We start from the raw sequence: 144,179 nt of genomic DNA on the forward strand, positions 1-144,179 counted from the left end.
AACATCTCCTCCTACACTAGAAGCTAGATTCTTAAGGGGAGGTTTTCTATTCTCTCACTTTTCTCCATTTATATTTGAATTTTCCAAAATTCACTTTTCTTTCAAAGAATTGGCCACTCCATCTTTAAAAATGTTATCACTTTCAACACATGCAAAGTTCCAACTTGGGTTATGGTTACCTTTATGGTTACCAATAACTCAAGATACAAATAAAATTTCAAATGAAGAAAGGTTTCTTTGTTATATTAAAATTAAAAATTTCAAAATTTGGAAACCTTCTTCTACACATATTCTTTTATATATCTTATTGGGTCAAAGAAAACTAATTAAAGATATGTTTGATGCTTATTGCAGATGGATATTTGACCCAGGAGGAACCCTTATGAAGCTAACAAAAATAAGTCTTCAAAAGCACCATCAGATTTGAGGACAAATCCTTTCCAAGGGGGAGGGGATGATACAAGAAGGCCTAGCACCATTGGGCCTATCACAAGAAGATGGACATTAATAAGGTTGGAAGGTGCCTAGGAAAGTTGCCTAGCAAAGAGGCCAAAAAGAAAGTATTGTGCAACCAACCGTGTAGCACCTTTGAAAGAGTAAATTCAACATTTTCCATGTCCATTATGCAGCCACCAAGATTGTCCATGTGAAACATGCAACCAGCCACATTTTACATGTTTCTCACGTGGAACACAAGCCAAACCATCAAGCTTCTTCACATGAGCACATTTTCCATGTGCAACACACGGCCAACAACATTCTGCACATTTTCATTTAGCTTATGCACATTGTAAATATGCAGAATACATTCCACATTCTCAAGCTTCTCTTCCTATAAAAGAGAGCTTAATTCATTGTAAAAGTTAACTTGAATTGATATAGTGAAATGCTGTTGGATTGTTTCCAGCCACTACTTCTTCAAGTTCTTTGCATTGTGCCACTTTAGCACACTTATCCTCTAGCTTCCTTCCCTCTTGGAAGGCCGTCTGAGCTAGAACCTCTGCCTACACACTCCAAAACCGCACCAGACAATTCATCAAACACCTTCCGTGCGCCTTCAATTACATCTGCGTTTTTCCATTTCCGCTGCCACCTCTGGTCTGAGAAGCTGCTCATTCTTGAAGAGTGAAGCTGCTTCCATCAGGAGTCTTCTGTCTTGTACCACCTTGAAGTGCTTCTCATGTTTCCGAGAGAGGAACCTACTAGAATAAAACTGTTCTGGTTCCTTTTCCTTTCTCTTGGTTGCCATGGTTTTCAATCTCTTTCCTGAAGAGGATGTCATTCCTGCATTCAAACACAGATACAAAACCACAGAACATGATGTTAATCATTAGTAAAACACATAAAACAACTCCTTTCAAAGCTAAACCACCGCTGAGGGTCAGAATTTCCCCTCAGCGCCACTAGTGCCACAGTCCAAAACGCAACAAATCAAGAAAACCAAGTCTGGCAGAGTGCCGCTCAGCGGCAGTTTACCCCTGAGCGGTAACTCTGCAGAGTTTTGAAAAACATCTTTTAAGCTGTCCTAACTCCACCCCAAATGCAATTTTCAGTTTTCCAGATCAAAACCATGCAGTTTAATCGGTTCAAACATCAATTATATCATCAAATCATGCATACAAACCAAAACCCCTAAATATTCATGCTTTGTCAATCACATTCAAAATCAAGAACCCTAGAATGAACAAAATGCTTTTTTTACTTACTTGGGTGGAGATACTAGATGCAATGAGAATACTTCCAAGCTAGAATGCTCTCTTCCAACCCCAAACTTTGATGAAACACTAGTGAGCAAGTGAGTGGAAGAGAAAATTTTTCACAAGAGAAGAGGTAAAAGATGTGGAGAACCTTGGAAAAGGTATGTGGGAGTGTTTGTGCAGAAAAGAGCCAGCAAACAGAAGCTTATGCGCAGCTTAGGGTATAAAAATACCCTAATGGGTTCGGGTCTCGCTAAGGGGAAACTAAAGCCCATTCTGCGAGAGTACCGCTCAGCGGCACTTTGATTCTCACAGGTGTACCAAGTTGGAGTCTTCCTTTCTTCCAGTCACCAGGAATTTTTCCTCCTCTTCCAATCTTTTCTCCTTTATGAACCTGAAATAACAAATAATGGTTTCCTGTAACCTTGGGCTCTTCATCTTGATGGCTAGTCATGTGTGCATCTTCAAATGCAGCTTTATAACTAGCTTCTTCCTCCTTTGTTTGCCTCTCATCTTTAAAGACATCTACAACAACTCTCTCCTCTCGGTCCTGAAGCACCACTATACCTTTGTTTACATCAATGATAGCTTTGGCCGTTTTCATAAACGGTCTTCCAAGAATGATAGGTATCTTTTCTGTCTCCATCTTCATCACCACAAAGTCTGCCAAGAACTGGAGTTTGCCAACACAAACTATAACGTCCTCTGCAATCCCACATGGTTCCTTTGAAGATCCATCGGCCATTACTAACTTAACCTTTACAGGTTTCATATTGACATTGCCGATTTGCTCCAGTAAAGAGTAAGGTATCAAGTTAACACTTGAACCTAAATCAAGAAGAGCTTTTTTAATCCTTTTCTTCCCTATAGTACAATGGATAGAAAAGCCTCCTGGATCTGCTGCTTTTGGAGGGAATGACTCCTTGTTAACAGTTTTACACTTCTTTGTATCATCATCTCTACGCCTTTTCTTTGTAGAGACGTCTTCCTCAGGTTTGGTGGAAACTGCAATTTGTTGTAGAATCTCCTCCCAAGGTGCATCATTATCCACCATATTGAAAAATTCTGTGAAATCCAGTTGATTCTCATGATTAATTGGAAAAGGAAAACTATTCTTGCTCTCTATTTCTCTTTTCTCTTCTATTTCTCCTTTGTCTAACTCAACTATCTCCTCATTTGTGCTCTCCACCACTCTACATTCTTCTCTAGGATTAACCTCAGTATTAGCCCCAAAATTTCTATTAGGTTTTTCTTCCACTTGCTTCGTAATCTGACCCATCTGAATCTCCAAATTTTTGATAGCAGCTTCAGTGCTCTTTTGGGTAGACTCAGTTTTCTGTATAAATTGATTCACAGTTTCTTCCATCTTTGTAAACCTTTCGTTAAATGAAGCAAACTGTTGCCATAGAGTTGGTTGTTGCTGTTTGAATTGACCATTTTGTCCAACCTGCCCATTCTGCCCTTGACCAATGCTTGGGTGTGGTTTCCACCCTTGATTGAAGTTCCCTTGACGGTATGGAAACTGGTTGGCCATAAAGTTCACATCTTCCAAAACTTCTGTTGGAAAGGCACACTGACCATTTATGTGGTCACCTCCACATAATTCGCACAACTGAGATTGTACCTGTGCAGCAGTCTTCAACTCTTTAGGCAATTGAGCAAGTGTTTTTGTAAGAGCTTCCAGTTGTTGAGTTAGAATTTTATTTTGTGCTAGCAAGGCATCATGCGTTTGTAATTGAAGAACTCCTTTTTGTTGTAGAGGAGCTCCTCTTTCACTATTGAGCTCATTATCACTTGTAGCCATATTTTCAATAATTTCTTTTGCTTCCTCTGGAGTTTTCCATTTAATGTTTCCTCCTGCTGAGGCATCAATCATCATCTTGGTTTGTGAACCAAGCCCTCTAAGGAAGGTAAGGACTACTTCCTCTTCTTCAAAGCCATGCGTGGGTGTTTTCCTTAACAAGCTTTTGTATCTATCCCATGCATGCCCCAGTGATTCTTCCATGCCCTGCCTGAATGAAGAAATCTCTTGCTTGCCTTTAGTCACCTTAGATTGTGGAAATTATTTATTTAGAAACTTGGTTACCACTGCTTCCCACTCTGTGAAACTTCCTTCTGGGAAAGAATTTAACCAAAGCTTAGCATTGCCTCCTAATGAGAAGGGAAACAAGCTAAGTTTGATCGCTTCATCTAGCACCCCATTGATTTTGACTGTGTTGCAAATCTCATTAAATGTAGTGAGGTGCTCATATGGGCTTTCATGAGATAACCCATTGAATTGATTGCTCTTTACCAGTTAGATCAACGCTGGTTTGACCTCCATATTAGCTGCATTGACTCTAGGTCTAGCTATACTGTTAAGGTGCTGAGGTCCAGCTATATTGGTGTAATCAGCAACAGTTCTTCTGTTATTATTGTTCTCCATATTTTCTGTGCTATGGTCAGAACCCTGTGGTGATGGTTGCAACAGAGTTTCCGGAGAAGGAAAGAGTTCTCTAGATGTTCTGATTCTTCTCCTCCTTCTACTCTCGTCCAAACCTTCAAGAAGAGGTTCTGCACTTATCTTGCTCCTAGTTCGAATTGCCTCTTGCATACACAAGAACACAAAACCCTAAAATTCTTGGTTAGCACAAAAAGATATAGGAGAAGATAAAATAAAAACAGAAAAATAAAAACAGAAATAAAATAAAATAAAATAAAAACAGAAAAAATAAAAACAGAAATTCAAAATTAAAGTCAAAGATAATCAATAATCACACAAATTAACCAGTTAAACCACGAGTCCCCAGCAACGGCGCCAAAAACTTGATGGACAAATTTATGAACACCAAAATGTGATGTCACAAACTTGTTTTACAATCGGCAAGTATGACCGAATCGTTTCAAGTAATAAACTTGGTAAGACCAAGTATCGTTCTCCCAAAGGACTCACGGCCTAGTTTAGTTATGTGATTTGTTGATTAGCTAAGACTTAAGAACGAAATAATTGGATTTTAATATGCAAAAGACGAAAATAAACATGTATGCATGAGAATGATCAATGGCTAAAACAAAATACAAATACTTTCAATGGAATATATGGATGAGTATGTTGTTGGGGTTCATCAATTTCATCTTTTCCACTCTCATATATTTTAGGAATTCAACATTCAATTCATCATTGTTAATGCCACTCTCTAAATTACCTTTCAAGAAGGCTTCTCCCTAATTACGAGTTCATACGATTCCTAGCATCCCTAATAATTAGTTTATTCAGCACAGGAGCTTAAGGCAACCAATATACTATTGGGAGAAATTCCCCATATCTAGACTTCCCCGTACGTTTCCGTGTCGACAAAATCAATAATCATGCAGTGAATGAGTTAAACAAAGCAAGCATTGAGCAAAGAAGGAAAACCGTAACTAATGATGAAAGAAAGCATAGGTCTTAAATGTAAGATGTAAAAACAAATTCCATATATGAGAGTTTCATAAGACTACATTGATTCCCCCAACAACAATACAAGGTTTAGTTCACCATATTCATGGTGAAACTAGATGAACAATAATGAAATAAGGAAAGATAAAACCCTAGAAAGGTGAAGAGGTAGCCTGAGCATCCAAGATCCTCCTTCAAAGGGGTGGAAGAGAGAGTATTTGATTCGTCACAGCCAAAGATACAAACCCTAGGAAACCCTAAAGCTTATATACTATTCGTAAATTACAGAAAAACTAGGCCCAAGCCGATAAGTGTGCCGCGCAGCGGTAAAGTACCGCTCAGCGGTAAGTGCGCGAGCTCGGTTCTTCCCCTCAGCGGCCATTTTGCCCCTGATGGAAAAATTTATGATCACCAAAATATGATGTCACAAACTTGTTTAACAATCGGCAAGTATGACCGAATCGTTTCAAGTAATAAACTCGGTAAGACCAAGTATCGTTCTCCCAAAGGACTCACGGCCTAGTTTAGTTATGTGGTTCGTTGATTAGCTAAGACTTAAGAACGAAATATTTGAAGTTTAATATGCAAAACAGAAAATAAACATGTATGCATGAGATTTTGATCAATAGCAAAAGCAAAAGACAAGCACTTTCAATGAAATATATATATGAATATGTTGTTGGGGGTCAATTTCATCTTATCCACTCTCATATATTTTAGGAATTCAACATTCAAATCATCATTGTTAATGCCACTCTCTAAAGTACCTTTCAAGAAGGCTTCTCCCTAATTACGAGTTCATACAATTCCTAGCATTCCTAATAATTAGTTCATCAAGTGCACGAGCTTAACGACAACCAATATAATATTGGGAGAAATTCCCCAGATCTAGACTTCCCCGTACGTTCCCGTATCGACAAAATCAATAATCATGCATTGAATGAGTTAAACAAAGCAAGCATTAGGCAAAGAGGAAAAACCCTAACTAATGATGAAGGAAAGCATAAATCTTAGATTAAGATGCAAGCACAAATTCCATATATGAGAGCTTCAAAAGATTACATTGATTCCCCAACAAACATACAAGGTTTAGTTTACCATATTCATGGTGAACCTAGATGAACAATAATGAAAGAATGAAAGATAAAACCCTAGAAAGGTGAAGAGGTAGCCTGAGCATCCAAGATCCTCCTTCAAAGGGGTGGAAGAGAGAGTGTTTGCTTTGTTTCTGCCAAAGATACCAACCCTAAGACATCTAGGTCTTTAAATAGGACATAAAAATAATAGAAAACGGGTCCAGGCCCAAACAGATCATAAAATCGCATAAAACTGGCCCAAAACTCGTCTGGTTGACTTTTTTCGTATTCTAGTTGACTAGTTGACTTTTTTGGTTGACTAGTTGACTTTTCTGGTTGAGTGGTTGACTTTTCTGGTTTCTGGTTGACTTTTCAGCATTCCAATCATTCGGTACTTCAATTCTTCTTTCAAATCATTCAATTAGCCTACAAAATCAAGGGAATCTTGCACAAAACCATCAAATTCACTTTCAACTCTCTCCTTCTTCACTTCTTTCACTAAATTCACCTTAAAACCTGCACAAAAACACTGAATTCAAGCATAAACCTGTCCAGCTCTCTTATTTATGAAAATATGGATAAAAGCATGATTTCAAGCTAGTTTCTAAGTGTAAAGGTTGCTTTTTGTGTCAGTTTTAAGCATGAAAATAACAGTTTTTGAACTGTTATCAGCCCCTCAGCGGATCCAACGTGACTTCCTGAGTGCTGCTCAACGGTAAACTGCCGCTGAGCGGTAGTTGCGGCTCCTCCTTTTTCACTTTTTGATGTCTTTTCTGATTCCCTTTCTCTCCTTCTTCACTTCTTTCACCAAATTCACCTTAAAACCTGCCCAAAAACACTGAAATCAAGCATAAACCTGTGCAGCTCTCTTATTTCTGAAAATATGAATAAAAGCATGATTTCAAGCTAGTTTCTAAGTATAAAGGTTGCTTTTAGTATCAATTTTAAGCATGAAAATAATAGTTTTTCAACCGTTATCAACCTCCTACAATAGGGTTAGTGCAATGTGGTTCCAAAGAAATGACATGCAGGGGTATAACACCAAATCCCAGTGTAACAGGCTGAACCTCAGATATATCCTCAAAACATGAATCAAATTCAAATTTAGAAACAATATCAAACACAGGCTCAGATTCATGAAGTGCATGGAGAATAAACATTCATATGTGATAGAAAAAAGTGGTTCTCATCATGTAGAGACGGAGAATTAAAAGCATGCTCATCAACAATACAATCATCAACATACCTATCAACTGCATAATCATTAACAACATAATCATCAACAACATAATCAAACTGAGGTATGTTTACCTCCACTTCCCTAAATATGGCTGAAGTGGTGGAAGATGATGATGGTCTACCTATCTCAAAAGTGTTGCTTATATCTGCCTGTTCCTTAAAATCTTCATCAGTCTCCTCAGATGCAAGAGTAGGGACATAGGGCGGTAGGAAAGTAGGTGGCGTAGTACTAAACTCATGACTCTGCTCCTCATCTCCTATGTGGATGACACTGACATCATCAGGAATCTGAACAGTCTGAAATGGTGATTGCCCTAAGTCTTGATTGTTCCTGATTGAGCTGAGTGGTCATCTACCCTATCTGATTGCTCACGCTTTGAAAGTATGCTTTGTTCTCTTGCTGAAACTGAAGGTTTTGCATGGTCATCTTCTCCAACAACTCTTGCAATGTAGGCTCAGAAGTAGAAGGTTGAGGAGCAATTTGGCCAGGCTCATAAAGTTGCAACTGCTGTTGTTGCTGGACTGGCGGAGGCATACAAGTATTTTGGAATGGTGGTTCTTGATATTGATGTTTTACGGTCCCATACCATTCCATGTTAGGATCATTCCACCTAGGATCATTGTTGTAACCATACTGCACAGGGAAGAATTTGTCCAGAAACTGATGCTCAAGATCTTCCCAACTGGTGACGGATCCTAGAGGAAGACAGTATCCCCAATCCTTTGCTACTCCTTGTAATGAGTGCGGAAATGCCCTTAAGAAAATGTGATCATCCGGGACATCTGGAGGTTTCATTACAAAGCAAATGAGATAGAACTTCTCCAAATATTTATGTTGGCATTCACCTGCAAAACCATGAAACTCGGGCAACAAATGTATCAGTCCAGTGTTGAAAACACAACAAACATCCTCCTCATCAAGTGGAACCGGCTCCCAAGGAGCACTCTCAGGAGTTAGAGTATGAGTCATATTGTTCTCAACATAGAAATCAACAGAATATACATGAGAACTAAACTTAGAGTTAGATGCAGAAGGAGAATCATAATTATAGGCACAAGCAGAAGAAGCAGTATTCACATAATCAAAATAGGTAGACATGGTGAAAGTAGGGGCGAAAGGAAGAATGCAATGAAAATATACAACTAAAGTTATCTAAATGCAACACACAATACAACACACACAAAACAGAACAACACACTCACATCACAAGACAAAACACAACATATACTAACATAACAAAAAACCTAAGACCGAACCGTTGGTCCCTGACAACGGCGCCAAAATTTGATGCAGCTGTCGCGGGCCATACAAATTTGATGTGCAAATAAGAATGTAGTGTAGTGCTAGGAAGTGACTCTTAGGTTGTCTCTCAAGGACCAAATGTGGTTCGAGATTTAGGTCAAACACATAGTGGGGGGTTTTGAAAGTGTTTTTGTGCTTAGAAATGAACTAAATTAAAATTGGAAATTAAATACAACCAAACATAATTGAAAACATTGAAATAAATGAACAAAGCATGAAGACCGAACGGTCCTACAGATGACCAAACGGTTCTACATTGAGACCAAACGGTCTCTAAAAGTGAGGAAATTGGAAATGCGGGAAGCTAAAGAAGCCTAACAGATTAGACAACATGAAAACAGTAAATTGAATGGTCCTAAAGCAAGATGTGTGAACTAATTAACATGCAAGAAATAAATGACAAAACGCATCAATGCTCTTAAATTGCTGATGAGTGCATATTTGTGCCCCCATTTATGCTTTAAAATTAAAATTTTGATGGGATAATTGTGTTTAAATGGTTGATTTTAAGTGAATTTGTGATGATTGGAATTGTTGGTGATAGCTGACGGCTTGAGCTGAATCCGGAAACGTCGAGAAATCTGGATTTGCTCGAGATGAAGACCGGGAAGCAGCGGAAGAAACAGACATAGTCAAGAACCCTAGTATTTGGATTCGATGATGAACAGCGAGGAACAAACCAGAGATTCGAGGTTTGTTCGGTTGAAAACCTAGGGTTTGATGCGGAAGCGGTTTGAGCGATGGAGAAGTGATTTTAGTCGGTGAGAAAGGATCTAATCGGTGGAGAATGGTCGTGAAGCAGAGATGAATATGTGATTCGGTGGATTGGGCAGACGTGAAGGTTTTGAGATTCTGAAGTAAACAATCTCTCGGAGGCTTGTTGATGAGGATGAGGTTTGTGGTTGAAGAACTTTCGAGAGAGAAAACGTAGGTGCGGACGCGAATTGATGATATGGAAGCTATGCTGATGGAATCTCGTGAAGGAACGGCACGCGTGGCAGTAGACCTGATGCAAGCCACGAGGAAGCTATCAATTGGTGAGAGTGGCGTGAGATGGATGCTATGGAGGAGAGAGAATCTGATAATGGAAAATGAGAGAATGATAAGTGAGATGGAAGGTGGCTAGAGGAGATCCTTTGGGATTCTCTAGCTTTGACTTTCAAGGGAATTAATTTCTGGAGTTCTCTCTACAGAAAGTTTAATTCATTATTCTCAAAAGTATCTTACAAGAGGTGGTGACATGGCTATATATAGGACTAAAAGTCCCTCCTATCTAGCACATGCCTAACACCTTTTACACATGCTTTAATAAAAGTAAAAGAAATACTACACTAAAGTAATTGGGCTTGGGCCCCGTCTATCATCCCCTCCCCCTTGGAAAGGATTTGTCCTCAAATCTGATGGTGCTTCTGAAGACTTATTTTTGTTGGCTTCACAAGGTTTCCTCCTGGGTCAAATATCCATCTACAATAAGCATTAAACATATCTCTAATTAGTTTTCTTTGACCCAATAAGATATATAAAAGACTGTGTGTAAAAGAAGGTTTCCTAATTTTGAAATTTTTAATTTTAATATAACAAAAAAACCTTTCTTCATTTGAAATTTTATTTGTATCTTGAGTTATTGGTAACCATAAAGGTAACCATAACCCAAGTTGTGACTTTGCATGTGTTGAAAGTGATAACAATTTTAAAGATGGAGTGTCAAATTCTTTGAAAGAAAAGTGAAATTTGAAAAATTCAAATATAAATGGAGAAAAGTGAGAGGATAGAAAACCTCCCCTTAAGAGTCTAGCTTCTAGGGTAGGAGGAGATGTGACCCTTAGTTGCTTTTTCTTTTCTTCCATTTCTATTCTGTCAACTTCTTCCTTTTCTCTTCTTTGTGCTTCTTTTCTCTCTTTCTCTCTTCTTTTCTCTTCTTCTCTTCTTTCTCTTTCTTCCTCGTCTCTTCTCTCTCTTTCTTCCTCTTTTCTTCTCTTGTTTTCTTCTTCTTCTCTTCTCTCTTGCTCTCTTCTTTTCTCTTCTTCTCTTCTCTCTTTTTCTTCCTCTTCTCTTCTATTTCGTTCTTCCTCTTCTCTTCTTTCTTTTTCTCTTTTCTCTCTTACTTCTTGCTTTTGTTTTTCTCTTTTTAATCTCTCAATTCTATATTTGCTTGTCTCTTCCCATAACCTCTTAAGTTTTTCTAGAAACTCACTTTCCCTACGAGAGAACCCACTTATATTTTGAATGAATGACTCACCTTTTCTAATAAGCTCTCTCATAAGTTCTAAGTTTCTTTCAATTTCTCGAGGCACAAACTTTCTTCTCATACAAGCTTTCAATTCATTCCAATCATGAATGTGATATTTTCTACCTATCTTAACATGATATTGCCTATCATCCCACCACTTTCTTGCATGCTTTTCAAAACTAGAAGTGTAGAGATTAAGAATATAAGATTCATTATCTCTAGAATAGAAGGATTCAGATTTACTTTTTCTAATCATGAATGAATGCATGTCATCAATTTCCTTTTCCCAAGCTAGGTATGTTAATGCACCAATATCATCACCAAAGAATGGAATACTTTCACTAGCTTGTTTATACAAATCATCTTCAATCCTATCAAATTCATAAAATGGACAAGACTTCCTTCTAGCTTTATCATGTTCTCTTTTGATGTCTTTGTAACTAAGTTGCTTATCAAAATTAAAATTCCTAGAAGACCTATATGGATAACAAGACATCTTTGTTTCTAAAAGTTTTCTAGTGTAAAAGATATACAAGATTCACACTTAGACAAGTCCCCGGTAAGAGAGGTGAGTCATGAAGACTGCTTAAGTACCAAGTCTTGCCTTGCCAGAAATGTCTTAGGTTACTACTAGTTATCCTTTAAACTAAAATTACTTTTAAAATCAAAGAACACAACTCACAAACAATCACAACAATTAAACACTAAAAGACGAGACTTTTCGGACTCTAATGTGACAAGGCTTAGAGTTTAATCCCTTTTAGCCTAAATCACCCTAAACGTAAGACACTAAAATTTAAACACAAACAAGAAAAGTTTTGCCAAGAGTTGAAAGAGCACCAAGGACTCTTCCAAGACACTTGGACTTTGAATGGCCTTTTACAATGAAATTAAGAACTAACAATAGAGCCTATTACAAAACCAGATGAACTTAAATCAATTACAAATAAAGACAGCTGCTACGGTCCTGGTCCACTTCTTGTGCTCAACGAATACACTCTTGTTGTTGTTAACCAGCCTTGGATCTCCTAGCTTTTGTCTACTCTTCCCTTTCACTCGGTCTTTTGCAAATGAGACATTGAATAATTCCTATTTGCTCTCAAACTGTTCCAAGTATTCTGCACAATTAATTTTCAACCAAAATCAGCAGGATATTCATTCAATATTATCACTTACATCACTTACAAGCTAAAACAGAATATCAATTCACAACAAAGGGTAAGTTAGACAACTTCCCTGTTTGAATGTTTGTTTCTAGCCTGTTCCAAACTCCACACTGAGGTGTTTCTGGACAACTTGGGAGTCTCCTAGCTCTTGGGTTCAACTCTTTCTTGGGCTTGTACACTTGATGCAGAGAAAGGTTCCTATTGACTGTCCATTACAATGTGTTGCACAGAGAAAATCTGCACAGATATTTAGACCAACATTAACAATTCACACATTACAAGTAATTACAAACCATAACAAGAACAGTTTAATCAAAGCAGAAGCCATTTAAGGTCAAAGAAACTCCCTTCAGTTCAAAGCTTCCACATGAAATGCTTATGTTGCTGTTTTCTCAGTAAACATCTGCTGCAACTAAATTCTCAAACATCAACTCTGCACACATAAATCTAAACAAAATCCAGCAACAACAAATTGATGCACAACTGATTATAACAAGAGCAACCTTTTCAGCAACTCAGTGAATTACACTGGGTAGAAACAATTGGACCACACTAGTCAAGAACAATGTCCTAACTAATTCAGAAATCAGTGGACCATGCTAATCAAATCAATGGACAGAGTAATGTGAGGCAAATCAGAAATTGGCAGTTTTTTTTTTTTAAAACAGTGTTCTTGCAATTCCAGAAATGCTCATAAAACTATCAGCACATTATTTGCAATTCCTATGCATCTACCAAGTTCAAAGAAATCTTACCAAATCAACATCAGCATTCAACATGCCCAAATAAACCATGAAATTAACATTTCACTGTCAAACAGTGAGTAGATCAGTTAATTCAGCAGGCAATGTTTGACAATAAAGTGAGTGCAATGACAGTTTAAACATTCACAAGCACAATTAGCATCACTAGCAAATCAGCAATCACATTCAAGCATTTAATATCTCACTGACTTCATCAAACAGTTTATGAACTAAATTGATTTCAATAACTTCTTAAACAGTCACAACTCTGCACTCTGATCATCTCATTTTCGTTTCCTGCACAATGAACAATCAACAAATGGTTAGTTGAAACTGAACTCTTGTAAATGCCAATAGCCACTAATCTCACAGCACCCAAATTTCTCTTTAAAACATTTTAAGGCACTCAAATGAAATTTTCAGTCTAAGCCAGAGAATCCTGTGGATCACCACCACCTAGAATGCTACCATTCACACTTACCTTCTTTCAAATCCAAAAACCAGATTGGAATCAGATTTCTCAATTCAGGAAAATGGTTAGCTAAGGCAAAGTGATGGACAAACAGGACAACCACTCAAATAGCAGGGCAAACTCTAACTAAGGAAACTCTAGACCAGATGAAATAAGCAATTAAAAGCTTCAATTAAAGATCGACAGAATAGATTTCACATGCATTGCAGACAAAACTAGATAACCAATAAAGACAAGCAAGAAACAACGCTATCAAGAAGGAAAGCACTCAAAATGAACCTAATGAATAGAGCTAGATCAGATTTTTAAAGCAAGAAAAGACAAACAAGAAGCTGCTGGACTGCCAAAGATAAACCTAGGTCCAATTTCCAAAGTCTGATTCTGTGTTTTAGTTTTTTTTTTTTTTAAATATGGATTGCACAGGCCTATTTGGCTTTTCAGAACTTTTTCTTGATCTTTTGAAGAATATTTTTAGGCTATAGATAATGTGACCATTCCTTTTGCTACAATCCAATTACAACGCTCAAAACCAGAATCAGAATTATACATCTGCTGCAGCAACTTGTGAATGAAACATGTAAAAAATGTGGTGGTTTAAAGCATAAAAATATGTATGGCAGCTAGAACTCATACTATTTTTGCATCAGTAAGTTTAATGCATAATTCAAACTGGTTTAAATAGCTTAACGATGCAGAAACAAATTACTTCCTGACTTTGATGTTCCAACCTCCCACATTCATTCAAAACAAGCAAATCAACTCACCAAAATTTGACTCAATGATTCAAAAAGCTTTTTTTTTTCACAGTTTTCTGGACACAAGAAATTCTTGAACAAAACACTAGAAAATTAATGCAAGATGTCTAGCAATGATCTAAATGCCAAACAGATTTAAAAACCATAAAAAAAAAAAGACTCAAGCAAAGCATGTGCAGATCGACCAACTGCAATTTGAACTCTGCTGGAGTTTTCTCAGTGCAACCAAGCATTGCCTAAGCAAGTCATTACTTATATGGTATGCACATGGTACTTGCTCAAATGTCTCACAGAGTTCAACTCTCGTTCACTTGCAAATCAACACAAAGGCAATTATAATACTGCAAAAAAATGAAAGCAGAATCTGATGTCATCCATCATGCACTCGAGCTCTAAGCGAGTTTGTCATAGCTCATATGGAGTGCAGATAAGGAACATTCAATCAGATTGTTCAGCTCAATCAAAACACGGTTTCAACCCAGAATTTATGACAAATAAGCAACTGAACATGCCTTTGACAAAAACAGAATATGATGCTCAAATAAACTGACTCAACAAAATTTTGGACCGATTAAGATGGAGAAAAGACTCAAAGTAAATCTGGCACACACAAATTGACTCAACCAGAACCTAATGAACAGATCAACACCAAAACACATGAATCAACACAAGACAGAGAAGGAATCATAATGAAAAACACGAATATTGAAGAGATTCAACAAGAATGACTAAGACAAAGTAAAATACTCAAGACATTGCACGAATGATAATCAACAACACGGAAAATTTGAAAAAAACCAAACGCACAGATTGAATCTCAAGAACAGAGAACAGATCGAGATAGAAAATTTGAGAATCAACGAAGAGTAACTCAGATCAGAGAGAAACGAGATACTTAGCTCAAGCGGACGCGCCTAACCTAGGCTCTGAATACCACATGATAGCTGACGGCTTGAGCTGAATCCGGAAACGTCGAGAAATCTGGATTTGCTCGAGATGAAGACCGGGAAGCAGCAGAAGAAACAGACATAGTCAAGAACCCTAGTATTTGGATTCGAGGATGAACAGCGAGGAACAAACCAGAGATTCGAGGTTTGTTCGGTTGAAAACCTAGGGTTTGATGCGGAAGCGGTTTGAGCGATGGAGAAGTGATTTTAGTCGGTGAGAAAGGATCTAATCGGTGGAGAATGGTCGTGAAGCAGATATGAATATGTGATTCGGTGGATTGGGCAGACGTGAAGGTTTTGAGATTCTGAAGTAAAGAATCTCTCGGAGGCTTGTTGATGAGGATGAGGTTTGTGGTTGAAGAGCTTTCGAGAGAGAAAACGTAGGTGCGGACGCGAATTGATGATATGGAAGCTATGCTGATGGAATCTCGTGAAGGAACGGCACGCGTGGCAGTAGACCTGATGCAAGCCACGAGGAAGCTATCAATTGGTGAGAGTGGCGTGAGATGGATGCTATGGAGGAGAGAGAATCTGATAATGGAAAATGAGAGAATGATAAGTGAGATGGAAGGTGGCTAGAGGAGATCCTTTGGGATTCTCTAGCTTTGACTTTCAAGGGAATTAATTTCTGGAGTTCTCTCTACAGAAAGTTTAATTCATTATTCTCAAAAGTATCGTACAAGAGGTGGTGACATGGCTATATATAGGACTAAAAGTCCCTCCTATCTAGCACATGCCTAACACCTTTTACACATGCTTTAATAAAAGTAAAAGAAATACTACACTAAACTAATTGGGCTTGGGCCCCGTCTATCAGTTGGGTTTGGGAATAAAAAGGGACTTAAAAGGTGATTTTTAGATGCATAAATTATTCTTAGAAATTCTTACGTTTATTTGTGCAACTGAGAATATAAGTTTTATTGGTCCAAATAGCAATTCAAGGCCCAAAATCAGATTTTATTCGGAAAATAAGATACAAATGAGCCAAACAGACAGACTTTACCCTTGCACCTCCCAATTTTCCTACATACACCCATCTTCTCTTAACCAGGCCCAACACTAAGCCAAATAGTAATACTATTCTGAATGCACCCCCTAAATTTCCTTACTCGTACCCCTCCTACCACTAACTAGTCAGACTTCACCAGATCATGCCACGTGGCAATCCACCATTAACAAATTGAACCATACAAATGATGCCACATCATTAATCCTTTCACTTACTAGTGAACCAATCAGAACACGCCACCTCAGCCCTAACACATGTGCATCATCTTCTCCAAAGAGAAACCCTAATCCAACCCTAGCCACCTATAGTGTCGTTCGTCGCTGCCGCAACCTCCACGACTACCGTTCATCTCCTCCTTTCCCGCTGACGCATCAACGGACCACCATTCCCACCACCACAACGCCTCAACCATTTCGCTGTCACAGCACCGTCAACCATTAAGCCACCGCAAGCAACCACCACGCTTCTCGCTCACCATCTTCATCTTCTCCCTAGGGTCGCCGGCATCATCACCGCCGCACAACCCCGGACCATTGTCAACCTTCAAACAGCGCCACCAGCCTCCATCAGAATCGAGAGAACCAACCACCCAGAATCACGATCTTCATCGCGTCTCTCCTCGCGAGTTCGCCAAACCGCGTCCGTCACTACCGCACCGCCACCACGCCGCCACCACGGTGCAATTTTGGGAAGTTTAGAAGGGACTAAAGTGCAGATAGAAGAAATTTTAGGGCTTATGTGTAATTTTGGAAAATTTAGAAAAAGCTAAAAGATAAAAGTCAGTTGTTGAAATAATTTAATTTGGGAATATCAACAGAAAATATCTTCCAAATAATGTTTTAATTATCTAAATCTTTTAGTTATTTGGAAGATATAAGATAAAAGATTCTCTCAACTGAATATTCAGAGTCCAAGCCCAATCAAGCCCTATATAAAGAGACCAGAGGGAGGCAGAAAAAGGAACTTCACTTCATTCATTCATTCATTCACTACTTCTCTCTCTTATTTCATCTTGTATTCAACTTCATTCATGGAGAGCTAAGCATCTAGGGTTATTCTGTTGTAATTCCATGATGGATTCTGAGGTTACGTTCAGTTAATGCAATTATTTACTTTGATTATTGATTTAATTTGTTCTCTCTATGTCTTTCATCTCTCTATCTTTTTAAAAGTAAAGATTTTTGCATCATAATGTGTTTGAATCTACATGCATATTGATTATATGAGTTCCAGGGTTTCTAGGTTTAATTAAGAATCTACTTTGATTTAATTTAAGAACTTTCATATGATTAAATGGTTTTTACTATCAATTGAGAATGTACTTTGGTTGGTAGTAATAATTTCAACTATAATTAATTGAGAATTTAATTTGATTGATTAACTTTTAACTTGGTTAGGGAATTTAAGAATAGACATGTGATGACAAATTTATGAACACCGAAAAGGGCGCCACAAACTTGTTTAACAATCGACAAGTGTGACCGAATCGTATCAAGTAATAAAACTAGGTAAGACCAAGTATCGTTTTCCCAAAGGACTCACGGCCTAGTTAGTTATCTGATTTATTGATTATTTAAGACTTGTGAACAATTGATTTTAGGTTTTAAATGCAAAAAACAATAATTAAACATGTATGCATGAATGTTATCAATGGCAAAAAGAGTAAAACAAACACGTAATGAATGATATAGATGAGTATGTTGTTGGGGTTATCAATTTCATCTTATCCACTCTCATATACTTTAGGAATTCATCAATCTTTTCATCAATGTTAATGCCACTCTCTAAATTACCTTGTCAAGAAGGCCTATCCTTAATTATGAGTTCATACAATTCCTAGCATTCCTAGTAATTAATTCTGAAGTGCAGGAGCTTAAAGGCAACCAATATGCTATTGGGAGAAATTCCCCGGATCTAGATTTCCCCTTACGTTCCCATATCGACAAAATCAATAATCATAGCAATGAATGAGTTAGACAAAGCAAGCATTAAACAAAGAGGAAAAACCCTAACCAATGATGAAAGAAAGCATGTATCTTAAAGTAAGATGTTAAAACATTAATTCCATATATGAGAGTTTCACAAGACTACATTGATTCCCCAACAACAATACAAGGTTTAGTTCACCATATTCATGGTGAATCTAGATGAACAATAATGAAAGAATGAAAGATAAAACCCTAGAAAGATGAGAAGGTAGCCTAAGCATCCAAGATCTTCCTCCAAGGGGTGGAAAAGAGAGTGTTTGCTTCGTCTCAGCCAAAGATAGAAACCCTAGGAACACCTAAAGCTTATATATTGTTCGTAATAATACAGAAAATTAGGCCCAACCCAAAATAGTGTCGCTCAGCGGTAAACTACCGCTCAACGGTAAGTGCGTGAGTTGTTTTCCTCCCCTCAGCGGCCTTTTCACCTCTCAGCGGAGCCAACGTGGGTTCCTGAGTGCCGCTCAGCGGTAAACTGTCGCTGAGCGGTAGTTGCGACTTCTCCTTTTGCACTTTTTGATGTCTTTTCTGATTCCATCTCTATCCTTCTTCACTTCTTTCACCAAATTCACCTTAAAACCTGCATAAAACACTGAAATCAAGCATAAACCTGTCCAGCTCTCTTATTTCCAAAAATATGAACAAAAGCATGATTTCAAGCTAGTTTCTAAGTGTTAAAGGTTGCTTTTAGTATCAATTTTAAGCATGAAAATAACAGTTTTTCAACTGTTATCACAACCCCAAACTTAGAACTTTGCTTGTCCTCAAGCAAACAAGATGTAACTCAATCTTCTACCAATCAATACAATGGTTTACTGCATTCAAAATCCTCTTTTCAAGATAAGTAAAAACTTCAATCAAACTCATGACAAAGATTTCAATCAAGACGTGCACATGCTTTGGTGTTCACAAAGTCACTTAATATCCAACAAATGCTATTTTTCATGAATGATCAATCAACTAAGCATGGATGTTCATGTGCTCATGGAATATTTCCTCACTAGGTAAAGTGTTTCACTCAAACACAAGTGTATAAGAGGTAATCACTCATTCACTCTACTATCACAGTGTCACATGAATTGACTTTGCCTTTCATTTAACCACAATCAAATAAATTCACAAGCATGCTTCATCACAAGGACTTTTTCAATGGCTTATAATGTGGTTGGGCTAACAAGAAAATTGGTTTTTCTAGATCACAAAACCCTTGAGTTAAGAGAATCAAATAAACACAATCATTCTTACTTTTCCCAACTTTCCTTTGAATTGAGCTTTGCTTTTTCTTTTCTTTCTCTTTCTCTTTTTCTTTCTCTTTTCACATAATTAATTCTTAGCTTTTAGCTCAATGCTTTCAATTTCCCTTTCTATTTTCCAACAACCCCAAACTTGAACATTTGTCAATACCACAAAATATTTTCTACTTAACTCAAGGTAAACCTTTTCAACAAGGGTTTTCAAATCATGTTCAAGGCTAAGGGTTCAAATAATAGAACACATAGTATTCTCTTTTAGTGGCTTATTTCATGCAATTTGGCTAATATAAGGGTTACCAACAAACGACCTTGATCATATAATGCAAACAAGCAAGTAATTTAATCATAGAAAACCTGGGCAAAGTCATTCATCCTTTCAAAGTAATAGCACTCAATCACAAAAATTCTGGAGCTCAAAACCTCACATATAAGCTCATTCACATTTGACATACACATCCTGCTTAATATCACAATCACAATCACAATAACTTGCATTTTTTCACAAAGCTTGTGAACCACCTATATAAGCATGTAATGTGCACATCTCAACATCAATCTATATCAAAGCATCATCAAGCATTACTTATCAAACAATCACAATCATAAGCAAACCATCATAACAGATATAGTTTCCAATTGAGTACATCAAACCCTAAACAAAAACAAATAAGTAAATAATAAAACAAATCCTGCTCTAGTGTTTTGAAAAACTCAGCCCCAACAATGATGCTCTCTCCCAACCCCAAACTTAGATGGACAACTAGTGAGAAAGTGAGTGAAAGGGAGATTTTCTCAAGAGGGATGAGGAAAAAGTTGTAGAAATCCTTTGAAAAAGTATGTACGAGTGTGTGTGCAGAGAAGAGTATGAAAAGAGAAACTAAGGCGCAGCTTAGGGTATAAAAATACCCTAAAGGGCTCGGGTTCCGCTAAGGGGCAACCTAAGCCTAGTCTGCGACACTACCGCTCAGCGGCACTTTCGGGAAGTGTTCTTCTTCTCCCTAGCTTAACCTAAGTGTGTCCTAAACATACCCCTCATTGGCTCCCTGCAATAAAATTCTCAGATCACTCAAACATTCAATCCCTATCATGTAACTAAAGCAAAACAAACAAAAAGATAATCAATCAACTGGATTGCCTCCCAGGTAGCGCTTGTTTAACGTCACGAGCCTGACCCAAAATCCACCAACACCCATCAGTAGATGCAAAACTTTCTTACCAACACCCATCAGTAGGTGTAACAAACCTAGTATCCTTCAGTAGATACTTAACCACCTAGCATCCTTCAGTAGATGCTATATCCAAAAAAAAAAATATTTACAGAAATAATGTCCAACTGATTAAAAATTACAAAACCAAAATAAAATCAAAAGAAATATTGTCCTCAAATCACTGGAATGCCTTCCAGCAAGCGCTCTTTTAACGTCATTAGCTTGACCCAATAAAACTCATGTTCTTTCTTGTTTTTCTTCTTTCTATTGAACTTCTTCAGGAATTTGATAAAACTAGGAACCTGTTGCGGTGTCTCAATCAGAGGAACTTTAATCTTCAATTTCTTGAAGATTTCCATAAAGCACTTAAATTTCTTTTCCTTCCTATGATTCTTTTTTAGATGAGGATGGGGTTTTTCATATGATTTCTTCTTCTTTCCTCTCATCCTCTTTTTCTTCCTTTTCCTCTCCCTAAATTTTCTCTTTTTCTTTTCTCTTATATTTTTTCTTCCCTTTTCTTTTTCTTTTCAACTTCTTTATTTTCACACAAATTTTCTTTCTCTTTTCTCTCTCAACCACTTCTTTTTCTTTTTCTTTTTCTTCATCTTTATCTTTCTTACTCAACTCTTCTTTTTCTTTTCTCTCTATCTTTTCCTCATCTCCCCCTATTTTTTTTTTCAGCAAAAATCTTTTCACTTTCAGTGACACTGGCTTGACCTTCCTCCTTAAGGTTAACTTCAGTATTAACCTTAACCACTAGTGCAAAAATCACATTTTATAACGTACAAAATTGACCTATTATAACGTATAAACTGAGGATATAGTTCTGGGCGTTACAATAGGTCTGCCCATTTTATAACGTAGCAAAAAAGTACGTTATAATAGATTCAGCATATTATAAAGTAGTTCCTTTTACCTATCATAATATCAGAATTAACCTATTATAACATAGGTTATCATGTACGTTATAAAAGGTTGTTTTTTATAAAAAAAAAAAATTCATGCTTACATTTTGACATCCAATCAAATTTCCTGGTATTATCCTCATTTATTTAATTTTTCTCGTATTCTTAATTAAAAATTTAAAAAGCTATCACAGGGTTCCAAACCCTCTTTTGATAAACTAAAGCAGATTTGAATATCCATTTCCAATTATATAGACATTCACTTCCAAAACATGAAAAAAAAAAAAGGTTTTGCCATTGGCTGGGTTTTATTAATTTTAATTAATAACCAACCACGTTTCTAATAACTAGGAACAAATACTCTGTACAACATTACAAGAATGATTAATACATGAAAGGAATTAAAAGCAAAAAAGCTAAGGTCTAGAAAGAATCAATTTCAACTCATCAAAATTGAACTATAATAAAGCTAAACTGAAACAAAAAAGGAAAGCAATTATTGGAACAACTTTCCGCTTCATATACGATTATACTATATATAATTTTACTAATACGGCCTAATCATGATTATTACCTAGAAAAATGCAAAAAAAAGTATATACATAATGGTGTGGCTACTTCATAACTAGGCCTTTGCTGAAAGATATGCTGAACTTTGCCTTTGCCTTTGCTGAAAGATCTTCGTTCTCTTTAGTGTAAGAATAGAAGACATGATGCATTAAGAATATGTTTCCCATCAAACATTTGATAAACCATGGAGAAAGTGAGATGCAAGACAAGTATTTTTTAGATCATCATTATTTAGAAAGGAAAACAAACATTCCAGAGAGCACCTAGGTTATAATAACAAGTCTCAACTCTAAAGAAATTGTCACCAAAGGAATACCAATGTAAAAATGTATGAAGAATTGGACAAGCATTTCAGCAGTATCAAGAGCTCAACCAATAGATACGTAAATACATCAGACAACATTTATTTTATGGGCAGACAAAGACACAACAACACATAATAAAATTCAACAACCATTCCAAAGCTTGAGATCAATGTTTATTGCACAAACAAGTTCTAACTAAAGAGTTTAGTACATACAAAAGTCCTTGCCAGGTAGCCCATACATAAGTGCAGGATAGAGTCGCTGGCTGCAAAAGCAAATCCATAAAAAGAGAAAAAAACTGTCAAATTGTTTATGGGGTTAGTAAGGGTTAGAATATAAAGGAACCAAAATTGTAATAATTTATTAAAAAGTGAAGGAAAAAGAAAAACAAACAGAGGCCAATAGAGGAACAAAGTTGAGCACAATAAACAGCAACGCGAACACGATTCAGACCTCCTTAAGCTTCCTCAGAGAGAAGACGCAGTGGAATGGAGTAGAAACTTGAGAACAAGATCGAGATCGAGAGAGAATCAAAGACGAGAACTCTAAGCGAGAAGTTATGCTTAGGATTTGATGCGAAAAACCCTAAGATGGAGTAGAAACCTTAAACTGACCGATTGATCGATGTAAATCAATGTTTAATCAGTGGAAAGAGATTATAATCGGTAGAATGTGATTATAATCGGTGGAAAATGTGGAAAGTGATATTTCAATCGGTGGAATCAAAGGTAAAGGAAAAAAAGATAAGGTTTATGAGAAACCCTAGCAGTAGATGTGGTTGGATGATGAGTGAAACGAAAATGCAGATATGTGAAGAGAAATGGAAACTTACGGCTTAAAAATTCTCGAGAGAGAGAGTGGAAAGCTTATGATGAAGATGTGCTCTTGTGATGAAATGTTACAACTGAGAGACCTGATGGTGCCCTGCCAATTAGGGTTTCTGTGTGAATATCTGTGTGAAGATGATTAAAAGTAAGCGGCAATGAAGTCAAGACGGTTAAAGAGATATTATAACCGATTTTTCAAAAGGAGGCATAATATATTACTAAAATTTTCTATCTACTCATGTATTATAACAAAGGTCTATAACTCTGTTATAATATGTTTTAAACATATTTACAAGTTTGCCACCGCATTTTATATTATGACTGATATTTATAACTCCGTTATAATATGTTTTAAATATATTTACAAGTTTGCCACCGCATTTTATATTATGACTGATATTTATAACTCCGTTATAATATATTTTAAATTATTTACAAATTTGCCACCGTATTAGATATTATAACTGATTTTTGTAACTACGTTATAATATGATCGTTATAAAATGTTATTTTTCCACTAGTGAACGTTCAATCTCTGACTAATGTAACGAAGGTGCATCTCCATCCTTTTACATGATTCTTCAATGCTTTTCTGAGTAGCGTCAGAATTTTTCAAAAATCGTTGAAGGGTGTCATCTAAACTTTCTGATAGAGAGGGTTGTTGCTGCCATTGTTGTGGTGGCGGCCTATCAAACTCTTCGACAGCTTGAGTGCTTTTGTGATGACAATTAGGTATTTGTATGTAGTGTTGAACTGCCTCCTCCAACGTTATCCTTCTTCCCGATAGAGAGGGTCGTTGCTGCCATTGTTGTGGTGATCGATTCTTAAGTTGTTCGACAGCTTGCCAAAATTGACTTTGATTCATGCTTGAGTGAGGTTCCCACCAATGGTTGAAATTCCCTTAGTAGAATTGAGTGCCCATATAGTTAAATTCTTGTCCGAATTGCATCCTGCAAACATTAGGCACAAAAATCTAGAAAATATTTGTTAGCACAAAAAGATAGAGAAGATAAATAAAAAAAAATTCAAAGGATATAATTGAAAAGATAAGAAGATAAGAAATAAAAACTGAAAAATAAAAACAGAAAATAAAATAAAATAAAATAAAATAAAAACAGAAAATAAAAACAGAAATTCAAATTTCAAAATTCAAAAACAAGTCAAAGATAATCAATAATCAAACAAATAAACTAGTTAAACCACGAGTCCCCGGCAACGGCGCCAAAAACTTGATGACAAATTTATGAACACCGAAAACGGCGTCACAAACTTGTTTAACAATCGGCAAGTGTGACCGAATCGTATCAAGTAATAAAACTAGGTAAGAACAAGTATCGTTTTCCCAAAGGACTCACGGCCTAGTTAGTTATATGATTTATTGATTATTTAAGACTTGTGAACAATTGATTTTAGGTTTTAAATGCAAAAAACAATAATTAAACATGTATGCATGAATGTGATCAATGGCAAAAAGAGTAAAACAAACACGTAATGAATGATATGGATGAGTATGTTGTTGGGGTTATCAATTTCATCTTATCCACTCTCATATACTTTAGGAATTCATCAATCTTTACATCAATGTTAATGCCACTCTCTAAATTACCTTGTCAAGAAGGCCTATCCTTAATTACGAGTTCATACAAATCCTAGCATTCCTAGTAATTAATTCTGAAGTGCAGGACCTTAAAGGCAACCAATATGCTATTGGGAGAAATTCCCCGGATCTAGATTTCCCCGTACGTTCCCATATCGACAAAATCAATAATCATAGCAATGAATGAGTTAAACAAAGCAAGCATTAAGCAAAGAGGAAAACCCCTAACTAATGATGAAAGAAAGCATGTATCTTAAAGTAAGATGTTAAAACATTAATTCCATATATGAGAGTTTCACAAGACTACATTGATTCCCCAACAACAATACAAGGTTTAGTTCACCATATTCATGGTCAATCTAGATGAACAATAATGAAAGAATGAAAGATAAAACCCTAGAAAGATGAGAAGGTAGCCTAAGCATCCAAGATCTTCCTCCAAGGGGTGGAAAAGAGAGTGTTTGCTTCGTCTCAGCCAAAGATACAAACCCTAGGAACACCTAAAGCTTATATACTGTTCGTAATAATACAGAAAATTAGGCCCAAGCCCAAAATAGTGCCGCTCAGCGGTAAACTGCCGCTCAGTTGTAAACTACCGCTCAACGGTAAGTGCGTGAGTTGTTTTCCTCCCCTCAGCGGCCTTTTCACCCCTCAGCAAAGCCAACGTGGGTTCCTGAGTGCCGCTCAGCGGTAAACTGCCGCTAAGCGGTAGTTGCGACTTCTCCTTTTGCACTTTGTGATGTCTTTTCTGATTCCATCTCTATCCTTCTTCACTTCTTTCACCAAATTCACCTTAAAACCTGCATAAAACACTGAAATCAAGCATAAACCTGTCTAGGTCTCTTGTTTCCAAAAATATGAACAAAAGCATGATTTCAAGCTAGTTTCTAAGTGTTAAAGGTTGCTTTTAGTATCAATTTTAAGCATGAAAATAACAGTTTTTCAACTGTTATCAACATGATTAAACACAATAGAATTTGATTGAGAATGTAGTTTGGTTGAATTTATTGTGAATAATCTAGAAAGGTTTTGCATTTGATTGAGAATTTACTTTGGTTAAATGCATGATCGTCCTCAAATTAATTAACAATGTACTTTAATTAACTTGAAACTTAAACAATAGTTAATTGAACAATTATTCGGGAATAACCGATGATGAATCTATCTTGGAAAAGTAGTGGAATTAGCCTATTTAATCATAATTGTTTGTAAGTTTCTTATTTATTCTTTAAACATTCTTCAACCATTACTTTTATTCATAAGCATTACATAACATTCATAAGAGTCAGATATTCGAAAGCAGATTGTGTAGTGCATGACCAGAGCTAACCCGGGAGAAATTTATCAAATTAACCCGGAAGTCGAAAGGAATTTGCGTAAGCTGCGGAGAAGATTGAAATTTGGGTGTTCTACTGAGGGAACACTTCTTACATCTGAGGCCATACCACCTTCATTATCTCCAGTTTAAACATACCATCTAATCCTTTACTTGATCCTAACCCAAACAATATGGCACAAAGAACCATTAGACAGTTAGCCACCTCCCAGAATACAGTTATCCGAAGTAACATTGAATACCCTCATGAGGAGCGGGAGTTGAGACCTGACCTGTTAAATGCCTTACCAAAGTTCAATGGGTTATCAAAGGAGAATCCATACAAACACTTGAGACAATTCCACATGTTGTGTGAAAACTTTAGATCTCCCAAGATCACAATAGAGAGCCTTAAAATGAGAGCTTTTCCTTTTACTCTTCAAGGAGCAGCTCAAGATTGGTGGTATTATCTCTCTACAAGGATTACAAATTGGGAAACTATTGAAAGGCTTTTTCTTGAAAAGTATTTTCCTGCATCCAGATTATCTGCCATCGTAGAGAAATCCAAGACATAAGACAAAGAGATAGAGAAAATCTTAGTGAGTATTGGGAAAGATTCCAAGAAACTATGTTCTTCATGCCCTCAACTCCAAATGGAAGATTTTATTCTAAGCTTTTATGAAGTCTTAAGTCCTACTGATAGGTCATGGGCAGATGCTACAAGCGGAGGATCTTTCTTAGACAGGTCACTAGAACGGAAGGCAGTAGACAATCAACAGTATGGCATAAGAGAAAATTCAGTGACTTTGTTGAAGGGAGTGCATGAAATTGATAATGGTGCAGTTGATGAGAAGAGGATAGATGAAAGATTGAATAAGCTAGAAAGCAAACTCGACGAGATTGCAAGTTTGTTTAAAACCTCAACTCCACAAATTGCTAAGAAGTGTGGAATTTGCATTTCAACTAACCATTATGCTGATGAATGTCCAAGCTGGGTGGAAACCACTGTGGAAAACCCATCTCAAGCTTTTGCTGCAAACATAATTGAAGGAAATAGACCATACCAGAATTATCATGACTCATCCTCCAATAGGTATCAATAGAATAAACAACCTTATGTTCCACCTCAACAAAGGCAGCAACCTCAACCTGAAATGTCACTACAAGATTTCATGAAAACAATACTTGAGCAAAATTTAGAAATCAAGAAATCAATTGTAGAGTTGACTCAGAGGGTTGAAAAATTAGAGGCTAAGGAGTCAAATAAATTACCTGCACAAAGAGTGATCAACCCGCAAAATGTAAGTGCTATTACTTTGAGAACGGGTAAGCAAGTAGAAGGTCTTGAAGGAGCCCAAGAAGATGAAGATAAGGAGAAAGAAGGAGCGCAAATTGATGACAATGGAGGACCAAGTAAACCATCACCTAAGACTACCATTGATAAATCTAGGTTAGTATCCTCTAACTCTTCTAAAAAATCTTCTTCATCTTATTCTCCACCTCCTCCATATCCAAATCGATTGAAACCGAGAAAAAAAAATAATGGAGGAATTAGACCAAGAGATCTTAAATACTTTCAAAAAGGTGGAGATCAACATTCCCTTGCTAGATGCTGTTAAGAAAATCCCTAAATATGCCAAGTTTTTGAAAGAAATTTGCACAAATAAAAGGCGTTTTAGGGATAATGAGGTTGTGAATTTGGAAAGAAATGTGTCAAGTTTGATTAAGAAGCATATTGAAATACCGCGAAAATGCAACGATCCAGGTATGTTTTCTGTTCCATGTGTTATTGGAAATTCAAAGTTTGACAATGCCATGCTAGATACATCATCAAGCAATACTCATCATGCATAAATCACAAGGAAACCATCAGAGCAGATAAAGTTTCACACTGAGTACATCACAACCTATTCTAATAACATAAGCAAATAAGAATAAAAAGATGAGTTTAGAACACTAGGGTGTCTCCCAGTAAGCGCTTGTTTAACATCACGAGTGATGAGTCGTTATTTCTTGAACTATATTTAGTTTATTTCACTTAAATAAACCAGGGGATTGTGTTTAATTGTCTGTTATTTCCCCGTTTTCCGAATTCTACTTAATTTGGTCGGAAATTTGTAATTGTGCTAATTTGGGTTTTTTGAGCTGATTAAGTGCATTTCTGGTTGTAGGGAAGTTATGGAAACATCATCTGGAACATTGGGACATGGCGTGACACACTCAAAGGCTCAACATTTAGTCATTTAGATTCTAATTAAAGTTGTAATTTCGTTTTCTAGAAGCCCTTAATTAGAATTAGGTGTTTTGGACCCTTTTAGGAGCAATTTTGTAAAAAAACCATTTGTTGGACATGTGCCTTTGAGGTTAGTGATTTGGACCTAGGGTTTTATTGTGTGGACCCACCCTTATTAAGGAGAGGACACACGGCCCTTGTCCAGCCGCCACTTGCCATTTACGAGGGGTTGACACTTTCTTGGCTTGTGTTCTTGGAGTTTGAGAATGGTTTTTACGCTCATTTTTTATGATGAATGAAAAAAAAAAGCTTCACTTTCTATTTTGTTGATTACACATGGCCCTTTTTATTTCTTTGGTTCAAACAATTTTAAATTGAAGAACGTTCACGGCATGGGAGAATGGTAGCAACAAGCAATTCAGCTTTTGGCTTTTAGGGAAGCGGTCCAGCAGCAGCTCAAGGGAAGGTGCTACACGGAGAGCAACAACGTGTGCGCGTTGAGCTGGAAGAAGTGAAGTGGTGTCTCGGCATGTACGTGTGTTGGGAAGCCACTTGTTTTGGGGGTCTCGGCTTTTGAACGTTGCACGGAGAATGGATGGGAGGCTATCGCACGATGCATTCAAATTGGCTTTGAAAGAAGTTCTCACACGTTGAGCTGGAAGCAAGGAAGGGGGCGCTGATTCACTTTTCTTTTTAGTAGCACACTCGGTGATTGAGTTTTATTTTCTTTCTTTGGAGAACAACAGCACGGTCACGTGAAGAACCAAGGAAGCACACAGACCTTTTCAGTTTTGCTATAGAAGCTTTGTACTTGGAGAATTGGGAGACGTGGAGTTGATTTAAGTGTAGCACATTCACTGAGTGTGTGTGGTGCTGTCACGGTTTGGGAGGATGCACAAGCTTACATTCTAACCTTTGATTAAAGCCTTTTATTGCTTCCTTGCTGGAACGGAAAAAGCACCGTGATTAATACTTGGAGAATAAAGTCTAGGTGATGGGACGTTGGCAGCAGCAACAATGCATTTCCTTTATTACTTTGAGAATGAAGAGGTGTGATTAGGTGGGGGAAGGTGTACTTGTTTGGTGATAATTTTGAGAGACGAAATATTTGCTTTGGAGAAATGGATGCAGCGAGGAAAATGTGCATTAGAGGTGGTGGTGATTGATTATTAGGAGGGACCATGTCACAGTTACAAGCATTGAATCACGCACATGGTCACGACTTTTAAGGGGCTTTTGATTGATTGATTTAGGGAGGCACATTCACGGTAGAAGAGGTGGACTGCTACTCATGGTAGCAAATGGTCAAGTGAAAAGCACACGGTACATTAAATTCTAAGAAGAAGAGAAGTGATGTCACGGAAGGGGTTTTAGGTTTCTTTACTTATTCAAGCATTTAATGTTAAATGTTCTTTAAGCATTCATTTCAATTGTCCGTCATTCTCAGTTTGCATTAAATTGTTTAGCTCAATGTTGCACGTTTAATTTGGTCTAAGCATTTTTCAATTTAATGTTCTCTATTTTTCTTGGTTGTGATATTTTAGTTATGATGTTAGTTTAAGTGATAAACTGTTTTAATCCTGTGTTTACAATTGTTTTTTTTTTTTTTTAATTTAGTTCAATTGCATTCACAAACCTTTCACAAACCCCCCCTACGTGTTCGACCTATTGACTGAACCACATTTGGTCCTTGAGAAACGACCTAGGAGTCACTTCCTAGTTTATACTGCATTATTTCTATGCAATCAAATTTGATGGGCCGCGACAGCCCGCATCAAATTTTGGCGCCGCTGCCGGTGATGACAAATTTATGAACACCGAAAACGGCGCCACAAACTTGTTTAACAATCGGCAAGTGTGACCGAATCGTATCAAGTAATAAAACTAGGTAAGACCAAGTATCGTTTTCCCAAAGGACTCACGGCCTAGTTAGTTATCTGATTCGTTGATTATTTAAGACTTGTGAACGATTGATTGTAGGTTTAAATGCAAAAGACAGTAATTAAACATGTATGCATGAATGTGATCAATGGCAAAAAGAGTAAAACAAACACGGAATGAATTATATGGATGAGTATGTTGTTCGGGTTATCAATTTCATCTTATCGACTCTCATATACTTTAGGAATTCATCAATCTTTTCATCAATGTTAATGCCACTCTCTAAATCACCTTGTCGAGAAGGCCTATCCTTAATTACGAGTTCATACAATTCCTAGCATTCCTAGTAATTAGATCTGAAGTGTAGGAGCTTAAAGGCAACCAATATATTATTGGGAGAAATTCCCCGGATCTAGACTTCCCCGTACGTTCCCATATCGAAAAAATCAATGATCATGGCAATGAATGAGTTACACAAAGCAAGCATTAAGCAAAGAGGAAAAACCCTAACTAATGATGAAAGAAAGCATGTATCTTAAAATAAGATGTTAAAACATTAATTCCATATATGAGAGTTTCACAGGACTACATTGATTCCCCAACAACAATACAAAGTTTAGTTCACCATATTCATGGTGAAGCTAGATGAACAATAATGAAAGAATGAAAGAGATAGAAAAACCCTAGAAAGAGAAGAGGAGAGTCGTCACCATCTCTCAATCTACCCCCAAGGGGTGAAAAGTGTGTTTCTGCTTCCTCCCAGCCAAAGATACAAACCCTAGGACGTCCTAAAGCTTATATATTATTCTAAATATAAAAAAAATTAGGCCCAAGCCCATAAAAGTAACAAAAAACCGGTCCAAGCCCACTTAGAATGGCGCTCAGCGGTATTTTACCGCTGAGCGGTAATAGCGCATGATCCATTTTTCCCCCAACTGCTGTTTTTGCCCCTCAGCGGTGATTTTGGCACCTGAAAAGTGCCACTCAGCGGTATTTTACCGCTCAGCGCCACTCGGTCACACTTTTTCTGCGTTCTGGTTGATTTTTCAGCATTTTAGTTGACTGGTTGACTTTTCTAGTTGACTGGTTGACTGGTTGACTTTTCTGGTTTCTGGTTGACTTTTCAGCACTCCAATCATTCGGTACTTCCATTCTTCTTTCAAATCATTCAATTAGCCTACAAAATCAAGGGAATCTTGCACAAAACCATTAAATTCACTTTCAACTCTCTTATTCACAAAAATATGACCAAAAGCATGATTTCAAGCTAGTTTCTAAGTGTTAAAGGTTGCTTTTAGTATCAAATTTAATCATGAAAATAACAGTTTTTGAACTGTTATCACAACCCCAAACTTAGAACTTTGCTTGTCCTCAAGCAAACAAGATGTAACTCAATCTTCTTCCAATCAATACAACGATTCACTACATTCAAAATCCTCTTTTCAAGATAAGTAAGTACTCAATTAAGCTTATGACAAAAACTTCAGTCAAGACATGCACATGCTTTAATGTTCACACAATCACCTAATATCCAACAAATGCTAATTTTCATGAATGATCAATCAACTAAGCATGGATATTTATGTGCTCATGGAATCTTTCCTCACTAGGTAAAGTGTTTCACTCAAACACAAGTGTATAAGAGGTAATCACTCATTCACTCTACTATCACAATGTCACATGAATTGACTTTGCCTTTCATTTAACCATAATCAAATACATTCACAAGTATGCATCATCAAAAGGACTTTTCAATGGCTTATAATGTGGCTGGGCTAACAAGAAAATTGGTTTTTTCTAGATCACAAAACCCTTGAGTTAAGAGAATCATATCGACACAATCATTCTTATTTATTCCCAACTTTCTTTTGCATTGAGCTTTGCTTTTTCTTTTCTTTTCTTTTCTTTCTCTTTTTCTTTTTCTTTTCACATTCTTATTTCTTAGTTCTTAGCTCAATGCTTTCAATTTCCCTTTCTATTTTCCAACAACCCCAAACTTGAACATTTATCAATACCACAAAATATTTTCTACTTAACTCAAGGTAAAGCTTTCAACAAGGGTTTTAAATTAATGTTCAAGGCTGAGGGTTCAAATGATAGAACACATAGTGTTCTCTTTTGTGGCTTATTTCATGCAATTTGGCTAATATAAGGGTTACCAAAAAACGACCTTGATCATATAATGCAAACAAGAAAGTAATTCAATCATAGCAAACCTGGGCACAGTCATTGATGCTTTCAAAGTAATAACACTCAATCATAAAAACTCTGGAGCTCAAAACCTCACATATAAGCTCATTCACATTTGACATACACATCCTGCTCAATATCACAATCACAATCACAATAACTTGCATTTGTTCACGAAGCTTGTGAACCACCTGTATAAGCATGTAATGTGCACATCTCACCATCAATCTATATCAAAGCATCATTCAAGCATTACTTATCAAACAATCACAATCATCAACAAACCATCATAACAGATAAAGTTTCCAATTGAGTACATCAAACCCTAAACAAAAACAAATACGTGAATAATAAAACAAATCCTGCTCTAGTGCTTTGAAAAACTCAGCCCCATAAATGATGCTCTCTCCCAACCCCAAACTTAGATGGAAAACTAGTGAGCAAGTGAGTGAAAGGAAGATTTTCTCAAGAGGGGTGAGGAAAAAGTTGTAGAGATCCTTTGAAAAAGTATGTAGGAGTATGTGTGCAGAGAAGAGTATGAAAAGAAAAACTAAGGCGCAGCTTAGGGTATAAAAATACCCTAATGGGCTCGGGTTCCGCTGAGGGGCAACCTAAGCCCCTTCTGCGACACTACCGCTCAGCGACACTTACGGGAAGTACTCTCCTTCTCCTTAGCTTAACCTAAATGCGTCCTAAACATACCCCTAACTGGCTTCCTGCAATTAAGGTGTCAGATCACTCAAACATTCAATCTCTATCATGCAACTAAAGCAGAATAAAAACAAACAATACAGATAGAATCAATCAACTGGGTTGCCTCCCAGGTAGCGCTTGTTTAACGTCACGAGCCTGACCCAAAATCCTCCAGCACCCTTTAGTAGATGCAAATCTTTCTTACCAACACCCATCAGTAGGTGTATACAAACATAGTATCCTTCAGTAGATACTCTTCCGCCTAACATCCATCAGTAGATGTAAACCCTGTAACAAACTTATAACAAAAACAAAAATACCCAAAAGTTCAAAATTACATCACCAAATCAAAAATTAAAAGTTTTTAAATCATTGGGTTGCCTCCCAGCAAGCTCTCTTTTAACGTCACTAGCTTGACCCAATAAAGCTCATGTTCCATCTTCTTTTTCTTCTTTCTACTGAACTTCTTCAGAAATTTGATCAAACTAGGAACTTGTTGCAATGTCTCAATCATAGGAACTTTAATCTCCAATTTCTTGAAGATTTCCATAAAGCGCTCAAATTCCTTCTTCCTATGATACTTCTTTGGATGAGGAAGAGGTTTTTCATATGATTCTTTCTTTTTTTCTCTCGTCCTCTTTTTCTTCACACAAATTTGCTCTCCATCTTTCTCTTCTCTCTCTTTTCTCTCTTCTTTTTCCAACTCAACTTTTTCAACATTTACACTCACTAGCACTTTACAGACTTCCCTGGGGTTAACCTCAGTATTAGCCCCAAAATTCTTGTCAGGCCTTTCTTCCAACAACTTATTAATTTGACCCATTTGAATCTCCAAGTTCGTAATAGCAGCTTCAGTTCTCTTTTGAGTGGATTCAGTTGCCTGTATGAATTGTTGAAGAGTTTCTTCCATCCTTATTGATCTTTCATTAAGTATAGAAATTTGTTGCCATAAGGTTGGTTGTTGTTGTTTCTTGTTAAATTGCCCAGTTTGTCCAGCTTGCCCACTTTGTCCTTGACCAATACTTGGGTGTGGTTTCCACCCTTCATTGAAGTTTCCCTGACAGTATGGAAATTGATTGGCCCTGAAGTTAACATCCTCCAAAGCTTCTGCTGGAAAGGCGCATTGACCATTGACATGGTCACCTCCACATAATTCACACAACTGTAATTGAACCTGTGCAACAGCCTTTAACTCTTTTGGCATTTGTGCAAGTGTTTTTGTGAGATTCTTGATAACAGTTGAAAAACTGTTATTTTCATGCTTAAAATTGATACTAAAAGCAACCTTTAGACTTAGAAACTAGCTTGAAATCAATGCTTTTATCTTTATTTTCAGAAATAAGAGAGCTGGACAGGTTTATGCTTGATTTGAGTGTTTTTGTGCAGGTTTTAAGGTGAATTTAGTAAAAAGAGTGAAGAAGGAGAGAAGTGACATTAGAAAAGACAAGAAAGAGTGCAAAAAGAGAAGTCGAAGGCACCGCTCAGCGGAAATTACCGCTGAGCGGCACTCAAGGGGTCACGTTGGAACCGCTGAGGGGCAGAATGGCCGCTGAGGGGAAGAAAGAAGACGCGCAACCACCGCTGAGCGGTAAATACCGCTGAGCGGCACTTTTTGGGCTTGGGCTTTTGTAATCTTTTGTAACTCTAGATTAGTATATAAGGGCTTGCACGTCCTAGGGTTTAGTATCTTTGGCAGAAACGAAGCAAACACTCTCTCTTCCACCCCTTTGAAGGAGGATCTTGGATGCTCAGGCTACCTCTTCACCTTTTTAGGGTTTATTCTTTCATTCTTTCATTGTTCATCTAGGTTCACCATGAATATGGTGAACTAAACCTTGTATGTTTGTTGGGGAATCAATGTAATCTCTTGAAGCTCTCATATATGGAATTTATGCTTGCATCTTAATCTAAGACTTATGCTTTCTTTCATCATTAGTTAGGGTTTTTCCTCTTTACTTAATGCTTGCATTGTTTAACTCATTCTATTGCATGATTATTGGTTTTGTCGATACGGACACGTACGGGGAAGTCTAGATCCGGGGAATTTCTCCCAATATTATACTGACAATATTATATTGGTTGTCGTTAAGCTCCTGCACTCATGAACTAATCATTAGGAATGCTAGGAATTGTATGAACTATTTGATTAGGGAGAAGCCATCTAGAATGGTACTTTAGAGAGTGGCATTAACAATGATGATTTGAATGTTGAATTCCTAAAATGTATGAGAGTGGATGAGATGAAATTGACCCCCAACAACATATTCATTCATATAATCCATTGAAAGTGTTTATCTTTTGTCTTTGCCATTGATCAATTCATGCATACATGTTTAGTTTTCGTTTTGCATAATATAATCCAATTATTTCGTTTGTAAGTCTTAGCTAATCAACAAACCACACAACTAAACTAGGCCGTGAGTCCTTTGGGAAGAACGATACTTGGTCTTACCAAGTTTATTACTTGAACGATTCGGTCATACTTGCCGATTGTGAAACAAGTTTGTGACATCATATTTTGGTGCTTACAAATTTGTCCATCAAGTTTTTGGCGCCGCTGCCGGGGACTCGTGGTTTAATTGGTTAATTTGTGTGATTATTGATTATCTTTGACTTTTTGAATTTCTGTTTTTATTTTTTCTGTTTTTATTTTATTTTATTTTATTTTATTTTTCTGTTTTTTATTTTATTTTATTTGATTAGGATAGATTAGATTTTATTTTATTTTATTTTATCTTTTAGATTAGGTTAGATTTTATTTATTTATTTTTTTTTATTAGGTTTTATTTGATTCTATCTTCTAAATCTTTTTATCTTCTGAATATATATCTTCTTCTATATTTTTTTGTGCTAACAAATATTTCCTAGAGTTTTGTGCCTAATGTTTGCAGAATGCAATTTGGTCAAGAATTTAATTATATGGGCACTCAATTCTACCAAAGTAATCTCAACCAATGGTGGGAACCTCACTCAAGCATGGATCAAAGCCAATTTTGGCAAGCTGCCGGACAATTTGAGAACCAACCACAACAACAATGGCAGCAAAAATCCTCTCTATCAGAAAGTTTGGAGGACACCCTTCAACGATTTTTGAAAAGTTCCGACTCTACTCAGAAAAGCATTGAAGAATCATGTAAAAGGATGGAGATGCACTTTCGTTACATTAGTCAGAGATTGGATGATGAGGTTAATACTGAAGTTAACCTTAAGGAGGAAGGGCACACCAATGTCACTGAAAGTGACAAGATTCTTGATGAGAAAAAAATAGAGGGAGATGCGGAAAAGATAGAGAGAAAAGAGAAAGAAGAGTTGAGTGAGAAAAATAAAGATGAAGAAAAAGAGAAAGAAGTGGTTGAGAGAGAAGAGAGAAAGAAGATTTGTGTGAAAATAAAGAAGTTGAAAAGAAAAAGAAAAGGGAAGAAAAAAATAAAAGAAAAGAAAAAGAGAAATTTTAAGGAGAGAAAAAGGAAGAAAAAGAAGATGAGAGGAAAGAAGAAGAAATCATATGAAAAATCCCATCCTCATCTAAAGAAGAATCATAGGAAGGAAAAGAAATTTAAGTGCTTAATGGAAATCTTCAAGAAATTGGAGATTAAAGTTCCTATGATTGAAACACTGCAACAGGTTCCTGGTTTGATCAAATTTCTGAAGAAGTTCAGTAGGAAGAAGAAAAAGAAGAAGGAACTTAAGCTTTACTGGGTCAAGCTAATGACGTTAAAAGAGCGCTTGCTGGGAGGCAACCCAGTGATTGACAAACTTTTAATTTTGATTTGGTTTAATTTGTGAACATTATTCTGTAAATATTTTGTTGAATTTAGCATCTACTGAAGGATGCTAGGTGGTTAAGTATCTACTGAAGGATACAATGTTGTAACACCTACTGATGGGTGTTGGTAAGAAATTTTGCACCTACTGATGGGTGCTGGTAAGTTTGAAACACCTACTGATGGGTGTTGGTGGATTTTGGGTCAGGCTCGTGACGTTAAACAAGCGCTACCTGGGAGGCAACCCAGTTGATTGATTGTTTTTGTTTATTTATTTTTAGTTAGGATTTGCATAAGCATTTTTAACATTGAATTGCAGGGAACCTATGAGGGACATGTAGGGAAGGCACGTAGGTCAAGAAAAGAAGGAGAAGGGCACATCACGAAAGTGCCGCTGAGCGGCAATTACTGCTGAGCGGTATTATCGCAGATGGGCTTAAGTTCCCCTTAGCGGGACCCGAGCCCATAAGGGTATTTTTATACCCCAAGCTGCGTTTTAGGGTTTATTTTCTGGCTTCTCTCTGCACAAACATTTCCACACACATTCTCTTAGGTTTTCCACATCTTTTCACTCTTCCCTATTTAGAAAATCTCTCTTTCACTCACTTTTTCATTAGTGTGCCATCAAAGTTTGGGGTTGGAAGAGAGCATTCTAGTTTGGAAGCATTCTCATATCATCTAGCATCTCCACCCAAGTAAGTAAAATGCATTTGGTTCATTCTAGGGTTCTTGAATTTGAATGTGATTGTCAAAGCATGAATATTTAGGGGTTTTGATTTCTATGCATGATTTGATGATATATTTGATGTTTGAACCGATTAAACTGCATGATTATGAACTGGAAATATGAAAATTGCATTTGGGTGGAGTTAGGAAAGTTTTAAAACGAGATTTGCAAAAATCTGCAGGTCACCGCTGAGCGGCATTTACCGCTGAGCGGCACTCTGCCAGATTTGGTTTTTCTGGTTTTGCGTGTGGTACTGGTGGCGCTGAGGGGAAATTCTGGCCCTCAGCGGTGGTTTAGCTTCGAAAGGAGTTGTGTTCTGTGTTTACTAATGATTAACATCATGTTCTGTGGTTTTGGTTTGTGTTTTGAATGCAGGAATGGCATCCTCTTCTGGAAAGAGATTGAAAACCATGGCAACCAAGAGAAAGGAAAAGGAACCAGAGCAGCCCCATAATGGCAGGTTCCTTTCTAGGAAACATGAGAAGCACTTTAGGGTGGTTCAGGACAGGAGACTTCTAATGGAGAGAAAAGTTGGAATGATACCTAACTTTGCTCCTCAATTTGGAGAGCAAGTGTTAGGGAATGATTGGGGAAAGCTAGCCACTTATCCAGCACCTGCCAACATAGCTGTGGTCAAGGAATTCTACACCAATGCAAAGAAGATTGGTGGCCATCCAGCTGAGAATTATTTGGGCTATGTCAGAGGCCATGCTATCAGGTTTGATCCTGATTCTATCAACAACTTCCTGGATACTGTGTGGGCTGGTGAGCAATGTCAGTTTGCTCTTAGCATGGAGGAAGGTGCTGACTTTGAGGATGTTGAGAGAGTACTGTGTATACCTGGAGGACACTTCCAAAGGAATAGATCTGGCGCAGTGGTTAATATTAGGAGGACGGATTTGACTCCTCTTGCAAAATATTGGATGGCATTTTCTCATGCCAACATTCAGCCATGTTCACATGTGTCAGATATTACTCTCAGCAGGGCACTATTCATCTACTGTGCTATCAGAAACTTGAATGTTAATATTGGGCAGGTAATAGCTGATGAAATCAGTGTATGTGCTAACACCTCAAACAACAAAGCACCACTAGGACATCCTTCTTTGATCACTCACCTTTGCAAGCAAGCTGGGGTGGACACTTCTGTTCCACCATTTGAGAGGCCAAGAAAAGCTATTGATGAGGCTTATTATAGACAGTACTGTGGAGGTGAGGATGCAGCTCAGCCAGTTCCACCACGCCAGGCTCGTAGAGGGCCAGCACAGAGCCGGACGTCTGTGGATACACATGAAGCAGAACCATTCCAGATGAGGGACATGTATATGTCTCTTATAGGTGCTCAGTTGCAGTCCATTCACAGAGGGCAGGTGGCCACTGCTGAGATGATAGTGGGGATGTATGATAATCCTCCAGCACACAGGTGGACTATGGATGAATTCCATAATGTGGTAGCTTGGCCAGAAGAACCATTGCATGGAGAAGCTGAAGCAGCTGAAGCTTCAGCAAGAGATATGGAAGAAGATGAAGCTGAGGAGGAGGATGCATTTGATGAAGATGAAGATGAGGAGGAAGAGGAAGATACAGAGGACAGCTCAGACTGATGAGGAGCTGAGATAGCATTTACTGATGAATGCTATCAAATGATTATGCTTTTGTGGTTTAAGTTTTCTGAACTCATTTGTTTTTGTTTTTAGATTAGGGTTTGATGTACTCTTTTGAAAACCTGGTTTGTGTGATGGTTTGCTATTAACTGTGATTGTTTGATAAGTAATGCTTGATGATGCTTATTGATTGATTGATGTTGAAATGATGTGCACATTAAATGCTTATACAGGTGATTCACAAGCTTTGTGAACAAATGCACTATATCATGATTGTGATTGTGAAATTAAGCAGGATGTGTATGTCAAATGTGAATGAGCTTATATGTGAGGTTTTGAGCTCCAGAGTTGTTATTGTTGAATGCTATTACTTTGAAAGCATGAATGATTTTGCCCAGGTTTTATATGATTGAATCAATTGCTTGTTTTGCATCATATGATCAAGGCCGTGTTGTTGAAACCCTTTTTATTGGCCAAATACATAAAATTAGCCCACTAAAAGAGAACACTTTGTGTTCTATCCTTTGAACCCTTAGCCTTGAACATACACTTGAAACCTTTGATTGAAAATCTTTACCTTGAGTTAAGTAGAAGATCTTATGTGGTATTGTTAAATGTTCAAGTTTGGGGTTATTGGGAAAACATAAAAAGCATTGAGCTAAGAGCTAAAAAGTAAGAATATGCAAAGAAAAAGAAAAGAAAAGAAAAAGAAGTAAAGCTCAATGCAGTTGCAATTGTAAAAGGCAAGTTGGGAATGAATAAGATGATTGTGTTGTTATGATTCTCTTGACTCAAGGATTTTGCGATCCAGAAAAACCAATTTTCTTGTTAGCCCAGCCACATTATAAGCCAGTGAAAAGTCCTTTTGATGATGCATGCTTGTGATTGTTTTGATTGTGGTAAAATGAAAGGCAAAGTTGATTCATGTGACATTGTGATAGTGGAGTGAATGAGCGAAACACTACACCTCTTATACACTTGTGTGTTTAGTGAAACACTTTACCTAGTGAGGAAATATTCCATAAGCACATGAACATCCATGCTTAATTGATTGATCATTCATGAAGAATAGCATTTGTTGGAATTTAAATGACTTTGTGAACACTAAAGCATGTGCACATCTTGATTGAATCTTGGTCATAAGTTTGAGTGAAGTTGTTACTTATCTTGAGAAAAGGATTTTGAATGAGTGAACCATCATATGAATTGATTAGAGATGGAGTTACATTTTGTTTGCTTGAGGACAAGCAAAGTTCTAAGTTTGGGGTTGTGATAACAGTTGAAAAACTGTTATTTTCATGCTTAAAATTGATACTAAAAGCAACCTTTAGACTTAGAAACTAGCTTGAAATCAATGCTTTTATCTTTATTTTCAGAAATAAGAGAGCTGGACAGGTTTATGCTTGATTTGAGTGTTTTTGTGCAGGTTTTAAGGTGAATTTAGTAAAAAGAGTGAAGAAGGAGAGAAGTGACATTAGAAAAGACAAGAAAGAGTGCAAAAAGAGAAGTCGAAGGCACCGCTCAGCGGAAATTACCGCTGAGCGGCACTCAAGGGGTCACGTTGGAACCGCTGAGGGGCAGAATGGCCGCTGAGGGGAAGAAAGAAGACGCGCAACCACCGCTGAGCGGTAAATACCGCTGAGCGGCACTTTTTGGGCTTGGGCTTTTGTAATCTTTTGTAACTCTAGATTAGTATATAAGGGCTTGCACGTCCTAGGGTTTAGTATCTTTGGCAGAAACGAAGCAAACACTCTCTCTTCCACCCCTTTGAAGGAGGATCTTGGATGCTCAGGCTACCTCTTCACCTTTTTAGGGTTTATTCTTTCATTCTTTCATTGTTCATCTAGGTTCACCATGAATATGGTGAACTAAACCTTGTATGTTTGTTGGGGAATCAATGTAATCTCTTGAAGCTCTCATATATGGAATTTATGCTTGCATCTTAATCTAAGACTTATGCTTTCTTTCATCATTAGTTAGGGTTTTTCCTCTTTACTTAATGCTTGCATTGTTTAACTCATTCTATTGCATGATTATTGGTTTTGTCGATACGGACACGTACGGGGAAGTCTAGATCCGGGGAATTTCTCCCAATATTATACTGACAATATTATATTGGTTGTCGTTAAGCTCCTGCACTCATGAACTAATCATTAGGAATGCTAGGAATTGTATGAACTATTTGATTAGGGAGAAGCCATCTAGAATGGTACTTTAGAGAGTGGCATTAACAATGATGATTTGAATGTTGAATTCCTAAAATGTATGAGAGTGGATGAGATGAAATTGACCCCCAACAACATATTCATTCATATAATCCATTGAAAGTGTTTATCTTTTGTCTTTGCCATTGATCAATTCATGCATACATGTTTAGTTTTCGTTTTGCATAATATAATCCAATTATTTCGTTTGTAAGTCTTAGCTAATCAACAAACCACACAACTAAACTAGGCCGTGAGTCCTTTGGGAAGAACGATACTTGGTCTTACCAAGTTTATTACTTGAATGATTCGGTCATACTTGCCGATTGTGAAACAAGTTTGTGACATCATATTTTGGTGCTTACAAATTTGTCCATCAATTCTCCAATTGTTGAGTTAGTATCTTGTTCTGAGCTAACAAGGCATCATTGGCTTTGATCCATGGTTGAGTGAGGTTCCCACTGAGATTACTTTGGTAGAATTGAGTGCCCATATAGTTAAATTCTTGTCTGAATTGCATCCTGTAAACATTAGGCACAAAACTCTAAAAAATATTTGTTAGCACAAAAAGATGGAGAAGATAGATAAATCAAAGGATATAATTGAAAAGATAGGAAGATAGGAAATAAAAAAAGAAAAAAAAAACAGAAAATAAAATAAAATAAAAATAAAAACAGAAAATAAAATAAAAACAGAAAATAAAATAAAATAAAATAAAAACCGAAAAATAAAATAAAATAAAATAAAAACAATAAAATATAAAAAGAAAATAAAAACAGAAAAAATAAAAACAGAAATTCAAATTGCAAAATTCAAGTCAAAGATAATCAATAATCAAACAAATAAACTAGTTAAACCACGAGTCCCCGGCAACGGCGCCAAAACTTGATGACAAATTTATGAACACCGAAAACGGCGCCACAAACTTGTTTAACAATCGGCAAGTGTGACCGAATCGTATCAAGTAATAAAACTAGGTAAGACCAAGCATCTATTTCCCAAAGGACTCACGACCTAGTTAGCTATCTGATTCGTTGATTATTTAAGACTTGTGAACGATTGATTGTAGGTTTAAATGCAAAAGACAGTAATTAAACATGTATGCATGAATGTGATCAATGGCAAAAAGAGTAAAACAAACACGGAATGAATTATATGGATGAGTATGTTGTTGGGGTTATCAATTTCATCTTATCCACTCTCATATACTTTAGGAATTCATCAATCTTTTCGTCAATGTTAATGCCACTCTCTAAATCACCTTGTCGAGAAGGCCTATCCTTAATTACGAGTTCATACAATTCCTAGCATTCCTAGTAATTAGTTCTGAAGTGCAGGAGCTTAAAGGCAACCAATGTGCTATTGGGAGAAATTCCCCGGATCTAGATTTCCCCGTACATTCCCATTTCGACAAAATCAATAATCATAGCAATGAATGAGTTAAACAAAGCAAGCATTGAGCAAAGAGGAAAAACCCTAACTAATGATGAAAGAAAGCATAAGTCTTAAATTAAGATGTTAAAACAAATTCCATATATGAGAGTTTCACAAGACTACATTGATTCCCCAACAACAATACAAGGTTTAGTTCACCATATTCATGGTGAATCTAGATGAACAATAATGAAAGAATGGAAGCTAAAACCCTAGAAACGTGAAAAGGTAGCCTGAGCATCCAAGATCTTCCTTCAAAGGGGTGGAAAAGAGAGTGTTTGCTTCGTCCCAACCAAAGATACAAACCCAAGGAACACCTAAAGCTTATATACTGTTCGTAATAATACAGAAAATTAGGCCCAAGCCCAAAATAATGCCGCTCAGCGGTAAACTACCGCTCAGCGGTAAGTGCGTGAGTTGGTTTCCTCCACTCAGCGGCCTTTTCACCACTCAACGGAGCCAACGTGGGTTTCTGAGTGCCGCTCAGCGGTAAACTGCCACTGAGCGGTAGTTGCGGCTTCTCCTTTTGCACTTTTTGATGTCTTTTCTGATTACCTTTCTATCCTTCTTCACTTCTTTCACCAAATTCACCTTAAAACCTACATAAAACACTGAAATCAAGCATAAACCTGTCCAACTCTCTTATTTCCAAAAATATAACCAAAAGCATGATTTCAAGCTAGTTTCTAAGTGTTAAAGGTTGCTTTTAGTATTAAATTTAAGCATGAAAATAACAGTTTTTCAATTGTTATCAGTCCCGCACATTCCTGAAAAGTGCAAGGACCCAGGTATATTTTGCATTCCTTGTGTGATTGGAAACAATAAATTTGAGAATGCCATGCTGGATTTGGGTGCTTCTGTTAATGTCATGCCTTTGTCTATATATGCATCTTTGTCTCTTGGTCCTTTGCAAACCACGGGTGTGGTCATTCAGTTGGCCAATAGGAGTGTTACCCACCCAACAGGTTTCATAGAGGATGTCTTGGTTAGGGTTGGTGAATTGATTTTTCCTGCTGACTTTTATGTTTTGGAAATGGAGGAGGGATTCTCTCATGGATCCGCTCCCATTATCTTAGGCAGGCCATTCTTGAAAATTGCCCGAACTAAGATTAATGTGTATGCTGGAACTTTGTCTATGGAATTTGCTGATATTGTTGTTCATTTTAATATCCTTGATGCAATGAAATTTCCAGTTGAGGACCATTCTCTGTTTAGGATCGATGCATTGGATGACATTATTGATGAAATTGTTGTTGACGACTTTCATTCTTTGCATGAGAAGAAGCATTCTTTTCTATCTTCTTTGCATTCATGCATGGAATCTGGATTCGAATCAGGATTTGAGAATGATGTTGATAATGTTGTGGATTTTGATCAGAATTGTAATGTTGTTGACATATCTGTGATGGACATTGATTTGGATTGTGATGAGATGAGTGTTCTGCCTTTACCTATACACTCTTTAGATTCAGAATGCATTAACCACGTTGTAGGAAGTACACTTGAATCTGACTTGCAGGCACCCACTCTTGAGCTGAAACAGCTCCCAGATAACCTCAAGTACGTGTACTTGGAGGATGATGAGAAGAAACCGGTGATCATTTCTACCTCCCTTGATTCTGTTCAAGAGGAGAACTTGCTTGGTGTGCTGAGGAAGCACAAGAAGGCCATTGGTTGGAGTTTGGCTGACATACCTGGTATTAGCCCATCCACATGCATGCATAGAATTCTTTTGGAAGATGGGGAAAAGCCAGTGAGACAGCCACAAAGAAGGAAAAACCCCGTGATCATGGACGTCATCAAGAAGGAGGTGACCAAGCTTTTGCAAGCTGGGATCATCTACCCTATTTCAGACAGTCAGTGGGTGAGCCTCATCCATGTTGTGCCCAAGAAAACTGGCCTCACTATGGTGAAGAATGAGAGGGATGAGCTTATCCCAACTAGAGTGCAGAACAGCTGGAGAGTCTGCATTGACTATAGGAGGCTCAACCAAGCAACCAGGAAAGATCATTTCCCCTTGCCATTCATTGATCAGATGCTGGAGCGCCTGGCAGGTAAATCTCATTATTGTTTTCTTGATGGTTTTTCTGGTTACTTTCAAATAAATATTGCGCCTGAGGATCAAGAGAAAACCACATTCACCTGCCCCTTTGGCACTTTTGCCTATAGGAGGATGCCCTTTGGTCTATGCAACGCCCGTGGTACCTTCCAACGGTGCATGCTTAGCATTTTTAGCGACTTTCTTGAGAGTTGCATAGAGGTGTTTATGGATGATTTTACTGTGTATGGATCCTCTTTTGATGCATGTTTAGACAGTCTGGAAAAAGTTTTGAAAAGATGCATAGAAACAAACCTTGTTCTCAATTTTGAGAAATGTCACTTCATGGTTGAACAAGGTTTGGTTCTAGGGCATATCATTTCTGAAAAGGGAATAGAGGTAGACCCTGCTAAGTTATTTGTGATTTCGCAGTTGCCTTACCCCTCTTGCGTGCGAGAGGTGCGATCTTTCCTTGGACATGCAAGTTTCTACAGGCGCTTCATCAAAGATTTCAGCAAGAAGGCACTCCCCTTGTCCAGACTGCTGTAGAAGAATATTGACTTTGCTTTTGATGACAGATGCAAGGAGGCGTTTGATTGGCTGAAGGAAGCTTTGACCACCACCCCTATCATTCAGGCACCGGATTGGACAGCCCCATTTGAGCTCATGTGTGATGCGTTGATGGACAAATTTATGAACACTGAAAACGGCGCCATAAACTTGTTTTAACAATCGGCAAGTGTGACCGAATCGTTTCAAGTAATAAACTCGGTAAGACCAAGTATCGTTCTCCCAAAGGACTCACGACCTAGTTTAGTTATGTGATTCGTTGATTATTTAAGACTTAAGAACAAAATAAGTGGAGTTTAATATGCAAAACAGAAAATAAACATGTATGCATGAATTTGATCAATGGCTAAAACAAAATACAAACACTTCAATGGAATATATGGATGAGTATGTTGTTGGGGTTATCAATTTCATCTTATCCACTCTCATATACTTTAGGAATTCAACATTCTTTTCATCATTGTTAATGCCACTCTCTAAATTACCTTGCAAGAAGGCCTATCCCTAATTACGAGTTCATACGATTCCTAGCATTCCTAATAATTAGTTCTTTTAGTGCAGGAGCCTAACGGCAACCAATATACTATTGGGAGAAATTCCCCGGATCTAGACTTCCCCGTACGTTCCCGTATCGACAAAATCAATAATCATGCATTGAAGGAGCTAAACAAAGCAAGCATTGAGCAAAGAGGAAAAACCCTAACTAATGATGAAAGAAAGCATAGGTCTTAAATATAAGATGTAAAAACAAATTCCATATATGAGAGTTTCACAAGACTACATTGATTCCACAACAACAATACAAGGTTTAGTTCACCATATTCATGGTGAAACTAGATGAACAATAATGAAATAAGGAAAGATAAAACCCTAAAAAGGTGAAGAGGTAGCCTGAGCATCCAAGATCCTCCTTCAAAGGGGTGGAAGAGAGAGTATTTGCTTCGTCACAGCCAAAGATACAAACCCTATGACCCTAAAGCTTATATACTATTCGTAAATTACAGAAAAATTAGGCTCAAGCCCATAAGTGTGCCGCTCAGCGGTAAAGTACCGCTCAGCGGTAAAGTACCGCTCAGCGGTAAGTGCGCGAGCTCGATTCTTCCCCTCAGCGGCCATTTTGCCCCTCAGCGGATCCCCCGTGAACTCCTGAGTGCCGCTCAGCGGTAAACTGCCGCTGAGCGGTAGTTGCAGCTCCTCCTTTTGCACTTTTTTGATGTCTTTTCTGATTCCATCTCTCTCCTTCTTCACTTCTTTCACCAAATTCACCTTAAAACCTGCCCAAAAACACTGAAATCAAGCATAAACCTGTCCAGCTCTCTTATTTCTGAAAATATGAATAAAAGCATGATTTCAAGCTAGTTTCTAAGTATAAAGGTTGCTTTTAGTATCAATTTTAAGCATGAAAATAATAGTTTTTCAACTGTTATCACAACCCCAAACTTAGAACTTTGCTTGTCCTCAAGCAAACAAGATATAACTCAATCTTCTACCAATTCATATGATGGTTCACTCATTCAAAAATCTTCTTTTCAAGATAAGTAAAGACTTCAATCAAACTTTTGACCAAGATTTCAATCAAGATGTGCACATGCTTTAGTCTTTCACAAAGTCAGTTAATATTCAACAAATGCTATTTTTCATGAATGATCAATCAATTAAGCATGGATGTTCATGTGCTCATGGAATACTTCCTCACCAGTTAAAGTGTTTCACTCACACAAGTGTATAAGAGGTAATCACTCATTCACTCCACTATCACAATGTCACATGAATCAACTTTGCCTTTCATTTAACCACAATAAAAAACATTAACAAGCATGCATCATCACAAGGACTTTTCAATGGCTTATAACGTGGCTGGGCTGACAAGAAAATTGGTTTTTCTGGATCACAAAATCCTTGAGTTAAGAGAATCATAACAACACAATTATTCTTATTTTTCCCAACTCTCTTTTGCATTGAGCTTTGCTTTTTCTTTTCTTTTCTTGTCTTTTTAATTTTCTTTTCATATTTTTAATTCTTAGCTCTTAGCTCAATGCTTTTCCTTTTTCATGCTTTCCTAACAACCCCAAACTTGAACATTTAACAATACCACACAAGATTTTCTACTTAACTCAAGGTAAAGCTTTTCAACAAGGGTTTTCAATTTATGTTCAAGGCTAAGGGTTCAAAGGATAGAACACAAAGTGTTCTCTTTTAATGGGCTAACTTTATGAATTTGGCCAATAAAAAGGGTTCCAACAAACGGCCTTAATCATATGATGCAAAACAAGCAATTGATTCAATCATAGAAAACCTGGGCAAAATCATTCATGTTTCCAAAGTAATAGCATTCAATCAATAAAAACTCTGGAGCTTAAAACCTCACATATAAGCTCATTCACATTTGACATACACATCCTGCTTAATCTCACAATCACAATCATAATATCCTGCATTTGTTCACAAAGCTTGTGAATCACCTATATATGCATTTTATGTGCACATCTATCTCAACATCAATCAATCAATAATCATCATCAAGCATTACTTATCACACAATCACAGTCAATAGCAAACCATCATAATAAACCAGGTTTCCAATTGAATACATCAAACCCTATTCTAAAAACAAAAATGAATGATAAAACAAATCCTGCTCTAGTGCTTTGAAAAACTCATCCCCATCAATGATGCTCTCTCCCAACCCCAAACTTAGATGGACAACAAGTGAGAAAGTGAGTGGAAAAGAAATTTTCTCAAATGGGATGAGGGAAAAGTTGTAGAAAACCTTGGAAAAGTATGTAGGAGTGTGTGCAGAGAAGAATCTAAAAAGAGAGGCCAAGGCGCAGCTTAGGGCATAAAAATACCCTAATGGGCTCAGGTTCCGCTGAGGGGCAACCTAAGCCCCTTCTGCGACACTACCGCTCAGCGGTAGTTTGCCGCTCCGCGGCACTTACGGAAAGTGCTCTCCTTCTCCTTAGCTTAACCTAAATGCGTCCTAAACATACCCCTAACTGGCTTCCTGCAATTAAGGTCTCAGATCACTCAAACATTCAATCCCTATCATGCAACTAAAGCAGAATAAAAACAAACAATACAAATAAAATCAATCAACTGGGTTGCCTCCCAAGTAGCGCTTGTTTAACGTCACGAGCCTGACCCAAAATCCACCAACACCCATCAGTAGGTGCAGATCTTTCTTACCAACACCCATCAGTAGGTGTATACAAACATAGTATCCTTCAGTAGATACTCTTCCGCCTAACATCCATCAGTAGATGTAAACCCTGTAACAAACTTATAACAAAAACAAATACCCAAAAGTTCAAAATTACATCACCAAAAATTAAAAGTTCTTAAATCATTGGGTTGCCTCCCAGCAAGCGCTCTTTTAACGTCACTAGCTTGACCCAAGCTCATGTTCTTTCTTCTTTTTCTTCTTTCTACTGAACTTCTTCAGGAATTTGATAAAACCAGGAACCTGTTGCGGTGTCTCAGTCAGAGGAACTTTGATCTCCAATTTCTTGAAGATTTCCATACAGCACTTAAATTTCTTTTCCTTCCTATGATTCTTCTTTAGATGAGGATGGGATTTTTCATATGATTTCTTCTTCTTTCCTCTCATCTTCTTTTTCTTCCTTTTCCTCTCCCTAAATTTTCTCTTTTTCTTTTCTTTTATTTTTTTCTTCCCTTTTCTTTTTCTTTTCAACTTCTTTCTTTTCACACAAATTTTCTTTCTCTCTTCTCTCTCAACCACTTATTTCTCTTTTTCTTCATCTTTATTTTTCTCACTCAACTCTTCTTCCTTAAGGTTAACTTCAGTATTAACCTCATCATTCAATTTCTGACTAATGTAACGAAGTTGCATCTCCATCCTTTTACATGATTCTTTAATGCTTTTCTGAGTAGCGTCAGAATTTTTCAAAAATCGCTGAAGGGTTTCATCCAAACTATCCAAACTTCCTGATAGAACGGGTTGTTGTTGTTGCTTGTTAAATTGCCCTGATTGTCCAGCTTGCCCACTTTGTTCATGACCAATACTTGGGTGTGGTTTCCACCCTTCATTGAAGTTTCCCTGACAGTATGGAAATTGATTGGCCGTGAAGTTAACATCCTCTAAAGCTTCCACTGGAAAGGCGCATTGACCATTGATATGGTCACCCCCACATAATTCACACATCAATTCACACATCTGTGGTTGAACCTGTGCAACAGTCTTTAACTCTTTTGGCAATTGTTCAAGTATCTTTGTGAGATTCTCCAATTGTTGAGTTATTAACTTGTTCTGAGCTATCAAGGCATCATTGGATTGCAACTGTAACACTCCTTTTTGTTGAATAGGAGCTCCTCTTTCACTGTTCCACTTATTGTCATTCGTAGTCATGTTTTCAATTATTTCTGTGGCTTCCTCTGGAGTTTTCCATTTGATATTGCCTCCAGCTGAGGCGTCAAGCATCATCATGGTTTGTGAACCAAGACCTCCAAGGAAGATTAGGACTACTTCTCCTTCGTTAAATCCATGCGTGGGAGTCTTTCTTAATAGGCTTTTGTACTTGTCCCATGCGTGACCTAGTGTTTCCTCCATGCCTTGTCTAAATGAAGAGATCTCTTGCTTCCCTTTGTTGATTTTAAAGCTTTGTTGCTGCCATTGTTGTTGTGGTTGGTTCTCAAATTGTCCGGCAGCTTGCCAAAATTGGCTTTCATCCATGCTTGAGTGAGGTTCCCACCAGTGGTTGAGATTACTTTGATAGAATTGAGTGCCTATATAGTTAAATTCTTGATCAAATTGCATTCTGCAGACATTAGGCACAAAACTCTAGAAAATATTTGTTAGCACAAAAAGATAGAGAAGATAGATAAAAACAAATCAAAGGATATAATTGAAAAGATAAGAAGATAGGAAATAAAAACAGAAAAATAAAATAAAATAAAAACAGAAAAATAAAATAAAATAAAATAAAAACAGAAAATAAAATAAAATAAAATAAAATAAAATAAAATAATAACAAAAAAGTAAAATAAAATAAAATAAAAACTGAAAAATATAAATAGAAAAAATAAAAAATTCAAAATTTAAATTAAAAATTCAAAAACAAGTCAAAGATAATCAATAATCAAACAAATAAACTAGTTAAACCACGAGTCCCCGGCAACGGCGCCAAAAACTTGATGGACAAATTTATGAACACCGAAAATGGCGCCACAAACTTGTTTTAACAATCGGCAAGTGTGACCGAATCGTTTCAAGTAATAAACTCGGTAAGACCAAGTATCGTTCTCCCAAAGGACTCACGACCTAGTTTAGTTATGTGATTCGTTGATTATTTAAGACTTAAGAACAAAATAAGTGGAGTTTAATATGCAAAACAGAAAATAAACATGTATGCATGAATTTGATCAATGGCTAAAACAAAATACAAACACTTCAATGGAATATATGGATGAGTATGTTGTTGGGGTTATCAATTTCATCTTATCCACTCTCATATACTTTAGGAATTCAACATTCTTTTCATCATTGTTAATGCCACTCTCTAAATTACCTTGCAAGAAGGCCTATCCCTAATTACGAGTTCATATGATTCCTAGCATTCCTAATAATTAGTTCTTTTAGTGCAGGAGCTTAACGACAACCAATATACTATTAGGAGAAATTCCTCGGATCTAGACTTCCCCGTACGTTCCCGTATCGACAAAATCAATAATCATGCATTGAATGAGTTAAACAAAGCAAGCATTGAGCAAAGAGGAAAAACCCTAACTAATGATGAAAGAAAGCATAGGTCTTAAATATAAGATGTAAAAACAAATTCCATATATGAGAGTTTCACAAGACTACATTGATTCCCCAACAACAATACAAGGTTTAGTTCACCATATTCATGGTGAAACTAGATGAACAATAATGAAATAAGGAAAGATAAAACCCCAAAAGGGTGAAGAGGTAGCCTGAGCATCCAAGATCCTCCTTCAAAGGGGTGGAAGAGAGAGTATTTGCTTCGTCACAGCCAAAGATACAAACCCTAGGAAACCCTAAAGCTTATATACTATTCGTAAATTACAGAAAAATTAGGCCCAAGCCCATAAGTGTGCCGCTCAACGGTAAAGTACCGCTCAACGGTAAGTGCGCGAGCTCGGTTCTTCCCCTCAACGGCCATTTTGCCCCTAAGCGGATCCCCCGTGAACTCCTGAGTGCCGCTCAGCGGTAAACTGCCGCTGAGCGGTAGTTGCGGCTCCTCCTTTTGCACTTTTTGATGTCTTTTCTGATTCCATCTCTCTCCTTCTTCACTTCTTTCACCAAATTCACCTTAAAACTTGCACAAAAACATTGAAATCAAGCATAAACCTGTCCAGCTCTCTTATTTCTGAAAATATGAATAAAAGCATGATTTCAAGCTAGTTTCTAAGTATAAAGGTTGCTTTTAGTATCAATTTTAAGCATGAAAATAACAGTTTTTCAACTGTTATCATGCGTCTAATTATGCATTGGGGGTTGTCTTGACACAGAAAATTGACAAGCTGCCGCGAGTGATCTACTATTCTTCACGCACTTTGGATGCTGCCCAGGCAAATTATACCATCACTGAAAAAGAGTTGTTGGCAATTGTTTTTGCCCTTGATAAGTTTAGGTCATATTTGCTTGGATCACCTGTTATTGTGTATACTGACCATGCAACTCTAAAGTTTTTGTTGAAAAAGGATGAGTCAAAGCCTAGATTGATCAGGTGGATGCTACTGGTTCAGGAGTTTGACTTGCAGATTAAAGACCGGAGTGGAGCACATAATTTGTTTGCAGACCACCTCAGCCGGATTGAGAGAGCTGGGAATGAAGCTGATGTGTTGCCCATCCAGGATGACTTTCCTGATGAGAGTTTGTTGATGATTTCTTATTCTCACCCCACTCCTTGGTTTGCACACATTGTAAATTATTTGGTTGCTTCTGTTTTTCCTCCCTTAGCATCACGTGCTCAGATTGCTAAAATTAAGAGTGATGCTAAGTATTATGTTTGAGATGACCCATATATGTGGAAGTTGTGCAGTGACCAGGTTACTAGGAGATGCATTCCGGACCATGAGATTGACTCGGTCCTGCAGTTTTGTCATGCCTCCTCACCTAGTGGTCATTTGGGGATACAGAGAACAGCTCGCAGGGTGCTTGACTGTGGTGTCTATTGGCCTTCCATCTTAAAAGATGCGGAGAGGATTTGCAGCACTTGTGAGCGTTGTCAGAGAGCAGGAGGATCAATTTCATAGAGACAAGAGATGCCTCAACAGCCTGTGTTGTTCTGTGAGGTGTTTGATGTCTGGGGTATAGATTTCATGGGTCCTTTTCCTGTTTCTTTTGGTTTCTCTTATATTCTCCTTGCTGTGGATTATGTTTCAAAATGGGTGGAAGCTAGAGCCACCAAGACTAATGATGCTCGGGTTGTTGTAGATTTTGTTAGATCTCACCTCTTTTGCAGGTTTGGAGTGCCTAGAGAAATTGTTAGTGATTAGGGAACCCATTTTTGCAACAGATCCATGCAAGCTTTGCTCAAGAAATATGGGGTGACGCACAAAGTTTCTACACCTTACCACCCCTAAACAAATGGGCAGGCTGAGATCTCCAACAGGGAGATTAAGAGGATTTTGCAGTAATAGGTTGGACGATGCTCTTTGGGTGCACAGGACTACCTACAAAGCACCCATTGGGATGTCTCCCTATCGGGTTGTCTTTGGAAAGGCATGTCATTTACCAGTTGAGATTGAGCATCGGGCATATTGGGCTGTGAAGACTTGCAACTTCTCCAATGACCAAGCTGGAGAGGAAAGGAAGTTGCAACTAAATGAATTGGATCAGATCCGATTGGAGGCCTATAAGAACTCGAAGTTCTACAAGGAAAGGACCAAAAGGTTCCATGATAGCTCCATTGTTAGAAAGGACATCGAGGTTGGCCAACAGGTTTTGTTGTATAACTCTAGACTCGGCCTCATGGGTGGTAAGTTGAGATCAAAGTGGACTGGACCTTTTGTTGTGACTAATGTTTATCCTTATGGTGCAGTAGAGATCCAAGGTCCATCTGCAGCTAAAAGCTTCAAGGTGAACGGGCATAGACTGAAGCCTTTCCTCAGCAATCCTTCTTTGTTGGATGCAGTGGTGGAGGAGACGTCTTTGGTCCACCCCACCTACCCTCCCATCTGACTCAGGGAGTTTCTTTTCTCCTTTCCTCCTCACTTTTATTGCACTTTGTCGATATCTGATGACTGTTCTGATTGTTTGATCTGCTGATTGTGACACACTAAGGACATTGTGTCATTTAAGTGTGGTCTACTAGGGGAGGTTGTTTCTTTGTTCATGTTTCGGTTTTTATGTAGTTTGTTGTGTCTTGTGTACAGTTTTGCATGCTTTTCGTGAATTCTGGATTGTGATTAGGTTGTCAGTTTTCCTTCACTTCATTGATACTCTGATTTGTTGGATTCCTTGTTTTTCTTTGCTTGGAAGATGATCATGATGTTTGAGAGTTGAATTGATGGTGACCATATTACCTGTGTGAGATTTGAGCCATTTGATGATCTTTCTTGTGTGTGAGATGTCTCTTGATTGCTTGCACATATGTCTTGGCTTGACTCTTTTTGATGATTCTTGATTGATACGTATGTTTGAAAGTGATAAAGGCATTTTGTTGTTGAGCCTCTAGAGCCAGATGAGCCTACCCTGTTTTGATCCATTGATAACCCTTTTGAGCCTATGCTTTTCCCCATTTCTTTGTTTTGGAGCTCATACACTAGCCCTAAGTGAGAAACCATTATTACCTTAGCCTTAGGGAATTTTGGAGCTTTGGAATTGTTTTGGGAATAAGTGTGGTCTCTTGGGAGTTTCAGAGGAATTGGCTAGTGAGTCCTCTTCTTATCGTGTTTTTGTAAATATGTGGTGTATCTTGTCTCTTGTCGAGTCTGTGTCACCTCCCTGATGTTTGAGTAGTTCCCTGGTTTTCGTCTTGGTTTTGCCCAGGAGTGCAAAAAACTAAGTGTAGTCTATTTTGATGAGTTGTTATTTCTTGAACTATATTTAGTTTATTGCACTTAAATAAACCAGGGGATTGTGTTTAATTGTCTGTTATTTCCCCGTTTTCCGAATTCTACTTAATTTGGTCGGAAATTCGTAATTGTGCTAATTTGGGTTTTTTGAGCTGAGTAAGTGCATTTCTGGTTGTAGGGAAGTTATGGAAACATCATCTGGAACATTGGGACATGGCGTGACACACTCAAAGGCTCAACATTTAGTCATTTAGATTCTAATTAAAGTTGTAATTTCGTTTTCTAGAAGCCCTTAATTAGAATTAGGTGTTTTGGACCCTTTTAGGGGCAATTTTGTAAAAAAACCATTTGTAGGACATGTGCCTTTGAGGTTAGTGATTTGGACCTAGGGTTTTATTGTGTGGACCCACCCTTATTAAGGAGAGGACACACGGCCCTTGTCCAGCCGCCACTTGCCCTTTACGAGGGTTTGACACTTTCTTGGCTTGTGGTCTTGAAGTCTGAGAATGGTTTTTACGCTCATTTTTTATGATGAATGAAAAAAAAAAGCTTCACTTTCTATTTTGCTGATTACACATGGCCCTTTTTATTTCTTTGGTTCAAACAATTTTAATTTGAAGAACGTTCACGACATGGGAGAATGGTAGCAACAAGCAATTCAGCTTTTGGCTTTTAGGGAAGCGGTCCAGCATGAGCTCACGGGAAGGTGCTACATGGAGAGCAACAACGTCTGCGCGTTGAGCTAGAAGAAGTGAAGTGGTGTCTCAGCCTGTACGTGTGTTGGGCAGCCACTTGTTTTGGGGGTCTCGGCTTTTGAACGTTGCACGGAGAATGGATGGGAGGCTATCGCACGGTGCATTCAAATTGGCTTTGAAAGAAGTTCTCACACGTTGAGCTGGAAGCAAGGAAGGGGGCGCTGATTCAGTTTTCTTTTTAGTAGCACACTCGGTGATTGAGTTTTATTTTCTTTCTTTGGAGAAGAGCAGGACAGTCATGTGAAGAACCAAGGAAGCACACAGACCTTTTCAGTTTTGCTATAGAAGCTTTGTACTTGGAGCATTGGGAGACGTGGAGTTGATTTAAGTGTAGCACATTCACTGAGTGTGTGAGGTGCTGTCACGGTTTGGGAGGATGCACAAGCTTACATTCTAACCTTTGATTAAAGCCTTTTATTGCTTCCTTGCTGGAACGGAAAAAGCACCGTGATTAATACTTGGAGAATAAAGTCTAGGTGATGGGACGTTGGCAGCAGCAACAATGCATTTCCTTTATTACTTTGAGAATGAAGAGGTGATTAGATGGGGGTAGGTGTACTTGTTTGGTGATAATTTTGAGAGAAGAAATATTTTCTTTGGAGAAATGGATGCAGCGAGGAACATTTGCATTAGAGGTGATGGTGATTGATTATTAGGAGGGACCATGTCACGGTTGGAAGCATTGAATCACGCACATGGTCATGGCTTTTAAGGAGCTTTTGATTGATTGATTTTGGGAGGCACATTCACGGTAGAAGAGGTGGACTGCTGTTCATGGTAGCAAATGGTCAAGTGAAAAGCACACAGTACATTAAATTCTAAGAAGAAGAGAAGTGATGTCACAGAAGGGGTTTTAGGTTTCTTTACTTATTCAAGCATTTAATGTTAAATGTTCTTTAAGCATTCATTTCAGTTGTCCGCCATTCTCAGTTTGCATTAAATTGTTTAGCTCAATGTTGCACGTTTAATTTGGTCTAAGCATTTTTCATTTTAATGTTCTCTATTTTTCTTGGTTGTGATATTTTAGTTATGATGTTAGTTTAAGTGATCAATTGTTTTAATCCTGTGTTTACAATTGTTTTTTTTTATTTTAATTTAGTTCAATTGCATTCACAAACCCCCCCTACGTGTTTGACCTGAGACTCGAGCCACATTTGGTCCTTGAGAGACGACCTAGGAGTCACTTCCTAGTTTATACTGCATTATTTCTATGCAATCAAATTTGATGGGCCGCGACAGCCCGCATCAACGAGCCTGACCCAATAAGCTCAAGGATCAACCAACTTCATCACTGTGGACAAACGTTCCACTTCTCCTCCCAGATAATGCTTGAGACGTTAACCATTCATTACCCATCTTCTTTGTGGATCACTCGTAGCTGAATAAACCAATTCAATTGCTCCATGTGGACGCACACTTTTCACTATGAACTGTCCTAACCATTTTGACTTCAACTTTCCAAGAAAAAGCTTCAATCAGGAATATAACAATAACACCTGCTGCCCTAGAATAAAGAATTTTTTTATCAACTTTCTGTCATGATAGAATTTTACCTTTTCTTTGTAATTCCTGGATGAATCATATGCATGCAACCGCATCTCTTCAAGCTCCACCATCTGCCTCCTGCATTTGTTCTGGGTTTCATAGGGATCAAAATTCAAAAATTTAAGAGCCCACAAAGCTTTATGCTCCATCTCCACTGGCAAATTACATGCTTTCCCATAGACTAACTGAAAAGGTGATGAACCCATAGATGTCTTCAACCTTTACGAGCACATCTTCAACTACCCCATACGGATGATGAACCCATAGATGTCCACCAATTGAAGCGCCATTCTAGTAGGTTTGAGTTTCAACCCTCAATTCTTTTGAACATAGAAAGCGGCATTAAATTAATGCTAGCTCCCAAATCAATGAACGCCCTTCCAATTCTAGTAGGTTTGAGTTTCAAACCCTCAATTCTTTCCTCTAACACTTTACCACTTCTTGTAACAATGGTTTTACACTTTTCTCTCAAATTACCTTTCGCATTCTTCTCACAACCCTCCATCTTGTTGGTCAATTGTCCAATGTGCATCTTCATGCTGTTAAATGTCGCCTCTACATTCTTGCAATAAGAAACGCTTATTTTCATGAATTGTTGGAAAGTTTCCTCAAGCTTTGTGGTTTTCTCAATTGGAGTAGGTTGTTGCTGCCACTGTTTCTGCTGCCTTTGAACCATTGAAATATTATATATCTCTTATGGTAATAAAGAAAGCTTCTTTGTCAGTTGTTCCAGCTGTTGAGTAATGATTTTATTTTGAGCAAGCAAGGCATCTTGAGATTGCAATTGTAAGTCTCCCTTCTGTTGAATTGGAGTTCCCTTTCACTATGCATCTTGTTATCATTAGTAGCCATGTTGTCTATCAATTCAAAAGCTTCCTCTGGAGTCTCGCATTTAATATTACCTCTAGTTGAGGCATCTAGCATCAATTTGGTTTGTGAACCAAGACCTCCAAGGAAACGAATGACTATTGTTGCTTCGTCAAAGCCATGAGTGGGCGTCTTTCTCAACAAGCTCTTGTATCTATCACATGCTTGACCTAGCGTCTCCTCCATGCCTTGTCTAAAAGAAGAAATTTCTTGCTTCCCTTTGTTGATTTTGGACTGTGGGAAGTGCTTGTTAAGAAACTTTGAAACCACGACTTCCCATTCAGTAAAGCTATTCTTCGGGAAATAATTCAACCATAGCTTTGCATTGCCTCCCAATGAGAAAGGAAACAAGCTTAGCCTTATTGCATCATCCGGCACACCATTGATCTTTACAGTGTTACAAATCTCGTTGAATGTTGTTAGATGCTCATATGGACTTTCATGTGATAGCCCATTAAATTCGTTGCTCTACACCAATTGTATTAACGCTGGTTTCACCTCCATTTTTGGAGCATTGACCCTCGGTCTAGTAATGCTATTAAAGTGATGAGGGCCAACAACAAAGGTGTAATCCTCTAGAGTACGTCTACCATTGTTCTCTTCAGCCATCTCTTCAGTACTCTGGGTAGATCTTTGTGGTGAGGGTTGTAGAAGTGTTTCCGGAGAAGGAAATAATTCTCTAGAAGTTCGGATCCTCCTTCTCCTTCTACTTTCTTCCAAACCTTCAAGAAGAGGTTCCGAAATTTTCTTGCTCCTAGTCCGAATTGTATCCTGCATACACAAGAACACAAAACCCTAGAAACAATTGTTAGCACAAAAAGATATAAAAGATAAACTAAAAAGATAACAAGATAAAAAGATGAAAACAAAAAGATAGAAAGATAAAAAGATAAACAAAAAGATAAAAAGATAAAACAAAAAAATAAAAATATAAAAAGATAAAAAATCAAGTCAAAGCTAATCATTAATCACACAAATAGAATAGTTAAACCACGAGTCCCCGGCAACGGTGCCAAAAACTTGTTAACATGCGACAAGTGTACCGAATTGTATCAAGTAATAATAAAATGGTAAGACCAAGTATCGTTTCCCAAAGGACGTGAAGAGCCATTTTGAAACACGTGAGACTGGACGAACGCGGAGTGCGGCGCAAATCTCCCGCAACAGCATCATTGTCTTGTTGTGGTTCCTGTGGCGGAACGTGGTGAGAGGTCATTTGCATTCGAGCTTGATTGTGGAGTAATTAGAACCCTCGGGTTCGGGCAGAACTAATTCAATCTTGCTAGGGTTATGTGGTTTGTGATGGGAAACATTGCTAACATCAACGTTCGGCAAGGTGGCATCGTTGGCAACTCGGCCAATGCTGGATTACACCAGAGAAACCATTGCGGGCTGTTTCGTGCGCGGCGTAGGGTTTCACCTTTTATGCCCCCATCGAAGAGATAGAGAAAGTGATGGACGAACGCCCGAGAAGCTGACGACCGAAGCTGTGCGAGCTCCTCGAAGCTTCCTCCAGAGAGTGAAGACGCAGCGGAATGGAAACGAAGTTCTAGATTGAGATCTGACTCGAAGGAAACTGAGAGAAACAAAATCGATTGCAGAAAACCCTAAAACCATGAACGAATCCTAGAAAAGAGGGAAAACTCAAAATGAACCGATTAATCGGTTCAAACTCAAGATTGAACGGTAGGAAAGCTAGATTGTTCGGTGGAAAGTGGACTAAACGGTAGAAAGGGGAAAACAATCGATGAACTTGAAAGGCAAAGTGAGAATGATGAAGGAACCCTAGCAGATGATGTTGTCAGGGAACGAGCAAAGCTAAAATAGAAGGAAATATGATTCTGTGAGGAGAAATGTGACTTACAGTGAGCAGCTTGAGAGCGAGAATGAAGGATGTGGTTTCTGAGATGTGGAATTGTGAAAACCAAATGATATGAGAAGGAGGGTGACGCGTGCTCAAGGCTGAACACGTGGCTAAGGAGCGCTGATGCAAGGAAGCTGGAGACGTACTGGTAGCTGACGCGTGCCAGATGTGGCAGTGGAGGCTCAGAGTGGAAATGAAAGAGAAGCACCGTGAAGTTTGAAGAAAGGGAAGAATGAGATTGTGCTTGGAAGGTGGCTAGAGGGAGTCTTTGGACTCTCTAGCCTGACTTTCAAGAGAGAATTGTTTCTATTTCAGAAAACTTAATTCTCATTAATCTCAAAAGTGCTAATACAAGAGAGGAGTTGGGTATTTATAGTAACCCATGCTCCTTAAGAGCTAAGCTAGGAAAAGTAAAAATACAAAAGGAGGACTACGTCAAGGAGGATTCCATCATGCCCTCCCTCTTAAGAAAAGATTTGTCCTAAAATCTGGCAATCGCCTTATGAAGAAACTCCACACAATCTTTGGGAGCATGGCCATCTTGGAGTGGCCTTATTCTTTTAGATCTAGTTTTCTTCCTCCTGGATCAAACACGAATCTGCAATACACATCAAATATATCGTCGGTTAATATCAATCCAAGAAAGAATTTTTCTTTAAAAACAAGAGAATAAGAACTTCTAATACTTTGATTAGTAATCTTTGAAAATTTTAGAAGTCCAAATTCAATTTTATCTTGAGTTAATTGTTTTCTTAAAGATAACAATAACTCAAGATTTGAATTGTCATATTTTGAAAAAAATTTCATGACAATTGGTTTGAAAGAGAAGTCAAAAATGGAAAAGTAATCAATTATTGGAAAAGAAGTAATGATTTGGAAACCTTCCCTTTTAGGTTCCACAGTCTTTGAAAGAATAGGATTTGTCATCAGTAACAATTTCTCCTTTTCTTTCTTCTCTCTTTCTTGCCTTTCTCTCTTTTCTTCTTTTCTCTCTTCTTCTCTTCTTAATTCCTCTCTTCTTCTCTCTTCTCTCTTCTCTATTTGTTCTCTCTCTTTCTTCTCTTCTTCTTTCCTTTCTTCCTTTTCTTTTCTCTCAATCTCTCTTTCTCTTTTCTTATCCTTGATCTCCTTAAGTCTTGCCCCAAATTCTAATTCTCTACGAAGAAACCCATGATCATTTAAACTCTCAAGAAATAATTTTCCATCATTAATGCAATCCCTAATTAGTTCTAGGTTTCTTTTAATGCTTGAAGGCACAAACTTTCTTCTCATGCAAGCTTTTAAATCATGCCAATCACGTATGGAGGACTTTCTACCTTTCCTAACATGATATTGTCTTTCATTCCACCATTCACTTGCATGCTCTTCTAACTTAGAGAGATATATGCTAAGGACATAATATTCACTCTCTTCATAAAACCAAGGATTTATTTTATCAATTTCTTTTTCCCAAGCTAGATATGTTAATGCACCTATGTCTTTACCAAAGAATGGAAGATTCCTAGCTTGTTTAAACATTTCATCAACATTATCTAACCTAGAAGACCTATATGAACCATAAGAAGACATCTTTGTTTTTAAAAGTTTTCTTAATCTAAAGGGTTCAAAACTTTCACTTAGACAAGTCCCAGGTAAGAGAGGTGAGCTAAAGAGCTGCTTAAGTACCAAGTCTTGCCTTGCCAGAAATGTCTTAGGCTACTAACTAATTACCCCTTAAACTAAAATCACCTTTAGAAACAAAGTACACAACTCAAACAATTAATCACAATTAAAAGACTAGACTCTCGGACTCTAATGTGATAAGGCTTAGAGTTTAATCCCTTTTAGCCTAAATCACCCCTAAACGTGAAACACAAAATCAAACAAACACAACACTTAAGAATCCAGCGGACTCTAATGACCCCTACGAGAAACACAAATCAAATCACACATTCATCTATCTACCTATGCTAAATTTAAAGCAAGTAAAGTTGCCAAGAGTTTGAAAGAGCACCAAGGACTCTTCCAAAGCACTTGGACTTTATAAAAGGCCCTTTTACAAAACAAAAGCTAAAGCTAACAGTGGCTAACACCAGCCTATTACCAACAATTTGAACAAATCAAATACAAAGAAAGCAAACTATGCTACGGTCCTGGTCCTGGTCAACTACAATCCACTTTTGATGCCAAGTCCTTGTGCCAAAAAGATGTACACTCCTGTTGCTGGTTCAGCCAGCTTTGGCCCCTTTTCTAGCTTCTGGTTTATCCTATAATCACAAATGCACAAAACTGCTGAGTATTCACTTAGTTAAAACAGATTGCAAAAGAGGATATAGGGCAGTAAGAACTTCCCTTTCTCTTGGCTGCACAAGTTTTCCAAGCTTTCCACTAAGAATCTGCTGCTGCTCAATTATTGGTCTCAACTTATACTGCACAAACAATTCCAACTAAATCAGCAGATCAAACAATTCTAATCCTAATGATTGCAGGCCATACTAAAGAATTTAAGCATATCAAAAGCAATTTGAGATAAAAGAAACTCCCTTTAGTTCAGATGGCTGCTACTGTCTTCACTGAAACAACTCACAATTTACAATATGCTACAGTACCATCAATATTGTTTTTCCCAAACTACACAGAAAATTCACACTAAATCAGCAGTTCATGCAGTCCACAATGAACAATTTTAAACCAAAGCAATGTAAACAATCAGAAGCAATTAAAGTAAATAACTCCCTTCAGTTCAAAGCTTCCACATGAAGTGCTTAGGTTTTTTTTTCTTCTCAGTAAATTTCTGCTCAAGCTAAACTCTCAAACAAATCAGTTCTGCACACTAAAATTTCACACCAAATTTCAGCAAGGTACAAATGACAATGGATATTAAACTAGATGCAAATAGGTGTAAGTCAAAGCTGAACCAAACTGATTAAACAACCATCCAGACTAATCAAAACCTGACCAATCCAATGCAATGCAGAAACAATTCCAATTCAGAATGGCTACTCCTAGTCTACAAAAACTATCATACCAGATCAACACTTCAAATGATGTTAATCAATGACAAGCTATAACAGGCATAGTTCAACCAAACAGAAGTAATTTAAGGTGAAAGAAACTCCCTTCAGTTCAACACTCCCACGTGAATTGTTTTTGCTTCTGGTTACTTAAGCTAAACTCTGTTGAAGTTCTACAACTGTATCAGTGAAGGTTCTGGTCTGCACTCCCAAAGCCCATTCAGTTCAACTTTCATGAGACTCCTTGTTCAACTTCTTCACTGTTGCAGCTTTTTGTAATTCACTCTTGACACAAAACCACCTATAAATGGCAATCAAAACAAAAACTGCACAAATCTAATTGGTAAGCACAATTCAGATTCAGAACTGAAGTAAAAACACACTCTCAACAAGGATATTTGGCTTTAGATGCAGCCACACAAAGCTCACAAAAATCAGTCTCTCTTAAAGCTTAAAGCACTCAAAATGGAAAGGTTTGGAAGGGAGATTCTCCCTTGGCAGTACAAGCTGGAAAGTCTTTCAGACCACCACCACCTAAGATGCTACCAAGCACACAAACCCTCTTTCAAATTCCAGAAACCAAAGCGTAACAGCTTCTCAATTTTAGACAAGGCTATGCTAAGGCAAAGTAAAGGACAAAACAGGACAACCACCAAGAATGTAAGCACCAGATAATGAAACTGACAACACAGCAGAGAAACTGACTCAAGATCAGATTATGAAAGCAAACAAAAGCTCAATTACAGAACAGCAGATCAGAGTTTACACTTGCATTGAGACAAAACCAGGAAAGTCAATCAAGACAAACAAGAAACAAGGTAATGAATAATGTGAGCACTCAAACAGGATCCTAAGATCAGTTCTAGAGTAGATGTTAAAAGCAATAAAAAAAAAACCAAACAAGTTGCATTTGCACCCAATTCAAATTCAGTTCAGAATTGTTTGCAACTGTTCCATAAAATGCCTAAGAGAAAAGGCTTTTCTAATGCCTCAGCTTTCATAAAAGTCAATTGCACTGGTCTGTCAGCTTTTTAGAACTATATAAATGTTTCTTTTGAATTGTTTTACATGTAAACAGAATGACCAAGCTTTTTGCTGCAATGACAACTCAATTTCAAATGCACCAGTTCCACAAATTTCAGAAAAGGTAAACAACTAGCAACTTGTGAATGAAAAATGCCAAAAATTTGGTGGTTTAAAGAGTGAAAAATGCTTAGGGCAGCTATAACTCGTGGTTTCTTTGCATCATCAGTTTCAAATATCTAAAAGAAACTTGTTTGTAAAGCAACTGGATGCAGAAACACACTATCTCAAAATTTGACTTAGTCAGCCCCAAATTACTCAATGTAAGCAACTTAACCACTCAAATTTTGACTCAAAGATTCAAATAGCTTTTTATCAGCTAGCTAAACTCAAAGACAGCAATTAAAATTCAAACAAGACACTAGGAAGTTAATGCAAGATGTCCAGCAAGGATCTAATGCTAAACCAGATTAAGAAACACAAAAAACATAGACACAAGCAAAGTAATGCAGATCGGCCAACTGCTAACGAGACTCTATTGGAGTTTTCTCAGTGCAACCAAGCTTTGCCAAAGCAATTCATTGCTTATATGGTATGCACATGGTATTGGCTCAATCAATCAGATGCATCTCAATGCCAAATTCTCAGTCAAGTGCACAAAATAACCAGAAACAGATTAAGCACCAAATAACTGCTGTGAACCAATGCAAAGCTGCATCTCATGTCAAACACTAAGCACCCGAGCTCTATATGGTGTGCTCATTGAACATACAATCAGATCACCACAAACACAACTCAATTAAGAAGTACAACTTGAAGTTATGAACAAGAAAAATCAACTAACATGACAACTATGACAAAACAGAATTGATGCTCAAATAAAATGACTCAAACAAATTGGATTCACCGAATAAAATGATAAAAAGACTCAAAAATAATGACTCAAGCACAGATTAAACACATAGATGCACCAAATCACAATATAGAACTCAAAACAAGACAAAAAAACAAGATGAATCAACATAAGACATACCGAAACAACGCAAGACAGTTAAACGCATGTGTTGAACAACGCGGAAGTGAAGAAAATTCAACAGAGACGCGAAACAGTGAGAACAAAATCGAAACAACACAAACAATGAATAAAATAGGGAGGCGAAACAAACTTAACTAAAATGAAAGAAGTTAAACGCACAGCGTTAAACCAGAACACAGAGACAAACACAGATTACAACAAATCAACACAAAATACTCAGAATCAAGACAAAGCGAAAAGACGCAAGGAAAGTGATACTTATCTTCGAAGCGTGTTCGACCTTGCTCATGATACCACTTGATGGACGAACGCCCGAGAAGCTGACGACCGAAGCTGTGCGAGCTCCTCGAAGCTTCCTCCAGAGAGTGAAGACGCAGCAGAATGGAAACGAAGTTCTAGATTGAGATCTGACTCGAAGGAAACTGAGAGAAACAAAATCGATTGCAGAAAACCCTAAAACCATGAACGAATCCTAGAAAAGAGGGAAAACTCAAAATGAACCGATTAATCGGTTCAAACTCAAGATTGAACGGTAGGAAAGCTAGATTGTTCGGTGGAAAGTGGATTAAATGGTAGAAAGGGGAAAACAATCGGTGAAATTGAAAGGCAAAGTGAGAATGATGAAGGAACCCTAGCAGATGATGTTGTCAGGGAACGAGCAAAGCTAAAATAGAAGGAAATATGATTCTGTGAGGAGAAATGTGACTTACAGTGAGGAGCTTGAGAGCGAGAATGAAGGATGTGGTTTCTGAGATGTGGAATTGTGAAAACCAAATGATATGAGAAGGAGGGTGACGCGTGCTCAAGGCTGAACACGTGGCTAAGGAGCGCTGATGCAAGGAAGCTGGAGACATACTGGCAGCTGACGCGTGCCAGATGTGGCAGTGGAGGCTCAGCGTGGAAATGAAAGAGAAGCACCGTGAAGTTTGAAGAAAGGGAAGAATGAGAGTGTGCTTGGAAGGTGGCTAGAGGGAGTCTTTGGACTCTCTAGCCTGACTTTCAAGAGAGAATTGTTTCTATTTCAGAAAACTTAATTCTCATTAATCTCAAAAGTGCTAATACAAGAGAGGAGTTGGGTATTTATAGTAACCCATGCTCCTTAAGAGCTAAGCTAGGAAAAGTAAAAATACAAAAGGAGGACTACGTCAAGGAGGATTCCATCAGAAAGAGTTACCTGACCTACATAAGTGACAGAGGAAGATAATGAGTCGTAACCGGGGATAACGGTTATGAAGAAAGATCGGCGAAAGAATCTGAAAGGTGTTGAGAAATTTGAATAAGAAGGGTTAGGGATAAGGGAAGCTGAGAAGAAAAGAAAGAAAAATGAAGCCTGTGCAAGGAAACGTAAAGACTCGAAGTGTTGAAAAAAGGAAAAAGGAAAGTCACAAAACTTTAATACTTAGAGACGATTTACCTAAAAAACACCGAAAAACTAATTTAAAATAAAAAGTAAAAAAAGTTTAGTTGCATTCGGTGTATTAAACTGCCAAAAATTTTATTTAAAAAAAAATAAAACTTAACTGAGGTTTTTATTAAAACCGTCGAAAGTTAATAGAGGTTTTTGAAACCGCAAATAAACCTCTACTATATATTAGTATAGTGAGTTGGAATTTGGGATAGTAATGAATAAATAAGTTGGAAAGATTAATATAAGGCTTAAATGCTTACTTCCTCCTCATGTTAAGAGGTGAATTTCTGTTTAGTACCCAGTTTTAAAAATGAAGACATTGGGTCCCTATGTTATGAAAAATGTATGAATAAGGTCATGTCCGTTAAATTGATAGCAACGGCGTTAAGTCCATGCTGATGTGGCCGTACTTTTTCTCTTCTCTCTTCTGCTGTCCAGCTTTTTCTATCTCTTGTTCAGCTTTTTCTTTGATGATTTGTTGAACTTGTTCTTTCTTTGTGGACCTTATTCATATATTTTTCATGACATTGAGACCCAATGTCTTCATTTTCAAAACCGAGTACTAAACAGAAATTCACCTCTCAACATGGGAACGAAGAAAGCATTTAAGCCTTTTATCTTCTATGCTCTCTTACTATTTTTACTGAATTTCTTACACCCAGTCGCCGCCTCTCGGACCATGAGTCAAGGTTGCACCGGTGATGCGGCTTGCTGTCGGAGTCGTCGCCACCCGATCCAAGGCGTCGCCGACGAAACCTATCATCAAAAGGACCCGTCTGCGCGTGAGAGAGGAGAACCGTTGCTTCTCTGTGACGAGTCTCCACCACCACGAATGAAACCAGCCACCGTCGACAAAGCTGGCTGCCGCTGGAATCGCTCCCTCACCGGCGCCACGAGCGCTGCTCTCCTCCCTCTCAATGCGAGGGTTTTTTTCTCAAACGCCAAACGTCCCCAGCAACACTCACTACTAGTGTGAAAGCGCATTCTTTGTTTTTTATCTTTTATCATTCCCTTTATTGGTTAATTCTTCTATCTCATTGTTCATTGGGATTGGAAACGTTGGAGTGTGTTTATGGTTTTCGTTCTATATCTATTGCTTAGAGGGTTAACCCCTTTGTTGGTGGCTTGAGGTGAACAGAGGCAAAGATTGGGTTAGGCATTTCTCTTGCAGGAAGATGGCCATAGGGGTGTTCACGATATAAGTAACGTGGGAGATAGAGAACAGTGAAGCTGGCAGAAGAGGTAACATTGTCGTTTGCCAGATCAACTAAAAGTTGATGTTGTCCACTTTTAAGGACTATTTTTACATGTTTGAATACTACGAGGACTAAATGCCATCAATGTTTTGAGTAGGGACTAAAACCAAAAATCAGTGATACTTAAGGGACGAAAAGCATATTTAACCCAAAAAAATATAAAAAGGAGGTCATATTTATATAATTGTTTAAAATTGTGTTTTAATTATATTTTTTTTAAAACCAAACATTGATTACCTTCTTAATTAGTAAATTGATAAAGTTTGGTTCATCATTTAATATTAATAGTTAAATTACTAATTATTATTTAATAAATCAATTTAAATCAATTGAACTACTATGAACTAGATAAAAGAAATACTAAAAGTAGTATCCTCATATCAGCCACTTAAGCAGAGGAAAAGACGCACACCAAACTATGGAATCCAATTATAATATCTGAATAAAAATATATTGTCTTAACAATTCTTTCATTTTCATTACTATTACTTCAGTTATGTAGATAAATTAATTGTCAAAGTTCATGAAAAAAAAGAAAAACAATTTTTTACTAGAAGCGGACAATTAAGATTAAGAAGAAAGATTATTGTTTATGTGTTAAAACAAATATATTCACTCCTATTTCAAAGCTAAGATCTTTTACAGTAAAATTAATATTCGTTGTATTCATGTATATGGGAATGAAGTTAACAATACTAGAAAAACAAAAAAAATAATTTGCAAACAAAAGAACAAATAATGTGTTTTTCCTATCATGCTAATTTTTCCTTCATAAATGTTCACCTATCATAAATGAAGTTAACAATACTTCATAAATTTTTCATGAATAAATGTTCACCTATCATGCTAATTTTTCCTTTTTCATGAATAAATGTTCACTTATCATCCTCACAAATTTTAATATTTGCAATTGTGTTTTTAAAAAAAATATGGTTTAGGCATACTTATTATTTGAGTGATAAAAACCTCCAATCAGGTGCATAAAAAAATTAAATAAACAAAAAAGCTTATAATTTTCTCTTTATAAATAAATTACAAAATAAAATGGAATTGCATCCTTAAAGTGAAAAAAAAGAAAAAAAAAATTACACCAAACTTATTAAAAAAGAAAGAGAATACCCTGTCCATTAAATGAAGCAGAGTTGTTGTTGGATGTTGTAAATGATTCTTTTGATGGTTAGAGGATACTATCTCGCAATGACATTACAGAGGTTGAAGATGCCGACCAAGATCCCTGAATACCAAAGGGACGTTGACAATAAGGCACAAGAAATTTAAAGGTTGAGCAACAAGAACCAGAGTAAAGCACACATTGTGAAAGCTGTTCTCGAAGGGTCAGGGATATACTTGGGACCAAATGCTTCCCTTCTTGTATTTGCCCGCTAATTCATATGGCTGAATGTTTATAGTGGAGTCAAGAAAGTCAAAGAAAATATTCCAATCAACGGTTTTAAAGAAATAAACCAATCAATTGTGCAGCTGAAATTCGTAAAATATTCCTGCCCTTCATAAAATTAACGGTGGATAATGTTAATTTAATACTCAAAACATATGACATCTGACACTAACAAGACTCTTTCTTTCAAGAAGTTGTAAAGAATATAGTTGGTTTTCTTTTTCTTAATACATAGAGGAGAAAAGTATAACATAAAAGTAAAGGTGTAATCAACAAACTCAATTCATAGAACAAATATAATTAATTTATTACTTTTAAATCCTCGTCCCAATTTTACTTTTTTTTTTCTCATGATTTTAACCTATTAAAATAAACCACACATCACCAATATGATATCAACAATTTCTTTACCTTAACCCATTTTCTGATTTTTAAGACTTGATTCTACTTAGTTCAAACAATATCATTTACACTACACCTATAATATATTTATATTAAGGTTTAAATGTTTACTTCGTCCCCATGTTAAGAGGTGAATTTTTGTTTAGTACCCGATTTTAAAAATAAAGACATTGGGTCTTGATGTTATGAAAAATATATGAATAAGGTCCACAAAGAAAGAACAAGTTCAACAAATCATCAAAGAAAAAGCTGAACAAGAGATAGAAAAAGCTAGACAGCAGAAGAGAGAAGAGAAAAAGTACGGCCACATTAGCATGGACTTAACGTCGTTGCTATCAATTTATCGGACATGGCCTTATTCATACACTTTTCATAACATAGGGACCTAATGTCTTCATTTTTAAAACTGGGTACTAAACAGAAATTTATCTCTTAACATGAGGACAAAGTAAGCATTTAAGCCAAGAAAAAACTAATAGAAACCTGCATCAAAGAATCTCACATCTTAGAGAAAAAAAAATCAAAATATTGCTTATCTTTAATAAATTGAACCTTGTTAAATATGTTTTTAAGTCCTTCAAGTATCACGTGATTTTGAGTTTCATCCATTTTCCAAAGGTTTGTTCATTTTCATCATGTTCCTTAGGAAACTCAAATTTTTAGTCCTCAAAAAGCAACGGCGTTAAATTTTTTTTGAAGTGGCTAACGATATACCTCATCACTTTTTTTCTCAAACGTGTCGATCTTTCCTTTCTGCATCTTCAAGTGAGGCTTCTCTCTCTCCCTTATTCATCTCCATCATCCTCCAACTCTCTTCATCGCTAGGCCTCCCCCTCTTCCTCCGTCTCTGACTAGTGGCAAATCTCTCCACACTAACCATACCGGCACCAACATCTCCCACTCCATCTTCATCGCTGGCGAGTACACCGACCACCTCTACTCCCACGACACCCACCTCACACGATTATCCGTGTAGGAGGTCATTGCGACCGCCGTCCGCACGAAGCCCTTCCCCGTCGATCATCACAATGGATAAAATGAATCTCCCTCTTCACCACCCCAATACTCATTTTCAACTCTTAGAATTGTTCCTTCAACATCATTTCCAATTATGTGTAAAGAAAGCAATCTTGGGCTTCTAGGGCGAATGCGCTCCTGGCCCATGCAAATTCTTGTGTCATCAACAACACCATCATCTCGTACTGGAGTACACTAGAATGAGATGAATTTTCCAACGCCTTCTTTGGTGATATGGTACTGCAATCCCAAAACCCCTGGTATCCGAGAACTTGAATGACCTTCAACCTCATGAATATACCAACTATATATACTCTTTCCTTCATGACCTCCAATATATCCATATGAATTTGTCAAAATTCCATCTTCACTGTAATCCCCAATGATAGATAAGAAATTCAACCTTAGAGGAAGAGTCTGCACTACTTTATTAGATATTACTAACACTGGTTCTTCAGAATCACCATCAGGAGTCATGGTAATAAATTTTGCCACAATGTAATAGCCCACAGCTCCAAGAGGTATGCAGAATGCTTTGCAATTTTAGAAGTACTTAATGCTTCAAGAGTGTTTTCATCCAAAGTTGACGAATGTGTTTTATACCACTAAACTCTGCTAGATCCTTCAGGTCCTCCTTGCTATTCTCTTGTAATTCACCCATTCCTTTGGAGGTGCTTGTTTCACAACAGAAGACATTACACACTGTCAACACCCAATTTCGTCCGGGTAAATATAATTCATCACAAAAAAAAAACACAAAAAAAAAAAACCAAAATGAAAAATACTATTTATTTTACTTTTTGCACCCCCAAATTTTCTTTTAAAAAACTTAATCCAATGGCCCAAAATAATCTCACTTTTTTACTTCCTCACCACCCATCTTTTCTTATCACACCCTATTCTCCACATCACCATCCACCTCATCCTCCACATCATCTACCTTTTTCATTTACTTTTTCCACATCATTTCCATATTAATTTTATATATCAATTTTTCTAATTATTCCACTTACATTTTTTAATTATATCTTCTCCATCAATATTTTTTATTATCCATTTTTCTTCACCTAATTTCTCCACCAACTTTTTATATTATTTCTTCCACTTAATTTCCACACCTAATTTCTCCACCAACTTTTTATATTATTTCTTTCACTTATTTTCCACATTAACTTTTACTATTCACTATATTTTATTTTACCTAATTTCTCCACCAACTTTTTATATTATTTCTTTCACTTAATTTCCACACCTAATTTCTCCACCACCTTTTTATATTATTTCTTTCACTTATTTTCCACATTAACTTTTACTATTTACTATATTTTATTTCACCTACTTTCTCCACCAACTTTTTATATTATTTCTTTCACTTATTTTCCACATTAACTTTTACTATTCACTATATTTTATTTCACCTAATTTCTCCACCAACTTTTTATATTATTTCTTTCACTTATTTTCCACATTAACTTTTTCTATTCATCTTTTTTTAATTATATTTTATTTCATCTAAATTTTCCCCCAACTTATTATACTATTTTTATTCATCAACTTTCTTCATCCTTAACTCTATAAATACCCACATTTTCTTCACACACACACACACATTTTTTACATAAGATCCATCTTTTTTTTTTCTCACACCAAACCTTTTCATTTCCACCCCAAAACAAAAAAAAAACAAGAGAAAATTCTTTTCCTGCACCATTTTATTCATATTTTGAACCACATTAGGCATTGGCCCATTCGGTTTTAAACCTTTTCTCTCCTAGGCGCACACCCCATTTTTCATCTTTACACCCCTGCAAACAACAAGAAAAGGGCCTCCGGCCTGACCAGCAACTGCTACGCGACACCCCAAAACCTCACAGTTGCACTCCTACCGTCCTTTGGGCCTGAGAACAGGAGTCTTCCGACACACCTGGTTTTTTTCTATACACCCCTATCCTTATTTAATTGGTTTTTATGCTCTTAGTATTTGTTTGGTTCCGTATTGGTTGCTTCATTTGTTTTATTTTTATTTTCTTCACTCTTTTAGTATTTGTCTCACCATTATAATATCTTTCTCGTGTTTTGTATTTTATTTTTATTGATTGGATTTGTTTATTTTAAACTTCAATTTTATTTGTTAATAGAAAACGACACAACCATAAAAAAAACAACAACCTAAAAGACAAAACAAAAAATGATAAAGGTACAAAAGAAATAAATATATAAAATAGCAGCATTATAAAATGGTTTTAGAATTTTTTTTTTTTTTGAGTAACGTTATTTCTTTAAGCAATTGTTTTTTCTAAAAAATATAAGATTAAAATTAAGAAATGGTTTTTTTACGTTTAGCAAATATGGTTTATTTTTATTTTTATTTATTTTTGACATTCTTAAAAACACTTGTGTAAACACTTTTACTATTTTTGTTTCAAATAGCTAAGTATCATTGTGTTATGTAAATAACTAAGTAATTATTAGACTTTATTTTAAATATGCATGAAAACATTATTTTAATATTGTAAAAATCTACAAAAAAAAAAATAGAAAATGATACACAAAAAATTACATAATATTCATCTCTTCTCTGTCAAAACCTCTTCATTCCATCCCAAAACTCTACTTCGTTTTTCTCTTACATTTTACTATTTCCTAATCCCTCTATACATAGTAAATCCCATACCACATTTCTACTATAAATTCATCTTCTTCGCCATCAACCTATCTCTCCTTACAACTTATTACAAGCAAAGTTTTGCTTCATCTTTCAAATCTTCAACGAGGTACACATTTTCTTTTCATTCTATTTATATGCATTTTGATCTTCTTTTTTTTTTAGTTTATAAATTTATCCAATTTTCTACCACAATTTTATCCTATGTTTTTTTTTTACAATTTTATGTCATAGATATTTCAACTCATCTCTCTTCTTAATAAAAAGAAAACCAAAATATAAAAATTAAAGATAAAAAGAAAAATACAAAATTAAAAAATTAAAAATTACAAAAATATGTTTTAAAGGTTTAGGCACATGTGTGATCGCACGCATCGTCCTTGTGCCAAAAACCTTTTCTCTTTCTTCAAAAAAATGTCAAAAATATGTTTCAAAGGTTTAAGCACATGTGTGATCGCATGCATCGTCCTTGTGCTAAAAACCTTTTCTCTCTTTTAAATAAAATTACAAAAATATGTTTTAAAGGTTTAGGCACATGTGTGATCGCACGCATCGTCCTTGTGCTAAAAACCTTTTCATTCTCCTAAATAAAAAATACCAAAAAACATAAAATCTTCAAAAACTAAAAAACATCTATTTTTCAAACTACAAACAATATCGCCTAGCCAGAACTACGTGATCCTTGATTCTCCATCAAAAATGGAGATACGTAGGAGCAAGGCTACTCCTTGTCAGGTTCACTCTCCCAAAAATCCAAATTTATCCATAACAAATTCTCAAACAATTTCCTAAACAAAATTTCAAGCAGTTTTCTAAACGAACTACGGAACCCTGATTTCTCATTCTGAATGAGAATACGTAGGAGCAAGGTCAATCCTTGTCGGGCCCAAAAAACTAAAAAATATGTTTTAGAATTTTATTTTAAGGGAAAGTTAAACATTTTGAAAACCACATCATATTCGCATATTTAATTAAAGGTACTGCTTTAAGGCAGGCGTTGTAGGGTGCTAATACCTTCCCTACACGTAACTGACTCCCGAACCAAGAATCTAGTTCTAATAGACCATGCCTTATCATTTTATGGTTTTTCCATAGTTTTCCAGAATAAACTATGGTGGCGACTCCAAATCTCTTTTTCAAATCGCGTCGTTTTTTTTTTCATGGATCGTCGTCCCGTCGCGATTCCGGTTGCGACAGATGGCGACTCCACTAGGGAATGAAAGAGAGTTAGGCCATTTAATTAGATAAGCGAATTCAATGTGGTTTTTCTTTATGTTTTTCTTCCCTTTTTCTTTATCTATCTCTGATATTTGGAATAATTGCATGTGAATTCTTTTACTTGTTCTTTATGTTTGAAATAATTATTCCTTATCTATGTTTGATATATCTACTTATTTGTGTTTATTTTTGCAATTGTTGTTTTACATTATAATCTCCCTCCACACAATATGCATATCATGAGTGAGGCCCTATACCCGGGTTTGAGCGCAACTTAGAAATAGAGGGGTTGTGTAGCGGTGTCATTTGGGACATACTTCCTGTTTGGCTATCGTGAGAACCCTAGCCAGAGTCTGTTCTCTTCATTTGTGTCTCCACATCTAGTTGATTACTCTGACTGTTGTGGAGAAACGGTGAAAAGAGCCATAGCTCTGGTGGCCTTAATTTAAGCATTAGGAAGTTATCCTTGTGAGTGCATATATTTTGTCTTAGAACTTTAGTCTTGCAGCATTTGATAGGGCACGAAGGGAGAAATGTGTACTGCTACCCACATCCTGCTTGTTCTTTTCGAAAATAATGACTTTGCATTTCATGTTACGCATGCATTGTGTTGTGGGTCATGTTTTATTTCATTATGTTATCATGCATCATGTTTATATATCATTTGGTGACATGCTGGTTTTAGGGGAAATCACAGGCGTTTATTTTATCCTACAAAATGGAAGATGATACAAGATCTGATGCTACACAACATACCGATTCTGTCGTGTTAAGAAAGAAACCTCGCCTGAGGGTTCATGGGGGGAATCTGACAGGGCTGATAAGCTTAGGAAAACAACTAACGACCATAAAAAGAGAAGCTTTCAAGAAAAAATATGGAAACCTGTTGAGCCTAATGGAAGTGGAGGTACAGTTGCCTACTATCACAGCCCTAGCACAGTATTATGACTCCCCGCTAAGATGCTTCACCTTCCTAGACTTCCAGCTAGCACCGATTATAGAAGAGTTTGAGCATATCCTTGGTTTACCACTAGAGGGTACCACGTCGTATCAGCACTTGGAGCATCACGCCTCCATTGCAACTATTGCTGCCATAATGAAACTACAGCCCCAGGAACTCGAAGACAAGTTGGTAACGAGGCATCAAGAGCTTGGGCTGACGCAGGGGTATCTGGAACAGTACCTAGAGCATCTGGCTGATAAGGGAGAATGGGAGACTTTTATGGATGTGCTAGCTCTCACCGTGTACGGCATTGTTTTATTCCCTAGAATAGAAGACTTTGTGGATTATACCGCAATAGACATATTCGTGGCGAGAAAAACGAGATCGGAGAATCCTGTAACGGCAGTCCTTGCTGAGGTTTATGGGACCATGAGTTTCTGTCACGAAAGGAAGGGGAAGAAGATCCTTTGTTGTGTGTCGGCACTGTATGTTTGGATGACTGCACGTTTCTTTAAAGGCGCGGTCAATATCAAGCGTCCTTCGGAAGATCTGTCATGCCAAGGGCTTACGAACAAAGAAGGAAGTGAGTGGGTCCGTTTCTTTGCTAGTTTGAATGGAGGAAAAATAAAATGGCGTCTTCCTTGGCTTGAGCTCAGACAGCCTATCCAACATTGTGGCCGCTTCCCCAATGTACCTCTCATAGGGGCCCGATATGGCATCAATTACAACCCTCTATTGGTTCAAAGACAATTCGGGCATCCCATGAAAGGGGCACCTTCACCGGACTATCTCACGGCATTTTTCATCTACTATGAAGATGGACATTGCACTGAAATATTGAGGAAAGTTAGAAGTGCTTGGGAAAATGTTATGCGAGCAGAAAAGGATTTAAGATTGGGAGTGATGGACGACAAAATTAATTATCGCACCTGGATCTGGGAAAGGGTAAATAAAGTCAAATTGCCTTTCAAACCGATCGTTCATCAGCTAGCTAATGAAGGGCGATCCCAAGAACTAGAAAGCGAAGAGGTGAAGCAATTGAAAATAGAGATGGAAGAACTGAGGAAAAAGAACGCTAGGTTGGAAAAAGAATTACAAACTGCATGCAACGATTTTGTTCATATGAGGAATGATAAAGAAGAAAAAGCACAGGCCTATGAAGAAATTGTCAAAAGTCAGAAGGCTGAAAGAGTTTATACATTCCAATTAAAACAAGACCTCGTAACCGCAAGCAAAGAGCTGGCCATGAGAGTGAAGGAGAAGAACGTAGCATTAGAAGAGGGAAAACAATGGAGGCTCCTCTACGAAGAGGCTAAAAGAGATAAACGAGAGGCTTTGAAGAGATTGAGAGAAGCGCAGGTTCAGGCAGAAAAGGCGGGGCACGAGATGAAGAAAATGGCCTTGTCTTTTGAGGCAGATATGAACCGAGAACGTTGGAAGCTAGCGGAAGCCGAAGAAGAGCATCGAACTGTGATAAAACAAATGGAGGAGTACATCAGGGAGCAAAAGGAACGGTGGAGGTCAATAAAGTTTGAAGAAAGGCATCAAGCCTTGGTAAAGCAAATGGAAGATCACATCGCAATGCAAGAAGAGGCCGTTAAGCATTGGAAGAGAAGTTTTTCCCAACTGGCTATGTTGGCAAACGGAGCAATTGAAGACATCCCCAAGATGCTGTTGGACGCCGAAGCCATGATCCACTTTTGTAACCCGCCTCAAGAGATAACGCTTTTTATTAACCATTGTAAATGGCTAGTAGGCGAAATGAAGGCCTTCATTGCTCGAGTTAGAAAGTGATCCCTGTCTTGTTAGACTTTCTCTATAGGAAGGACCTGGGATGTTTTGTATAATATCAACTTGTACCAATTTCCATCATTAAAGTTATCGTGATCTTGTGATTTCCCCCTATCAGTAGCATGCATCACTTTTGTTTTCTTTTCTGTTTTGTCTAGCATATTTCATCTAACTTGAGTAATTAAAATAACAAAGCAGTATAAAAGTGAGGAAAAACCACGGCAAAACTTCCACGACATCCTTACAGGACCCGGGCTAATTCAAGAATTATGGAAGATTGGGAGGAAGCACACGAAGTTGTCAAAGCCGATATCAATCAGCTGAAAGACCAGATAGGGCAGATCCTTACTGCTCTAGAATCTCTTAAGACTGCGGGAGATTCCTCATCAGCACGAATCAAAGGGAATACCCCCCCTTGTCCCCCAAAGTTTGATGCCTTGAGCCCATCGATTTCATTCCCGATGTATGGCCTACCCCCAGGATATACTCCCCCTCTGGAAGATTACTCGGAAGCGGAAGATGCGTCTTTCTCTTTCCCCCAAATCATCAATGTACCGTCCGTCGGTACTCAGGGTCCTGTCCCAGTTTCGGCACCCATGACCGGTGTAACTACGAATGAGTCCATCGCAGTTGAAGGAACGCGGGTAACTGTAATGCCACGCGTAATGGTCAAGAAGGATCCTTCAATCGAGGTCGTGCCACATACCACAGTGGTTGGGGGGATCGATAGCTTCATTGGAACTAAGAATAAGTTGGAAATTTTGGAAGAAAGACTTAGAGCTATAGAAGGAGTCGAAAGCTATGGATTCGGCGATGTTGCAAGATTGAGTTTAGTGCCCGGCATAAAAATACCGCACAAGTTTAGGACGCCAGAGTTTGAGAAATACAAGGGTAATACGTGCCCTAAAAGCCACTTGACTATGTATTTCAGAAAGATGGCCGCGTATGCCTATGATGACAAGTTACTTATCCACTTTTTCCAAGATAGTTTGGCTGGGGTAGCTTTGAACTGGTATACTCAATTAGAGCCGTCTCGCATACGTTGTTGGGTGGACCTAGCTGACGCCTTTATGAAGCAATATAAGTACAATATGCAGGTCGCACCCGGCAGGCTACAATTACAAAACATGGCCAAGAAAGAAAATGAAACTTTCAAGGAGTATGCTCAACGTTGGAGGGAGTTAGCTGCACAGGTTAAGCCGCCTCTATATGACAAGGAGATGGTGGCAATGTTTATGAACACGCTCCAACCACCGTTTTATGAACACATGGTCGGGAACGTGTCTTCCAATTTCGCTGATATCGTCATAATAGGCGAAAGGATAGAAATTGGGTTGAAGAATGGGAAGATTACGGGTGGCCCATCTGCAGTGGAAAACTCTAAAAAGAAGCCCTCTTTCAATCCGGGAAAGAAGAGAGAAGGGGATGTGCATGCAACGTCGACAATGCCCGTATGGAGAGGTCAGGCTCTTATTCACAATTATAGACCATACCTAGGCCAACCTCCATATGCAGCCAATGCAGCTTTTGCTCATCCGATTAGGCCTCAACCACAACAAGGATTTCATCAATCGCAACCTATCACAAGCAATGATTGGAGGACTGGGCCAAGTGCAAATCCAAATCTGAATGCAAGTCAAGGCACTTACCCGGGAAGAACCCAGGAAAGAAACTTTGTCCACTTCACCCCCATCCCTATGACTTACACTGAATTATTACCTCACCTCGTCAAAAAGGGTTTGGTTGCTATATGCCCAATGACACCCATGCAGCCTCCATACCCTAGGGGTTATGATGCCGATGTCAAGTGTAGTTATCATGGGGAAGGCGTGGGTCACTCAACTGAGAGGTGTATGACCTTCAAGCGTAAAGTGCAGGCCCTAATTGACGTTGGATGGCTAAAATTTCAAGAAGATAAACCTAGCATTGATACTAATCCGTTATCCGGACATGGTAATGCCTCGACAAATGCCATTGAGGTTACGAAGCATGAACTGATAAGGGATGCAAGTAAGATCCGAAGTTCCAGAAGGTTTATTTTCAAGGAATTATTGAAGTTAGGTTTTTTAAACAGGGATTATGATTTGGGGAGAGCATGTGGGCTTCATCCATGCACGGAACACTCTATCGAGGAATGCGTTGAATTCGAAGAGTTGCTACAAGATCTACTTGATAGGAATTTGATGCAAGTATGCTACGAAGACGAGGATGAGGAGGTGTTTGCACAAACTGGTATGGAGTCTGATGTAACTTTGCCAGAGCCGTTGATAATCTGTTTCACTCGAGCCATCCCTACACCAATAATTCAAGGAAGATCACCCGTTGTCATTCATACACCAGTTCCCTTTCCTTACAAAAGCGAGAAAGCTGTCCCTTGGAGGTATGGAACACATGTAGTCGACGAAGGACCGTGCATTGAAAGTCAATTCTCTAGCCAGGATCCAGCTGTTGAAAATATATCAGGCATCGGCGGAATGACAAGGAGTGGTCGAATCTTCACGCCACCAAACTTGACAAGAAGAGGAGCTAGCAATAATGAAACACCGATGGAGGCAAATACTAAAGAGCATTTAAAAGGGAAAGGGGTGCAGGCAGAAGAGACCCCTGACAAGGCGGACAAGAAAGAAATCTCTGAGGGAGAGGCTTGCGAGTTCTTGAAATTCATACAACAAAGCGAGTACAAAGTGGTGGAACAGTTGAATCGTATGCCTGCCCGGATATCCCTGTTAGAGTTACTCATGCACTCGGCCTCCCATAGAAAACTGTTGATGAAGATACTGAGCGAGGCCCATGTGGAACAAGGCATTTCCCTGAACCAATTCGAGGGCATTGTCAGCAACATCAATGCTAATAACTACCTCACCTTTACTGATGAGGAAATACCTGAGGAGGGGAGAGGGCATAACAAGGCTCTCCATGTCTCAGTGAAATGTTTGGACCACGGCATAGCACGCGTGTTGATAGACAACGGCTCCTCCCTAAATGTCATGCCCAAAACGACATTAGATAGGCTACCTTGTGACGGAGTACACATGAAGCCAAGCTCTATGATTGTGAGAGCGTTTGACGGTAGCAAAAGAGAAGTTATGGGAGAAATAGAATTGCCGGTCCAAATTGGCCTATGTGTTTTTCAAATAACCTTCCAGGTCATGGATATCCTCCCAGCCTATAGTTGTCTATTGGGTCGCCCATGGATCCACTCTGCAGGAGTTGTGCCTTCCACACTGCACCAAAAACTGAAATATATCATGGGAGATAAGTTGGTCATAGTTTCTGGAGAGGAGGATCTCCTTGTGAGTGGCCCATCCTCCACCCGTTACATAGAGGCAGCCGAGGAAGCTCTGGAAACAACTTTTCAATCATTAGAAATTGTGGGAAACACCTATGTTGAGCCATTTCCTATGAACCCACATTTATCATGTGTAAGATCCTTGAAAAATATTTGTAAGTTAAATACTAGATAAAAAAAAAATGAATAGTAAATTGTGAATAGTAAAAGGTGAATAGTAAAAAGTGAATAGTAAAAAAAAAAAAAAATTAATAAATATTTTTGGAAAGGATAAGTGTTACACGTAGCTTTGAGATCAGAATTCACCAATTTGCAAATAAAAAATTATTTTTGTAATAGTAAAATGAATAAAAAAATGAATAGTAAAAATGAATAGTAAAAATGAATAGTAAAAATGAATAGTAAATTTTTTTACTATAAATAGCCAAGGGGGGAGGCTGGAAATTTACACCAAAATTCTAGAGAAATTGTGAGAGAAGAGAGTTGGAGTAAATTATAGTTGAAGAGGGGAAATTCTGGAAGTTTCCGGAGAACGGTTTGAGAAGAGGAAACTAAGTCTGGAATAGAGGTAAGGGGAGCCAACTTTGAGTATTTCCTTTTATATTATCTTGAGTCTTGGATATGTTATATTTTGCTTTTCTGATCTTATATCTTGAATATGGAGTATTTTGTTTCTGTATGATCTTAAATTTTAAATGAGAGTATGCTTTGTATTGATATCCAAGTGTGATAGTTGTAAAATGTAATGTTGATTATGTTATGCCACTTGTATGTTATTAGTTGTTTATTTTTTTTTGTATTTTGGAAGGATTAGAAATTGTCTAACCGGCTCTGCCAGATTCAATTTCTTGTTTCCCCAAACATTCTAGTGTTTCCCTTATTTAATTTTATTGTATTTTGGAAGGATTAGAAATTGTCTAACCGGCTCTGCCAGATTCAATTTCTTGTTTCCCCAAACTTTCTATTGCTTCAGTTATTTATTTTATTGCACTTTTGGAAGGATTAGAAGTTGTCTAACCGGCTCTGCCAGATTCAACTTCTTGTTTCCCCAAACTATTTATTGCTTTACTTATTTATTTTATTGCATTTTTGGAAGGATTAGAAGTTGTCTAACCGGCTCTGCCAGATTCAACTTCTTATTTCCCCAGACATGTATTGTTCTCGTTATTTAATTATATTGTATTTTGGGATGGATTAGAAGTTGTCTAACCGGCTCTGCCAGATTCAACTTCTTGTTTCCCATGAATTTTTATATTAAGATTATTCTTATGATTGTCAAATATTGTATTCTTCTATGACCATTTATAGTAATATCTTATTATGGGTAATTGTTTATAATTATCTTGTATGAATTCTATCATGAATGAGTTTCTTGGCTGAAATTGATCTTGTTGGAAGGTCTGGAGTAAGGATTCTGTAATAACTTGTATATGAGTATTAAATAGATGTAGTGATACTATTTGAGGTTGTTGTAAGACGAAGTAAAAATATTAAAATTAGGCATTTTAGATTTAGAGCATAAGCGAACAAGGTAGATAATTTAAATAAATAAATTGTTAATTATTGAAGGCCTCCCTTTGTTGGTAGGATAGAGGAACCTTAAAAACCTGAGTTGGCACATCCCTGATCATAGAGCAGCCCTGGCCTGGTCCAGTCAGTTGTGACTAGTCATATGTGTTGGCGTCGAAGGTGAGTTTGATGCGTTCAGACATCTGGGTCCTCTCCGGTGACCAATTGGGGTAAAGAAAGATCTCTAATAGGATGAAATTAAAATAAAATAAGTTAATTCGAGATGCATAAATTTAACATGGTAAAAACTTCATATATATTTTATTTATCGTTACATTGAGTTCAGACTTTAATACGTAGTGGCTAAGATATGATGAAATGTTTTGGCTGATCTATGAATCTTTAATTGGTGAAAATATGTTGAGTTATACTCGTTATGGTAAAAAAAAATGAGTTTATAATATGAAGTATGATAGCCGGCGATATGTTTAATTTATTAACACCAAAATAGGTTATTGTCAAATTATGATTAGAGAATGAACATGATTGAGTTATGTGGAGAAGAGGTTATGAATTGTTGATTTGATGAAATGTTGGAGTGGATAAGAGAGTATGAAATGTTGAGGTGATGAAATGTTGGAGTGGATATAAGAAATTATTGCTTATGAAATGATGTTCCCTACGGGAAGTAGTATGTTCGGTTATACCATGAGAGCTTGGTATGAACAAAGTAACACCTGAGGTTAATGAAAGCAGGCAGCAAGTGGTCTGACCATAAGGCTTTGACATAAATATGTGAATCATAAGTTTTATAGAAGCAGGCAGAGAGCGGTTGATAACAGTTGAAAAACTGTTATTTTCATGCTTAAAATTGATACTAAAAGCAACCTTTAGACTTAGAAACTAGCTTGAAATCAATGCTTTTATCTTTATTTTCAGAAATAAGAGAGCTGGACAGGTTTATGCTTGATTTGAGTGTTTTTGTGCAGGTTTTAAGGTGAATTTAGTGAAAAGAGTGAAGAAGGAAAGAAGTGACATTAGAAAAGACAAGAAAGAGTGCAAAACGAGAAGTCGAAGGCACCGCTCAGCGGTAATTTACCGCTGAGCGGCACTCAGGAGATTGCGGGAGTCACGCTGAGGGGCAAACTGGCCGCTGAGGGGAAGAAAAGGCACGCGCAGTCACCGCTGAGCGGTATTTACCGCTGAGCGGCACTTTTTGGGCTTGGGCTTTTGTAATCTTTTGTAACTCTAGATTAGTATATAAGGGCTTGCACGTCCTAGGGTTTAGTATCTTTGGCAGAAACGAGGCAAACACTCTCTCTTCCACCCCTTTGAAGGAGGATCTTGGATGCTCAGGCTACCTCTTCACCTTTCTAGGGTTTTATCTTTCATTCTTTCATTATTGTTCATCTAGGTTCACCATGAAGATGGTGAACTAAACCTTGTATGTTTGTTGGGGAATCAATGTAATCTCTTGAAGCTCTCATATATGGAATTTATGCTTGCATCTTAATCTAAGACTTATGCTTTCTTTCATCATTAGTTAGGGTTTTTCCTCTTTGCTCAATGCTTGCATTGTTTAACTCATTCTATTGCATGATTATTGGTTTTGTCGATACGGACACGTACGGGGAAGTCTAGATCCGGGGAATTTCTCCCAATATTATACTGACAATATTATATTGGTTGTCGTTAAGCTCCTGCACTCATGAACTAATCATTAGGAATGCTAGGAATTGTATGAACTATTTGATTAGGGAGAAGCCATCTAGAATGGTACTTTAGAGAGTGGCATTAACAATGATGATTTGAATGTTGAATTCCTAAAATGTATGAGAGTGGATGAGATGAAATTGACCCCCAACAACATATTCATTCATATAATCCATTGAAAGTGTTTATCTTTTGTCTTTGCCATTGATCAATTCATGCATACATGTTTATTTTTCGTCTTGCATATTAAAATCTAAATATTTCGTTTGTAAGTCTTAGCTAATCAACAAATCACATAACTAAACTAGGCCGTGAGTCCTTTGGGAAGAACGATACTTGGTCTTACCAAGTTTATTACTTGAACGATTCGGTCATACTTGCCGATTGTGAAACAAGTTTGTGACATCATATTTTGGTGCTTACAAATTTGTCCATCAAGTTTTTGGCGCCGTTGCCGGGGACTCGTGGTTTAACTGGTTAATTTGTGTGATTATTGATTATCTTTGACTTTTTGAATTTCTGTTTTTATTTTTTCTGTTTTTATTTTATTTGATTTTATCTTTTAGGTTAGTTTAGATCTTATTTTATTTTATCTTTTTAGATTAGGTTAGATTTTATTTTATTTTATTTTATTTTATCTTTTTAGATTAGGTTAGATTTTATTTTATTTTATTTTATCTTTTTAGGTTAGGTTAGATTTTATTTTATCTTTTAGATTAGATTAGATTTTTTTTTTTTTTTTTTAGATTAGGTTTTATTTTATTTTATCTATCTGTTTCTATCTTCTAAATCTTTCTATCTTCTGAATTTATATCTTCTTCTATATCTTTTTGTGCTAACAAATCTTTTCTAGGGTTTTTTTTTCTTGTGTATGCAGGAAGCAATTCGGACTAGGAGCAAGAAAACAACAGAACCACTTTTTGAAGGGCTAGACGAGAGTAGAAGGAGGAGAAGAATCAGAACGTCCAGAGAACTTTTCCCTTCTCCAGAAACTCTCCTCCAAACATCACCACAAGGTTCTGTTCACAGCACAAGAAGCATGGAGAATAACAATGCTAGAAGAACTCTTGCAGATTACACCAATCTTGCTGGACCTCAACACTTTAACAGCATAGCTAGACCTAGAGTCAATGCAGCCAACATGGAGGTCAAGCCAGCATTAATTCAACTGGTGAAGAGTAATCAATTTAATGGGTTATCTCACGAAAGCCCATATGAGCACCTTACAACTTTCAATGAGATCTGCAACACGGTCAAAATTAATGGGGTGCCAGACGAAGCTATCAAACTTAGCTTGTTTCCCTTCTCATTGGGGGGCAATGCTAAGCTTTGGTTAAACTCTTTTCCAGAAGAAAGTTTCACAGAGTGGGAAGCAGTGGTCACAAAATTTCTGAACAAGTACTTTCCACAGTCAAAGGTGACCAAAGGCAAGCAAGAAATTTCGTCATTCAAGCAGGGCATGGAGGAGTCACTTGGACATGCATGGGACAGGTATAAAAGCTTGTTACGCAAAACTCCCACGCATGGTTTCGAAGATCAAGAAGTAGTCCTAACTTTCCTTGGAGGGCTTGGTTCACAAACCAAGATGATGCTGGATGCCTCAGCTGGAGGCAATATCAAATGGAAGACTCCAGAGGAAGCAACTGACATTATTGAAAATATGGCTACAAGTGACAATGAGCTACACAGTGAGAGAGGAGCCCCTACGCAACAAAGAGGGGTTCTGCAATTACAAACCCATGATGCCTTGCTAGCTCAGAACAAAATTCTAACTCAACAGCTGGAGACTCTGACTAAAACCTTGGCTCAATTACCTAAAGAGTTGAAATCTGCTGCACAGGTACAAACCCAGTTATGCGAATTATGTGGAGGTGACCATATCAATGGTCAATGTGCTTTGCCAGTGGAAGCCGTGGAGGATGTTAATTTCATGGCTAATCAGTTTCCATACCGCCAAGGGAATTACAATCAAGGGTGGAAACCACATCCAAGCATTGGCCAAGGACAAACTGGGCAAGCTAATCAATATAACAAGCAGCAGCAGCAACCAACCTTGTGGCAACAATTATCTGCGCTTAATGAAAGGCAAACAAGGTTGGAAGAAACTCTTAATCAATTTATACAGAAAACAGAATCTTCTCAAAAGAGCACTGAAGCTGCGATAAAGAATTGGGAGATTCAAATGGGTCAGATTATCAAGCGATTGGAAGAAAGACCCGACAGAAATTTTGGGGCTAATACTGAGGTTAACCCCAGAGAAGAGTGCAAGGTGGTAGAGAGTGTTGATGATGAGAAAGTTGAGTTAGATACAGAAGAAAGAAGAAAAATAGAGAGCAAAAGCACTTTTCCCTTCCATCAAGACTTCACAGAATTATTCAAAATGGTGGATAATGATGCACCTTGGGAACAGATTTTACAACAGATTACGGTTTACACTAAATCTAATGAAGAAATCTCTACAAAGAAAAGACGTAGAGATGATGAGGCAAAGGAGTGTATAACTGTTAAGCAAGAGTCATTCCCTCCTAAAGCACCAGATCCAGGTAGTTTTTCTATCCCTTGCACTATAGGGAAGAAACAGGTGAAGAAAGCTCTCCTTGATTTAGGTTCAAGTGTTAACTTGATACCTTATTCTTTACTGGAGCAAATTGGCAATGTTAAAGTGAAACCTGTAAAGGTTAATCTAGTAATGGCCGATGGATCTTCAAAGGAGCCATGTGGGATTGCTGAGGATATTATAGTTTGTGCTGGCAAACTTCAGTTTTTAGCAGACTTTGTGGTGATGAAGATGGAGACCGAGAAGATACCTATCATACTTGGAAGACCGTTTATGAAAACGGCCAGGGCCATCATTGATGTACATGAAGGTATAGTGGTGCTCCAAGACAGAGAGGAGAGAGTGGTGGTGGATGTCTTCAAAGATGAAACACAAGCAAAGGAGGAAGAGGCTAGTTATAAAGCTGCATTTCGAGATGCACCCATGACTAGAAGTCAAGATGAAAATCTTGAGGTTTCAGGTAACCATTGTTTGTTGTTTCAGGTACCCAAGGATGAAGAAGAAACTGGAAAAGGAGAAGAGATTCATAGGGACTGGAAGAAAAGAGAACCCCAACTTGGCACACCTGTGAGACTCAAGAACAAGTTGTGGGTTGTGAAGGGTTTCAAAGAAAAGGAGATGATAGAGATAGAGTCTCCATATTCTAGAAGAACCAAAACAGTCCAAAGGAAGCAGTTGAGAAGTTGGTGGAAAGACTACATCAACTATACAGAAGATGGAACGTGAACTTTATTGGGTCAAGCTAATGACGTTAAAAGAGCGCTTGCTGGGAGGCAACCCAGTGATTGACAAACTTTTAATTTTGATTTGGTTTAATTTGTGAACATTATTCTGTAAATATTTTGTGGAATTTAGCATCTACTGAAGGATGCTAGGTGGTTAAGTATCTACTGAAGGATACTAGGTTTGTAACACCTACTGATGGGTGCTGGTAAGTTTGAAACACCTACTGATGGGTGTTGGTGGATTTTGGGTCAGGCTCGTGACGTTAAACAAGCGCTACCTGGGAGGCAACCCAGTTGATTGATTGTTTTTGTTTGTTTATTTTTAGTTAGGATTTGCATAAGCATTTTTAACATTGAATTGCAGGGAATCTATGAGGGGTATGCTAGGAAGGCACGTAGGTCAAGAAAAGAAGGAGAAGGGCACATCACGAAAGTGCCGCTGAGCGGCAATTACCGCTGAGCGGTACTATCGCAGAGGGGCTTAAGTTCCCCTTAGCGGGACCCGAGCCCATAAGGGTATTTTTATACCCCAAGCTGCGTTTTAGGGTTTATTTTCTGGCTTCTCTCTGCACAAACATTTCCACACACATTCTCTTAGGTTTTCCACATCTTTTCACTCTTCCCTATTTAGAAAATCTCTCTTTCACTCACTTTTTCATTAGTGTGCCATCAAAGTTTGGGGTTGGAAGAGAGCATTCTAGTTTGGAAGCATTCTCATATCATCTAGCATCTCCACCCAAGTAAGTAAAATGCATTTGGTTCATTCTAGGGTTCTTGAATTTGAATGTGATTGTCAAAGCATGAATATTTAGGGGTTTTGATTTCTATGCATGATTTGATGATATATTTGATGTTTGAACCGATTAAACTGCATGATTATGAACTGGAAATATGAAAATTGCATTTGGGTGGAGTTAGGAAAGCTTTAAAACAAGATTTTCGAAAATCTGCAGAGTCACCGCTGAGCGGCAATTACCGCTGAGCGGCACTCTGCCAGATTTGATTTTTTCTGGTTTGTTGCGTGGCGCTGGTGGCGCTGAGGGGAAATTCTGGCCCTCAGCGGTGGTTTAGCTTCGAAAGGAGTTGTGTTCTGTGTTTACTAATGATTAACATCATGTTCTGTGGTTTTGGTTTGTGTTTTGAATGCAGGAATGGCATCCTCTTCAGGAAAGAGATTGAAAACCATGGCAACCAAGAGAAAGGAAAAGGAACCAGAGCAGCCCCATAATGGCAGGTTCCTCTCTAGGAAACATGAGAAGCACTTTAGGGTGGTTCAGGACAGAAGACTTCTAATGGAGAGAAAGGTTGGAATGATACCTAACTTAGCTCCTCAATTTGGAGAGCAAGTGTTAGGGAATGATTGGGGAAAGCTAGCCACTTATCCAGCACCTGCCAACATAGCTGTGGTCAAGGAATTCTACACCAATGCAAAGAAGATTGGTGGTCATCCAGCTGAGCATTATTTGGGATATGTCAGAGGCCATGCTATCAGGTTTGATCCTGATTCTATCAACAACTTCCTGGATACTGTGTGGGCTGGTGAGCAATGTCAGTTTGCTCTTAGCATGGAGGAAGGTGCTGACTTTGAGGATGTTAAGAGAGTACTGTGTATACCTGGAGGACACTTCCAAAGGAATAGATCTGGCGCGGTGGTTAACATTAGGAGGACAGATTTGAATCCTCTTGCAAAGTATTGGATGGCATTTTCTCATGCCAACATCCAGCCATGTTCACATGTGTCAGATATTACTCTCAGCAGGGCACTATTCATCTACTGTGCTATCAGAAATTTGAATGTTAATATTGGGCAGGTGATAGCTGATGAGATCAGTATGTGTGCTAACACCTCAAACAACAAAGCACCACTGGGACATCCTTCTTTGATCACTCACCTTTGCAAGCAAGCTGGAGTGGACACTTCTGTTCCACCATTTGAGAGGCCACGAAAAGCTATAGATGAGGCCTATTACAGACAGTACTGTGGAGGTAAGGAGGCAGCTCAACCAGTTCCACCACGCCAGGCTCGTAGAGGGCCAGCACAGAGCCGGACGTCTGTGGATACACATGAAGCAGAACCATTCCAGATGAGGGACATGTATATGTCTCTTATAGGTGCTCAGTTGCACTCCATTCATAGAGGGCAGGTGGCCACTGCTGAGATGATAGTGGGGATGTATGATAATCCTCCAGCACACAGGTGGACTATGGATGAATTCCATAATGTGGTTGCTTGGCCAGAAGAACCATTGCATGGAGAAGCTGAAGCAGCTGAAGCTTCAGCAAGAGATATGGAAGAAGATGAAGCTGAGGAGGAGGATGCATTTGATGAAGATGAAGATGAGGAGGAAGAGGAAGATATAGAGGACAGCTCAGACTGATGAGGAGCTGAGATAGCATTTACTGATGAATGCTATCATATGATTATGCTTTTGCGGTTTAAGTTTTCTGAACTTATTTGTTTTCGGTTGTAGATTAGGGTTTGATGTACTCTCTTGAAAACCTGGTTTGTGTGATGGTTTGCTATTAACTGTGATTGTTTGATAAGTAATGCTTGATGATGCTTATTGATTGATTGATGTTGAGATGATGTGCACATTAAATGCTTATACAGGTGATTCACAAGCTTTGTGAACAAATGCACTATATCATGATTGTGATTGTGAAATTAAGCAGGATGTGTATGTCAAATGTGAATGAGCTTATATGTGAGGTTTTGAGCTCCAGAGTTGTTATTGTTGAATGCTATTACTTTGAAAGCATGAATGATTTTGCCCAGGTTTTCTATGATTGAATCAATTGCTTGTTTTGCATCAGATGATCAAGGCCGTGTTGTTGAAACCCTTTTTATTGGCCAAATACATAAAATTAGCCCACTAAAAGAGAACACTTTGTGTTCTATCCTTTGAACCCTTAGCCTTGAACATACACTTGAAACCTTTGATTGAAAAATCTTTACCTTGAGTTAAGTAGAAGATCTTGTGTGGTATTGTTAAATGTTCAAGTTTGGGGTTATTGGGAAAACATAAAAAGCATTGAGCTAAGAGCTAAAAAGTAAGAATATGCAAAGAAAAAGAAAAGAAGAGAAAAAGAAGTAAAGCTCAATGCAATTGCAATTGTAAAAGGCAAGTTGGGAATGAATAAGATGATTGTGTTGTTATGATTCTCTTGACTCAAGGATTTTGTGATCCAGAAAAACCAATTTTCTTGTTAGCCCAGCCACATTATAAGCCAGTGAAAAGTCCTTTTGATGATGCATGCTTGTGATTGTTTTGATTGTGGTAAAATGAAAGGCAAAGTTGATTCATGTGACATTGTGATAGTGGAGTGAATGAGCGAAACACTATACCTCTTATACACTTGTGTGTGAGTGAAACACTTTACCTGGTGAGGAAATATTCCATGAGCACATGAACATCCATGCTTAATTGATTGATCATTCATGAAAAATAGCATTTGTTGGAATTTAAATGATTTTGTGAACACTAAAGCATGTGCACATCTTGATTGAATCTTGGTCATAAGTTTGAGTGAAGTTGTTACTTATCTTGAGAAAAGGATTTTGAATGAGTTAACCATCATATGAATTGGTTGGAGATGGAGTTACATTTTGTTTGCTTGAGGACAAGCAAAGTTCTAAGTTTGGGGTTGTGATAACAGTTGAAAAACTGTTATTTTCATGCTTAAAATTGATACTAAAAGCAACCTTTAGACTTAGAAACTAGCTTGAAATCAATGCTTTTATCTTTATTTTCAGAAATAAGAGAGCTGGACAGGTTTATGCTTGATTTGAGTGTTTTTGTGCAGGTTTTAAGGTGAATTTAGTGAAAAGAGTGAAGAAGGAGAGAAGTGACATTAGAAAAGACAAGAAAGAGTGCAAAACGAGAAGTCGAAGGCACCGCTCAGCGGTAATTTACCGCTGAGCGGCACTCAGGAGATTGCGGGAGTCACGCTGAGGGGCAAACTGGCCGCTGAGGGGAAGAAAAGGCACGCGCAGTCACCGCTGAGCGGTATTTACCGCTGAGCGGCACTTTTTGGGCTTGGGCTTTTGTAATCTTTTGTAACTCTAGATTAGTATATAAGGGCTTGCACGTCCTAGGGTTTAGTATCTTTGGCAGAAACGAGGCAAACACTCTCTCTTCCACCCCTTTGAAGGAGGATCTTGGATGCTCAGGCTACCTCTTCACCTTTCTAGGGTTTTATCTTTCATTCTTTCATTATTGTTCATCTAGGTTCACCATGAAGATGGTGAACTAAACCTTGTATGTTTGTTGGGGAATCAATGTAATCTCTTGAAGCTCTCATATATGGAATTTATGCTTGCATCTTAATCTAAGACTTATGCTTTCTTTCATCATTAGTTAGGGTTTTTCCTCTTTGCTCAATGCTTGCATTGTTTAACTCATTCTATTGCATGATTATTGGTTTTGTCGATACGGACACGTACGGGGAAGTCTAGATCCGGGGAATTTCTCCCAATATTATACTGACAATATTATATTGGTTGTCGTTAAGCTCCTGCACTCATGAACTAATCATTAGGAATGCTAGGAATTGTATGAACTATTTGATTAGGGAGAAGCCATCTAGAATGGTACTTTAGAGAGTGGCATTAACAATGATGATTTGAATGTTGAATTCCTAAAATGTATGAGAGTGGATGAGATGAAATTGACCCCCAACAACATATTCATTCATATAATCCATTGAAAGTGTTTATCTTTTGTCTTTGCCATTGATCAATTCATGCATACATGTTTATTTTTCGTCTTGCATATTAAAATCTAAATATTTCGTTTGTAAGTCTTAGCTAATCAACAAATCACATAACTAAACTAGGCCGTGAGTCCTTTGGGAAGAACGATACTTGGTCTTACCAAGTTTATTACTTGAACGATTCGGTCATACTTGCCGATTGTGAAACAAGTTTGTGACATCATATTTTGGTGCTTACAAATTTGTCCATCAGCGGTCTGACCATAAGGCTTCAGAGAGTAAGACATAGTATACAGGTGAGGCTTAAGGAAGCAGGCAGAGAGCGGTCTGACCATAAGGCTTCGTGAGTAAGCATAGTATAAATTGTAAGGTTTATGAAATTGAGGAAGATGATTTTGATAATGATGAATTAATGACATCGGGGTAATGATATTTGAGTAATTATAGAAATAAATGATTAAACTATTCTTATTACAAGTTTAATGATTGATTTGATATGGTTGGCTTACCCTTATTTGTTTATGCTATGATCATATAACTCATGTTATATATGATTAGATAATGTTGCAGATGTGGTTGAAAAAGCTTAGAGATGAGAGAGATGCGGGGAAAACCTTTCATGGATTTTTGTAAAAAGAATAAATTTGTATTGGGAAGATTATGTTGTGTAAAATTTAAAAGTTGAAATGTCAACGGTGAAGACTATATTGTTTAAAGTTTGTAAGTTTGGTATTGTACTTTGGAGTAATTGAAATAAAGTTTGATTGTTTATATGAGATATCGAATTAATTTAGTCTCTACTATCAGTAATACCCTTTAAAATATTTGGGTGTTACATTATGGTATCAGAGCAATGGTTTTCGAAAGTATTTTGGGACTTTGGGGAGTGAAATTATTATTCCTAGTAAAACTGTTAATTGTTATGATGAAAACAACTATTGGAGGAAATTGATATCATATGCTAAATTGTATTGTTATCTTTTTGAAGAAATCATTTAAACTCGACAAAGATGCAGCAACAACAAGTTGATCAAGTACCTCAAAATCATTCTAGCTTGAATGACTTCTTAAGGCATGATCCAACTAAATTTAATGGGGAGGCTACTCCGGATGAGGCTGACTCTTGGCTAAGGCAGAACGAGAAGATTTTTCGGGTAATAACTTGCTCAGAAGAACAAAAATTAACTTATGTATCATTTCTTTTGGTGGGGGAGGCTGAATATTGGTGGGAAAGTATGCAACAGTTGATGACGGTTCGTGGTGAGGCTGTGAATTGGGAGAACTTTAAGATAAGGTTCTTGGAAAAATATTTTCCAAACAGTGCAAAATTTGCAAGGGAGGCGGAGTTCCTGACCTTACAACAAAGGAGGTTATCAGTACAAGAGTACGTAGTAAAATTTAATTATCTCTCGAGGTTTTATACTCAGAATATCACAGAAGAATGGAGATGTCGAAAATTCGAGGGAGGAGTAAGGCATGAACTGAAGAAGGTACTTATGCCATTGGAAATACAAGAGTTTCCAGCATTGGTAGAGAAAGCCAGAATGATAGAATTATTGGAGTTTGATCCAAGTAGAGTTTCCAGACTTGCCAAGGGAGAATCTTCAATGAAATTCAACAGAAAACCTTATGAAAAACCACAATTATCATATCGAGGAACAGTGAAGTGTTTTGAGTGTGGAGGGGCACATTTCAGACGTGACTGCCCTAAACTTATTGGGGAAAAAGTTGAAGGGAAGAGATGTTTCATCTGCAATGATCCGGGACACTTTGCTAATGTTCGTCCAAAGAAAAAGAAGGTGGGAGAACCACAACAACAAGATTCTGCTGAAGTAAAGCCCCGGGCAACAGGGAGAGTATTCGCAATGTCTGCAGAAGAGGCTACTAAGCCAGGTACATTAATCTTACACACCTGTATGTTGTTAGGAGAATGCGTATATGTTTTGTTTGACTCTGGAGCCACACACTCCTTTATATCCCTAGCATGTTTAGAAAGACTCGGATTACCGATGCTTGATCTAGGGTGTGAATTAGTAGTTTCTACACCAGCATCGGGACCAGTTACGACCAGTTCAGTCTGTGTCGGATGCCCGATCCAAATTGCAGGACGCAAGTTCAAAGTGAACTTGATCTGCTTACCCCTTCAAAATATAGACATTATTTTGGGAATGGATTGGTTGACTGCCAATCACGTTCTTATTGACTGTGGGAAACAAAAGATAGAGTTTCTAAATTTGAACGATTTAGAACTAAGCTCAACTCGAGTCGTTGCGAAGGATATCAAAGATGGAGCTACCTGCTTTGTGGTGTTAGCTCAGGAGAAAAGAGAGAATACTTAAGAACAAATCATCGGAATACCTGTGGTAGAAGAATATGTTGATGTTTTTCCAGAAGAAGTACCAGGTTTACCACCTAGTCGAGAGATCGATTTCACAATAGATCTAATGCCTGGAGCTGGCCCAGTTTCTATGGCTCCATACAGAATGGCTCCTGCCGAACTAGTAGAGTTGAAAAAGCAAATCGAAGATCTGCTGGAGAAGAAGTTTATCCGTCCAAGTGTGTCTCCATGGGGAGCTCCTGTATTGCTGGTGAAGAAGAAGGATGGAAGTTCAAGGTTGTGCGTGGATTATCGACAACTGAACAAGGTTACAATAAAGAACAAATATCCTTTGCCAAGAATCGATGATCTATTAGATCAGTTGAGAGGAGCAGAGGTGTTTTCAAAAATTGATCTCAGATCTGGGTACCATCAGATTCTGGTCAAGACGGAAGATGTGCAAAAGACGGCTTTCAGATCTCGCTACGGACACTTTGAGTACGTGGTAATGCCGTTTGGCGTGACGAATGCTCCAGCGATTTTTATGGACTACATGAACAGAATATTTCGGTCATGTTTAGATAAGTTCGTGGTAGTATTTATAGACGATATTCTTATCTATTCAGAGAATAAGGAAAAGCATGCAGAACACTTGAGGGTGGCGTTGGAAATTTTAAGAAAACATCAACTGTATGGGAAACTGTCAAAGTGTGAGTTCTGGATAGAGAAAGTACAATTTTTGGGTCATGTGATTTCTGCTCAAGGAATCTCAGTGGATCCAGCAAAGGTGGAAGCTGTGCTAAAGTGGGAGCGGCCGAAAACTGTAACTGAAGTACGAAGTTTTGTAGGATTAGCCGGTTATTACCGACGTTTTGTTGAAGGGTTTTCCAAGATTGTAGGTCCTCTAACTCAGTTAACTCGTAAAGATCAACCATTTCTGTGGACTGACAAGTGCGAAGCCAGTTTTGTGGATATGAAGCAACGACTAACGTCAGCACCAGTATTAATCATTCCAGACTCTAGCAAATCTTTTGAGGTGTACTGCGATGCGTCATATCAAGGATTGGGGTGCGTCCTAATGCAAGGAAGGAGACCTGTAGCTTATGCATCTAGGCAGCTAAAGGCGCATGAGAAGAACTACCCAACGCATGACATAGAACTTGGAGCAGTAGTATTTGCATTAAAGACATGGAGACACTACCTCTATGGGGCAAGTTTCCAAGTTTTTAGTGACCATAAGAGTCTAAAGTATTTGTTCGATCAAAAGGAGCTGAACATGCGACAAAGAAGATGGATGGAATATATGAAGGACTATGATTTCGAGCTTTTATATCACCCAGGAAAAGCCAATGTGGTGGCAGATGCATTGAGTAGGAGACAAGCTCAGATAACAACAATGATGGTGAAGGAATTAGAACTGTTAGAAAAGTTACGTGATATGAACTTGGGGTTGCAGTTAACCCCATATCATATATGGTGTGGTCATTTAGTAATCACTAGTGACTTCTTAGAACAAGTGAAGGTTGAGCAGTCGATGGATCAAGAGTTGCAGCAAAAGATCAGGTTGTTGGACACCGATCAAGTTAAGGACTTCGTTCTAAGTAAAGATGGCATCCTTCGATTTAAGAACAGAGTGTGTATACCTGCAAAGAGTGAATTAAAACATTTAATTTTAGACGAAGGCCATAAAAGTCGTCTTAGCATACATCCAGGTATGACTAAGATGTATAAAGACCTGAAAGAGTCATTTTGGTGGAATGGAATGAAGAGGGATGTGGCCGAGTTTGTAGCAGCCTGCTTGGTGTGTCAGAAGGCAAAAGTGGAGCATCAAAAACCGGGAGGGATGTTACGACAGTTAGACATTCCTCAATGGAAGTGGGATAGTATCTCGATGGACTTTGTAACACATTTACCAAAATCATCAAAGGGTCACGATTCTATCTGGGTTATCGTTGATAGACTAACCAAGAGCGCTCACTTTTTTCCCATTAATCAACGTATGTCTCTAGAAAAGCTGACGGAGTTATACATCAGGGAAGTAGTGAGGTTGCATGGAATACCTACAAGCATTGTGTCAGACAGAGATCCAAGGTTTACTTCAAGGTTTTGGCAGACGCTACAGAAGGCTCTGGGAACGCAGTTGAGGATGAGTTCGGCTTATCATCCTCAGACTGATGGTCAAACAGAAAGGACTATTCAGTCTTTGGAAGATTTGCTAAGAACTTGTGTATTAGATCATCTTGGAAGTTGGAATGAGATACTACCATTAGTAGAATTTACTTACAACAACAGTTATCATTCCAGTATTGGTATGCCACCATATGAAGCTTTATATGGAAGAAGATGTAGAACCCCGTTGTGTTGGTTTCAAGATGGGGAAGCACTAACAGTGGGACCCGAGCTAGTACAGCGAACCACAGAAAAAATAAAATTAATCCAAGATCGGATGAAAGCAACTCAAAGTAGACAAAAGTCATATGCCGACAAAAGAAGAAGACCGTTAGAATTTGAAGAAGGAGATCATGTATTCTTACGAGTAACACCAACTACAGGGGTCGGGAGAGCTATCAAGATGAGGAAACTGACACCAAAATTTCTCGGACCGTATCAGATTCTCAAAAAGATTGGGCCAGTGGCTTATGAGGTAGCATTACCACCTGGATTGGCAAATTTGCATAACGTTTTTCATGTATCCCAACTGAGGAAGTATATTCCAGATCCAAAGCATGTGTTAGAAGTTGATGAAATTCAGGTCAAGGAAAATTTAACAATGGAAGTTGGACCAGTGCGTATACTAGATGCTCAAATGAAAAAGCTAAGAGGGAAAGATATTCGCACAGTAAAAGTACTTTGGAATGAAGACACACAGGAAATGACTTGGGAATTGGAAGAATTTATGATAAAGGAATATCCATATCTCTTTTGTAAGTAATCTTTTGTTAGATAGTCTTTGTTTAAATAAATAATTTTCGAGGGCGAAAATAATTGTTGTTGGGGAGATTGTAAGATCCTTGAAAAATATTTGTAAGTTAAATACTAGATAAAAAAAATGAATAGTAAATTGTGAATAGTAAAAGGTGAATAGTAAAAAGTGAATAGTAAAAAAAAAAAAAAATTAATAAATATTTTTGGAAAGGATAAGTGTTACACGTAGCTTTGAGATCAGAATTCACCAATTTGCAAATAAAAAATTATTTTTGTAATAGTAAAATGAATAAAAAAATGAATAGTAAAAATGAATAGTAAAAATGAATAGTAAATTTTTTTACTATAAATAGCCAAGGGGGGAGGCTGGAAATTTACACCAAAATTCTAGAGAAATTGTGAGAGAAGAGAGTTGGAGTAAATTATAGTTGAAGAGGGGAAATTCTGGAAGTTTCCGGAGAACGGTTTGAGAAGAGGAAACTAAGTCTGGAATAGAGGTAAGGGGAGCCAACTTTGAGTATTTCCTTTTATATTATCTTGAGTCTTGGATATGTTATATTTTGCTTTTCTGATCTTATATCTTGAATATGGAGTATTTTGTTTCTGTATGATCTTAAATTTTAAATGAGAGTATGCTTTGTATTGATATCCAAGTGTGATAGTTGTAAAATGTAATGTTGATTATGTTATGCCACTTGTATGTTATTAGTTGTTTATTTTTTTTGTATTTTGGAAGGATTAGAAATTGTCTAACCGGCTCTGCCAGATTCAATTTCTTGTTTCCCCAAACATTCTAGTGTTTCCCTTATTTAATTTTATTGTATTTTGGAAGGATTAGAAATTGTCTAACTGGCTCTGCCAGATTCAATTTCTTGTTTCCCCAAACTTTCTATTGCTTCAGTTATTTATTTTATTGCACTTTTGGAAGGATTAGAAGTTGTCTAACCGGCTCTGCCAGATTCAACTTCTTGTTTCCCCAAACTATTTATTGCTTTACTTATTTATTTTATTGCATTTTTGGAAGGATTAGAAGTTGTCTAACCGGCTCTGCCAGATTCAACTTCTTATTTCCCCAGACATGTATTGTTCTCGTTATTTAATTATATTGTATTTTGGGATGGATTAGAAGTTGTCTAACCGGCTCTGCCAGATTCAACTTCTTGTTTCCCATGAATTTTTATATTAAGATTATTCTTATGATTGTCAAATATTGTATTCTTCTATGACCATTTATAGTAATATCTTATTATGGGTAATTGTTTATAATTATCTTGTATGAATTCTATCATGAATGAGTTTCTTGGCTGAAATTGATCTTGTTGGAAGGTCTGGAGTAAGGATTCTGTAATAACTTGTATATGAGTATTAAATAGATGTAGTGATACTATTTGAGGTTGTTGTAAGACGAAGTAAAAATATTAAAATTAGGCATTTTAGATTTAGAGCATAAGCGAACAAGGTAGATAATTTAAATAAATAAATTGTTAATTATTGAAGGCCTCCCTTTGTTGGTAGGATAGAGGAACCTTAAAAACCTGAGTTGGCACATCCCTGATCATAGAGCAGCCCTGGCCTGGTCCAGTCAGTTGTGACTAGTCATATGTGTTGGCGTCGAAGGTGAGTTTGATGCGTTCAGACATCTGGGTCCTCTCCGGTGACCAATTGGGGTAAAGAAAGATCTCTAATAGGATGAAATTAAAATAAAATAAGTTAATTCGAGATGCATAAATTTAACATGGTAAAAACTTCATATATATTTTATTTATCGTTACATTGAGTTCAGACTTTAATACGTAGTGGCTAAGATATGATGAAATGTTTTGGCTGATCTATGAATCTTTAATTGGTGAAAATATGTTGAGTTATACTCGTTATGGTCAAAAAAAATGAGTTTATAATATGAAGTATGATAGCCGGCGATATGTTTAATTTATTAACACCAAAATAGGTTATTGTCAAATTATGATTAGAGAATGAACATGATTGAGTTATGTGGAGAAGAGGTTATGAATTGTTGATTTGATGAAATGTTGGAGTGGATAAGAGAGTATGAAATGTTGAGGTGATGAAATGTTGGAGTGGATATAAGAAATTATTGCTTATGAAATGATGTTCCCTACGGGAAGTAGTATGTTCGGTTATACCATGAGAGCTTGGTATGAACAAAGTAACACCTGAGGTTAATGAAAGCAGGCAGCAAGTGGTCTGACCATAAGGCTTTGACATAAATATGTGAATCATAAGTTTTATAGAAGCAGGCAGAGAGCGGTCTGACCATAAGGCTTCAGAGAGTAAGACATAGTATACAGGTGAGGCTTAAGGAAGCAGGCAGAGAGCGGTCTGACCATAAGGCTTCGTGAGTAAGCATAGTATAAATTGTAAGGTTTATGAAATTGAGGAAGATGATTTTGATAATGATGAATTAATGACATCGGGGTAATGATATTTGAGTAATTATAGAAATAAATGATTAAACTATTCTTATTACAAGTTTAATGATTGATTTGATATGGTTGGCTTACCCTTATTTGTTTATGCTATGATCATATAACTCATGTTATATGTGATTAGATAATGTTGCAGATGTGGTTGAAAAAGCTTAGAGATGAGAGAGATGCGGGGAAAACCTTTCATGGATTTTTGTAAAAAGAATAAATTTGTATTGGGAAGATTATGTTGTGTAAAATTTAAAAGTTGAAATGTCAACGGTGAAGACTATATTGTTTAAAGTTTGTAAGTTTGGTATTGTACTTTGGAGTAATTGAAATAAAGTTTGATTGTTTATATGAGATATCGAATTAATTTAGTCTCTACTATCAGTAATACCCTTTAAAATATTTGGGTGTTACATCATGCACCTCTATCATGATGGCCAAGGTCATGCTGAAAGAAGGATATAAGTACGAGAATGGTTTAGGCAAGTATGGACAAGGACGTACATTCCCATTGGAGGCGATTGAGAACAAAAACAGATATGGCCTGAGGTACAAGCCCAGCAAGGAAGATAAGAAGAGGTTGATTGAGGAAAGGAAGGAGCGTAGTTTGGCTCGGATGGGGAAACGAGAACCAAGGGCGAGGAAAATCCACATTTGTGGTATCAAAGAAAGTTTTCACAGTGCTGGATGGGTGAACACTAGCCATATAGCAGTAGTGGAAGAGGAGGCAAGATCTGAAAGCTCAAACTTCGTGTGGGTTTGCTCCCCAGATGCACGACTCAATAATTGGAAGACTCTGGATTTACCCGTGATGTTTAAATCAAATGAAATGTAATTTATTAATCAACCCTATCGCTTTACCCAGAGCTTTGGGATTCATGACTTACGGTTTGATGCTTTTATTTTGCTTTCAGTGTGATATTTGAACCGTGTTCGTTCTCATTTCTATCATCATTTAGCCTTTTTCATAGTTTTTCCTGTTTATTTATTATTTTTCGCAAACTTAAATAATGCAGATACGACAATGAATGTTTTGAAAATGATAATGTCAATATCCCTAAGTGGGAGCACCCTGTCATTAATACGGAAGATGATTGGGAAGATGATCCGGAACCCTCTCCAGAGCTATTGAGATTAGTGGAACTAGAGTCTAAAGAGATAAAACCCCATCAGGAAGAAATTGAAATACTCAACTTAGGAGAGGAAGACGACATAAAAGATATAAGGATCGGCGCTACTATGAAAGAAGAAGTGAAGGGAAAGTTGCGAGTCCTATTGGTGGAATTTAAAGACGTGTTTGCGTGGTCATACAATGATATGCCTGGTTTGGATACCGATATCGTGCAGCATAAACTTCCCCTTTTGCCAGAATGTCTTCCGGTCAAACAGAAATTAAGAAGAATGAAACCCGAGATGTCTTTGAAAATCAAGGAAGAGGTGCAGAAGCAATTCGATGCAGGGTTTTTGGCTGTGGCAAAATACCCGCAATGGGTGGCAAACATCGTACCAGTGCCCAAGAAAGATGGTAAAGTTCGGATGTGCGTAGACTACCGCGATTTGAATCGTGCAAGTCCAAAAGACAATTTCCCGCTACCGCACATCGACACTCTAGTCGATAATACGGCTAGGTTTTCGCTATTTTCATTCATGGATGGTTTCTCGGGATATAACCAGATCAAGATGGCGCCTGAGGACATGGAAAAGACTACCTTTATCACATTGTGGGGGACGTTTTATTATAAGGTGATGTCTTTTGGGCTCAAGAATGCTGGGGCAACATATCAAAGGGCGATGGTGACACTTTTTCATAATATGATGCACAAAGAGATTGAAGTGTATGTGGATGACATGATTGCTAAGTCTGAGTCAGAAGAAAAGCATATTTTTAACTTGAGAAAACTATTTGAAAGATTGAGGAAGTTTAAACTTAGGTTGAACCCTGCTAAATGCACATTCGGAGTGAGATCTGGCAAATTGCTAGGCTTTATTGTTAGTCAAAAGGGAATAGAAGTGGATCCTGACAAGGTACGAGCGATAGCAGAAATGCCTGCCCCTAGGACGGAAAAAGAGGTTCGAGGTTTCCTAGGTAGATTAAACTACATTGCAAGATTCATCTCTCAATTAACCCCCACTTGTGAACCGATATTCAAGTTATTGCGTAAGAATCAGGCTTCGGTTTGGAATGAGGGTTGTCAGGCTGCTTTTGAAAAGATTAAGCAATATCTGCAAAACCCTCCGGTGTTGCGTCCACCTGTGCCAGGAAGACCACTCCTTTTGTATTTGACTGTATTGGATGGATCGATGGGTTGTGTATTAATTAGGTCAGCACGATGAAGAGGGGAAAATAGAGCATGCTATATATTATTTGAGTAAGAAGTTCACAGACTGCGAACAACGATATTCACCATTAGAACGAACTTGTTGCGCATTGGCCTGGGCCGCTCATCGCTTAAGGCAATATATGTTAAGTCACTCTACTTGGTTAATATCAAAGATGGATCCCATCAAGTATATTTTTGAGAAGCCCGCTCTCACAGGAAGGATAGCTCGATGGCAGGTGCTATTGTCAGAATATGACATCGTATACGTCACTCAGAAATCTGTCAAAGGTAGTGCGTTAGCAGAATACCTGGCTCATCAACCCATTAGCGATTATCAGCCAATGCAACCCGTATTCCCTGATGAAGGTATCATGGCTCTATTCGAAGAAGACAGGAAAGACCGAGACGAAGAAACATGGATATTACTATTTGATGGAGCATCGAATATGATGGGGCATGGCATAGGGGCAATACTTATCTCTCCAGAGCAGCAGTACATGCCCATGACGTCAAGGTTGTGTTTTAATTGCACAAATAACATTGCTGAATATGAGGCCTGCGCTATGGGTATTCGGGCGGCAATAGAATCCAAACTTAAAATTCTCGACGTATATGGAGATTCAGCTTTAGTCATCCACCAATTGAAGGGGGAGTGGGAAACTAGGGACGCAAAATTAATCCCTTACCAGGCATACATCAAAGGATTAATGGAGTGTTTCGACATCATCACATTTAACCACATACCACGGGAGGATAACCAATTAGCAGACGCATTGACTACTTTGTCATCCATGTTTGAGGTTGACCCAAATACAGAATTACCAGTGATTGAAATGAAGAGCCATGCGGAGCCAGCATATTGCCATTTCATCAAGGAGGAGGGGGATGGTAAACCTTGGTACTTTGATATCAAACACTATCTTAAGACCCGAGAATATCCTGAAAAAGCATCTGAAAACGATAAAAGGTCGTTACGAAGATTGGCTGGTAGCTTTATTTTAAGTGGGGATATTTTATACAAGAGAAGTCACGACATGATTCTCCTCAGATGTGTAGATGCAAAAGAAGCCGAGTTGATATTGAAAGAAGTGCACGAAGGTACATTTGGCACACACATGAATGGGCACTCAATGGCTAGGAAGATCTTGAGAGCTGGTTACTTCTGGTTAACCATGGAAAATGATTGTTGTACACATGTGAGGAGGTGCGAGAAATGTCAGATGCATGGAGACAATATCAATATGTCGCCCACGACTTTGAACGTGTTGTCTGCACCTTGGCCATTTTCAATGTGGGGGATAGATGTTATTGGAGCTATAGAGCCAAAAGCGTCAAATGGACACCGCTTCATACTAGTCGCAATCGATTATTTCACCAAGTGGGTTGAAGCCATTTCTTATGCCAACGTGACTAGAAAGGTGGTGACCAGATTCATAAAAAAGGAGTTGATCTGCAGATACGGGCTGCCTAACAAGATCATCACTGATAATGCCACCAACCTAAACAACTGGATGATGGCGGAGTTATGTGAGGAGTTCAAAATTCATCATCTTAATTCTTCTCCTTACCGTCCAAAAATGAATGGGGCAGTAGAGGCTGCTAACAAGAATATCAAAAAGATTATGCAAAAGATGGTGGTCACCTATAAAGATTGGCACGAAATGCTTCCCTTTGCTTTACATGGATATCGTACATCAGTACGAACGTCAACTGGCGCAACACCTTTCTCGCTGGTGTATGGGATGGAAGCAGTGCTTCCATTTGAGGTGGAAATCCCATCTCTACGAATTTTATTGGAAACCCAATTGGAGGAAGCTGAGTGGGTTCAAGCTCGGTTTGACCAGCTCAATCTCATCGAAGAGAAGAGACTGACAGCGGCGTGCCACGGGCAATTGTACCAAAGAAGAATAAAAAAGACTTTCGACAAAAAAGTGCGCCCGAGAGAATTCCATGAAGGCGAACTGGTGTTAAAGAAGATTCTGCCTACACAAAAGGATCTCAGAGGCAAATGGACCCCAAATTACGAAGGGCCATTTGTAGTAAAAAGGGCATTCTCTGGAGGGGCACTAATTCTCACAAGGATGGACGGAGAAGAGTTACCTTTACCAATCAATTCTGATGCGGTAAAAAAGTTTTACGCATGATGATTCCGAGATAGGGGATGCTACTAAGGGACATTAACACTGTTTTGTAAAAAAAAAAAAAAAAAAAAAAAAAAATAAAATAAAATTGTATTCTGTGTTACTTCTTTCAATAAATACCTCCAATTCCATTCATTATTCAACTTTTTCGTCCTTTGCCTTTCGACACGATTCATATCACACTGAGTTTTAAAGTAAAATAAGGGAAAGTGATAATAGTTAAAGCATCACGAGTATATTTCGTTGAGCACAAACTCACTCCTCAAGGATGTCGTGGAAGAAAACAAATAAAAAGTATAATAAAAAAGGGGGTTGTCAAAAATTCAAATTGTTCAAATGGTTTTACAAGTTCATTGTTCCTCTCTTCCCATTTCTTCATCTGTCTCATATGCATAATGATTCAAAAATTTTGTTTTTCATGCGCATGACGTTCACTTCGGATCTCATTTTATTCGGAGTCATTTTTCCTTATCTTCTTTGTAAATAAATTATTTTCTTTTGAACCCATTTACTCATTGTTTCATACAAATAATTTTGAGCTTTACTTCAGTTCTCATCTTTCGAAGTTAATTTTCCTTATTTTCCTTCATTGTAAATATTTTTAAAGTTCTCTTTTTCATTGTTTCAAAGGTTTATTGGAATTTTTGTTTAGACTGAATGGATCAAGAAAAAAACAAAAAAAAATCTAATTTTATTTCATCATTAGAGCAAGATTTACAGTAAGGACATAGAGATGTTTTTGAACAAAGATACCAATTTGAATATACTGAAACGATCTTAACATTTGATAAATAAAATAAAAATGCAAAAAATGAAAAAAACCGATATAACAGAAAAAGGTGCGAAGGTACAAATTCAAATAAAAAAAAAGGCAAAAAAACAAAAACAAAAACAAAGCATAATAAAGATGTTCAGGGTTCGATCAATGCTGATCGTTAATATTACAGACCATAATAATAAAAAAAAAAAAAAACTAAAAATATAAAACCTTAAAAAGGAAAGTTATTACTGGGTGGCGGTCTTAAGGTAAGCTCCGTCGAGGGAGCTCTGGTTCGGAATGCAGGAGGCATGGGTGGAGGGATTTGTCGTTCATCGTCGTCAATGATGATCGGAATGGGGAACAGATCCAGCAGCCTCGGTGCCCTCATAACTACCCAGTCATATTCTTCCAACAAAAATTTGTGTCAATAATAGAAGAGGAAGAGAAAAATTCAAAAAAATAAGAGATATGATCAAGGTTCTTACCATACATGTACCGCGGCAGCAGAGAAAAGACAGTGCCAGTGGGGTCTATCTCCGCTTGTAGGCGCCTGACCCGATTGCCGTGGTTGTTGAACCAGCAGTGCACGTTATATTCACTGACTTCTCCGAAAGCCCTTAGTCGAGACGCAATCTCGACAACTTGGGCTCTGCTTGGATGTGTGACCCCATAATTATATATGTTGGTCATCATCTTGATCTGATCGTCAGTAGGACGCCACCGCTGATTGGTGTATCTCTCTATTTCCATCTCACTAATCCTTCCTCTCGAGTATTCTAAAGCATAAGAACAAAAACAAAACAAAAAGCATAAAAAAAAATATATTAGATTCTTAGTTTAGTGTTTTCTTTATTTGTTTTTGTTTCCTTTTAGGCTTATTTTGACTAGTCAGTCTTTGATGTTTCAATATCTAGTCTCAGATCTGTTTCACGGTCCTTGCAAAAGGGTCCTAAACGGATCTATGTCCTGTTGTCCTTGTCCATGTTGTTCATGTAAATTAAGTTTCTGTGTTTTTTTTAGTTTTAAGTGGGGTACGTGGCGTTGTTCTACCCGATTGTCTCTGCCATACCTTCAATCGAAGGGAGATTAACGTCTGGTTTCCAGCCTATATACCCTTAAGTTTAAGACAGTTGTGTTTTAAGTGTTTTAAGTTTATAAAAATGAAAAAAATTAAAAAAAAAGAGGAAGAAAGAAGACTCAGAAAGAAATGCAGAGAAAGGCGAGAGGGTAATAAAAGCAGACAAAGCGGAAAGCAGAAGAAAATGAAGAAAAGAAGAAAGGAAAGCAGAAAAGAAAAACAGAAAGGGAAGAGGGGAAGGAAAGTAGGGAAATCGAAAAGAAAAAAAACTGAAAACATAAAAAAAAAGGGCAAGAACAGAAAGCGTAAAGGAAAGAAAAAACGACAGAGAAAGCGAAATGAAAAAAAAACGGAAAAGTGTAAAAGGAAGAAAGGAAAGGAAAAAACAGAAAGAAGAAAAATAAAGAAAGAAGGAAAGAAAGAAAGAGAGAGGACTTACCCGGGGGGAGAGGGCTTGCAGAAGCTCGTCGCAGGAGTCAGACGCTCTCGAAGGCACACACAGGCAGAACCTCGTCGCAGGAACCCGACGCTCTCGACAGACGCTCAAGGGAGAGAGAGGGAGAGAGAAAGAGAGGGATAGAGAGAGAGTAGGCAGATCGGGAAATGTCGCTCGGACGCCGAAGAGTAGCCCATTTATAGCCAAAATGTTTCCACTGTAGCTACAGTTCCGGTGGTCGCCACCGTCTGAGCTATAGTCAAAATTTCAAAAAAAATGAAAAAAATTGTTCAAACAATTTTTAAACCCAATTGGGCCCAGTTACGTACATAATATTTCATCAAATTCTATTTCTAAAAAAAATTTCTTCTAAATATTTTTTTGACATTTTGCAAATAAATTTTAAAAAAAAAATAAAAAAAAAATCAAACTTTCTAATATCAGTTTTTTTGGCCCACAAAAGCCTAGTTCCTACACTGGCCCACAAAAGCCCAGTTCCTACACTGGCCCATAAAAGCCCAGTTCCTACACTGGCCCATAAAAGCCCAGTTCCTACACTGGCCCATAAAAGCCCAGTTCCTACACTGGCCCATAAAAGCCCAGTTCCTACACTGGCCCATAAAAGCCCAGTTCCTACACTGGCTCATAAAAGCCCAGTTCCTACACTGGCCCATAAAAGCCCAGTTCCTACACTGGCCCATAGAAGCCCAGTTCCTACACTGGCCCATAGAAGCCCAGTTCCTACACTGGCCCCCTAAGCCCAGCTCGTACTGGCCCCTTAAGCCCGGTTTCCACACCGGCCAACATTTCTCAAATCTCAAGTTTCAAGAATTTTCAAAATTCAAAAGCCCAATTCCTACACTGGCCCATAAAAGCCCAGTTCCTACACTGGCCCATAAAAGCCCAGTTCCTACACTGGCCAATAAAAGCCCAGTTCCTACACTGGCCCCCTAAGCCCAGCTCACACTGGCCCCAAAAGCCCAGTTCTCACACTGGCCACCAAGCCCAGTTTTCACACTGGCCCCTTAAGCCCAGCTCACACTGGCCCCCTAAGCCCAGCTCACACTGGCCCCCTAAGCCCAGCTCACACTGGCCCCCAAGCCCAGTTTTCATACTGGCCACCAAACCTAATTTTCTCTAAGAAAAAAATCTGTTTTTCAACTAGTATCATCATTTTCCTTTTCATATTACTTTTCTTCATGCATAAAACAAAAAAAATACGCAAAAGTTGAGTCAATTATTTTCGATGCAAATCATCCATTTTATGAGATTTCAAAGAAATTGTAATGAATGTCATAATCTCCTGTAGTCAAATGTTTAAATCACATATTCTTAAGATATATTTGTGTGCATTGCTTGAAAACATCATCCTTCGACCTTCACCTAACCATAGATTGACCCAATCATGTTCTTGAAGCCCAAATAATAAACACAAAGTTTTACACTGGGGCATATTTTCCGTTACCTCCACTGGCTTTCATTTGGGAAATCCTGGAATCCGTTATGACAAACAAAAAAAAAAGGGAAAAAGAAGAAGAAAAAAAAAAGAAAAATGACTCTTGTTGAGATCATTTAGTCTTATCTCCTAATTAATCTTTTGAAAATAAAACAACCAAAATTTGAAATGACGTGTGGCCATCTTTCTTCATCCAAAAAAAAAACAAAATATATCCTTTGATACCAAATTTGAGCCAATAAGAAATTTCTTTTCAAATTTACCCAAACAAGGGTTACCATCACAGTAGAAGTCAACTCAAATTGCAAAGGAACACACTTAGTGATCAAATGAAGAGAATTCCTCAAAAGTGAAGCAAAAACGGAAAGAATCACAAAGTGATGACAAACAAAGAGTGAAGTTTGCAAATTAGGAAAGAAAGTCAACAGTTTTGACGAATAACTGATACAAGGTGCAGATGGTAACTCTTGTTTCAAATAACCCACAAAAATTTATTTGAGCCTTTATATCCTTTCTTTCAACGCCCTTTAGCCCAAGCCACATTACGAGCCCAATAAAAGTCCACACAGATTGAATAATGGTTGCTTAAATTTTCATAAAGTTTAATTTTCGAGACAAGACAAAATGACTAACAATGTAGTCAAAAAAAAATGATGAAAAAATAAATGTCCTCGGATGAAGGGAACTCCCTATTGATCAAAATTATATGAAGGAAAATCAAGCCAATTGGGGCAATCCTTTCAAGCCAATCCTTTCCATATCCATCACAAATTCATATCCCGTTCAAATTCTTTCCCCGATTCCCAAACTAAGGGGCAACATTGTAAGTGTTACATAACCTTTCCGCCCATTCTTCAAAACTAAGGCGATTTTGTGAGTTTCATGTGTTTTTGGCCCATTCAAAATATGGGGCAACTTTGTTAATCTCACATTTGTTTCATCTGTATATTCGGTTCGTACCAAGACCGGTACATCCCTTGTTGGGCCTCTCAGATTTGTCCGCATTGAAATTCATAGATCCACCCTCAAAACAGGGGCAGACACTTTGGGGCTCTGTATGATTTCGAGTCCATCTTATCATTCGTAAACCCAAAGTGGGGGGCAACCTCTTTTTGAACCTCGCTTAATTGACTCATACCCAAAACTAGGGACAACTTTGTGAGTTTCATGTGTTTTGACCCATTCAAAATATTAGGCGTCTTTGTTAATCTTTCATCTGAATATTCAAAGCTCATACAAAGACCGGGGCATCCCTTGTCGGGCCTCGCATGATCTTGGTTCGCCCCGAACTTCAAAAATCTAAAACCACCAAAATTGGGGCAATTTGCAAATCCCACATGATATTCTCACTCCCTGATTCATGACTTATTCCCTCACAATTCACAGATACATTTGTCCATACCAATACTTTTACCATGTTCCAGAGCAGCTTCTGGGTATCTACTACCTCACATTGGCCTTTGTAGCCGTTTTAAGGAGTAAGAGGTTCAAGTAGCCAACCCGGTACTCTCCAAATCCTTCCTATCATCCTCCACATATTTTTCCCAACCCTTGATACCAAGCATGTATGCACTAGTATCTCGTCAAGAAATGTTTGGCACACAAGCTTCATTTTGAACATTTGACTTTAGGATTGGACATCCATTGAAAAAAAAGAAAGAAATTGGAAGTCTAGATCGTCATAAATTTGATGATTTCAAAGAAAGCAAATTGACTCAGTAAAAAATGTCATAGTTTCATAATCTTTCAATACATCATGTACATATTTTCATCAACTTTGAATTTGCCTCCATGTATATTCATCAAATTTCCTTCCTTCAAAAAGACAAAAAATGCATCAAAGTTTTCCCCTCCATGTATATTACATCAATTTTTCTTCCTTCAAAAAGACAAAAAAAAAAATGCATCAAAGTTTTCTTCTCCAATTTCATAAATCTACATCAACCATATTTCAATCTTATGCAAAACCACGTTTCAAAAAAAAAAAAAAGGATGGATACTCATTTCTATCTAAAATAAAATGAAAAAAAAAATCAAAATCAAAAATTTCAACATCTCAAAATTTCAACCAATTCCAATTTTCAAATTCAAAGCAATCAAACATTTTTCCCTCTGCCATTTTATCTCGGCCATCTGCAAGATAATGGTCAAACGCACTTTTCAGTTTTGTTTTATCTCGGCCATCTGCAAGATAATGGTCGAACGCACTTTTTAGTTTTATTTTATCTCGGCCATCTGCAAGATAATGGTCGAAAGCACTTTTTAGTTTTGTTTTATCTCGGCCATCTGCAAGATAATGGTCGAACGCACTTTTCAGTTTTGTTTTATCTCGGCCATCTGCAAGATAATGGTCGAACGCACTTTTCAGTTTTGTTTTATCTCGGCCATTTGCAAGATAATGGTCGAACACACTTTTCAGTTTTATTTTATCTCGGCCATCTGCTAGATAATGGTCGAAAGCACTTTTTTGGTTTTATTTTATCTCGGCCATCTGCTAGATAATGGTCGAAAGCAGTTTTCAGTTTTATTTTATCTTGGCCATCTGCTAGATAATGGTCGAAAGTAGTTTCAGTTTTGTTTTATCTCGGCCATCTACAAGATAATGGTCGAAGCCCAGTTTTTGCTTTATTTTATCTCGGCCCTCTGCAAGGCAATGGTCGAGCCCAGCAATCAAACTCATTCATTCACTAATCCATAGTGTTACGACACCCTCCACGAGGTTTGTACACCTCATCAACTTCATCCATAGGGTTGGTACACCCTCCACGAGGTTGTTACACCTCAATTCTCTCAATTCTGTGTTTATTCCTTGTTCATTTTGAAATCCGGACGAAATTTGCGTTTCTTTCTTTACTTAGCTTTTACTCCGATAATACAAAAATCTCAAATTTTTATATTATCCAGTAATATCTAAGTAAAGAGGGGCAGCTGTCAACACCCAATTTCGTCCGGGTAAATATAATTCATCACAAAAAAAAACACAAAAAAAAAAAACCAAAATGAAAAATACTATTTATTTTACTTTTTGCACCCCCAAATTTTCTTTTAAAAAACTTAATCCAATGGCCCAAAATAATCTCACTTTTTTACTTCCTCACCACCCATCTTTTCTTATCACACCCCATTCTCCACATCACCATCCACCTCATCCTCCACATCATCTACCTTTTTCATTTACTTTTTCCACATCATTTCCATATTAATTTTATATATCAACTTTTCTAATTATTCCACTTACATTTTTTAATTATATCTTCTCCATCAATATTTTTTATTATCCATTTTTCTTCACCTAATTTCTCCACCAACTTTTTATATTATTTCTTCCACTTAATTTCCACACCTAATTTCTCCACCAACTTTTTATATTATTTCTTTCACTTATTTTCCACACTAACTTTTACTATGCACTATATTTTATTTTACCTAATTTCTCCACCAACTTTTTATATTATTTCTTTCACTTAATTTCCACACCTAATTTCTCCACCACCTTTTTATATTATTTCTTTCACTTATTTTCCACATTAACTTTTACTATTTACTATATTTTATTTCACCTACTTTCTCCACCAACTTTTTATATTATTTCTTTCACTTATTTTCCACATTAACTTTTACTATTCACTATATTTTATTTCACCTAATTTCTCCACCAACTTTTTATATTATTTCTTTCACTTATTTTCCACATTAACTTTTTCTATTCATCTTTTTTTAATTATATTTTATTTCATCTAAATTTTCCACCAACTTATTATATTATTTTTATTCATCAACTTTCTTCATCCTTAACTCTATAAATACCCACATTTTCTTCACACACACACACACATTTTTTACACAAGATCCATCTTTTTTTTTCTCACACCAAACCTTTTCATTTCCACCCCAAAACAAAAAAAAACAAGAGAAAATTCTTTTCCTGCACCATTTTATTCATATTTTGAACCACATTAGGCTTTGGCCCATTCGGTTTTAAACCTTTTCTCTCCTAGGCGCACCCCCCATTTTTCATCTTTACACCCCTGCAAACAACAAGAAAAGGGCCTCCGGCCTGACCAACAACTGCTACGCGACAACCCTAAACCTCACAGTTGCACTCATACCGTCCTTTGGGCCTGAGAACAGGAGTCTTCCGACACACCTGGTTTTTTTCTATACACCCCTATCCTTATTTAATTGGTTTTTATGCTCTTAGTATTTGTTTGGTTCCGTATTGGTTGCTTCATTTGTTTTATTTTTATTTTCTTCACTCTTTTAGTATTTGTCTCACCATTATAATATCTTTCTCGTGTTTTGTATTTTATTTTTATTAATTGGATTTGTTTATTTTAAACTTCAATTTTATTTGTTAATAGAAAACGACACAACCATAAAAAAAAACAACAACCTAAAAGACAACAAAAAATGAAAAAGGTACAAAAGAAATAAATATATAAAATTGCAGCATTATAAAATGGTTTTAGAATTATTTTTTTTGAGTAACGTTATTTCTTTAAGCAATTGTTTTTTCTAAAAAATATAAGATTAAAATTAAGAAATGGTATTTCTACGTTTAGCAAATATGGTTTATTTTTATTTTTATTTATTTTTGACATTCTTAAAAACACTTGTGTAAACAATTTTACTATTTTTGTTTCAAATAGCTAAGTATCATTGTGTTATGTAAATAACTAAGTAATTATTAGACTTTATTTTAAATATTCATGAAAACATTATTTTAATATTGTAAAAATCTACAAAAAAAATAAATAGAAAACGATACACAAAAAATTACATAATATTCATCTCTTCTCTGTCCAAAAACCTCTTCATTTCATCCCAAAACTCTACTTCGTTTTTCTCTCACATTTTACTATTTCCTAATCCCTCTATACATAGTAAATCACATACCACATTTCTACTATAAATTCATCTTCTTCGCCATCAACCTATCTCTCCTTACAACTTATTACAAGCAAAGTTTTGCTTCATCTTTCAAATCTTCAACGAGGTACACATTTTCTTTTCATTCTATTTATATGCATTTTGATCTTCTTCTTTTTTTAGTTTATAAATTTATCCAATTTTCTACCACAATTTTATCCTATGTTTTTTTTTACAATTTTATGTCATAGATATTTCAACTCATCTCTCTTCTTAATAAAAAGAAAACCAAAATATAAAAATTAAAGATAAAAAGTAAAATACAAAATAAAAAAATTAAAAATTACAAAAAAATGTTTTAAAGGTTTAGGCACATGTGTGATCGCACGCATCGTCCTTGGCCAAAAACCTTTTCTCTTTCTTCAAAAAAATGTCAAAAATACGTTTCAAAGGTTTAAGCACATGTGTGATCGCACGCATCGTCCTTGTGCTAAAAACCTTTTCTCTCTTTTAAATAAAATTACAAAAATATGTTTTAAAGGTTTAGGCACATGTGTGATCGCACGCATCGTCCTTGTGCTAAAAACCTTTTCATTCTCCTAAATAAAAAATACCAAAAAACATAAAATCTTCAAAAACTAAAAAACATCTATTTTTCAAACTACAAACAATATCGCCTAGCCAGAACTACGTGATCCTTGATTCTCCATCAAAAATGGAGATACGTAGGAGCAAGGCTAGTCCTTGTCAGGTTCACTCTCCCAAAAATCCAAATTTATCCATAACAAATTCTCAAACAATTTCCTAAACAAAATTTCAAGCAGTTTTCTAAACGAACTACGGAACCCTGATTTCTCATTCTGAATGAGAATACGTAGGAGCAAGGTCAATCCTTGTCGGGCCCAAAAAACTAAAAAATATGTTTTAGAATTTTATTTTAAGGGAAAGTTAAACATTTTGAAAACCACATCATATTCGCATATTTAATTAAAGGTACTGCTTTAAGGCAGGCGTTGTAGGGTGCTAATACCTTCCCTACACGTAACTGATGGACAAATTTATGAGCACCAAAATATGATGTCACAAACTTGTTTTTCAATCGGCAAGTATGACCGAATCGTTCAAGTAATAAACTTGGTAAGACCAAGTATCGTTCTTCCCAAAGGACTCACGGCCTAGTTTAGTTATGTGATTTCTTGATTAGCTAAGACTTAAAGACGAAATATTTTGAGTTTAATATGCAAGACAGAAAATAAACATGTATGCATGAAGTTTTGATCAATGGCTAAAACAAAAGACACACACTTTCAATGGAATATATTAATGAATATGTTGTTGGGGGTCAATTTCATCTTATCCACTCTCATATATTTTAGGAATTCAACATTCAAATCATCATTGTTAATGCCACTCTCTAAAGTACCTTTCTAGAAGGCTTCTCCCCAATCACGAGTTCATACAATTCCTAGCATTCCTAATGATCAGTTCATAAGTGCAGGAGCTTAACGACAACCAATATCATATTGGGAGAAATTCCCCGGATCTAGACTTCCCCGTACGTTCCCGTATCGACAAAACCAATAATCATGCATCGAATGAGTTAAACAATGCAAGCATTAAGCAAAGAGGAAAAACCCTAACTAATGATGAAAGAAAGCATAAATCTTAGATTAAGATGCAAGCATAAATTCCATATATGAGAGCTTCAAGAGATTACATTGATTCCCCAACAAACATACAAGGTTTAGTTCACCATATTCATGGTGAACCTAGATGAATTACAATCAAAGTATGAAAGAATAAACCCAATAAAGGTGAAGAGGTAGCCTGAGCATCCAAGATCCTCCTTCAAAGGGGTGGAAGAGAGAGTGTTTGCCTCGTTTCTGCCAAAGATACAAACCCTAGGACGTCCTAAAGCTTATATACTATTCTAAAATTACAAAAAATCTAAGCCCAAGCCCATAAGTGTGCCGCTCAGTGGTAAAGTACCGCTCAGCGGTGAGTGCGCGTCTCTTTTCTTCCCCTCAGCGGCCATTTTGCCCCTCAGCGGACCTCCCGTGACCTTCTGAGTGCCGCTCAGCGGTAAAGTGCCGCTGAGCGGTGCCTTCGGCTTCTCCTTTTGCACTCTTTGATTCCTTTTCTGATTCCATCTCTCTCATTCTTCACTTCTTTCACTAAATTCACCTTAAAATCTGCACAAAAACACTGAAATCAAGCATAAACCTGTCCAGCTCTCTTATTTCTGAAAATATGGATAAAAGTATGATTTCAAGCTAGTTTCTAAGTCTAAAGGTTGCTTTTAGTATCAATTTTAAGCATGAAAATAACAGTTTTTCAACTGTTATCACAACCCCAAACTTAGAACTTTGCTTGTCCTCAAGCAAACAAAATGTAACTCAATCTCCAACCAATTCATATGATGGTTCACTCATTCAAAAATCCTCTTTTTCAAGATAAATAACAACTTCACTCAAACTTATGACCAAGAGTTCATTCAAGATGTGCACATGCTTTAGTGTTCACAAAGTCATTTAAATTCCAACAAATGCTATTTTTCATGAATGATCAATCAATTAAGCATGGATGTTCATGTGCTTATGGACTATTTCCTCACTAGGTAAAGTGTTTCACTCAACACACAAGTGTATAAGAGGTAAAGTGTTTCACTCCTTCACTCTACTATCACAATGTCACATGAATCAACTTTACCTTTCATTTTACCACAATCAAAAACATTCACAAGCATGCATCATCACAAGGACTTTTCAATGGCTTATAATGTGGCTGGGCTAACAAGAAAATTGGTTTTTCTGGATCACAAAATCCTTGAGTTAAGAGAATCATAACAACACAATCATCTTATTCATTCCCAACTTTCTTTTACCTTTGCATTTGCATTGAGCTTTACTTCTTTTTCTTTTCTCTTTGCATATTCTTACTTTTCAGCTCTTAGCTCAATGCTTTTCTTTTCATGTTTTCCCAACAACCCCAAACTTGAACATTTAACAATACCATACAAGATCTTCTACTTAACTCAAGGTAAAGATTTTCAATCAAAGGTTTTCAGTGTATGTTCAAGGCTAAAGGTTCAAAGGATAGAACACAACGTGTTCTCTTTTAGTAGGCTAACTTTATGAATTTGGCCAATAAAAAGGGTTCCAACAAATGGCCTTGATCACATGATGCAAAACAAGCAATTGATTCAATCATAGAAAACCTGGGCAAAATCATTCATGCTTTCAAAGTAATAGCATTCAATCATACCAAAAACTCTGGAGCTCAAAACCTCACATATAAGCTCATTCACATTTGACATACACATCCTGCTTAATCTCACAATCACAATCATAATATCATGCATTTGTTCACAAAGCTTGTGAATCACCTGTATAAGCATTTTAATGTGCACATCTATCTCAACATCAATCAATCAATAAGCATCATCAAGCAGTACTTATCACACAATCACAGTTAATAGCAAACCATCATAACAAACCAGGTGTTCAATAGAGTACATCAAACCTAATCTAAAAACAAAAATAAATAAGTTCAGAAAACTTAAACCACAAAAGCATAATCATATGATAGCATTCATCAGTAAATGCTATCTCAGCTCCTCATCAGTCTGAGGTGTCCTCTGTATCTTCCTCTTCCTCCTCATCTTCATCATCATCAAATGCATCCTCCTCCTCAGCTTCATCTTCTTCCATATCTCTAGCTGAAGCTTCAGCTGCTCCAGCTCCTCCTCCATGTACTGGTTCTTCTGGCCAAGCTACTACATTGTGGAATTCATCCATAGTCCACCTGTGGGCTGGAGGTGTATCATACATCCCCACTATCATCTCAGCAGTGGCCACCTGCCCTCTGTGAATGGACTGCAACTGAGCACCTATAAGAGACATATACATGTCCCTCATCTGGAATGGTTCTGCTTCATGTGTATCAGCAGATGTCTGGCTCTGTGCTGGCCCTCTCTCTCTACGAGCACGGCGTGGTGGAACTGGCTGAGCAGCATCCTCACCTCCACAGTACTGTCTGTAATAGGCCTCATCAATAGCTTTTCTTGGCCTCTCAAATGGTGGAACAGAAGTATCCTCCCCAGCTAGCTTGCAAAGGTGAGTAATCAAAGAAGGATGTCCTAGTGGTGCTTTGTTGTTTGAGGTGTTAGCACATACACTAATTTCATCAGCTATCACCTGCCCAATATTAACATTCAAATTTCTGATAGCACAGTAGATGAATAGTGCCCTGCTGAAAGTAATATCTGACACATGTGAACATGGCTGAATGTTGGCATGAGAAAATGCCATCCAATATTTTGCAAGAGGATTCAAATCTATCCTCCTAATGTTAACCACTGAGCCAAATCTATTCCTTTGGAAGTGTCCTCCAAGTATACACAACACTCTCTCCACATCCTCAAAATCAGCACCTTCCTCCATGCAAAGAGCAAACTGACATTGCTCACCAACCCACACAGTATCCAGGAAGTTGTTGATAGAATCAGGATCATACCTGATAGCATGGCCTCTGACATAGCCCAAATAATTCTCAGCTGGATAATCACCAATCTTCTTTGCATTGGTGTAAAATTCCTTCACCACAGCTATGTTGGCAGGTGCAGGATAAGTGGCTAGCTTTCCCCAATCATTCCCTAACACTTGCTCTCCAAATTGAGGAGCAAAGTTAGGTATCATCACAACCTTTCTCTCCATCAGAAGTCTCCTGTCCTGAACCACCCTAAAGTGCTTCTCATGTTTCCTAGAGAGGAACCTGCCAGAATGGGTTTGCTTTGGTTCCTTTTCCTTTCTCTTGGTTGCCATGGTTTTCAATCTTTTTCCTGATGAAGATGCCATTCCTACATTCAAAACACAAACAAAACCACAGAACATGATGTTAATCATTAGTAAAACACAGAACACAACTCCTTTCGAAGCTAAACCACCGCTGAGGGCCAGAATTTCCCCTCAGCGCCACCAGTGCCACAGTCCAACACACAAAAACTCAGAAAAACCAAATCTGGCAGAGTGCCGCTCAGCGGCAGATTACCCCTCAGCGGTAACTCTGCAGATTTTTGAAAAACCTATTTTAAAGCTGTCCTAACTCCACCCAAATGCAATTTTCAGTTTTCCAGTTCATGATCATGCAGTTTAATCGGTTCAAACATCAAATATATCATCAAATCATGCATAGAAATCAAAACCCCCTAAATATTCATGCTTTGACAATCACATTGAAATTCAAGAACCCTAGAATGAACAAAATGCATTTTACTTACTTGGGTGGAGATGCTAGATGCAATGAGAATGCTTCCAACCTAGAATGCTCTCTTCCAACCCCAAACTTTGAATGCACACTAGTGAAAAAGTAAGTGGAAGAGATTTTTTTTTCTTAAGAGGTAAGAGTGAAAAGATGTGGAAAACCTAGGAGAAGATGTGTGGAAGTGTTTGTGCAGAGAAAAGCCAGAAAGTATAAGAATTTGCGCAGCTTAGGGTTTAAAAATACCCTAATGGGCTCGGGTCCCGCTAAGGGGAACTAAAGCCCAATCTGCGAGAGTACCGCTCAACGGTAAAATACCGCTCAGCGGCCCTTTCGTGATGTGCTCCTCTCCTTCTTTTCTTAACCTACGTGTCTTCCCTACATGCCCCTCATGGGTTCCCTGCAATTCAATGTTAAAAATGCTTATGCAAATCCTAAATAAAATAAACAAACAGAAACAATCAATCAACTGGGTTGCCTCCCAGGTAGCGCTTGTTTAACGTCACGAGCCTGACCCAAAATCCACCAACACCCATCAGTAGGTGTTTCAAACTTACCAGCACCCATCAGTAGGTGCAAAATTTTCTCACTAACACCCATCAGTAGGTGTTACAAACCTAGTATCCTTCAGTAGATACTTAACCACCTAGCATCCTTCAGTAGATGCTGGATCCAACACAATATTTACAAGATAATGTCCACAGGTTAAAAATTATAAAACTAAAATCAAAATCAAAAGTTTGTCAATCACTGGGTTGCCTCCCAGCAAGCGCTCTTTTAACGTCATTAGCTTGACCCAATAAAGTTCAAGTTCCATCTTCTTTATAGTTGATGTTATCATTCCACCAACTTCTCAACTGCTTCCTTTGGACTGTCTTGGTTCTACTAGAATATGGAGACTCTATCTCTATCATCTCCTTCTCTTTAAAGCCCTTCACAACCCACAACTTGTTCTTGATTCTTACTGGTGTGCCAAGTTGGAGTCTTCTTTTCTTCCAGTCTCTAGGAATTTTTTCTCCTGTTCCAATCTCCTCTTCCTTGGGTACCTGAAACAACAAACAATGGTTACCTGAAACCTCAAGATCTTCATCTTTATGTCTAGTCATGGGTGCATCTCGAAATGCAGCTTTATAACTAGCCTCTTCCTCCTTTGCTTGCGTCTCATCTTTGAAGACATCCACCACCACTCTCTCCTCTCTGTCCTGGAGCACTACTATACCTTCATTTACATCTATGATGGCCCTGGCCGTTTTCATAAACGGTCTTCCAAGTATGATAGGTATCTTCTCGGTCTCCATCTTCATCACCACAAAGTCTGCTAAAAACTGAAGTTTTCCAACACAAACTATAATGTCCTCTGCAATCCCACATGGCTCCTTTGAAGATCCATCGGCCATTACTAGATTAACCTTTACAGGTTTCACTTTAACATTGCCAATTTGCTCTAGTAAAGAATAAGGTATCAAGTTAACACTTGAACCTAAATCAAGGAGAGCTTTCTTTACCTTTTTCTTCCCTATAGCACAAGGGATAGAAAAACTACCTGGATCTGGTGCCTTAGGAGGGAATGACTCTTTCTTAACAGTTATACACTCGTTTTCCTCATCATCTCTACGTCTCTTCTTTGTAGAGATTCCTTCATCTGATTTTGTGTAAACTGCAATTTTCTGTAGAATTTGTTCCCAAGGTGCTTCATTATCCACCATTCTGAATAATTCTGTGAAGTCCATTTGTTTCTCTTGATTTGTTGGAAAAGGAAAAGTGTTCTTTCTTTCTACTTCTCTTCTTTCTTCTGTTTCTCCTTCTTCTAACTCAGTTATCTCTTCATTAACACTCTTTACCACTTTGCACTCTTCTCTGGGGTTAACCTCAGTATTAGCCCCAAAATTTCTATTTGGCCTCTCTTCCAATTGCTTGGTAATCTGACCCATTTGAATCTCCCAATTCTTTATAGCAGCTTCCGTGCTCTTTTGAGAAGATTATGTTTTCTGTATGAATTGCTGAAGAGTTTCTTCCAACCTTGTTGTTCTTTCATTAAGCATAGATAACTGTTGCCACAAGGTTGGTTGCTGCTGCTGCTTATTATATTGATTAGCTTGCCCAGTTTGTCCTTGACCAATGCTTGGATGTGGTTTCCACCCTTGATTGTAATTCCCTTGACGGTATGGAAATTGATTAGCCATGAAATTAACATCCTCCACGGCTTCCACTGGAAAGGCACACTGACCATTGACATGATCACCTCCACATAATTCGCACAACTGGGTTTGTACCTGTGCAGCAGATTTCAACTCTTTAGGTAATTGAGCCAAAGTTCTAGTCAGAGTCTCCAGCTGTTGAGTTAGAATTTTATTCTGGGCTAGCAAGGCATCATGTGTTTGTAATTGAAGAACCCCTTTTTGTTGCATAGGAGCTCCTCTCTCACTGTGCAGCTCATTATCACTAGTAGCCATGTTTTCTATAATTTCAGTTGCTTCCTCTAGAGTCTTCCATTTAATATTGCCTCCTGCTGAGGCGTCCAACATCATCTTGGTTTGCGAACCAAGCCCTCCAAGGAAAGTTAAGACTACTTCTTGATCTTCAAAACCATGCGTGGGAGTTTTACGTAACAAGCTTTTATACCTGTCCCATGCATGCCCCAGTGATTCTTCCATGCCCTGCTTGAATGAAGAAATCTCTTGCTTGCCTTTAGTCACCTTAGATTGTGGGAAGTACTTGTTTAAAAATTTTGTGACCACTGCTTCCCACTCTGTGAAACTTTCTTCTGGAAAAGAATTCAACCAAAGCTTAGCATTGCCTCCCAATGAGAAAGGAAACAAGCTAAGTTTGATAGCTTCGTCTGGCACCCCATTAATCTTGAGTGTGTTGCAAATCTCATTAAAGGTAGTAAGGTGCTCATATGGGCTTTCATGAGATAACCCATTAAATTGATTACTCTTCACCAGTTGAATTAGTGCTGGTTTGACCTCCATATTGGCTGCATTGACTCTAGGTCTAGCTATGCTGTTAAAGTGCTGAGGTCCAGCAATATTAGTGTAATCTGCAAGAGTTCTTCTAGCATTATTGTTCTCCATACTTCCTGTGCTATGAACAGAACCTTGTGGTGATGATTGTAAGAGAGTTTCTGGAGAAGGGAAAAGTTCTCTAGACGTTCTGATTCTTCTCCTCCTTCTACTCTCGTCTAGACCTTCAAGAAGAGGTTCTGTTGTTTTCTTACTCCTAGTTCGAATTGCCTCCTGCATACACAAGAAAACAAAACCCTAGAAAATATTTGTTAGCACAAAAAGATATAAAAGATAAAAGATTCAGAAGATAGAATAAAAATAAGATAGAATAAAATAAAATAAAATCTAATCAAATAAAATAAAATAAAATCTAATCTAATCAAATAAGATAAAATAAAATAAAAACAGAAAAATAAAAACAGAAATTCAAAATTAAAGTCAAAGATAATCAATAATCACACAAATTAACCAGTTAAACCAGAGTCCCCAGCAACGGCGCCAAAAACTTGATGGACAAATTTATGAGCACCAAAATATGATGTCACAAACTTGTTTTTCAATCGGCAAGTATGACCGAATCGTTCAAGTAATAAACTTGGTAAGACCAAGTATCGTTCTTCCCAAAGGACTCACGGCCTAGTTTAGTTATGTGATTTCTTGATTAGCTAAGACTTAAAGACGAAATATTTTGAGTTTAATATGCAAGACAGAAAATAAACATGTATGCATGAAGTTTTGATCAATGGCTAAAACAAAAGACACACACTTTCAATGGAATATATTAATGAATATGTTGTTGGGGGTCAATTTCATCTTATCCACTCTCATATATTTTAGGAATTCAACATTCAAATCATCATTGTTAATGCCACTCTCTAAAGTACCTTTCTAGAAGGCTTCTCCCCAATCACGAGTTCATACAATTCCTAGCATTCCTAATGATCAGTTCATAAGTGCAGGAGCTTAACGACAACCAATATCATATTGGGAGAAATTCCCCGGATCTAGACTTCCCCGTACGTTCCCGTATCGACAAAACCAATAATCATGCATCGAATGAGTTAAACAATGCAAGCATTAAGCAAAGAGGAAAAACCCTAACTAATGATGAAAGAAAGCATAAATCTTAGATTAAGATGCAAGCATAAATTCCATATATGAGAGCTTCAAGAGATTACATTGATTCCCCAACAAACATACAAGGTTTAGTTCACCATATTCATGGTGAACCTAGATGAATTACAATCAAAGTATGAAAGAATAAACCCAATAAAGGTGAAGAGGTAGCCTGAGCATCCAAGATCCTCCTTCAAAGGGGTGGAAGAGAGAGTGTTTGCCTCGTTTCTGCCAAAGATACAAACCCTAGGACGTCCTAAAGCTTATATACTATTCTAAAATTACAAAAAATCTAAGCCCAAGCCCATAAGTGTGCCGCTCAGTGGTAAAGTACCGCTCAGCGGTGAGTGCGCGTCTCTTTTCTTCCCCTCAGCGGCCATTTTGCCCCTCAGCGGACCTCCCGTGACCTTCTGAGTGCCGCTCAGCGGTAAAGTGCCGCTGAGCGGTGCCTTCGGCTTCTCCTTTTGCACTCTTTGATTCCTTTTCTGATTCCATCTCTCTCATTCTTCACTTCTTTCACTAAATTCACCTTAAAATCTGCACAAAAACACTGAAATCAAGCATAAACCTGTCCAGCTCTCTTATTTATGAAAATATGGATAAAAGTATGATTTCAAGCTAGTTTCTAAGTCTAAAGGTTGCTTTTAGTATCAATTTTAAGCATGAAAATAACAGTTTTTCAACTGTTATCAGTAACTGACTCCCGAACCAAGAATCTAGTTCTAATAGACCATGCCTTATCATTTTATGGTTTTTCCGTAGTTTTCCAGAATAAACTATGGTGGCGACTCCAAATCTCTTTTTCAAATCGCGTGGTTTTTTTTTTCATGGATCGTCGTCCCGTCGCGATTCCGGTTGCGACAGATGGCGACTCCACTAGGGAATGAAAGAGAGTTAGGCCATTTAATTAGATAAGCGAATTCAATGTGGTTTTTCTTTATGTTTTTCTTCCCTTTTTCTTTATCTATCTCTGATATTTGGAATAATTGCATGTGAATTCTTTTACTTGTTCTTTATGTTTGAAATAATTATTCCTTATCTATGTTTGATATATCTACTTATTTGTGTTTATTTTTGCAATTGTTGTTTTACATTATAATCTCCCTCCACACAATATGCATATCATGAGTGAGGCCCTATACCCGGGTCTGAGCGCAACTTAGAAATAGAGGGGTTGTGTAGCGGTGTCATTTGGGACATACTTCCTGTTTGGCTATCGTGAGAACCCCAGCCAGAGTCTGTTCTCTTCATTTGTGTCTCCACATCTAGTTGATTACTCTGACTGTTGTGGAGAAACGGTGAAAAGAGCCATAGCTCTGGTGGCCTTAATTTAAGCATTAGGAAGTTATCCTTGTGAGTGCATATATTTTGTCTTAGAACTTTAGTCTTGCAGCATTTGATAGGGCACGAAGGGAGAAATGTGTACTGCTACCCACATCCTGCTTGTTCTTTTAGAAAATAATGACTTTGCATTTCATGTTACGCATGCATTGTGTTGTGGGTCATGTTTTATTTCATTATGTTATCATGCATCATGTTCATATATCATTTGGTGACATGCTGGTTTTAGGGGAAATCACAGGCGTTTATTTTATCCTACAAGATGGAAGTTGATACAAGATCTGATGCTACACAACATACCGATTCTGCCGTGTTAAGAAAGAAACCTCGCCTGAGGGTTCATGGGGGGAATCTGACAGGGCTGATAAGCTTAGGAAAACAACTAACGACCATAAAAAGAGAAGCTTTCAAGAAAAAATATGGAAACCTATTGAGCCTAATGGAAGTGGAGGTACAGTTGCCTGCTATCACAGCCCTAGCACAGTATTATGACTCCCCGCTAAGATGCTTCACCTTCCTAGACTTCCAGCTAGCACCGACTATAGAAGAGTTTGAGCATATCCTTGGTTTACCACTAGAGGGTACCACGTCGTATCAGCACTTGGAGCATCACGCCTCCATTGCAACTATTGCTGCCATAATGAAACTACAGCCCCAGGAACTCGAAGACAAGTTGGTAACGAGGCATCAAGAGCTTGGGCTGACGCAGGGGTATCTGGAACAGTACCTAGAGCATCTGGCTGATAAGGGAGAATGAGAGACTTTTATGGATGTGCTAGCTCTCACCGTGTACGACATTGTTTTATTCCCTAGAATAGAAGACTTTGTGGATTATACCGCAATAGACATATTCGTGGCGAGAAAAACGAGATCGGAGAATCCTATAACGACAGTCCTTGCTGAGGTTTATGGGACCATGAGTTTCTGTCACGAAAGGAAGGGGAAGAAGATCCTTTGTTGTGTGTCGGCACTGTATGTTTGGATGACTGCACGTTTCTTTAAAGGCGCGGTCAATATCAAGCGTCCTTCGGAAGATCTGTCATGCCAGGGGCTTACGAACAAAGAAGGAAGTGAGTGGGCCCGTTTCTTTGCTAGTTTGAATGGAGGAAAAATAAAATGGCGTCTTCCTTGGCTTGAGCTCAGACAGCCTATCCAACATTGTGGTCGCTTCCCCAATGTACCTCTCATAGGGGCCCGATATGGCATCAATTACAACCCTCTATTGGTTCAAAGACAATTCGGGCATCCCATGAAAGGGTCACCTTCACTGGACTATCTCATGGCATTTTTCATCTACTATGAAGATGGACATTGCACTGAAATGTTGAGGAAAGTTAGAAGTGCTTGGGAAAATGTTATGCGAGCAGAAAAGGATTTAAGATTGGGAGTGATGGACGACAAAATTAATTATCGCACCTGGATCTGGGAAAGGGTAAATGAAGTCAAATTGCCTTTCAAACCGATCGTTCATCAGCTAGCTAATGAAGGGCGATCCCAAGAACTAGAAAGCGAAGAGGTGAAGCAATTGAAAATAGAGATGGAAGAACTGAGGAAAAAGAACGCTAGGTTGGAAAAAGAATTACAAACTGCATGCAACGATTTTGTTCATATGAGGAATGATAAAGAAGAAAAAGCACAGGCCTATGAAGAAATTGTCAAAAGTCAGAAGGCTGAAAGAGTTTATACATTCCAATTAAAACAAGGCCTCGTAACCGCAAGCAAAGAGCTGGCCATGAGAGTGAAGGAGAAGAACGTAGCATTAGAAGAGGGAAAACAATGGAGGCTCCTCTACGAAGAGGCTAAAAGAGATAAACGAGAGGCTCTGAAGAGATTGAGAGAAGTGCAGGTTCAGGCAGAAAAGGCGGGGCACGAGATGAAGAAAATGGCCTTGTCTTTTGAGGCAGATATGAACCGAGAACGTTGGAAGCTAGCGGAAGCCGAAGAAGAGCATCGAACTGTGATAAAACAAATGGAGGAGTACATTAGGGAGCAAGAGGAATGGTGGAGGTCAATAAAGTTTGAAGAAAGGCATCAAGCCTTGGTAAAGCAAATGGAAGATCACATCGCAATGCAAGAAGAGGCCGTTAAGCATTGAAAGGGAAGTTTTTCCCAGCTGGCTATTTTGGCAAACGGAGCAATTGAAGACATCCCCAAGATGCTGTTGGACGCCGAAGCCATGATCCACTTTTGTAACCCGCCTCAAGAGATAACGCTTTTTATTAACCATTGTAAATGGCTAGTAGGCGAAATGAAGGCCTTCATTGCTCGAGTTAGAAAGTGATCCCTGTCTTGGTAGACTCTCTCTATAGGAAGGACCTGGGATGTTTTGTATAATATCAACTTGTACCAATTTCCATCATTAAAGTTATCGTGATCTTGTGATTTCCCCCTATCAGTAGCATGCATCACTTTTGTTTTCTTTTCTGTTTTGTCTAGCATATTTCATCTAACTTGAGTAATTAAAATAACAAAGCAGTATAAAAGTGAGGAAAAACCACGACAAAACTTCCACGACATCCTTACAGGACCCGGGCTAATTCAAGAATTATGGAAGATTGGGAGGAAGCACACGAAGTTGTCAAAGCCGATATCAATCAGCTGAAAGACCAGATAGGGCAGATCCTTACTGCTCTAGAATCTCTTAAGACTGCGGGAGATTCCTCATCAGCACGAATCAAAGGGAATACCCCCCCTTGTCCCCCAAAGTTTGATGCCTTGAGCCCATCGATTTCATTCCCGATGTATGGCCTACCCCCAGGATATACTCCCCCTCTGGAAGATTACTCGGAAGCGGAAGATGCGTCTTTCTCTTTCCCCCAAATCATCAATGTACCGTCCGTCGGTACTCAGGGTCCTGTCCTAGTTTCGGCACCCATGACCGGTGTAACTACGAATGAGTCGATCGCAGTTGAAGGAATGCGGGTAACTGTAATGCCACGCGTAATGGTCAAGAAGGATCCTTCAATCGGGGTCGTGCCACATACCACAGTGGTTGGGGGGATCGATAGCTTCATTGGAACTAAGAATAAGTTGGAAATTCTGGAAGAAAGACTTAGAGCTATAGAAGGAGTCGAAAGTTATGGATTCGGCGATGTTGCAAGATTGAGTTTAGTGCCCGGCATAAAAATACCGCACAAGTTTAGGACGCCAGAGTTTGAGAAATACAAGGGTAATACGTGCCCTAAAAGCCACTTGACTATGTATTTCAGAAAGATGGCCGCGTATGCCTATGATGACAAGTTACTTATCCACTTTTTCCAAGATAGTTTGGCTGGGGTAGCTTTGAACTGGTATACTCAATTAGAGCCGTCTCGCATACGTTGTTGGGTGGACCTAGCTGACGCCTTTATGAAGCAATATAAGTACAATATGCAGGTCACACCCGACAGGCTACAATTACAAAACATGGCCAAGAAAGAAAATGAAACTTTCAAGGAGTATGCTCAACGTTGGAGGGAGTTAGCTGCACAGGTTGAGCCGCCTCTATATGACAAGGAGATGGTGGCAATGTTTATGAACACGCTCCAACCACCGTTTTATGAACACATGGTCGGGAACGTGTCTTCCAATTTCGCCGATATCGTCATAATAGGCGAAAGGATAGAAATTGGGTTGAAGAATGGGAAGATTACGGGTGGCCCATCTGCAGTGGAAAACTCTAAAAAGAAGCCCTCTTTCAATCCGGGAAAGAAGAGAGAAGGGGATGTGCTTGCAACGTCGACAATGCTTGGAGGACTGGGCCAATTGCAAATCCAAATCTGAATGCAAGTCAAGGCACTTACCCGGGAAGAACCCAGGAAAGAAACTTTGTCCACTTCATCCCCATCCCTATGACTTACACTGAATTATTACCTCACCTCATCAAAAAGGGTTTGGTTGCTATATGCCCAATGACACCCATGCAGCCTCCAAACCCTAGGGGTTATGATGCCGATGCCAAGTGTAGTTATCATGGGGAAGGCGTGGGTCACTCAACTGAGAGGTGTATGACCTTCAAGCGTAAAGTGCAGGCCCTAATTGACGCTAGATGGCTAAAATTTCAAGAAGATAAACCTAGCATTGATACTAATCCGTTATCCGGACATGGTAATGCCTCGACAAATGCCATTGAGGTTAAGAAGCATGAACTGATAAGGGATGCAAGTAAGATCCGAAGTTCCAGAAGGTTTATTTTCAAGGAATTATTGAAGTTAGGTTTTTTAAACAGGGATTATGATTTGGGGAGAGCATGTGGGCTCCATCCATGCACAGAACACTCTATCGAGGAATGCGTTGAATTCGAAGAGTTGCTACAAGATCTACTTGATAGGAATTTGATGCAAGTATGCTACGAAGACGAGGATGAGGAGGTGTTTGCACAAACTGGTATGGAGTCTGATGTAACTTTGCCAGAGCCGTTGATAATCCGTTTCACTCGAGCCATCCCTGCACCAATAATTCAAGGAAGATCACCCGTTGTCATTCATACACCAGTTCCCTTTCCTTACAAAAGCGAGAAAGCTGTCCCTTGGAGGTATGGAACACATGTAGTCGACGAAGGACCGTGCATTGAAAGTCAATTCTCTAGCCAGGATCGAGCTGTTGAAAATATATCAAGCATCGGCGGAATGACAAGGAGTGGTCGAATCTTCACGCCACCAAACTTGACAAGAAGAGGAGCTAGCAATAATGAAACACCGATGGAGGCAAATACTAAAGAGCATTTAAAAGGGAAAGGGGTGCAGGCAGAAGAGACCCCTGACAAGGCGGACAAGAAAGAAATCTCCGAGGGAGAGGCTTGCGAGTTCTTGAAATTCATACAACAAAGCGAGTACAAAGTGGTGGAAGAGTTGAATCGTATTCCTTCCCGGATATCCCTATTAGAGTTACTCATGCACTCGGCCTCCCATAGAAAACTGTTTATGAAGATACTGAGCGAGGCCCATGTGGAACAAGGCATTTCCCTGAACCAATTCGAGGGCATTGTCAGCAACATCAATGCTAATAACTACCTCACCTTTACTGATGAGGAAATACCTGAGGAGGGGAGAGGGCATAACAAGGCTCTCCATGTCTCAGTGAAATGTTTGGACCACGGCATAGCACGCGTGTTGATAGACAACGGCTCCTACCTAAATGTCATGCCCAAAACGACATTAGATAGGCTACCTTGTGACGGAGTACACATGAAGCCAAGCTCTATGATTGTGAGAGCGTTTGACGGTAGCAAAAGAGAAGTTATGGGAGAAATAGAATTGCCGGTCCAAATTGGCCCATGTGTTTTTCAAATAACCTTCCAGGTCATGGATATCCTCCCAGCCTATAGTTGTCTATTGGGTCGCCCATGGATCCACTCTGCAGAAGTTGTGCCTTCCACACTGCACCAAAAACTGAAATATATCATGGGAGATAAGTTGGTCATAGTTTCTGGAGAGGAGGATCTCCTTGTGAGTGGCCCATCCTCCACCCGTTACATAGAGGCAGCCGAGGAAGCTCTGGAAACAACTTTTCAATCATTAGAAATTGTGGGAAACACCTATGTTGAGCCATTTCCTATGAACCCACATTTATCATGCACCTCTATCATGATGGCCAAGGTCATGCTGAAAGAAGGTTATAAGTACGGGAATGGTTTAGGCAAGTATGGACAAGGACGTACATTCCCATTGGAGGCGATTGAGAACAAAAACAGATATGGCCTGGGGTACAAGCCCAGCAAGGAAGATAAGAAGAGGTTGATTGAGGAAAGGAAGGAGCGTAGTCTGGCTCGGATGGGGAAACGAGAACCAAGGGCGAGGAAAATCCACATTTGTGGTATCAAAGAAAGTTTTCACAGTGCTGGATGGGTGAACACTAGCCATATAGCAGTGTGGAAGAGGAGGCAAGATCTGAAAGCTCAAACTTCGTGTGGGTTTGCTCCCCAGATGCACGACTCAATAATTGGAAGACTCTGGATTTACCCGTGATGTTTAAATCAAATGAAATGTAATTTATTAATCAACCCTATCGCTTTACCCAGAGCTTTGGGATTCATGACTTACGGGTTGATGCTTTTATTTTGCTTTCAGTGTGATATTTGAATCGTGTTCGTTCTCATTTCTATCATCATTTAGCCTTTTTCATAGTTTTTCCTGTTTATTTATTATTTTTCGCAAACTTAAATAATGCAGATATGACAATGAATGTTTTGAAAATGATAATGTCAATATCCCTAAGTGGGAGCACCCTATCATTAATACGGAAGATGATTGGGAAGATGATCCGGAACCCTCTCCAGAGCTATTGAGATTAGTGGAACTAGAGTCTAAAGAGATAAAACCCCATCACGAAGAAATTGAAATACTCAACTTAGGAGAGGAAGACGACATAAAAGAAATAAGGATCGACACTACTATGAAAGAAGAAGTGAAGGGAAAGTTGCGAGTCCTATTGATGGAATTTAAAGACGTGTTTGCGTGGTCATACAATGATATGCCTGGTTTGGATACCGATATCGTGCAGCATAAACTTCCCCTTTTGCCAGAATGTCTTCCGGTCAAACAGAAATTAAGAAGAATGAAACCCGAGATGTCTTTGAAAATCAAGGAAGAGGTGCAGAAGCAATTCGATGCAGGGTTTTTGGCTGTGGCAAAATACCCGCAATGGGTGGCAAACATCGTACCAGTGCCCAAGAAAGATGGTAAAGTTCGGATGTGCGTAGACTACCGCGATTTGAATCGTGCAAGTCCAAAAGACAATTTCCCGCTACCGCACATCGACACTCTAGTCGATAATACGGCTAGGTTTTCGCTATTTTCATTCATGGATGGTTTCTCGGGATATAACCAGATCAAGATGGCGCCTGAGGACATGGAAAAGACTACCTTTATCACATTGTGGGGGACGTTTTATTATAAGGTGATGTCTTTTGGGCTCAAGAATGCTGGGGCAACATATCAAAGGGCGATGGTGACACTTTTTCATGATATGATGCACAAAGAGATTGAAGTGTATGTGGATGACATGATTGCTAAGTCTGAGTCAGAAGAAAAGCATATTTTTAACTTGAGAAAACTATTTGAAAGATTGAGGAAGTTTAAACTTAGGTTGAACCCTGCTAAATGCACATTCGGAGTGAGATCTGGCAAATTGCTAGGCTTTATTGTTAGTCAAAAGGGAATAGAAGTGGATCCTGACAAGGTACGAGCGATAGCAGAAATGCCTGCCCCTAGGACGGAAAAAGAGGTTCGAGGTTTCCTGGGTAGATTAAACTACATTGCAAGATTCATCTCTCAATTAACCGCCACTTGTGAACCAATATTCAAGTTATTGCGTAAGAATCAGGCTTCGGTTTGGAATGAGGGTTGTCAGGCCGCTTTTGAAAAGATTAAGCAATATCTGCAAAACCCTCCGGTGTTGCGTCCACCTGTGCCAGGAAGACCACTCCTTTTGTATTTGACTGTATTGGATGGATCGATGGGTTGTGTATTAGGTCAACACGATGAAGAGGGGAAAATAGAGCATGCTATATATTATTTGAGCAAGAAGTTCACAGACTGTGAACAACGATATTCACCATTAGAACGAACTTGTTGCGCATTGGCCTGGGCCGCTCATCGCTAAAGGCAATATATGTTAAGTCAGTCTACTTGGTTAATATCAAAGATGGATCCCATCAAGTATATTTTTGAGAAGCCCGCTCTCACAGGAAGGATAGCTCGATGGCAGGTGCTATTGTCAGAATATGACATCGTATACGTCACTCAGAAATCTGTCAAAGGTAGTGCGTTAGCAGAATACCTGGCTCATCAACCCATTAGCGATTATCAGCCAATGCAACCCGAATTCCCTGATGAAGGTATCATGGCTCTATTCGAAGAAGGCAGGAAAGACCGAGACGAAGAAACATGGATATTACTATTTGATGGAGCATCGAATATGATGGGGCATGGCATAGGGGCAGTACTTATCTCTCCAGAGCAGCAGTACATGCCCATGACGTCAAGGTTGTGTTTTAATTGCACAAATAACATTGCTGAATATGAGGCATGCGCTATGGGTATTCGGGCGGCAATAGAATCCAAAGTTAAAATTCTCGACGTATATGGAGATTCAGCTTTAGTCATCCACCAATTGAAGGGGGAGTGGGAAACTAGGGACGCAAAATTAATCCCTTACCAGGCATACATCAAAGGATTAATGGAGTGTTTCGACATCATCACATTTAACCACATACCACGGGAAGATAACCAATTAGCAGACGCATTGGCTACTTTGTCATCCATGTTTGAGGTTGACCCAAATACAGAATTACCAGTGATTGAAATGAAGAGCCATGCGGAGCCAGCATATTGCCATTTCATCAAGGAGGAGGGGGATGGTAAACCTTGGTACTTTGATATCAAACACTATCTTAAGACCCGAGAATATCCTGAAAAAGCATCTGAAAACGATAAAAGGTTGTTACGAAGATTGGCTGGTAGCTTTATTTTAAGTGGGGATATTTTATACAAGAGAAGTCACGACATGATTCTCCTCAGATGTGTAGATGCAAAAGAAGCCGAGTTGATATTGAAAGAAGTGCACGAAGGTACATTTGGCACACACATGAATGGGCACTCAATGGCTAGGAAGATCTTGAGAGCTGGTTACTTCTGGTTAACCATGGAAAATGATTGTTGTACACACGTGAGGAGGTGCGAGAAATGTCAGATGCATGGAGACAATATCAATATGTCGCCCACGACTTTGAACATGTTGTCTGCACCTTGGCCATTTTCAATGTGGGGGATAGATGTTATTGGAGCTATAGAGCCAAAAGCGTCAAATGGACACCGCTTCATACTAGTCGTAATCGATTATTTCACCAAGTGGGTTGAAGCCATTTCTTATGCCAACGTGACTAGAAAGGTGGTGACCAGATTCATAAAAAAGGAGTTGATCGCAGGAACCCGACGCTCTCGACAGACGCTCAAGGGAGAGAGAGGGAGAGAGAAAGAGAGGGATAGAGAGAGAGTAGGCAGATCGGGAAATGTCGCTCAGACGCCGAAGAGTAGCCCATTTATAGCCAAAATGTTTCCACTGTAGCTACAGTTCCGGTCGTCGCAACCGTCTGAGCTATAGTCAAAATTTCAAAAAAAATTAAAAAAATTGTTCAAACAATTTTTAAACCCAATTGGGCCCAGTTACGTACATAATATTTCATCAAATTCTATTTCTAAAAAAAATTTCTTCTAAATATTTTTTTGACATTTTGCAAATAAATTTAAAAAAAAAATAAAAAAAAAATCAAACTTTCTAATATCAGTTTTTTTGGCCCACAAAAGCCTAGTTCCTACACTGGCCCACAAAAGCCCAGTTCCTACACTGGCCCATAAAAGCCCAGTTCCTACACTGGCCCATAGAAGCCCAGTTCCTACACTGGCCCATAGAAGCCCAGTTCCTACACTGGCCCATAAAAGCCCAGTTCAACCACTGGCCCATAAAAGCCCAATTCCTACACTGGCTCATAAAAGCCCAGTTCCTACACTGGCCCATAAAAGCCCAGTTCCTACACTGGCCCATAAAAGCCCAGTTCCTACACTAGCTCATAAAAGCCCAGTTCCTACACTGGCCCCCTAAGCCCAACTCGTACTGGCCCCTTAAGCCCGGTTTCCACACCGGCCAACATTTCTCAAATCACAAGTTTCAAGAATTTTCAAAATTCAAAAGCCCAGTTCCTACACTGGCCCATAAAAGCCCAGTTCCTACAATGGCCCATAAAAGCCCAGTTCCTACACTGGCCCATAAAAGCCCAGTTCCAACACTGGCCCCCTAAGCCCAGCTCACACTGGCCCTTAAAGCCCAGTTCTCACACTGGCCACCAAGCCCAGTTTTCACACTGGCCCCTTAAGCCCAGCTCACACTGGCCTCCTAAGCCCAGCTCACACTGGCCCCCTAAGCCCAGCTCACACTGGCCCCCTAAGCCCAGCTCACACTGGCCCTCTAAGCCCAGCTCACACTGGCCCCCTAAGCCCAGCTCACACTGGCCCCCTAAGCCAAGCTTACACTGGCCCCCTAAGCCCAACTCACACTGGCCCTCTAAGCCCAGCTCACACTGGCCCCCAAGCCCAGTTTTCATACTGGCCACCAAACCTAATTTTCTCTAAGAAAAAAATCTATTTTTCAACTAGTATCATCATTTTCCTTTTCATATTTCTTTTCTTCATGCATAAAACAAAAAAAAATACGCAAAAGTTGAGTCAATTATTTTCGATGCAAATCATCCATTTTATGAGATTTCAAAGAAATTGTAATGAATGTCATAATCTCCAGTAGTCAAATGTTTAAATCACATATTCTTAAGAGATATTTGTGTGCATTGCTTGAAAACATCATCCTTCGACCTTCACCTAACCATAGATTGACCCAATCATGTTCTTGAAGCCCAAATAATAAACACAAAGTTTTACACTGGGGCAGATTTTCCGTTACCTCCACTGGCTTTCATTTGGGAAATCCTGGAATCCGTTATGACAAACAAAAAAAAAGGGAAAAAGAAGAAGAAAAAAAAAAGAAAAATGACTCTTGTTGAGATCATTTAGTCTTATCTCCTAATTAATCTTTTGAAAATAAAACAACCAAAATTTGAAATGACGTGTGGCCATCTTCATCCAAAAAAAAAAACAAAATATATCCTTTGATACCAAATTTGAGCCAATAAGAAATTTCTTTTCAAATTTACCCAAACAAGGGTTACCATCACAGTAGAAGTCAACTCAAATTGCACAGGAACACACTTAGTGATCAAATGAAGAGAATTCCTCAAAAGTGAAGCAGAAACGGAAAGAATTACAAAGTGATGACAAACAAAGAGTGAAGTTTGCAAATTAGCAAAGAAAGTCAATAGTTTTAACGAATAACTGATACAAGGTGCAGATGGTAACTCTTGTTTCAAATAACCCACAAAAATTTATTTGAGCCTTTATATCCTTTCTTTCAACACCCTTTAGCCCAAGCCACATTACGAGCCCAATAAAAGTCCACACAGATTGAATAATGGTTGCTTAAATTTTCATAAAGTTTAATTTTCGAGACAAGACAAAATGACTAACAATGCAGTAAAAAAAAATGATGAAAAAATAAATGTCCTCGGATGAAGGGAACTCCCTATTGATCAAAATTATATGAAGGAAAATCAAGCCAATTGGGGCAATCCTTTCAAGCCAATCCTTTCCATATCCATCACAAATTCATATCCCGTTCAAATTCTTTCCCCGATTCCCAAACTAAGGGGCAACATTGTAAGTGTTACATAACCTTTCCGCCCATTCTTCAAAACTAAGGCGATTTTGTGAGTTTCATGTGTTTTTGGCCCATTCAAAATATGGGGCAACTTTGTTAATCTCACATTTGTTTCATCTGTATATTCGGTTCGTACCAAGACCGGTACATCCCTTGTTGGGCCTCTCAGATTTGTCCGCATTGAAATTCATAGATCCACCCTCAAAACAGGGGCAGACACTTTGGGGCTTTGTATGATTTCGAGTCCATCTTATCATTCGTAAACCCAAAGTGGGGGGCAACCTCTTTTTGAACCTCGCTTAATTGACTCATACCCAAAACTAGGGACAACTCTGTGAGTTTCATGTGTTTTGACCCATTCAAAATATTGGGCGTCTTTGTTAATCTTTCATCTGAATATTCAAAGCTCATACAAAGACCGGGGCATCCCTTGTCGGGCCTCGCATGATCTTGGTTCGCCCCGAACTTCAAAAATCTAAAACCACCAAAATTGGGGCAATTTGCAAATCCCACATGATATTCTCATTCCCTGATTCATGACTTATTCCCTCACAATTCACAGATACATTTGTCCATACCAATACTTTTACCATGTTCCAGAGCAGCTTCTGGGTATCTACTACCTCACATTGGCCTTTGTAGCCGTTTTAAGGAGTAAGAGGCTCAAGTAGCCAACCCGGTACTCTCCAAATCCTTCCTATCATCCTCCACATATTTTTCCCAACCCTTGATACCAAGCATGTATGCACTAGTATCTCGTCAAGAAATGTTTGGCACACAAGCTTCATTTTGAACATTTGACTTTAGGATTGGACATCCATTGAAAAAAAAGAAAGAAATTGGAAGTCTAGATCGTCATAAATTTGATGATTTCAAAGAAAGCAAATTGACTCAGTAAAAAATGTCATAGTTTCATAATCTTCCAATACATCATGTACATATTTTCATCAACTTTGAATTTGCCTCCATGTATATTCATCAAATTTCCTTCCTTCAAAAAGACAAAAAAATGCATCAAAGTTTTCCCCTCCATGTATATTACATCAATTTTTCTTCCTTCAAAAAGACAAAAACAAAATGCATCAAAGTTTTCTTCTCCAATTTCATAAATCTACATCAACCATATTTCAATATTATGCAAAACTTCGTTTCAAAAAAAAAAAGGATGGATACTCATTTCTATCTAAAAAAAATTGAAAAAAAATAATCAAAATCAAAAATTTCAACATCTCAAAATTTCAACCAATTCCAATTTTCAAATTCAAAGGAATCAAACATTTTTCGCTCTGCCATTTTATCTCGGCCATCTGCAAGATAATGGTCAGACGCACTTTTCAGTTTTGTTTTATCTCGGCCATCTGCAAGATAATGGTCGAACGCACTTTTCAGTTTTATTTTATCTCGGCCATCTGCAAGATAATGGTCGAAAGCACTTTTCAGTTTTGTTTTATCTCGGCCATCTGCAAGATAATGGTCGAAAGCACTTTTTAGTTTTGTTTTATCTCGGCCATCTACAAGATAATGGTCGAACGCACTTTTCAGTTTTGTTTTATCTCGGCCATCTGCAAGATAATGGTCGAACGCACTTTTCAGTTTTGTTTTATCTCGGCCATCTGCAAGATAATGGTCGAACGCACTTTTCAGTTTTGTTTTATCTCGGCCATCTGCAAGATAATGGTCGAACACACTTTTCAGTTTTATTTTATCTCGGCCATCTGCTAGATAATGGTCGAAAGCACTTTTTTGGTTTTATTTTATCTCGGCCATCTGCTAGATAATGGTCGAAAGCAGTTTTCAGTTTTATTTTATCTTGGCCATCTGCTAGATAATGGTCGAAAGCAGTTTCAGTTTTGTTTTATCTCGGCCATCTACAAGATAATGGTCGAAGCCCAGTTTTTGCTTTATTTTATCTCGGCCCTCTGCAAGGCAATGGTCGAGCCCAACAATCAAACTCATTCATTCACTAATCCATAGGGTTACGACACACTCCACGAGGTTTGTACACCTCATCAACTTCATCCATAGGGTTGGTACACCCTCCACGAGGTTGTTACACCTCAATTCTCTCAATTTTGTGAATTTTTTTTTTTAAAAAAAAAAAAATTTCTCTGTTTATTCCTTGTTCATTTTGAAATCCGGACGAAATTTGCGTTTCTTTCTTTACTTAGCTTTTACTCCGATAATACAAAAATCTCAAATTTTTATATTATCCAGTAATATCTATGTAAAGAGGGGCAGCTGTCAACACCGAATTTCGTCCGGGTAAATATAATTCATCACAAAAAAAAACACAAAAAAAAAAACAAAATGAAAAATACTATTTATTTTACTTTTTGCACCCCCAAATTTTCTTTTAAAAAACTTCATCCAATGGCCCAAAATAATCTCACTTTTTTACTTTCTCACCACCCATCTTTTCTAATTATTCCACTTACATTTTTTAATTATATCTTCTCCATCAATATTTTTTATTATCCATTTTTCTTCACCTAATTTCTCCACCAACTTTTTATATTATTTCTTTCACTTATTTTCCACATTAACTTTTACTATTCACTATATTTTATTTTACCTAATTTCTCCACCAACTTTTTATATTATTTCTTTCACTTAATTTCCACACCTAATTTCTCCACCACCTTTTTATATTATTTGTTTCACTTATTTTCCACATTAACTTTTACTATTTACTATATTTTATTTCACCTACTTTCTCCACCAACTTTTTATATTATTTCTTTCACTTATTTTCCACATTAACTTTTACTATTCACTATATTTTATTTCACCTAATTTCTCCACCAACTTTTTATATTATTTCTTTCACTTATTTTCCACATTAACTTTTTCTATTCATCTTTTTTTAATTATATTTTATTTCATCTAAATTTTCCACCAACTTATTATATTATTTTTATTCATCAACTTTCTTCATCCTTAACTCTATAAATACCCACATTTTCTTCACACACACACACATTTTTTACACAAGATCCACCTTTTTTTTTTCTCACACCAAACCTTTTCATTTCCACCCCAAAACAAAAAAAAAAAACAAGAGAAAATTCTTTTCCTACACCATTTTATTCATATTTTGAACCACATTAGGCTTTGGCCCATTCGGTTTTAAACCTTTTCTCTCCTAGGCGCACACCCCATTTTTCATCTTTACACCCCTGCAAACAACAAGAAAAGGGCCTCCGGCCTGACCAGCAACTGCTACGCGACACCCCAAAACCTCATAGTTGCACTCCTACCGTCCTTTGGGCCTGAGAACAGGAGTCTTCCGACACACCTGGTTTTTTTCTATACACCCCTATCCTTATTTAATTGGTTTTTATGCTCTTAGTATTTGTTTGGTTCCGTATTGGTTGCTTCATTTGTTTTATTTTTATTTTCTTCACTCTTTTAGTATTTGTCTCACCATTATAATATCTTTCTCGTGTTTTGTATTTTATTTTTATTAATTGGATTTGTTTATTTTAAACTTCAATTTTATTTGTTAATAGAAAACGACACAACCATAAAAAAAACAACAACCTAAAAGACAAAACAAAAAATGAAAAAGGTACAAAAGAAATAAATATACAAAATTGCAGCATTATAAAATGGTTTTAGAATTTTTTTTTTTTTTTGAGTAACGTTATTTCTTTAAGCAATTGTTTCTTCTAAAAAATATAAGATTAAAATTAAGAAATGGTTTTTTTACGTTTAGCAAATATGGTTTATTTTTATTTTTATTTATTTTTGACATTCTTAAAAACACTTGTGTAAACAATTTTACTATTTTTGTTTCAAATAGCTAAGTATCATTGTGTTATGTAAATAACTAAGTAATTATTAGACTTTATTTTAAATATGCATGAAAACATTATTTTAATATTGTAAAAATCTACAAAAAAAAAATAGAAAACGATACACAAAAAATTACATAATATTCATCTCTTCTCTGTCAAAACCTCTTCATTCCATCCCAAAACTCTACTTCGTTTTTCTCTCACATTTTACTATTTCCTAATCCCTCTATACATAGTAAATCCCATACCACATTTCTACTATAAATTCATCTTCTTCGCCATCAACCTATCTCTCCTTACAACTTATTACAAGCAAAGTTTTGCTTCATCTTTCAAATCTTCAACGAGGTACACATTTTCTTTTCATTCTATTTATATGCATTTTGATCTTCTTTTTTTTTAGTTTATAAATTTATCCAATTTTCTACCACAATTTTATCCTATTTTTTTTTTTTACAATTTTATGTCATAGATATTTCAACTCATCTCTCTTCTTAATAAAAAGAAAACCAAAATATAAAAATTAAAGATAAAAAGAAAAATACAAAATAAAAAAATTAAAAATTACAAAAGTATGTTTTAAAGGTTTAGGCACATGTGTGATCGCACACATCGTCCTTGTGCCAAAAACCTTTTCTCTTTCTTCAAAAAAATGTCAAAAATACGTTTCAAAGGTTTAAGCACATGTGTGATCGCACGCATCGTCCTTGTGCTAAAAACCTTTTCTCTCTTTTAAATAAAATTACAAAAATATGTTTTAAAGGTTTAGGCACATGTGTGATCGCACGCATCGTCCTTGTGCTAAAAACCTTTTCATTCTCCTAAATAAAAAATACCAAAAAACATAAAATCTTCAAAAACTAAAAAACATCTATTTTTCAAACTACAAACAATATCGCCTAGCCAGAACTACGTGATCCTTGATTCTCCATCAAAAATGGAGATACGTAGGAGCAAGGCTAGTCCTTGTCAGGTTCACTCTCCCAAAAATCCAAATTTATGCATAACAAATTCTCAAACAATTTCCTAAACAAAATTTAAGGCAGTTTTCTAAACGAACTACGGAACCCTGATTTCTCATTCTGAATGAGAATACGTAGGAGCAAGGTCAATCCTTGTCGGGCCCAAAAAACTAAAAAAGATGTTTTAGAATTTTATTTTAAGGGAAAGTTAAACATTTTGAAAACCACATCATATTCGCATATTTAATTAAAGGTACTGCTTTAAGGCAGGCGTTGTAGGGTGCTAATACCTTCCCTACACGTAACCGACTCCCGAACCAAGAATCTAGTTCTAAGAGACCATGCCTTATCATTTTATGGTTTTTCCGTAGTTTTCCAGAATAAACTATGGTGGCGACTCCAAATCTCTTTTTCAAATCGCGTCATTTTTTTTTTCATGGATCGTCGTCCCGTCGCGATTCCGGTTGCGACAGATGACGACTCCACTGCGACAGATGGCGACCATGGCCCACAAAAGCCTAGTTCCTACACTGGCCCACAAAAGCCCAGTTCCTACACTGGCCCATAAAAGCCCAGTTCCTACACTGGCCCATAAAAGCCCAGTTCCTACACTGGCCCATAAAAGCCCAGTTCATACACTGACCCATAAAAGCCCAGTTCCTACACTGGCCCATAAAAGCCCAGTTCCTACACTGGCTCATAAAAGTCCAGTTCCTACACTGGCCCATAAAAGCCCAGTTCCTACACTGGCCCATAAAAGCCCAGTTCCTACACTGGCCCATAAAAGCCCAATTCCTACACTAGCTCAGAAAAGCCCAGTTCCTACACTGGCCCCCTAAGCCCAGCTCGTACTGGCCCGTTAAGCCCGGTTTCCACACCGGCCAACATTTCTCAAATCACAAGTTTCAAGAATTTACAAAATTCAAAAGCCCAGTTCCTACACTGGCCCATAAAAGCCCAGTTCCTACAATGGCTCATAAAAGCCCAGTTCCTACACTGGCCCATAAAAGCCCAGTTCCTACACTGGCCCATAAAAGCCCAGTTCCTACACTGGCCCCCTAAGCCCAGCTCACACTGGCCCCTAAAGCCTAGTTCTCACACTGGCCACCAAGCCCAGTTTTCACACTGGCCCCTTAAGCCCAGCTCACATTGGCCCCCTAAGCCCAGCTCACACTGGCCCCCTAAGCCCAGCTCACACTGGCCCCCTAAGCCCAGCTCACACTGGCCCCCTAAGCCCAGCTCACACTGGCCCCCAAGCCCAGTTTTCATACTGGCCACCAAACCTAATTTTCTCTAAGAAAAAAATCTGTTTTTCAACTAGTATCATCATTTTCCTTTTCATATTACTTTTCTTCATGCATAAAAAAAAAAAATACGCAAAAGTTGAGTCAATTATTTTCGATGAAAATCATCCATTTTATGAGATTTCAAAGAAATTGTAATGAATGTCATAATCTCCTGTAGTCAAATGTTTAAATCACATATTCTTAAGAGATATATGTGTGCATTGCTTGAAAACATCATCCTTCGACCTTCACCTAACCATAGATTGACCCAATCATGTTCTTGAAGCCCAAATAATAAACACAAAGTTTTACACTGGGGCAGATTTTCCGTTACCTCCACTGGCTTTCATTTGGGAAATCCTGGAATCCGTTATGACAAACAAAAAAAAAAGGGAAAAAGAAGAAGAAAAAAAAAGAAAAATGACTCTTGTTGAGATCATTTAGTCTTATCTCCTAATTAATCTTTTGAAAATAAAACAACCAAAATTTGAAATGACGTGTGGCCATCTTTCTTCATCCAAAAAAAAACAAAATATATCCTTTGATACAAAATTTGAGCCAATAAGAAATTTCTTTTCAAATTTACCCAAACAAGGGTTACCATCACAGTAGAAGTCAACTCAAATTGCAAAGGAACACACTTAGTGATCAAATGAAGAGAATTCCTCAAAAGTGAAGCAAAAACGGAAAGAATCACAAAGTGATGACAAACAAAGAGTGAAGTTTGCAAATTAGGAAAGAAAGTCAACAGTTTTGACGAATAACTGATACAAGGTGCAGATGGTAACTCTTGTTTCAAATAACCCACAAAAATTTATTTGAGCCTTTATATCCTTTCTTTCAACACCCTTTAGCCCAAGCCACATTACGAGCCCAATAAAAGTCCACACAGATTGAATAATGGTTGCTTAAATTTTCATAAAGTTTAATTTTCGAGACAAGACAAAATGACTAACAATGCAGTAAAAAAAAATGATGAAAAAATAAATGTCCTCGGATGAAGGGAACTCCCTATTGATCAAAATTATATGAAGGAAAATCAAGCCAATTGGGGCAATCCTTTCAAGCCAATCCTTTCCATATCCATCACAAATTCATATCCCGTTCAAATTCTTTCCCCGATTCCCAAACTAAGGGGCAACATTGTAAGTGTTACATAACCTTTCCGCCCATTCTTCAAAACTAAGGCGATTTTGTGAGTTTCATGTGTTTTTGGCCCATTCAAAATATGGGGCAACTTTGTTAATCTCACATTTGTTTCATCTGTATATTCGGTTCGTACCAAGACCGGTACATCCCTTGTTGGGCCTCTCAGATTTGTCCGCATTGAAATTCATAGATCCACCCTCAAAACAGGGGCAGACACTTTGGGGCTTTGTATGATTTCGAGTCCATCTTATCATTCGTAAACCCAAAGTGGGGGGCAACCTCTTTTTGAACCTCGCTTAATTGACTCATACCCAAAACTAGGGACAACTCTGTGAGTTTCATGTGTTTTGACCCATTCAAAATATTGGGCGTCTTTGTTAATCTTTCATCTGAATATTCAAAGCTCATACAAAGACCGTGTCGGGCCTCGCATGATCTTGGTTCGCCCCGAACTTCAAAAATCTAAAACCACCAAAATTGGGGCAATTTGCAAATCCCACATGATATTCTCACTCCCTAATTCATGACTTATTCCCTCACAATTCACAGATACATTTGTCCATACTAATACTTTTACCATGTTCCAGAGCAGCTTCTGGGTATCTACTACCTCACATTGGCCTTTGTAGCCGTTTTAAGGAGTAAGAGGCTCAAGTAGCCAACCCGGTACTCTCCAAATCCTTCCTATCATCCTCCACATATTTTTCCCAACCCTTGATACCAAGCATGTATGCACTAGTATCTCGTCAAGAAATGTTTGGCACACAAGCTTCATTTTGAACATTTGACTTTAGGATTGGACATCCATTGAAAAAAAAGAAAGAAATTGGAAGTCTAGATCGTCATAAATTTGATGATTTCAAAGAAAGCAAATTGACTCAGTAAAAAATGTCATAGTTTCATAATCTTCCAATACATCATGTACATATTTTCATCAACTTTGAATTTGCCTCCATGTATATTCATCAAATTTCCTTCCTTCAAAAAGACAAAAAATGCATCAAAGTTTTCCCCTCCATGTATATTACATCAATTTTTCTTCCTTCAAAAAGACAAAAAAAAAATGCATCAAAGTTTTCTTCTCCAATTTCATAAATCTACATCAACCATATTTCAATCTTATGCAAAACCTCGTTTCAAAAAAAAAAAAAAGGATGGATACTCATTTCTATCTAAAAAAAAATGAAAAAAAATAATCAAAATCAAAAATTTCAACATCTCAAAATTTCAACCAATTCCAATTTTCAAATTCAAAGGAATCAAACATTTTTTGCTCTGCCATTTTATCTCGGCCATCTGCAAGATAATGGTCAAACGCACTTTTCAGTTTTGTTTTATCTCGGCCATCTGCAAGATAATGGTCGAACGCACTTTTCAGTTTTATTTTATCTCGGCCATCTGCAAGATAATGGTCGAAAGCACTTTTCAGTTTTGTTTTATCTCGGCCATCTGCAAGATAATGGTCGAAAGCACTTTTTAGTTTTGTTTTATCTCGGCCATCTGCAAGATAATGGTCGAACGCACTTTTCAGTTTTGTTTTATCTCGGCCATCTGCAAGATAATGGTCGAACGCACTTTTCAGTTTTGTTTTATCTCGGCCATCTGCAAGATAATGGTCGAACACACTTTTCAGTTTTTTTTTATCTCGGCCATCTGCAAGATAATGGTCGAACACACTTTTCAGTTTTATTTTATCTCGGCCATCTGCTAGATAATGGTCGAAAGCACTTTTTTGGTTTTATTTTATCTCGGCCATCTGCTAGATAATGGTCGAAAGCAGTTTTCAGTTTTATTTTATCTTGGCCATCTGCTAGATAATGGTCGAAAGCAGTTTCAGTTTTGTTTTATCTCGGCCATCTACAAGATAATGGTCGAAGCCCAGTTTTTGCTTTATTTTATCTCGGCCCTCTGCAAGGCAATGGTCGAGCCCAGCAATCAAACTCATTCATTCACTAATCCATAGGGTTACAACACACTCCACGAGGTTTGTACACCTCATCAACTTCATCCATAGGGTTGGTTCACCCTCCACGAGGTTGTTACACCTCAATTCTCTCAATTTTGTGCATTTTTTTTTTTAAAAAAAAAAAAAAAATTCTCTGTTTATTCCTTGTTCATTTTGAAATCCGGACGAAATTTGCGTTTCTTTCTTTACTTAGCTTTTACTCCGATAATACAAAAATCTCAAATTTTTATATTATCCAGTAATATCTATGTAAAGAGGGGCAGCTGTCAACACCCAATTTCGTCCGGGTAAATATAATTCATCACAAAAAAAAAACACAAAAAAAAAACAACCAAAATGAAAAATACTATTTATTTTACTTTTTGCACCCCCAAATTTTCTTTTAAAAAACTTAATCCAATGGCCCAAAATAATCTCACTTTTTTACTTTCTCACCACCCATCTTTTTTACTTTTTTACTTTTTTACTTTCAGGAGTGATTTGGACGAACGCCTCACCGCGCTATTTGTTTTCGGGCCGAACGCTTAAAACCGAACACTGGACGAAATTAAGCACTAGTACGAACGCTGAAGACAAACGTCATTGAGACCGAGCGTTCAAATGAAAGACCGAGTGTTCAAGTGAAGACCGAACGCTCATTAAACAATATAAACCGAACGCTCACTAACACAAACATGACCGAACGTTGACTAATACATTACATTACCGAACGTTCACTAACACATAACATGACCGAACGTTCACCAATACATTACATGACCGAACGTTCACTAACACAACATGACCGAACGGTCGAGGCTGAGGGTAGCCGAACGTCATTGAGATATGGAGATCAGAAGAGCATGGCGAACGACGCAAAGGAGAGGACGAAACGGTCGTAAAGCTACAGCAAGAGGCCGCACGCTCTTTTTGCTTTTTATTTATTTATTTATTATTATTATTTTTTATTATTATTTTTTTATTTTTATTTTTATTTATATTTTATTCTTGATGAAAAGAAATCTATTAGTCAATCCGGACGAAATTGGGTGTTGACTTTAAAACACCTTGTAATGGGTATGTACACAAACGCCACACAACTACCAACGTCCTCTTTAATCAAGGTATACTCAGGTGTGCCTGCTGCACTAACAACAAGCCTCCATAATACATGCTCTCTTGCAACCATTGTTCTCCAAAATTGGAAATTGGACACCATGTCATAATTTTTTAGTTTAAACACACTTTTTTGTATCGCTTTTAGTAGTGTTGTTCTTTGATCAGAATTGGGATGGAA

General features: G+C 37.8%; 3 protein-coding genes and 1 pseudogene across 3 annotated transcripts in view; all 4 read left to right on the plus strand.

Annotated features, from left to right (window-relative positions):
* LOC128194296 (stress response protein NST1-like) overlaps nucleotides 1-1,113 on the plus strand; it is a 4,990-nt gene extending 3,877 nt beyond the window's left edge. The window contains exon 2 of the mRNA XM_052869509.1: nucleotides 1-1,113. This exon is cut by the window's left edge and continues 1,556 nt beyond it. Coding sequence (XP_052725469.1) covers nucleotides 1-427 — 427 coding nt within the window. The 3' untranslated portion in view covers nucleotides 428-1,113.
* A 51,815-nt stretch (nucleotides 1,114-52,928) lies between these two features.
* LOC128194415 (uncharacterized) lies at nucleotides 52,929-53,522 on the plus strand. The gene has a single exon (XM_052870005.1). The coding sequence runs from the start codon at nucleotides 52,929-52,931 to the stop codon at nucleotides 53,520-53,522; it is 594 nt and encodes a 197-aa protein (XP_052725965.1).
* Nucleotides 53,523-76,806: 23,284 nt separating this feature from the next.
* Nucleotides 76,807-103,185, plus strand: LOC108334900 (uncharacterized). Its single transcript, XM_052870006.1, is given in 4 exon segments — nucleotides 76,807-79,959; nucleotides 99,163-99,551; nucleotides 99,737-101,033; nucleotides 101,035-103,185. Coding segments are annotated over 4 exon segments (6,990 nt in total).
* Nucleotides 103,186-126,332: 23,147 nt separating this feature from the next.
* LOC108334902 (uncharacterized) lies at nucleotides 126,333-131,547 on the plus strand (annotated as a pseudogene).
* Nucleotides 131,548-144,179: the final 12,632 nt, after the last annotated feature.

Source organism: Vigna angularis, chromosome 10 (assembly GCF_016808095.1).
Source record: "Vigna angularis cultivar LongXiaoDou No.4 chromosome 10, ASM1680809v1, whole genome shotgun sequence".
NCBI lineage: Eukaryota > Viridiplantae > Streptophyta > Magnoliopsida > Fabales > Fabaceae > Vigna > Vigna angularis.

Excerpts from the sequence above, each read along its gene's own strand:
- LOC128194415 (XM_052870005.1), top strand. The coding sequence starts at position 52,929 with ATGGGCAGGCTGAGATCTCCAACAGGGAGATTAAGAGGATTTTGCAGT.